At 38.8% G+C, this 142,855-nt stretch overlaps 1 protein-coding gene across 5 annotated transcripts; it reads left to right on the plus strand.

Moving 5' to 3' along the window:
• Positions 1–6,147: 6,147 nt before the first annotated feature.
• SLC24A2 (solute carrier family 24 member 2) lies at positions 6,148–120,049 on the plus strand. 5 transcript variants are annotated; one of them, XM_071424931.1, is made up of 11 exons: positions 6,148–6,299; positions 8,171–9,245; positions 63,144–63,182; positions 64,222–64,330; positions 80,439–80,489; positions 87,843–87,938; positions 89,583–89,668; positions 103,138–103,269; positions 110,288–110,377; positions 110,796–110,962; positions 113,010–120,049. In XM_071424931.1, the coding sequence occupies exons 2-11, from the start codon at positions 8,313–8,315 to the stop codon at positions 113,257–113,259; spliced, it is 1,953 nt and encodes a 650-aa protein (XP_071281032.1). In that variant the 5' UTR covers positions 6,148–6,299; positions 8,171–8,312; the 3' UTR covers positions 113,260–120,049. The 5 variants fall into 5 exon arrangements, with proteins under 5 accessions (XP_071281032.1, XP_071281033.1, XP_071281031.1 ...); XM_071424932.1 differs by lacking the exon at positions 6,148–6,299 and adding an exon at positions 6,384–6,540; XM_071424930.1 differs by lacking the exon at positions 6,148–6,299 and adding an exon at positions 6,384–6,523.
• The last annotated feature ends 22,806 nt before the right edge of the window (positions 120,050–142,855 follow it).

Here is a 142,855-nt window from a genome sequence, read left to right on the forward strand (position 1 = left end):
CTTTAAGCAATGTGAGATGTGGAACTGCTGGGCAATTGGCAAGGATGCTGGAGTTCATCCACCAAACCTACAACTGTTCCTAACTCTGCTGACTTGCCACCTTGCAGGTGTTCTTATAAATGGGGTTGGTAGACCACAGATTATAGTGAAATAAACATTCTTGTTGATTTCAGGGCAGCTCACTGGGGTTACATTAGATACAAGGCACTTCAGAGGAGCAACTTTTCCCATCTGAAAGAGATTATAATGTGAAAACTAAGGACATGTTGGTCCATACTGCTGGGGTTTTTTGGAATTACCATGTAATTAAAAATAATCATTTGTGTATAAAATACCCAGATTTTTTTAGTGGAATTCAATAATGATATTCCACAGAGTATTTTCTTCTCTCATAGCACTGTTGTGTTATGTTTCACTTAGGCTGTTGTGGCTCTGCTCTGAGCTGGTCCTCTCAAGCCTAGGTAAAGAGAAGGAAGATTTATACCTTCATTGAATTAAACTGTCCTTTAAGGAGACTAGCATGTTATAATGACAACATTTACAATTGCCTTATGTCTGAGTAGTATTTTAAATATTATATTAAAAAAAACACGTAATTCAGTGTTCTGAAAACATGGCCAAAAATCTTCTGTGTTTAAAGTTATACTCAGTTTAGATATTATTATCACTTTATTCACTAGCAGAAACTGGTATTTAAAAAAAAAAAGCAGTTAGTTTTAGCCTCCTTTATAAAATTGTTCATGGTGCTCATTGTAACTGTGGAGTATACAGGTACAGTCCCCAGATTTCTCATCTTATTTATTTTTAAAAACAAACAAATAAAATAGATTAAAAAAACCCAAAAACAACAAACAAAAAAAAAAAAATCCCAAACCAATGAACCAATGAAACAAACAAACAAAAAAACAACCAAAAACCCCAACCAGAAATAAACAAGAAATCTCCTCAAAAACTCTCAAAGCCTTTTACATTAATTATTTGTTATTAAATGTATGTTTTCATTACAACTGATTGTGATATATTATAATAGTACCAAAGCTATTTCAAAATGCATGTCACAGCAAATAATATTTAACCCACTGCAAGAAACAGAAATCTCAGACGATCTTTGAGGCTTAATAGAGAGCAAATACTAACAGTTGAAGGTAAAGCACATATTTTGCATCTTTTACAGCTAAATCCCAAAGTCAGGCTAGTTGGCTGTATGACAGCAAACTACAATAGTTACAGAGTGATACTGGTCTACCATGCCATTTTAGCTTGTGGTATTGAGTCTAGTGAAGAATATGTACCCTTGTGTATATGCTCATATTTTGTTCCCCAATGTACTGAGTGCCAATAAGTAACACTCCTAACTTAAGGCAATTGTAGCATTTACTCATCACTAAGAATTTTTCTTTCTGAATATTAACTTTAGATGTTCTCTTTAATATTGGCTACTGGAAACTTGTTACTGCAGTTAATTTAAAGATGTTTGATTAATTTTGCTCAATATTTTCCTCAAGAATATATTACTTAGGTAATATAATCAGTTTCTGCTCTTTAAACACTATGGTTTATATACAGTGTGTTTGCTTAGTATCACTAACAATTAAATTATTCAACATACTAATAATGAAGACCATATCCATGCTGTTCCATTTTTTGTCTGGGATAGAGTTATCTATGAGGGCTGTCTTTCGAATTTGTGTTGGAAACAGTGTTGATGACACAGGGATGCTTTCATTACTGCTGAGCAGGGCTTAAGCAGTGTCAGGCCTTTTCTGCTCCTCACAGCACCCTACCAGTGAGTGGGCTGGGGATGCACAAGGAGCTGGGAGAGGACACAGCTGGGACAGCTGGCCCCAAATGACCAAAGGGATATTCCAGACCATATGGCATCATGCTCAGCATATAGAGCTGGAAGAAGGAGAAAGAAGGATTCTTCACCCACAGCTACAATCCTTTCAGGACCAAACCTGCTCCAACATTGCTTTACCTGTGGCTAAATACTCTCTCATGGGGCATACCTACTCTCCCTGGCTACACACATTGAGATGCTCCAACAGTGAATAACTTCAAGGTGTTCTTGCTGCTGCATGGATTAATCCCTGAGCCACAGATCTCTCAGAAGTGTCTCTGCAGTGGTACACACACAACCATGGCCACAGATGCTTCAAGCTGTACAGACTGCGGCACAGGCATATCCACGCCACAGACACTCCGGGGTGCCCTGCTCCCTCCTGTGTGTACTCACTCACGGGTCACAGTGCCTCTCAGCTGATTTCGCAGTGGAGTTCCAGCCTGCCCGGTACAGTAGCACGGAATGAGCAGTGATGCCCTGGCCATCTGCCAGCCCACGCACATCATCACGGCTGTTATCAGAATCCCAGGCCCAGCAGAATAACATGATCAGCAGCACAGCCCAATGGCAAGCAGTGAAAGCAAAAAGCAGTCATTAATAAGCACTAGACTCTAATTTACAGCCGGGCAACTCAGCCCCATGGCAAGCACAGGAGCCTGTTGATTAATAGCTAAGCAGCATAACTGCTATAAATTCAATCTAGCATTTTCCAATCAAACATTATCTTGCATCCTTTAATACTCATGCTGGGTGACAAAAGTGCTATTGTGGTTTAACCCCAGCCATCAACTAGGCCCCACACAGCTATTGGCTTACTACCCTGCATCAGGACTGGGGGCAGAATCAGAACTATAAAAGTGAGAAAACTCATGGGTTTGCAACAACAATGATTTAAACAATAAAGCAGAAGCTGCACATGCAAGCAAAGCAAAACAAGGAATTCAATCATCACCTCCAGTGGGTAGGAAAAAGCTCATCTATCCCCAAGAAAGCAGGCCTCCATCATATGTGATGATGACTAGGGAAAACAAAGACAATCACTAAGAACATTTCTTGTTTGTTCACCCCCCACCCCAGCTCTATATGCTCAGCATGACACCATATGATCTGGGATATCTTTTGGGTCAGTGGCATTCAGCAGTCCGGATGTTTTCCCTTCCAGCTCCTTGTGCACCCTCAGCCTTCTTGCTGGTAGGGTGGGGTGAGGAACAGTAAAGGCCTTGACGCTGTGTAATAAAACCAGTAATAAAGCATCCTTGACTTATCAACATGTTTCCACCATAAATCCAAAAGATAACCCCATAGTGGCTGTTACAAAGAAAATTAACTCTATCCAAGCTGAAACAAGAACCAGTGTTTTAATTGAACCCTGTTGTCATCTTTTCTATCCTGTTTCACTTGTTAAAAATTACAAAGTGTGAAATAATTTTTATATTTCAAATGTCACCTGTTCCCAAATGCAATTAGCATTTAAAAGCTTAACATCCATTTTCATTCAAATATGCCGCCTCTGTAGTCATGGTAACTTCCTCATCAGCTTTATCTTCCAGCTTTAGAAGGTCCTGCTGGGATACTTAGAGATGTTATTATTTAGGATTTTTCGACTCCCTCCTCCTTCCCTTTCCAACACAAAAAACACTTCTGTGCTTGCTTTCCTCAAGTCTAAGGTTTACAACAGCAACAAAACAAAAATCCTCCTCTAAAAACAAAAAACCCCAAACAAACAAACGAAAATTTTACTTCTTGGAGCTTCCTGGAAACAGGAATTGGTAAAAAACAGTGGCTTATGAATTCAGATGACTCCTCACACATGATGCAGTAAACCACAAATAAGGTATTAAAAAGTATATATTCAGCACAAATATAAATAAAAATGAAAACCTAGTCACACCCTCATATGTGAAGGAGTAGAATCCAAATACTTGGCAGAGGTGCCTTCTCTCCTCTCTTTAAAGCAGAAACATTGAACAGCTGTGAGGCAAATGTTGTTCCACTCAAATAATTTAGTTCTGAATTTAACTAGGATATACTCTGATGTTTAATTTTGTGAGAAAAAAAAAAGGATTTCTTTTATATTATCCTTCTTATACTAATGTAACTGTGCTTATTTAATTCTCTCCTGATTAGTAGGCAGCATTTATATGAGGATGGGTCAGTTGATTCAAAATGCTGAAGTCACTGCTAGAGATACCCATCTGTGAGCCACATAATTTTTGTTACAGATATTATTGTCCCTGGCATGCAACACATTTTTATTGTTGGAAGAAAAATCTTTGCAACTACAGAGAAACAGATAGATACTAGAATTCAGTATCTATCTGTGGACTTTCAGATATTAGATAATATCATTATAGGGAATATAATAGCATTACTATAGGGGATTTTCAACATATTCTCCCTGTGGTCATTTGTAAAAGTCACCTACTTCCAATTTTTAATTCATTTGGGGTACTATGCACATATCTCGGCCTGCCTCTGGACCATCTGTGAAGCTATAAAACCATTTTTGATATTTTTCAAGTGTCCGCTTCTCATAGACTGCAAGCCAACAATTCAGCAGTCACAAGAAATTTTATTAGCGTACCTACCCTTAATCCCTATCCCACTGCAGAGCAGGCACAGGTTGAACATTTAAGATGCATCTACTTTATTTAGGTCTTGCGTATGTGGATACAGAAGTAAATCTGCATTTTAATTCTTATCTATGTGGAGTCTCTAGAAGCATGGTTAAAAGCAATCTCTACATGTGCCCTTGCATCATCCTGAGACTCAACAAAGGCAAGTTGTGATAATCAACAAGCCCCTCCATCAACTGCCAGCCACTAATGACCACCTCCTAGTATGAAACATGAAATAAAAGTGCACTGCACGAGCAGACTCTGCCCTTAATGCACACTTTGTCTGTGTGACTCAGCTGTGGCTCTTACTAGAAACCACTGAAATTTTGGCAATATCTCTGTAACATTCTACATCTCTTTTGTGGCCACATAGTTTCAAAGATGAATGCTGTACTTTGGTGTGTCCCATTTTGCCATCTCCTAAGTCTTTAGAACTTATGAATTTCCCATTAATTCCAAGGCCAAACCAAACAGCCCAGGTCCTACAAAATGCCAGTGTAGAAATATAAAGAGACTGCGCATGCCAGGCTCACTCTAACAGTCTTTAATTTTCATGTGATGCCCTAATAATACCTATAATTTCAGTGTATTATCACTTAAGATAAACTCTCACATTTTTGTATGCTTTGTGAAGCACCAATTAAGAGTTATTTTCTGTTTGCCAAAGGACGAAATCAGAGTTCAAAATGAAGAAAGTAGAAACTTTAAGAGGTTATTATTTTCCCCAAAGTGACTGAGAGTTCATCTCTTGCAGTAGGGCTTTTCAGAAGGTGCAAAGTATGTCATTAAAAGCAGAGAAGTGTTAGTGAGCTCTTTACCAAACTTTTCCCAGACCTCAATGGTTGCTCTTACCCAGCCGAGAGCAAATATCCTCGCTTTTGTCTGGGCACTGCATTTTTCAAGAACTTCCACATGGAGTTCTTCTTAAACAGCCCTGAACCAATCAGAATCTTCCTGGGATGTTGGGCCGCCTACACTGGATTACTTTGGTTTATCCATGGATTACCAAGTAGGTTATTTTAACAATGGCATAGAGGAGGAATGCAACCGGTATGTCAAAAGAGCATCACCTGTGTACTCTAATAGATCTCCAGCATACGTCACAGGAAATTAGCTATGGCGGAGCTGCATTTGTAACTGTTTCAATATTTGTGAATTTTGAAGCATTTACTTAATGAAGCGTAGCTTATTGGGGAAATACTAATGTTGAAAACAGAAGATTAAAATAGAAGGGGACAGCTCTGGCTAAGGAATTCTCCTGTTTTCACGTGTGTACAGGGCATCTTTATTGTTCTCTTTGGCAACTTTCAAATGCAGTTTGAAGAAATTTCTGTTCAGCAGTAAATTAATCATAACAAATAACTTAATCATGGATGTGTTGTCATCCTTAAATCAAATCCAAAATGAAACGCCCTTATCTTTCTTGTCCTGATTTCCTTTCATTTGGCATAAAGGATTTTTGACCAGAAGGCCTCACCTTTTTAAAAGAGACCCGCTCTTCGAGGCTTATTATCCTTGCTAGATGCGCTAAATTTTATCTCGCTTAAAACGGCGCCAGCTAACCCAGAGTGAAGGGGAAAAATAAAAGCAATAAATTCCTTGCCCCCCTTGCTTGGCCAGCAACCCAAGTCCCGTGGGGGCGCGGCGGGCGGGGGCGGGGCGCCGCCTGCCCCGCCTTTAGGGGCGGGTCCCGCTGCCGCCGCCCGCCGCAGTCGGTGCCGCGGGGCTGCGCTCGGGCCGCCCGTGCCCGTGCCCGTGCCCGTGCCCGTCCCCGCCGCGCTCCCTCCGCGCCCCTGCCGAGCGGCCGCGGGCCGGCGCGCAGCGCAGCGCAGCTCCGGGTGAGCGCCGGCGGAGTGCGGGGCGGGGGCTGGGCTGCGGCGGTGCGGGGACTCCCATCCGCAAATTCCCGCCTCCATGGGCGGTACCGGCTGCCGAGTAGGGGCCACCAGTGCCCCGAGCCCCCGGTCGGTGCCTGCGCGGCTCTCCGCTCTTGGGGCTGGACCCGCTCCCCTTTCGGAGGTGGAAAAAGTTTGTGCGGCGTGGAGCGGAGCGCGGCGGAGCGGTGCGAACTTGGGCTGAGTTAGGCGAGGCTCTGCGGCATCTCCGCGGGGGCACGGGGACGAAGGCGGGGCGGCGGGGGGCTGCGCTGCGCTCCGTCGGGTCTGGGGTCCGCCGTGTCGGGAGCGGTCTGGCCGAGCTGTGCCGCGGAGTGCCAGGGCAGGGGACGGCAGGAGCGCTTCTCCTGTATCCCGTTCGCGTAATGGCCAAGGGAGCGCGGACACCGGCCCGTGGCCGCCGACTGTGCACGGCAGCGGTGGTGGTGCCGCTCCGGTGCCTTTCCTGCTAAATGTTTTTGTGGCAGTCCGTCGAGTGTTAACTCTAGGGTGGAAGATAAATATCTCTGCCGTGCTGCTGCATCTTGCGGATGAAGTATGTCTCTATGACATCTTAGTGTGGAAACTGTTTGAAAAAATCAGGAGAAATTGAGAATGACTTAACTTCTAGGGAGATAACTGCATGTAATAGCTGTAATCCTGTGTTTGGGAATACAAAGTCAGTTATTCTGCTGATTGACAGAATGTTCAGAATTTAGCTACTGCTACAAATGACTTGAATAAGAGATGTAACAAAGTATTTTTGGGCAGTAATTGTAAAGACTAACATTCAGTTTGATTCAGAAAGTATCTTACATTTTGTTTCATATAAAATACAACTAACTGTGAAAGACACATATGTAACTAACTTTTACATTACAAATCTTCAAATTCCTTAAGCAAAATACCTGCTATTATCTACAGATTTTTTTTTTCCTGTGTTAAAAGGGCTGTTAGTCAAGAAAGCTCATCTCTGGCATATATGAATTGTAATTCTTGCATAATTCCTTACCGTTTCATTTGTTTCAGGATCAACTCTTGTGTAAATTTAAACAATTTTCTTAAGTATTAGTAAGAGGAGCACTTTTAAAAGGTACCACATAGGTATTCTTAGTAACATCCTACATTTATTCCTGAATGCATGACATAAATCAAAACAGAATGAGGGGAGACTGGAAATTTTGTCTTGACTCATCCAAGACAGTGTCCTAGCTCTGATCAGAAGGAAACCAAGTTCTCTCTGTAAACCTGAGCTGATTTTACAGTGGAGCTAAAGAAACTCCCATTTCAATCCTGTTCCAGCATCAGAGTGTTCTACTTACACATCAATGACTGTTGCTCTGTGCATACGTAACATTTCAATTAATGCTGCCTCAGCTGTCTAAATGTCTGATGAGATGCTTGTTAGCACTTTGATTGCTTTTCCTGGCGCTATTGTCCCTGCATTTGGGATTTGGACATTACATGTTCATAGTGGAAAGTAATTACAGCAGGTAATAATCTGTGGTGTATCCATTAAAATAATAGTTTCCTCATTTTTGCACAACATCTGGGGACAGTTTTTACCTTCCACTAGGATTTTTTTTTTTTTTTTTTGGCAACTGAGGAGAGCAGTGGCTCAGATGCATATGAGAGACATAAAATGAGTATTGGTAAACTGTTATCCACAGGGTTACTGCATAAACAAACATATAATTGCTGTGTCCGGTGGGATGTGACAGAGGTTTATGTTACATATTCTGCTTCAGATTTTAAATGTAACCCAGTCTGTAAAATGCTTTCATAAGTTTCTAATCACTTCCTGTTTCACTAATGTCAATGTTTGTCCTTTTAAGACGAATGAAGAAAATACGTCCTGTGAAGAGTAAAAGTACTTGATTCTGGGAAGACTCTTACAGCACTTCTAACTTCAAAGCTGGAGAAAAGTATGAAGGAACAGTCTGTCTGACTCCCTCAGCGTCTCTCACAGAACACAAAATGGCTCTTCAGAAAAAAACTGTTGTTGGTGTCTTGGAGGAGTGGTGTTTGGCGGAACCGCTGTTCGGTTGCAGGTGGCACCAGAATGTCAGGAAAAAACTGAGACTGATACGAATTGTAGGGCTCCTTGTCAGTGTAGTGGCCATTAGTACTTTCTCACTTTCAATGAGTGCCTTTTTCAAGATGGAACCACATAGCATGGCGCTGGTCAGCAGCCTAGATAGCCAAAAGCTGGTGCATGGGCATCAAAGAACTCTCTTGGATTTCACAGAACAGAATGAAATTGGCACTCCAGATCCACACGCTTCTATGAAATATGAAGCTGGGCAAGACAATGACACAGGTGATCATGCGAAGGGAGAGTACCCTGAGGACCTTTTCTCTCTTGAGGAGAGAAGACAGGGAGCAGTGATCCTCCATATAATTGGAATGATTTACATGTTTATAGCCTTAGCCATAGTCTGTGATGAGTTCTTTGTTCCTTCCTTGACTGTCATCACTGAAAAACTGGCCATTTCTGATGATGTGGCAGGGGCAACCTTCATGGCTGCTGGTGGGTCAGCCCCAGAACTCTTCACTTCTTTGATAGGAGTGTTTATATCCCACAGCAACGTTGGCATTGGTACAATAGTGGGATCTGCCGTGTTCAATATCCTTTTTGTTATTGGAATGTGTGCTTTATTTTCTAAAGAGATCTTGAACCTTACTTGGTGGCCACTCTTTCGAGACATGTCCTTTTACATCATTGACTTGATCTTGCTAATCATCTTTTTTCTGGATAACTTCATAATGTGGTGGGAAAGCATAACACTCCTGACAGCATATTTTTTCTATGTGACGTTTATGAAGTTCAATGTCCAAGTAGAAGAATTGGTGAAGAAATTTTTAAACAGGAACAAGGTTGAGAAGGTAACAACAGATGCTGAAGGAAAGGTTGGTCAATTTTTAGTTTAATTTTATGTACTAATGTCCTTATAAGTGCTAAGTCCTTCTATAGCATAAGGGTTCTAATACAGTGCAGTAGTCAATATAGAAAAGTTCCATGTTTTGCTCAAATGTCTTTTTGTTTAATCAAACTGATATTATTGAAAATAAAAAAACAAGCAGCCTTCTAGTAAATCAATAGCTTTTAACTCCAGAATTATCCTGATCACATAGAAAGCAAGAATTAAACTGACAGCAAAAAGACATAAACCTTTACTCAGCATTTTGGCACATTGATTAGGTCCGAGCTATTTTTTCCCTAAGCTTTTGGATTAAGCAGTGACAATATCTGGGGAGGATCTTGTGACAAAATTTGGCTTTCTAAAGACTTTCAATGCACTTTTTTCCTCAGAGAGGGTGCAAATAATTCAGAACAGTATACAAAGTTATTTTTTATGCATGCTTTTCATCTACTGATGATGATAATGCAATATTAACTTCCTGTTGTAATTAGTGGCACTTTCATGAATAAAACTCGTGAAAAGAGTGACCACAGTGGCAAAAGTCATAGGTTCTCTGTTTAAGGAGGATGGTTTCCCATATGCTATTTTCAACTGTGTAAACAATTTTTGTCCACAAGTAGATAATGAAATTAATGCATGGAATGCTTGTTGAGTTTTCAGCAATTACAATAATCTTTTAAATAGCTTTCTTCTTAAAGCAAGCAATATTTAAGGGACCTCTGAAGCTGAGCTGCTTAATACTTATGCATGTAGCAATATGTTGGTTGGAATGTCTGGTTTTATATAATTTTGGGTATATTCATCAGGTAAGGTTTTATAATGCAGTAATTATTCAAATTATCAGGGACCTAGCTGCTCACTGTTCTTTTGTTTAGCAGTCATATATAAAGTGGTTCAGAAGAGGCACAATCCTGTGCACAATATAAGTGCACAGGCACATAAACAGGAGGAGAGAGACATACCAGAGCTGGATATTTTAAAAGTTGTGACAGACACATTCAGTTTTAGGGCAAGCCACAAACCACCAAAATTAAAGCCCCAAAAAGTCTCATTTTTTCCCTTGTATTCTCTAACCAGGTTTAACAGCTGTACACTTACTTGTAACTTTATCTTTTCCTTTTTTTACTCCAAAATCATCATGCTTATCTTCACCTTTCTCAAAATGCATTATTGGGATTTTATAAGTAAATGAAAAGAAGGGTCAACACCAACAAAATACTTACCTTAATTAGCAAGGGGCTTCTATAACTACATTATAGTTGGTTTCTAAATAATCTAAGAGTTCGTAGTGCTCTGTAAATCCTTTGACAGTTAGTGCTAAAAATATGTCATGATCGAAAGACTCTGGTATATGTAGCAAACACATTCATCTGTCCAAAACTGGACAGAAAATATAAATCAGTAATTGGTCTGAAGCAATTATCAATATGAAAAGCAACTGCCTTGTGTTGTCCAGGCTACAAGGTAAGGGAGAGTAGCTGTGTATCAAAGTATTTAATTATTTTTCACTGAACAGAAGAATAAATCATTTGCGAGCCGTATTGAACATTAGTTATATTTGAAGTACTCTAGATGGCCTTGATTTTAAAAGGATACCTTTAGAACCACTCATTTATTGTTTAACATTTTAATTACTTAGAATTTGTTTATAATACAGGTACACAGATTTCAGATGGGGTGAAAAAAAATCAAAAATTGGCTACTGTTCCTAAAAACACAAGCTTTGCATGATATGTTTCATGAAAATAATTTTCCTGAATTAAATTTAATTAAAGTGATAAAATAATGTATTCATAAATCTTTGAGGAGTGAAGAAAGATGAAAGGTGTTCTAATTTTGTTGCAGTTTAGCAAATACGTATTTTCTGCTTCCCGGGGAAAATGGCTTCTCAAGGTGTCAGACCATGTTTTTACTCTGTGAGCTATGCTGTAAAGGCATATTTTTTAATATTCCACTTACACTTTGAAATGATAAGTCATTATGAATTATTTTATTCTTCAGTTGAACAGCATTAAGCAGGATGAATGAAATTATTTTCTTATAGCAAGGATGTCACAGATTATGTTCATTGGATAAAATCTCAGTGAAGTTCTCTCTTACTTTACTTGCTATTATTAGATTGCTTTTTAAATTAAAAAATAGCAAAAAAACCCAAACCCCAAAACTATTACATGTAGTCCTAAGCCTGATAGAGATGCTTAGGACTTGAAGTTATTGTCTAAAGCAAAGAATAAAGTGCTTTTATAGTCTGAGGTTTGGTGCCTTGTAGTGAATGCAATGCATATGGATGTTTATTTCCTAAACACTGAGGTTTATAAGTATCACAGAAGTGATAGACTTGGCTTTTGGTGGCAAAAAATATTTCATTCCTACAGTGTTAACTGTTAGCCTAGATTGCTCCCACTCATCAAGAGTGTGTATGTACAATTGTATGTATCAAATTAGTATACTGAACACAGAATTTGCAATCTCAGTTGTTTCTGATGGAAACTTTCTCACTCTCTTTTCCCCCACTGAGCCAGAGAATTGCTAGGCAGCTATCTGGAACTGGGTGTGTTAAAGTCTCTTGAAAAATTTTAATTTTAGGACAGTAGAGAAAATTCTCTTTTCCTCTAACCAAAACTCCCTCTGCCTATCTGTTGTTGATTCTGCTGCTGCCAAACTGGCAAGAATTCTGCTAAAAAGCATGTGTGTCGTATTTACCTTTAAGGCTGATGTAATCTGAAAGCAGCTCAACAAATTTGAGAAGTCTAAATAAGGCATCATAAAGCTGGATAGTGAAGGGTTAGGTGGCTTATTAGCAAACGAGTACCAAAGAGTAGAAAACTGATCAGATGAGAAACCTCTTGAGATACTAAAATGTGTTTTAATGTTCATTTCCATACTTCTTTTCTCAGTTGTCTTGAGAGGTTGAAGAAAGTTTTACATTCTTAAGGACAATATTTCCTGTGAGGAAAGGCTTTAGATATGAATTGATTTTTTTGTCTAGCTTTCATTTGCTCTAGGTGTATTCATCAGGTTGCTAGAATGCATGTGTATCTCTAGATGCCTTTTAGATTTCTATCACCAAACTTAAAAATTAAAGTACATCTTTTTGTACTAGAAGACTGTGACTATTTGAACTTCTGATCTTATTTTCTTTAGTGTGTTGGTCGCTTGTACAAATGTGAATGCAGACAGAGTACTCTATATGAATTTTATTGTGCTCACTATTTTCCTTCACATGTTTTCAAATATATGTAGTCTCAATTATTAAAGTGTCAGGTTGAGAAAATCTGGTAGCTTTGGTTTTCGGAACAATTTTGTGGCACTGGTGAGAACAGACTACAAACCTTTTTGCATTTAGAGTTCATAGGGCTCATTGGCAAGGCTCTATTTGAACTGTGGATGTCTGTGCCTCATGCCACCCCCTAGGAAGCCTGATGGCAGTCTGATACTGATGAACTCCAGAGATCACTGTGAAAAAGATGAAAAAAAAAAGAGGATAGATGAAAAAGCAAGACAGGATTAAAAGACAAGATAAAAACCAGATGGCTGAGTTCTACAGAGTAGGATGGCGTATGGAATATGCAGATCAAGATGTGTCCCTAACAAGTCACACTGAATGGGCCCTACAGTAGTAAGAGCCATCCCACTGCTGGATATCCCCAGAAGTCCCTTCCAGCTTAACCTATTCTATGGTATGATTTTCAGATTTTATGTAGCTATCCTGTGAAGAACAGATAGGTAAGGGCTGAGGTGGAATCAGCTGAACAAGGATATTTAAAAACATAAGCCTGAAATTGATTATAATAGGCAGGAAGAGGAAAACAGAAGAAGCTGATGGACAAACATCTTAAAAATAAGACTTTTTAAAATTTTCTGCTAAGATTTCAGTCTATTCTTCATCATCTGTGTTGGTGAAGATATGTTGAATGTATTAAATCACATTAAAACATCATGTGGAACTACATTTCAGTTTTAAGTACTTTTTTTTCCTTTAATGTAGCATGAAAATCATTGCAGAAATGCTTGAATCTGATTGTTCAGTAAATAATTCAAAACAGTTCTGTTTGGCAACTAGGAGAACAGAATGTGGGTGGTGCAGGGATATTGTGCAATGACATCTGTTTCACTGACAGTACCATTTTAGATGAATAGCTTATGGTATATACAAGACAGTTGCAGTTTTTCTACATTTACAGAGAGCTGCATTTGGAAAATGAGCTATTTTTACCAACACAGTGTAACTATTATTTTATTGCCAATTTTGTTGTCTTAAGAAACTTGAATAGCTTATGTGTAATACTTAAAGATCCACAATGATCTCAAGTGTTGCCACAGTGTACTTAATGACAGTATTTGCATTCTAAAGGAAAGTAAGAGTATTTTAGGTACTTCTCTGCTTGGTGGTTGTATTAGCACTGCACACGTACATTCACTATTATAATGTCTGATCTAGTATGTGTTAAGGTAAAACACAAATAACCTGCATGCATACAAGAAAAACTGAAACTTCCTTTTTCAGGACTTCTTCATTTTGAATCCACAGACCTAGTAACTGTAACTCTATCCATAGAATAACTTTCTTTTCTTTCTTTGTTTTCACTACCAATATTTTTTTTTCTCATAGCTTTCATTGTTCATAGTGTTTCACTGTTCTTAGGAAGATTTGAATTTTATTCTAGAGACATTTCTCAGTCGGTCTACTTGTGCAAGCATGTGTGTGAATACAGAGCTATGAGTATCTGGATCTTGCAAGATAGGTGCATTGTTTTAAGTACATGTTTGAAACAAAAGCCTCAGCACTGACATTGAACCATCTCTTGTTTAGATCGATGTCTGGTTTTGTGTCATGTTTTATCTGCTTTTATTCTCTCAGAAAACTTTCAATCTACTCCTGTTTTAATTTAATGTTACTCCAGTAGCAGTAACTATGAGTTAATTTGCCTTGAGTTTTTAGCATTGTTGTTTCAATTTAGGACTATTAACTAACATAAGCATAGGCTGATACTTTTTATCTGGAACCATTAGTATGGTGAAATGGATACTATTCTCAGTTTCTTTTAACACTTCTTAGTAATTTATTGACCACAAATCAATGATTATAGTTTTCACCCCAGGAGTCTCTTGGTTTTTTATGTATGTACTTTGGTAATGAGCAAAAAGTGACAGCATGCAAATGTAGCGTAGATTAAATGCTCTTAACGCATGGCCATCCACTTAGATGCCACCCTTGTTAAGTATGATGGGAAAAAGAAGTCTAGAACAGTGCCACCATTAATTAATAGCAGGGGGACAAAATATCCATCAGTATATTTAAAAATAAAAAGCATATGTAATTAAAAAGAAGTCAAATGATACATCTTAGAAGCTGTTTCGGCAAATGTTCACCATGCTGTGTTTCAGAACTCTAGACATGGTTAAATTTGTTGTACCAGAAGCTGGACAAAGAGAGGAAATCAGGAGACTTTATAAAAGTTTTTCCCTCCATTATCTCAGTTTTGGATACTTTATTCCAGACCCTTCACAGAATGTGAGAGCTATGGGAGACTGTAGGTGGAATGTCACCCCAAATCGGTATACCAGACCTCAGAATCAACCAGTTTTGGGGTGCTTAATCTCTAGAGGAGCTTTACTTTAAAATCAAAAAGAGGTTCAGAATCTGTTTCTTGCTTAGAGGCTTTTTCAGAAATGCCAGACATAGGTGCAGCATTATGGTACTGCTTTTCTGTCTGACCCATATTCCTCTACTTTCCCCTCCAAAATACTTCTCCAAATTTACCTCTCAGATAAATATTTAACAAAATCCAAAGGCTTTTACAAAGTCTTGAGATTTTGGGGATGGAAGTGCTCAACTTTTATGAAATTACATGCAGATCTCCCACATTCATGGCCCATTTTAAGTTGATGCTGCATTCCTCATGTAGAATTTTTGAGAGGCAGGGCACAGCTGACTCCCCTACTTTTCTGGTCTTGTTTTAAAAGGCAGTAGTGACCACTTCACAATGAACGTTTTAGACTGGGGATGTGGAATGTGAGTTGTGGAAGCTGCCCTAGGGCAGTGCTTGTTGCAGTGTTGAGGGAGCCACATTTGGAGTGTGTGATGCTCTGAGCACCGCTGACTTCAGAGTGACCTTGGCCTTTCTGAGTGGTGACATTCCCCAGGCAGCCAGCACTACACTGCCAGGGCCACAGGCCAAAAAATTAGGTTTGATGAAGTGCTTTTTTCCTGCTAATGATCTGTGGGTTTTTTGGTTTTATTAGCAGGAGTCAGTTCCCCACTGCTAGCTGTAGAGGTGTGAAAAGAGGCTCTAGTGTGTACTTTCTCCTCTGATTTTTTTTCCCCAAGAATTCATGGATTTTGCTTTTGTAACTAAGGAATAAGATTATAACAAATTTGAATTTTTTAGTGGTAAGGGGTAGTATGTTCACAACAAAGAGAGCCCTGCAACAAAAGTGATAAAGGAGTGGAGATCAGGAAAGTTCTTAAAGTATGGCCCATGCTTCTCTTGAAAAGATCTGTGTGGGATGAATGAGTATTAAAAGTGTTTTATACATGGCATATAGAACAGATGGGAAGATGTATCAGAGATGAGTGTAAATGAACAGCTGTAAAACCTGTAACTCTTAAGGCATTCTATCTAACAACCTCTTTTTTACTGTTTATAAAATAAACTTCAATATAAAAAATAAGACTTCCTTATTTCTCCCCAGACATGCACCAAGTTTTGTCTAACCTGCAAATGGTGACTAGTGTGATGTTAATAATTCTGTAGATTAAATGGTGTTTCCTTCACCTTGGCCTAGATCAGCCATGTTCTGTTGGTTTTCAGCCAGCTTTTATTTAAACATCACTTTTTATTATTTTCCTTAATGGCTGCTTCCATTAATCTTTGCAGCTGTACTCGTGCTATTGGCACAAACCAGAGATTAAAATGCTTTCTTGGCACTGACAAGTTTTCTAGAAACTACAAAGACAAGATTGACCAAATACTGGGTGATTATAATTAATTTATAGTGCACAGATATGTATGAGATATAGGTGGCTTAGAAAAAGAAAGGTGACTGGTTTTGTGTTTGTTTTTTTTTAGTTCAAAACTGCTCATTAAGTACTCCTGAAAATCACTGTCTTCCTTTATCAGTGGAAACAAAATACCTTAATAATACTTAGCTGTCCATTTCAAAATGCTGGAAATTTGGTCTCTCAAGAAGAATGCCTTACAGAATGCTCCTGAAACTTTTTTGTTCTGAGACAGGCACATATTTTTTTTACTATTTTTAATTTTCCTGCCACAGTAATGGGATGGTAACCTGGTCTCCCCTAGACTAGGTGCTTGGATAACTGTAGGAAATCACAGTTTCCTTCCTCAGTGGAAAGCAACTCGTCATGGGAAAAAGATAAATGTGATTCACAGTACCTGATAAGTAGAATATGATTTGTCATGTATACAGCTTTATGTATACGGTTAGCATACCATCAGTCTTTTCCTCCTCACCCAAGCTGTCATTGAGTTGCTGATTATTTATTAAACATAGATGTCCAAGAGGTGATTTAAAGAAGTAGTTTATTTCTCTGTATGAACTTGCAATAGATCTTCGCAAGTGTCATCAATGAAATATCTGGTAGAAGGCAGCACCTTTTCGTATTACAGGACCTAAGTCAAAGCAGTACTGTTGATACTCTATTTTGGTTTTGGGGAAAATAGTCAGCTCAGATGGTTTGGATTTACTTTGCTCTTGTTGTAAATTTGTGTATTTGAAATTCTTGCAGTTGTATTGTTAAGTGCAGGTCAGTGTCAGAGGCAAACTAAAAATCCTAAGTTAGAGCAGACTTAGGGCATACTTTTGGCAAAAAAATTGCATCTGACAGATTATATATTGTAGTACGTTACCACATTTTGTTATTTTGCAGGCAATACCTGTATCTTTGAGGAAACTAGTTATTTGCTCTCATTGGTGGTTTGTTCATTTACCTGTGTTCTGATCTGAAAAAAGGAAATGAAAAAAAATGCTGTGTTGGAATAGCCGCCACTGCCTTGCTGGCAAGAGAAGTGGGCCTCAGGGTGGGGGAGAGCAATGAGAATTCAGTGTGTTGATCATGTATTTGTTTCTACAGCAGGTGGAGGTTTCAGAGCTCACGTTGCCACTGAAGCAGCTTTATCTAGTGGTAAAGTACTGCCCTGCCCTAACCACTCACTCACTTTGGGTGATTTTGCCATACCTGTCAGGTACAATTTCATCAGGGCAGCTCAAAGAGCAATTACTGTGAAGTTACTGTGTTTTGCACTATTCCATAACCATTCCCTTGTCGTCCATATTGTGATTTACATGAACAGCCATAAATAGCTGTGATCTTGGATGACTTCCTTTAAGGTGAGTGTGTGAAAACAGGCTTAAAGGTGTGTCTGTGCAATGATATTAAAATTGCTATGAAGTCCTACTCTTAAGGGAATAACAGATTGGTGCAAAATGGTTTCCTGTATGAGGAAGAATAAAGGTAGCAGGGAATTTGTACTACAAACTATGCTGACAAATTAATAAAAAATTTTCCTCGGGAATTAATCCTGCTTTATCACCTCTTAACTGCTTAATGCTGCGAGTCTAGTCTGAAGTCAGCAGTAATACCAGTGACATTTATTGCATAACCAGCTAGTGTAAACTCTTCACCCTCTCACATTGCTGTAAAACAGCTCTAGCTGATATAGATCACTGAGGAAAAGGCACGTCTGCAGTCACAGCCTGTGTTTGGTGACCTTCAGGGCATCATTTGAGCCCTGTCTAGTTATGTAGACTTTTGCCCAAGGAAGAAGTTTGAAGTTTGCCGGGTTTGTAACATTAGAGGATTAGCACCTCTTTTGGGATTAATCAGATGTTAATTTTGTTGTTTGTTTGTGCTGCAAGCTTTTATCAAATTACTAATTAAAGTCCTTCTATTGCTACCAGCACAATAACAAAGTTATCATTTAACTAAAATTTATGGCAATCAAATGTTTTTGTGGAAAACCCCCAGATTTAGAACTCCAAAAATTTCTTTGTCCAGGAGTTGTTTGAAATAATTCATATTAGTTACTTATGGATTTTTAAAGTCAACTGAAATAATTTGAAAGCATCATGCTGTCTCACAGCTAATTTTGTTTCCATATATTTTTATTTAAATATTTCTGGTTTTCTACTTTATTCCTAGTATTAATTGTATTTATTTACTACAGTTTCTTTTCATTTAGAATGTTTCTAGGTAGAAGCATATTCTGTTTGAAATCTTCATCTTGGCTGGATTTTTAAATGCTGCAGTGATATAAATATTATTAAATACTCTGCAAAGTCTGAGCTAAGAAGTGGTTAGTGTTTCCTCTTTATATTGCAAGTCCTTTAAAGCTGTTAAGTTGTCCAGATCTGAGTTAATTTTTTGGAAGCAGATACAGCAATGCTAGTTTCTCTCCAGAAGTCACAGGCAGAATACCCGAGTCTCCTCTCAAAACCCTTGGCAAAATTCCTTTGAAATTTAGTCAGAGAATGATCCTGGGACTATATTGCAGAGGAATATCGTTGTTGTTTTTTGTGTTCCATTTCTGAAATAAAATCACTACTTGCTGCTGCTCTGAACCCTACTCTGGACATTATAACGAAGTGATTTTGTAGCCTTTTGATTGCCTCATTGTCAGTGTGTACTGGAGCCATCTCCTGTTCGTGTGTGTGCGGGCACACCTGCATGTACGTGTGCATGTGTGGGCGTGCATGTGTGCATGCGTGTGTGCACACACTGTCAGTCTGAAAGGCGCCACACAGGAGGTGAACCAGAAATGGTGCTGCTCTCTAGGATGGTCATTCGCCTGCTTCCTGCACCATCTCACCTGCCTTCTGCCTAGCAACCCTTTTCCGTAGGACTCACTCAAATATTTAGAGTTTGTGAGCAGCATGTTCCTCATAGGATTTTTCCAGGTTACTTATTCAGAGAAAAATGTCTGTGTTTTCTTAAATATGTTCCAAGCAACAAATAACAATCCTGCCTGAGGCCGAGCACACTATGGACATATTTTACTGTACCTAATGTATCACATTAATGATTCTTTATCCTGTACCTCTGCAGAGATAGAAACAGGAGGTCTACATCACTGTACTGGAGTGATTTCTTGCTTTACAGTGAGGTATTCATGATTTGATTCTATCATGGGAATGGCCTATGGTGCTATTCTTTGCTGCATGACATTTCGTGCAGAGAAAAGGCATTTCTTATTCAGGTGAAAGGCCAACAGCTGTAATTACAGTAACTAAAATTTGTTACATAAGTAAGAAATTGTGCACAAAGTTGGGGTAAGGATCTATTACTTTCTTCATTTAAAGTTGCCTGTAAAGTGTAAGTCCTTTTAAGCAAGGTAATAGAAATGTTTCTGCACTCATTCCTTAATTATCTCTTGCAATATGTTTGCAAATATATTAGTAATCATTTACAAATATAAATCTTAATAATCAGTATTTTCAAATAGATCAGTATTGAAATTACTTACCAAACTGTTTGGATAACTTCCTGTGTCCATTTTGTCCTTGCAAGAAACACCATAAGTGTTTCCATTAAGTATAGTGTTTGTATATTTAGCATTAACAAAAAAAACCCCACCAAACCCAAAACAAAACATGCAGCCTCTTCTTTTTAGGGCTGTGGGAAATAAATGTTGATTTATAATCTCATACATAGACATGTGTGAAGAAATGCAGACTCTCATCTTAAAATAACAGCAATAGGCTTAGTAACAGGCTGGAATGAATTGCTAACTCATGCCTTAGCTTTGGATTTAAGGGTCAAGATGTGGTTCTCTCATTTAATTGTCTTAGAAACCTGTGGTTTTCAAGCATCATAGAACATTGTACAGTGTGCTGTAGGAAAGTTTTATTTCTGGTTGCTTGATTAGATTACAGTATGCAAGAAAAAAAAAAGATCAGCGTATTGATGGCAAAATGGTCTTGAGGCAAAGCAAGAGCATGGTGGCATCTGGGAAAGTGGTGGTCAGGCCTGGTGGAAAGAAATCAGATAGCATACACGAGGCTCTCATTTTGTATCATGCTGGTTTTCAAGGATCTTGATAAGCATATCCTCTTTGCCAAAGCTTTAAATGTTAGTACATTTTCTGCTTAAGAATTCTTCCCATCATTATCATTATTGCCCGTCCTTAAAATGTAAGGAAGGATAGTAGGGAAAAAAGTCAAATGGAGCTTGAATAAATCCTATATGTGCTGATTTTTATAATTTCTACAATTATTTTTTCTTCTTTTGTGAGGGAAAGGGCTAAACTCAATGAAAGGTATCTTTGAAATTGATGACAAGTTTTCCTGTTGATTTTGATGAAAGTGAAATAAGCTCAAAAGTCAGGACATTGAGATTTATGATCTGGATGCTTCTCTGTTTTCTGTGTGCCACTGTATGATTCCAACCTTCTGAGCTGCTCTCCTTCCATATTAAATCACCCCTGGCAAACAAAGAAAGCAATTTCTTTTGCACTTGTAGCAAGCAAAACTGGCTTTATCAGCTTTCTTTGCCCTTGGACTCAAACTGGAAAAGGGCATTCAGTGTATCACAGCATGATCTGTCCGGTCATGTGGATTATTGATAAATATCAAAGCAATTATTGTGTGGTGGGATCACAATTGTCTTTTCCCAGACCACTGCTAGAAACCACTGCTGGTTTCATCCTTCTTAAGTGGTGTGTCTGTAAAGGGAAAGAGTGGGCATGGGAAAAGTTAGTTAATTCCTTTCTGAAAGGTAGGAAAAGCCATTACCCGTTTTGTTAATTAGGTACACATACAGGCACATTTTTGTGAGTGATCAAATGGAAGAAAACTTTTCTCTGTGAATTACGTGCTCTTCACATAGAAAACTACTCCACAAAAATACAAAAACTAATTTTCAGATTTAGTTGATCTACGTTCAAAATTACCAATGAGAAGCTCAAGATGTAGACAATTGCAGAACTCAGCTCTTGGCCACGGATTCACCTGGCTTAGCTGTGCTGCCTGACCTATGAATATAGTCTTCTCATGTTACTTATGTAATCACTGCAGAGAAATGGGCATTTTTATAGTGCCATAGATTCATTGAGGTTGGAAAAAGCACTTAAGATTACTGAGTCCAGCTATTAACATAACATTGTCAGGTCTACCACTAAACCATGTCCCTAAGCACCACATCTACACTGTTTTCAAATATCTCCAGGGATGATGGAGGCCTTCCCGGGCATCCTGTTCCAATGTCTGACCACCCTTTCAGTGAAGAAATTGTTCTTAGTACTCAGATGCAACTTGAGGCCATTTCCTATTGGCCTACCCATTGTTATTTGGGAGAATAAAATGGTCCCCACCTGGCTACAATCTCTTTCAGGCTGTGTAGTGAGTAGTAAGGTTGTCCCTGATCCTCCTTTTCTCCAGACTGAGCAACCTCAGCTCCCTCAACCACTTCTCACAGGACTTGTGCTCCAGACCCTTCCCCAGCTCCATTGCCCTTCTGTGGACACCCTCCAGCGTCTCAACGTCTGTCCTGCAGTGAGGGGCCCAGAAGTGATTTTGAGGTTTCTCAAAATTTGAGGTGTGGCCTCACCAGTGCTGAGTACAGGGGGACAATCACTGCCCTGGTATTGCTGGCCACACTATTGTTGGTATAGGCCAGAATGCCTGTGGCCTTCTTGGCCACCTGGGCACACACTGGCTCATGTTCAAGTAGCTGTGGACCAATACTCCACCAATAGGATCTTTACTGTAATGTTTGATCCTCTCCTGACCTGGAACTGGGCAAAAATCTGGGCTATCACTTGCAGCAATAGATTGGTAAAACCTGAAAAGCTGTCTCCTGTGCTTTTATTGCAATACCATGAGTAATTACCATTGCTGCCTTTTCTAAAACCTGGAATTACATCAGGTTGTGTGAGGGTGATAGCCTGGTGTCATTTAGCACAGGATCGCCTTTGAGATAGAGGTAATTTAAAGTTACTGTTTTTCTATACCAGCAAACAAAATAAAATGCTTACATTTAAGTGTTATTCTAGTCTGTGAACATTTAATTTGCTCTCTTTCTATTCAGTTCAGTATGTAAATATTACATATGGCTCCAAACAGGTACTTTGGGCAAATAAGCTATTAAGTGAATCTTACTGTTATTTATAGAAAAGTTATTGGCACTGCAGCCACAGATACTGTTAACATACATGTTTCATAGCAAATTGTTCTAGATTATCTTTTTTATAAAATGAGGCATACTTTTAACATTCAGAGAATTACAGCAGCGGTTAACTACTTAATCCATTCTTTAATTGCTCAAATTTCTAACCTTCCATGTGGATGATGGAACATTTACAGCAAATTAATGAAATTGCATAGATCTCCTAAAATAGCAAGAAAACCCTTGTTAGGATCCAGCAACTCCAGCTTCCAATGGAAAAAAGAGTGGTTAATTATAAAAATTCAGATTATATTGTTCTTGCTCCATCTGCTTATAACTGTTTTTGGGTGTTTTTTCTTCACAATTAAATGGTAATTGTTGTTTTCAAATATTTCACAATTTAGTGTGGGAACAGAGTCTGCTGTAAGGAGGTGTGTACATACAGTCCTTAACAAAAGGAAATCAGTTTGCAGTCATGGCTCTTTCAAGCTTGTTTGTTGAATTTCAGCAAGTAATTGATTTCACAATGTCTCGGATCTCCTCACAGTTGTAAAATCCTATGCCTGCCTTATTCATTTGTGAAAAAGAACCCAAACCCTGAATGTCCTTGGATGTCACCCCATTAAAATAATCAGTGTTACAACATCTGTGTGAAGCAAGAAAATGGTGGCATTTCATTGATGAAATGTAGAGCATCATCTGTTTCTTCCTGTTGCAGTGGTTCTGACCATCACCCAATTTTGACATTATGAATGAATGTCAAAGTAACGATTACACTGTTATATCAGTGTAAGGGTAAAAGAATAAGGCATAAGTGTAGGAGATTAGTATTGAGAAATGGTATTTTTAAAAGGCAAATTTCCTTCCATACAATAAGGATTTCATGCCACATTTCATTGTTATGCCTGTGTTACTTCATCCATGATACTTTACCATACATATAAGTGTCCATTTGTCATGGAAAACCTAAAATGTACTGTCTTCCCTTTGCCAATCACCCCTTTGAGATATGAGTACCTTCCTTCTAAATGTAGAGGACGGGGTGCGGAGGATTGGCCAATTGTAAGCCTCAGTCCCTGCTCCCTGACCTCTTCTAGGGACAATGCTGGTTGCAGTTTGTTCACCAAGCCTCTTAGAGCGAGGGAAGAATAAAGAAAACCATCAGGTTCTCGTCAAGGAGCCATTACTGACCTGATTTCCTAATATGTTGACATTTCTGCTTCAATGTGTCAGCTTTGTCGGGTGCTGTCAGGGACTGAGATTGTTGCATTGCTCTTTCCCAAACTGTGAGCCAAGAAACGCTTTCTGGCAGCCTGTGAAAGACCACGTAGCAAAGTGCATCTTGACATCAAGAGCAAAAGAATCTGTTCTTTCAACTCCAAATGTCAGCCAGGGATCGTGCACTGCAGAGAGCTGAACAGCTGCATGGGATCGGCTTTCTGCTCACAGTAGATGGATATCAGCATTGTTGGTTTTAATGCGTTTTGGATAGATTCAAAGTGCTAGAAGGACTTTGTGTAATTGCAGCTTATTCTGTGCAGAAAGTGCTGACCATTATGATGTTGTTTGGCATCAAACATTGCAGAAAAAGGAAGGAGTATTTTCTAAGTCATCATGATGTCCTGTACCTTTCCGAGTTTTTGTATTGGAGGGGAGCTGTACTGCCCAATATTAACCCCTCCAGCAAGGAGAATTTTGATAGAAATAGTTTTTCTAGACTTGAACTATTACTATAATTTGCAGTGCTCCTGATATAAGAAACTTACTTAAGTTCATGAAAATATGTGGGGTGAATATAAAGCTGAGTGTTGAGCAGAATGCTAATTTATATGATCAGAAATAACAATGGAGTGTATCTGTGTTTATGAATTTTACTTTTGATAAAATGCAGCACCATTTCCTGTGAAAAATGCTGCCTTTTTCAGTTTAATTCCAAAGTATGGTGCTGCTCTAGTGTCTGCTGGGTGAATTTATTCCTTGTAAAATGCAGGGCTCTCCCAGGCCTGTGATGGCTATTCTGTTGCTTTTTGTTAGTTCCACTTGGGTACTGAATATCCAGGGAGACATGAACTCTCCAAACTGGAATTTAGGAGAAAACCTTTTGTTCACATGACCAGTAACATTAGATACATTACTAAAAAGCTAGGCTCCTTATCAGCACAAATAGTCATGCTTCTGCTGTTAGCCAGTGTTTTTCTTCAGCAAGGTTGCTAGCTTCCCCAGTGCAGTATGTATGCCAGTAATATACTTGTCATGAAGTAAACTTTCATTAATTCTGCTATCACATGAGTCTCATTAAAGATTATGAAAAGGTGACTGCATTTTTTCAGAAAAAATTCAGTCAGGACTTCTGTAACAATTGGCCATTTTCATCCAAAGTTGTGCGGGTCAGGACTTCTTGTAACAATTGGCCATTTTCATCCAAAGTTCATGGCCTGTTTTTTTTCCTGTTTCAACATTTATGAGTTTGTTGAAGTATAAGATATAGTTAACAAAAAATTGTGCTGTGAATGGGATATGTGAAAGCAAAAGAATAATTTACTGAGTCTATTTCTTTATTCTGTGAGTCAGGAAAGAACTGTTAGGCAGCTTGTATAATCTTTCAACAAAGCTGTATCTGAATGATAAAAAACATCTACAACCTTGAAGCATTAGCAAGTCTAAATTACTATTTTAAATTATGCTTCTAACATGCTATAGAACTAATCATGACACACATATCAGGGGACCACAGATTAGTAGCCATAGAAATGAGGAATGGTTTTTGTTGTAAAATACACATATCAGGAGTTGCTCAGAATATTTGTACATGCTGTGGCAATTAGGAGTGTTAAGGTTAATATTTCTGCTCATGTTGTTAAAAGATGAGCTGAGGACAATCAGGAGAGGTTCAAATGCCAGCTTTCATAGTGTGCAGTATTTTTCTGATAGGTGTGCAGATGCATTTTAATTGGGTCCAAGAAGCACCTTGGATATGCTGGCTGTCTGTTAGTATAATAGAGAAAAGTATTACAAGTATGCCTAGGGCTTTTAATCTCTCTGCAATGATGGCAGAGGGTTTCTGCTTACCAAAGAGGAAAAATCAGCATAGGCAAATGTGTGTGTGTTCCTGCTGTGATGTGCTCCCATTACATGCTAGTCCTTGAGCAGAGAAATGCATAAATAACAGAACAGTCCGTACCTTCCCTCTTTTTGTGTCTGTATTTAAACCTGCAAAAGTACATCTAGTTCTCAGAGGACAGTTCCTCTGGAAGAACTTGTTACAGCTGCAGAGATTAAAACAGAGATGATACTTGTCACACTTGCCCCAAATAGATGTAATGCTACAGTAATAATAACACCAGTTCTTCCACAATTAAAAACTTTCTGTGTGAATTAAGAGACTGAAATCAGGATGACAATGTGTAATAGTGCCATCTGGTGACCTTCTTCCAGATTGTGCAGTGAAAATATGTGATTCAACATAAGACATTCCACTTAGAAATACAACAAGCCTTTGGTTTTTTTAATTCAAATTCCTTTGAAATTTGGAGTTATTGAGAGGATATTTTATCAGCCCATTAGAGATAAATGAGGTTAAGCTGTTTAAGCATGTGTACAAAATATTGGAGCATTTGTTTCTCTAGTGATACTGATATTGAAAAAATACAATTTTTACATATCCTGATAGGTGTATGTGTCTTCTTGCTTCAGCTGAGAACTGTATTACCCATTCAGTTTGATAAGGAATTCAGATTATTCTTAATGCACTGTTTCTTCAGCAAGTCGAACGACACCTCCTGTACAGGCCAGCTTTGCTGTTGCTGATTAGAGCGGATCTGTCATGGCATTTATCATAGGGCTTAATCTCCTGTGGGAGCAGCAGATTCTCCACACTGCTGCAAGCGGTATGGCTCTCAGTCTCTTGCTTGATCCTGAGATAATAGGGCTGAAGATCCTTTTCAACTTCTCAGCTGCAAAGAGCCACAAAAAATAAAAATACAGCCCCCTGGCTTTGCAGATGGATCACCTGGAGATCTCTGGAGTACCCCTGCTGGGCCTACTTAGAGACAAGATAAGAAATCTGATAATGCATCAGATAATTGCTCAGTAGCAGTTGGAAAACAAAAGATCATCTTGAACTTTTTCCTAAATATGTTTCCCATTTTCTCCACCTTCTTGTTTCTGAAGCAGGGCAGAAGTAAAGGAGACACAGTTGAGACCTGAAGTAAAAGAAACTATTGCATGTACACTGTTATTACTATAAAATATGGTGTCATATTTCCTGCTCTCTAATTATAGTCATTTGTAATAGGAAATGTCATTCACCTGTCTATACAGATATTTAGTTAGCCACGCTTTAGGCCAGAAAGCACTAAGTCCCATCACAGATCAGTCATCAGGTGTATTGTGTGCAGCAAATAAGTTCACATAAAGGCCCAGATGTATGTGGAGTGATTTTCAGTAGGTTACCAATGTTGCAAGTATGAACAGAAATGTGCAAATAAGAACTTTTAGCAGGCAAGACTATACTCACAAACACTATGATATTTTTTATGACAGCAGTAAAAAAAGGTACACACCAGCAAAAGTATTTTGTCCTTCAAGTCCTTAAATTCTAGAAGTCAGACACCTTTGTTAAATTTTGTAAGCTTGAAAGACAAGATGAATGTAAGTTCTATTTTTAGCTTTCTTTTGTTACTGAAGGAGTTTGATTGAATATATTGCCCTTCTGAGCACAGAGACTGTAAGCAAGCTTATTGAAATAAACAGCTTTCATTAAAGTATCTCTAATGAGGTTCTCCATTTAGAATCACACCTGGGTTGAGGCTTACCTACCTCTGGAGATTGTCCAGACTCAGCCCGCCTCAGGCAGCTCAGCTATTATGGGTCATGTTGGGGCCATACCTGGTTGGACTTAGGAACCTCAAAGGAGAGAGGATCCACACTGCCTTAGGAAATCTGTACCTCTTTTTGACCACTCTTGTAGTTCAAAATAATTTTCTTTCAAAGGTTAAGAAAAAATTTCTTGTATTTCAGTCTGTGCCATTTCTTTCTGTCCTTTCCCTGGGCACTGCTGAGGGTGTCTGGCCCCTTTACACCCTCCTGTCAGGTGCTTTTGCACATGTGAAAGCTCTCCCTGAACCTGCTCTGCTCTAGACAGACCAGACACAGCTCACTCAGCCTCTCTTCCTATGACATGATCTCTTCTGCCTACTACCCTGAACATCTAGAATGGGAGCAGGCAATTATTTTTTCTTTCCTATGGGCAAATTCAAGAGTTCTGCCTTTTTCCTGAGGCTAAAAACTGTCAGCATTTTAAGGAGTTGTTGTCATGTCTGAGTATTCATTTTCTGTGGTGTTTTGATCCCACCATTAATTTTATACAGAATGCCCTCACATTTGTTTTATATTTGAAATTAAAAGGAAGTAAGAAGGGAGATTAGGCTGAGTTACATGCACTTCATCAAAGTAACTAATTATGTATTAAGCAGAATTCTTGGTGGTAACCTCCAAGTCTAAAACCTCTACATTTTTAGCCAGGGCAACACCTGTTCACATATGTGTATTAAGTTTTACAGGTGCTCTTGCCTCAGATCAATGTTTTAGATTTTGCAGAATAAATTCATTTCAGTGTATTTCAGCTTAAATAACTTTGGAAAGGGCTAACTTGCTCTGAACAGCATGAGGTTTGGGGGAATGATATGGAGAGTTACTTTAATGTTGATCTAGACTTCTTGCTGCCTATTTATGGTATCATTGCAAAAGCATAAAAAAATGTATCTATGGAGAGGCAATAAAAGAACTCATTAACTGATGTCCATGAAGAACATGACATAAGCCAGAGGTGAACAGGTTGTCCTTTTGGTGCAGATGGAATGTGGATGAGTATGAGTGCAGATGGAATGCAGTACTTACAGGGCCAATAAGTAAAAGATGTTTGTTGAAAATGCTTAAGATATGCTACCTCTTAATAGCACAAACCTATTCCTGCAGGTCACTTTGGCTGTCTTGTCTGGGACAACCTCAAGGCTTTCTCTTGCTGAAGAAACCTTGAGTAGTGCAGAGATGAGTTGCTGAAAGAGATTGAGTTGAGATTGAGAGATTGATTTTTTGAACAAAAAACAAGGTGCCCTAAAGCACCACTAATGCCAAATTCTAGAACATCTGGTGTCCATTATAGTAATCTTTTTATATCTCTGTTCTGTTATTCCATGAGCCTGGTATGAGATATCCTTGCAATTATGACAAAACAAGTTTAACTGAGACTAAACCTACTTTTTTTTTTTTTTTTGTGCGGTTATATTTTAAAGCAGTCAGCCTAATGGCAGCATTGTGAAATTTTGCCTTTTTTAATTGTAGACACTTATATGAAATGGCAACAGTTAACATTTTGCTTGCAGAATCAGACCTCTGAGATATGGCCATAGGAGAAAAACAGATGAAACAATGATGTGACTGTGTTCTGTGAGCAATTTTTTTACCTACTCTCAAATCTTACAGAAAAATGTACCAATCTCTGCTGAAATTTTCTTCAGGCACAACATAAATAAGAACTGAATGAGCTATTTGATTACTTTGTACTGTCATGATGAGTGTCACAGTGGAAACCAAACACTTTCTCTGTGAACAATCTGAAGTATAAACTAGGATTAACTCAATGGGTCTGTTTTCCACAGAAATGACTTCTCATTGAAAACTTGGACTTCCAAGCAGCTCTAAACAGTATTAAAATTCAGAGGTCTGCCCAACCTTCCCCCCATTTTTTTGTTGAAATTACTTGTAGAAGAGCTTGTTCCTGAGAAGGTGATATTTTTCTTATGATATGAAAAAGAGTTTATTATCACCTTTATTTTATCAACTGTTTCTTCCTCAGTGTATTTATCCTCTGAGCCTCACAGATTAAAATACTTTATACTGTATATATTAAAACACTTTATATAAATTTATAATACATTATATTTACTCACAGTTACAGCAGCATTTGATTTTGGAAAGCAGTAAAAATATATAGAAAGCCACATGTACACTAAGATGAGATTTATCTGGCTTAAGACTCTTCTAGTATAGATATTAGGACCTGACTCTCTTTATAGTCCATGAATAGAAGTAAATGCATCTGCAGTGTGTATCTAGGAGAAAAATTCCTGTGTCGCATCAAGGACATGGTTTTTTATCTTGTGATGTGCAAGGAAACTATAAAGGTCCATCAGAGTTATATTACAAGATTTAAACTATCTCAGTGACCTGAGCAAAGTTTGTCTTTAATTATGTACTCTCTGCAAGGAATGAAACGTTAATCAATTTCAGGGCTAACTTCAATTCATTGAATTGCCTTAGTATCAGCTGATTTCCAGTTACTGGACCATGTCTGACAGTCCCTGAATGTCCCTAAACATCCTTTGAAAGAGACAAATAATCAAGCAGATATATGAGACATGAGGTGGGGTGCTGCACCCCACCTTTTTAAGGTCCACCTTTTTCCCCAGGAAGACTCTTCAGACATGGCTTCAGAAACAGTCCTGATCAAGGTTGCTAATACAGGATTGACCTGTGTCTGGGATCCTTTTAGCTAGCAACCAAATGGGCAGGTAGGACACGATTTTCTGGCTAATGTGTGGCAGGTATTAGAATCACATTGCCATGAACCCTTAAATCAGACTGAATTTCATTTATTGCAAGAAAGTGGTGAGTACCTTCAGTATCTAAATCACAGAGCCACAAGGATTTCAAGAAATTCGCAAAGATTTACCATCCCCTTTGTTCCCCAGCAGAAACCACATCACCACATCAGGAGGAGTAGAAAGGATTAAAATAATTGACTAGCAATGACTGACTGCTGAATGCAAATTGTAAATTATCAAGAGGTGGAAGAGGGAGTAGAAAAATCAACTGGTAGATTGTTGTAGCATGGCTATTTTCTATCTTCTGTATACTGATGTTAGAAAGATATCCTCAATCTTTGTGAAAATATAACTAGTTTACTGAAGAGTTAAACAAGATGAATGGCAGCTATCAATCAAAAGGGTTAATTTCAGTTTTAATTAGTTATTTGGGAATAGGCAGGAACAGGCAGTGGGTGTTGTCACCTTGGCTGAAATAGACACACACAATTTACTTATTTCATGTTTTTCTACTCACAGCTTTATGCCTATGTCCTAAATACGGAGGTATTTCTGAGAAATCGTCTGTAGATACACCAGTGCTTAAACTTCCACAGATATGATAGCACACTATAAGCACCAGGACATGATGCTGAGAGCATGGAAACTGAGGTTTGCATATGTCTATCTCACCAATATTCAGTGCACTATACTGGTTTCAGCTGTCTGCAGCAGCTTGCTGTGGCCTAGCAGTGTTCTTTGCATTCAAGGGGCAATTTTAAAGCAGTTGCCTTGTTCAAATGTGGTAAAATTTGAATTGTTCTAACAGGGAGATTTCTCTGTGTAGGAGGCCTTACTGAATTAGATCTAACTAGGCATGCTGCACAAATCACAGTGGGACCAAGTAATTTAGTAAAGGGCTCTATGGGGCTGTTATTCAGCAAGGGTGGCAGAATGGCAGAAATGTATCTGTTCCACCATGCACTGTTGTAGTTCTGTGATGCAAGAAGACTTTGTGACAAGGCATACTTGCTGTTTATAAGAGCAGGTCCTTCTCTGGTAGCTTGTGCAGCCAGTGCCAGGGTGCCTCATGCTGATGAGCAGTGTGCAGTCACTCAAATATGATGTAAATGGGAGTATTGTTGTAAAAGCCTGCCCAAAAGCAGCTGTGCATCTGAGGATGCTTTGGCATTTTATCTTTATGTCTTACTATAAGATAAAGGCAATGGATGAGGGTAATGGTGAGCTAAGACTGTATGATTCCTGACAGAAAATGTTTGGGGAAAATTAATTCTTGGACAAGACCTAAGTACTGCTAGATCCTATGTTTATTTCTTCTTTCATGGAAATGTGGAAAATATCTGTGAAGTAGGTTCTTACAAATACAAATAGGTAGAAGATAATCTTTCTGTCCTCGCAGGCAGAGAGTGGTGTTTCACCCTGTATAAAGAGCACAATAAGAAAACAGAGACATTCTAAGCAATACTACCTTCCATTTGTGACCCCTACTAGACTTAATCTTTTTAGATTCTTTAGGAGGTTATTAAGACTTGTGTATGATAGCTGAGACATAGAATGAGGAGAATATAGAGGTGAAGACAACTTTATTATAAAGGTCCTTAAGGAGTCCTCATCTCTTAGTACAGGAAAGGAGTCCTCACACCCTGCATCATCATATTCTTTGTAAAAATCTGGGGAACATTGGTGAAAAATAGGTAATTAATTTTAAGGAAGCTAGCCAGCAAGGATGATGATCCCTCTGTCATATTAGAAGCATAGAAAGCCGAGTAATTACTTCAAGTGAGTATCTACATGACATCTAGAAATTCAAAGCTGAATTGCTTTATTAACCAGTAGTATCCACATACCTATCAGGTTAACCGGGAGGGGAGGGGAGGGAAAATCATGTTTCACAGACTATCCAGTTCTGAAAAGGTCGGTGTGTCCTGGTGATTCAAAGCAAAGCTGTCTTTTAACATGCCTTTGTCTTTCTGTAGAAACATCATTTATTCCAGCCATCCAGCAGGAAGAAGAAATACTTGATTTAGTATCGTTTTAATCTCTTCCTACTTTAGGGACTGCTCTGCACCTTACACAGACTTAGCATTCATCAGCACTGTTATGTAAACTGAATTATACACCACTTTGTTGACTGGAGCTCTGTAGAGCAGCTTGCAGCCACAGTTCCTGGTACCTGAACAAACACTGCATTCTGTAGGTTTAGTTTGGAATGGAATTGTTGACATTATGAGGAGCCGTTACTTGTTTCTTAATTAAAATCTATATTTGGCAGCACTGTCAATTTGGAAGGGTGATTCTTTCAAAAAGTCAAACAGCTGTTTGAGTCTCTCAATAGAAGCAACAGAAACTACAGAGTCTGTCAATAGAAACAATGAAAATTTTAATTACTAAATTGCTGCATTACAGTATCTGTTATCTCATTTAGGTATTGTGCTGATTCTAACCATCAGATAAGCCAACAACAGCACTATGATTCCTTATATTCACGAGCTGATTGTTCTGGAAACTTCAATGTTTCACTTGTAGATGAGTGATGTTAGCCAAGAGCAAATTTCTAAATTACAGTGATTATTGTTAAGAGAGTTATTTATGTAGAAATGTCTGCACCCCATCATTTTTTAATCCTTCATTGTTATGGACCTGGATTGCTCTGTTTGTCAGCAATGGAGAGGCAGAGGATGTGGAGAACCAGTGAAGTGAACACAAGGTCAGGGGGGGCTGTTCTGCTGTACTGTTTATCCTGGGGACCTTGGCAGCAGTGGCAGTGGTGGTAGCATGGCGCCTGCAAACTCTGAAGTGCATTGCTGCACTATGGTGCTTCTGGGTGCTTCTGGAATGTGGGCAGCAGTAACAGAACTGGCTCTTGGCAGGCAGGAGCTTTCTCAGAGCCAGGGCTGACATTCAGGATCCAGCCATAAGCTGGGGCACAGAAGCAGAAAAGTGCATCTTCCTGCCACCTGGCAGGAAGGGTGAGGTACAAAGACTTTCTTCTGTCTGTGTCACCACACTCACCATGTCCTACTGTCTGTCCTAGTAGGTTTCCCGCTCATGAACATGGACTGAGCAGGACTTCATTTTTGATGCGCTTGTTCCATGCACTGAATGCGAAGCCAGTAGGCCTCAGTTAGGAATTTGGTTCCAGGTTTCTGTCCCTAAGATCCTCTACTCATGTTAGACCCCACCTGGAGTATTGTGTTCAGCTCTGGAGTCCTCAGCAGAGAGAGGATATGGGCCTCTTGGAGAGGGTCCAGAGGAAACCAGCAGGATGCTCAGAGGGCTGCAGCACCTCTTCCCTGTGGAAAGGCTGAGAGAGCTGGGATTGTTCATCCTGGAGATGAGAAGGCTTTGAAGTTACTTACCTGTACCCTGCCAGTACCTGAAGGGAGCCTTTAAGAAGAATGAGGAGAGACTTTTTAGCAGGGCCTGTTGTAATAGAACAAGGGGTAATGGTTTTAAACTAAAAGAGGGTAGATTTGGATTAGATATTAGAAGGCTTTTTAAAGTGAGAGTGGTGAAACCCTTGAACAGGATGCCCAGAGAAATTGTGCATGCCCTATCCCTGGAAACATTCATGGCCAGATGGGATGGGGCTCTGAGTAATGTGGTATAGTGGAAGATGTCCCTGCTTCTTGCAGGAGCATTCAATTCGATGACTTTTAAAAAGTCCCTTACAACCCAGACTGTTTGATAATTCTAAATTATGTTCAAAGGCCTGAAGACTTTTGGAGGTGTCCACAAGTCTTTGTAGTCTCAAGTATGCTTTTGCTCAGTGTTTATTGCAATACAGCTTGTTTGCTGTGCTCTGCATGATAGTAAGGAAAGATGTGGAAAGAGAGGTTATTGAAGGTGACATTACATTCAGGAACTGATAGGCCTGCAGAGGAAGAGCCAAACAGATTTTTTTTCCTCATTCATTTGAAATAGGATGGTTTAATCAGGCCTCAAATAGCTCACAATGGCAGTTTTTGCTACAGTGTGGCTTGCAAGATAGTTTAAATGAATACTCCTGTTCCAAGAAAATGAGATGACATGTTTAACTCCAGAAGTTCTTGGCTCACTTGGAGCAATATTTTTAACTGAGGATTTTACAAATTCTGCAAAGAATTAATGGTATGCATCTCTATGAGTAATTCCTGTATGTCCAAAGTATAAGCAGAACTCTTGGTAAGATGTGAAAAAAAAAGCTATGCTTATATTGTATTTACTGTCAGAATTTATCTGATTTTATGATGTTTATTTTATTTCCTGGGTCTTTTAAGTTTTCACTTATAATTCATCAACTCAGTTCACAAATGAAAAGTTTTCTGTTATTTAATGTTTTTGTTTGAATGTTCACTTCCTATTTAGAGAATATTGTAGATGTTAGGTAAAATTATTTCATGCTAAAATCATTTTCCATATTAAGACACAGTGCTTAATGTGATTTTCCAATTTATATTAATTGCCTGTAGTAGATTTATGCAAGTAATTAACTGGCTGCTCCTGTTGAAACATTGGCCATAAAATATTCTTCTATTAATAAGACTACAATCTATTTTACTAGATAATAGGCTGCAATAATACAGTTGGTTAGAGTTTGACTGCTTTTATAAATTACATATTCAAAAAAATATTTTAATATCATTATATAAAACTGATTGGAAGTTAGTCAGCTGTTGTGGAAGTATTTAATTTTTAAAGATAATTTTTTTTTATTAAGTGTTCTTTGGGATCTGTTAACCATTTAAAAATAATTTAAATTTAAAAGATTACTTTAAAATGGTAATACAGCAGACCCACAATAATCCACATATTTCTAATTCACACAAAAATTGTCTGTGTCTCTCCTGTTCTCAGGAAAAGAGGAAAAAGACTTTCTCAGGAAAGACTTCTCATCAGGTTTCTCTAGCCAGGATTACTAAGCCATTGTTTTTTACAATGTCTGTTTCATACAGCTGGTGCATTCTGATGTGTTACCATAAACAATTGCTGAACAGCATGTAATTCCTTGTGCCAGTGCTCTTTGTGGCACCTGTGCACCTGTGAAGGTACTGAGCTACAGTTCTCTACAGAGCTCCCCATTACCAGCTCTGATGTTGAACTGGTTCATTTATTCTTCTTGAAATATGAAATCCTGTTTTTGCCAGCAACTGGAATAATTTCTGAGAATCCACATGAAAGGTTTCCTCCCCTTTCTGCTCAGATTTTTAGGCCTCAGGCATTGCAGAGAAACTGTATCACAGAACGGTTTGGTTTGAAAGGGACCTTAAAGATCATGGTGTTCCAACCCCACTGACATGGGCAGGGATGCTACTCACTCACTCACTCACTCACTCACTCACTCACTCACTCACTCACTCTCACTCACTCTAACTCACTCTCTCACTCTTTCACACTCACTCACTCACTCTCTCACTCACTCTCTCACTCTTTCACACTCACTCACTCACTCACTCACTCACTCTCACATTCACTCACTCACTCACTCACTCACTCTCACATTCACTCACTCACTCACTCACTCACTCACTCTCTCACTCTCACTCTCTCACTCTTTCACACTCACTCACTCACTCACTCACTCACCTCTCACATTCACTCACACTCACTCACACTCACTCACTCTCTCACTCACTCACTCTCACATTCACTCACTCACACTCACTCACTCACTCACTCTCTCTCACATTCACTCTCACTCACTCACTCACTCACCTCTCACATTCACTCACACTCACTCACACTCACTCACTCACTCACTCACTCACTTACTCACTCTCACATTCACTCACTCTCTCTCACATTCACTCACTCTCACTCACTCACTCACCTCTCACATTCACTCACACTCACTCACTCACTCACTCTCTCACTCTCTCACTCACTCTATCTCACATTCACTCACACTCACTCACTCACTCACTCACTCTCTCACTCTCTCACTCACTCACTCACTCACTCTCACACTCACTCTCTCACTCTCACTCTCACTCTCACTCACTCACTCTCACTCTCACTCACTCTCACATTCACTCACTCACACTCTCACTCACTCACTCACTCACTCACTCACTCACTCACTCTCACATTCACTCACTCACTCACTCACTCACTCACTCACTCACTCACTCTCACTCTCACTCTCACTCACTCACTCACTCACTCACTCATGCTGCTCAGGGCCCCATCCAACCTGGCCTTGAACACCTCCAGGATGGGGCATCCAGAGTTCCTCTGGGCAGCCTGTTCCAGTGTCTCACTGCCCTGTTAGTAAATAATTTCTTCCTAACCTATTATCAAAATCTCTCTGTTTTTAGTTAAAAACCATTGCCCCATGTCCTATTGTTCTCCGCCTGTGTGAAAAGTCCCTGACCCTATTTTTTATGAAATGTATGTTTATAAAATATTGATGCTATTGATGTTAAAACCACAGGAAGGGAAATTATTTCCAATAATAATAAGACTAAGTTGTGTCTGTGCAGTATCAGATAGTGCTTGGAAGTGGTTTTATTTTATCTCACTTCATGCATTCTTATATTCAGGTGCAATAATGTGCAGTAGTTTTCATTAGCACATTTTATATCCCCTTATTTAAAATAACACTAATGAATTATTTGTTCCAATGATGCAACATTCTAGGGGTTTAATAATATTAGGAGGTTGCTACATGTGTCAGCAAAATATCTCTGCTTGATCCAATGGGAGGTCCTAGGGGAAGGCCATAGAGCCGGCATCATCAGAAAACTGTTGCACAATGGCTAATTTGTGTCTGAGGCTCACTGTAAAAGTCATGAAATATAAATCAGGCTCTCTCACCAGACCTTGAAAAAGAAAAATAGGCATTCTAAACCATTATTTTTCTAAAAAAAACCCTTTCATAAGATATAATTTCTGATGTGGTGATTTAATTCCTTCCTTCTCCTTGCTCCAGAGACATAACTGTTCACTGCTACAATCTATTCTAGCTTCCCCTCCCTCACCCCGCCCCATCTCTGTAATACCTTTATACATGCTTTTTGAAATTTTGAGATGTTAAAGCAAAGGTCACAGTTTTATAGAAGTCCATGTCTCTGTCTTAGCCAAAAACTTACTACCATGCCACATGATCGCATTGCAATACTATTGCTGGCAAAATAATATAAAGGTAGAAGTAGTGAAAGAAGTAGATTGGCTATGCGTTTTTCCCAGGACTATATGTGTACGTTTTAAAAAGAGATTTAGCTGCTATTCGTGCTTAAATTTATTTTCAGTCAAGGATTAAAAGGAAATCAATTATACATTGAAATAACTCTGTAGGAATGCTATGAAAAAGTGAGTAGATGCCATTATCAAGAAAGCTTTTTTGCAGTAACTCCCTCTTTAAACAACAGCCAGACAAAACAATTGGAAAAAGGGATGGACACTGCTACACAGTGAAGCCTTGCAGCAGGTAATCTCTGAGCTGCAGGGATTGAATTTTTGCTCCCTTCGGAAGAGGGGAGGAACAGAAAAAGGGGGGAATGGGAGGAGGAAAATTTTAGCCATAGTTAACGTTTTTTGTGATAAAACTTAACCCTTACTTTTTTTATAACCTTATACCTGAGAGATAAAACCTAAGAGAACAGTCTCTGAAGAAGTGGATTGGGACAAAAGAACATTTGGCCACTGGAAAAAGAAATACTCTCTTCTGGAATTTCATATCACATGTGCAGTTTTTCCCAAAGACACATCTGCTTGAACTTTCGTTGATCCCATTTCTAAAGGTTTGAAATTCTGCCTTATCAGAAGTTTTAGGGAAAAGTGAATGAGGGTTTTTGAAGTAAGCGGCAGAGATAGGAAGATTTTGCAGTCAGTTTCCTTGCCTGTCTACTTCTTAAATCCTTAGCATCCACGGATGAGGCTACAGAAGTGTTTGTGAAGGAGTTTAAGGTACCTGCTGTGCAAGGCAAAATGGGACAATATCTCAAAGGTGTCTTCAGCCACCCAGGCTCCTTAAGGAACCTGAGCTTTTGTCGTTTTAAATGTCATCTTGTTTCCGCAGTTTGATGCCTGCCAGACCCCAGAGCTATGACTCAGAACAGCACACTGAATGCTTGCATGAAAATAGGAAATGGAAGTTGGGGGTGGTGGTGGGATTTTTAAATGGAAAAAAAATTAAGAAATGGTGACATCTTCATCTTTTAGCACTTTTTTAAGGTACGTTTTCTCAGCATCACTTGGACTTAAATCTAAGCATTTAAGCATTAGGTGCTTGCACACTTTAGCATTAGTGGTTTTGATGTTTCATAAAATTAGATAAAACTGACTCATTAGAACTAAATGTGGGGTTAGGAGTTGGAGTTTTTTGGCTTTGCTAACTCTTTTTAAAACCATGGACAGCAGAGTGCCAGTACCTGTGTATTACGCCAGGAATAAGGGGTTGTGACATTAGACTTTCAGCTGAAGGTTACCTAAATATTCTCATGTTCAAATTAGAGCATTCAAGGCAGTTGAATACTCCTGTTGTACAATGTTTTATTTCTTATTTTTATTTAAAGGTCATTATTTCATATGAGAGCATATTATATCAGTATGGCCACTTTGCTTTCAAATTAATAATTGCATTCTTTTTAAACCAAATATTTTTCTTTATAAAACCCAAATTAAATAATCTGGTTTATTATTGAAGCATTCCATTAGTATTTTTGGGGGCTTCTTGTCATAATTTTTAGTTTGGCCACGTGGGTTTATTTCACAAAATGTACTAGGTGGACTTCTCATTTGAACACAACTACTCAAAGTATTTTTGTCAAGATAAAAATTTCTAAGTAAATTATGTTTGAATTTTAATTTTTGTTGTGACATTTAGTATTTTATCAATATAGCTAAATGTTTCAGTGGACAAATGTGATAAATTGAGTATAATATTACATTTATGCACTTGACTTAGTCAACCAAATTATTTCCAAGCAAATTATTACTGTTGCAACATATATACATATGTTCTGCCCTTAAAATTAGGTGCTAGTATAGCACAGTAAAGATGGCCTTTTGCAATTGCTATAATAGAAGGATTTAAAAGGCAATATGAATAAAGTCCCCTGCTGAGTCCTTTAGAAATAGTTGCCATCTTCCATGGCTTAAGCACAAAATATCCCACCTTGGTAGACATGAAATTACATATAATTTTGAATTAATGCAAATTAATTGTCACTTCACATCTAATTCTAGTTTGCTCATAGTAATTCTGACTATAGTAAAAACTTGCAGAGGTTTTTGTTTCAAGTTGGTAATTTAGTGTACGCAGAGAAAGCAACTATATGAACTTTATTACTCTTCCATCATGAAAATAAGCAGATTTCTCAAAGTGACACATGAGCATCACTGAGATGCAAAAATGTACTCACTTTCTGCCACTGAGATTTATTTTTGTAGATGACTACAAAGCTTTCTAAAATTTCCTTTCTGTCCAGAGTTCCTTCCTTAGAAATAATTTACCTCAGTTTTTCAATCTTTCCTTCCCTATTACCATACTTTAAATGGGGAGCAGTGACAAGATCCCATCCTACCAGGAGCCTGCAGAAGTCTAAAAAGTGTTGAAGTGATGAATCACCAGTGAATTGTGTTGACTAGAAGGCAATTCAGAAAAAGAAGGTTTTGCTTATTAAAATAAAATGTTGTATTACTAATAATAACAAGAAAAAGAACAACAACAATAACAACCTCCAAATCAAAACCACAAATTCTGCTTCATTCAGTATGTAGTGTTGGAGAGGGAGTGTCTACTTACATGTTTTGAATTTGCTTTTATGAATATCAGCTGTTAAAATTAACAAGAATTCTGTTACTTCCATATCACCAAGTCGATGAAATACTCTTTTGATAAGTACTAGTAAAATTCAAATCTCTTCCTGGTTTTTCAGCAGGATGTGCTGCAAGTATTCATTGCAGAACCTGATGACATAGCGCTGGTGTGGATTTGTCCTAGTGCAATCAGAGGCAATTATTTTATGCTATCCTTTGTAAACATTTCTCAAAGCCACAGGGAAAAGGCAGATTCAAGTGTGGGTGCTCAGAATTTGACCATTCCTATATGCCAAGCCCCTTCTTCTTTCAAGATTAATTGTTTCTACAACCAGCTTACAACCTTTTGTTCTGTCCTTGTTTCACTGATAAATTTTGGAAATGCCTTTGTGTTCTCATTCTCTCATTTTTCCTATATAGAGAAATAAAGCTTTGAAGCCTCCTCTTTTCTCCTGTTCACTGGCGCCCTTCCCAGCACGTGCCCTAGTCAGAACCCATGTTTCCTCTAGGCATAAGACCAGAGCTGTTCACCATCTTGCAGTTGAGCCTTTGTCAGTGCCTTTTTGAAGGGCTGCCAGTCTCTGCTGGAAACACTTTTTTGGCGCATCCTAGCATTTGGCTTTTCCACAGTGAAAATGTACATGGCTCATCATCATCCTGTGACAGAATATGACCTTTCTCCTTTTCTTCAATTTCTTACAGATAGTTTCTTGCAACGGTTATGTTGCTACTTAATGAACTGTGATTCCCTAGGTTTTGATCAGCTCTGCCTAATTGAGGTAATGGAATGTCTTTATGAAACCCTTTCTCTATATGGACATAATTGTAGAGACCTATCCAAAATATGCAATCTGTTATTTACTTATCAATTTAATTTCAGTGACTTTCACTGTTCACTTACTGTAGGTGAATTCCAAAATTAGATGGCAATCCTTATTTTAACAGCAAGCTGCTGAAGCCAATGAAGTTCTTCTGTGCACCAAAACATCATTAGAAAGCATGCTAAAGAATTCCATTATAGTTTTGCTGAATTTTAACAATGTTTAAAAAACCCAAGACTACTGAGTTCACAGATCTGATTTGAATCAGGTTTGGCTTCATCAGTACTGAAGGGCATGAAAGTGCTTAGGCAGTGAGACAGGGACAATATATCTTGATTTGCAGCTTTCTCCCCCAGTAAGTGTCTAAGGACAGACATCATGAATAGACTTTTATTTTCTATTGTCTTCTCATAGGTGTTGTTGATGCAGTGTATTTTGTAACCAACATGTACTTTTTATAAGGTTGTAAATTAGGTTCTGTGAAATGATAAAAAGCTTTACAAATAATAAAAAAGGTCTAACTCATCTCTTAACTCATACACTCCCTTTTTCAGTGTCACAAAACAATTCAAGTGAAAACCAGCAATATCTAAGTATAACTGACTATTTCAAGGCAACATTCAGTCTCTTTCTTTGACCTTTTGCTGTCCGTTGGGGAGCATCTGTGCTGCTTTAATCAAACAAGGACAGACTTTAGTCCGTGTTGTCAGCCTTATCTCACAGCGAGAACCATATTATAACACATGCAGGGAACAACATGGACTGATTTCCAGCACATCATTGGTACAAAGAACTCATTAAATAACTGATACTACCAAATGCATTGCTTAAGCTTCAGTATTCTTCATGAAGTCGAACAAACCAGAAAATGATAAAAGACAGTTTTATCAGAAAAAAGCTGTAACGTTGTTTTGAGAGAATGAATAATCTACTTAGACAAAACAAACCGAAACAAAAATAAAGAACCTCCCAGTTTTGAGTTTTCTTAGCCTTAAGTCAGTAAGTAAAGCCAAAAAAACCCCTCAAACAATTGGAAGATGCACTATGCATACACCTGTGAATATAGTAATTTGTGCAGAGCAAGAAACAGCTATGACCATGCACATATATTTTAGTAATTGAAAAGTATATATGTAAACTTCTGGAAAATGTGAAAAGAATGTTACACATATTTATTTCACCAGTCTGGTGATGATTCTGCCTCCATTGATTTGGTCCTGGCTTATAACAGGTTAACATGTTGGTTCATGCTTGCTGCTGTATTGTTACAGTATTGAAAGGAATGTTTGTTTTGCAAATTTCATACCATGAAAAATAAATATTTCTGAAAATATTTCTAATATGCATTGAATATCTTCTTCAAATTTAGACATGCATTGCAACAATAAAAAGCATTCTAGGCATCACACAGAAATAGTAGTTTTTCAAATGTTTGTTTTCATCACTGACCAAAAAACGCTGCCCAAGATGCATGGGATTTAGGTAGAAGCAGATGGAATTAGAAATATCTATTAACAAGAGAGTAGTGAAGATGCTGGATGATTAATCCAATATTTAGTTCATTCTTTGCATTTTTTTGTGTGTGATGAGCTTTGGCAAAGCTCTTTCCAAAAATTCCATATTATTATCTTAAATTTGCAGATGGGGAAACAAACAGCAATACAGTACATCAAAGGGGTAGCCCTTTGGTGTCAGTAAATAGTGCTAGTTTATGGCAAGGTAAAACTCTGTAGTTTGTTCTAAATCTGCAGCAATGGTACAACACTCTCCAGAAGGAAAATCATTCCAAAGGAGACAATTTTATCACTTGGCAGGTTGCTCTTGTTCTTGGAATATTTTCTGTGGCTAATAAAAAAGCTACACATTCATTGAGGACCTCCTTCACAAAGGTTCTTAAACACACATTTTAGTGGGATCAGAGATACTCTTAATAAGATTTTCAGTTTCAAAGTAGGCCCCTCAGTTTCCAGCATTTTGAGCAAGCATTCTGCGGGGCTGCAGAGCCTGCACATGGAAAACAGAATTTGCCAGTTACAGGGAGAAGGCAGATTTGGTTTTAGGCTTCAGCTAGCACTGTATGACCTGAATGTTTTACTGTATTTTGTTACAAATGTTTAACAAAATATCTAACAAAATTTACTCTATTTTCTTAGATATATAGATGCACTTGTAAATACCTCTGTTATCTTCTCCACCTCTGCTAGGACCGCCAAGGTCATCCAAATCTTACCTGTCTTAATAAACAATAAAGCTCTCAAAAAAGCCAGGTTTCTCCTACTTTAGGTCACCATTGTCCTTGCAAGACAAGAAAAAGTGGCTATAGAATATTTTTAAACCTTCCATTTATTGGCAAATGAAGAGCTTAGATCAGCTTCAGCCTTAGAGGAATATAACCATATTGCCTCATATAGTAATGCTCATAATTGAATCAATAGTGACTTTCATTTTGTATTTTAATGAATTAAATAAATCCTTATAGAAATTCTACATAAGTGCCTGCTTAGATACTTTCAAACTGTAAAATGGAAGCTTTCAGTAGCTTGTATGACCATTTTCTGCCCTCAGAACTGTAGAAATTCTGTCCTTGCTTTTGCTTATAAAGGTTGAGAAATGATAGGACATACAAGATTCAGCAGCACTAACTAGTGCTGTGTGGATCTGTTGCATTTAAACCAAGAATTTAGCCACAGCATAAAAAATGTAATTCCATTTTCTGCCTAGAAACTGGAAAATAAGATCTAAATCTAGATCAAGAAGCTATGTTCTTCATTAGGTTTCACTTTTCTTTCTAGCTCTTCCTTATTGTGCATAATTGAGACCACTAACCTGCCCAAAATGAAGGAAATGCTAAAAATGCAAACCTATAAAGCACTGGTATGAAGTGCTGTTGCTGCACTCCTTGCAGCCGCTTTAGGGCTTTGTCTGACCATTCTCCCAGCTGACAAATCTATGACTCTGCCTTCACTTGTAAACAGCTTGGACCAAAATGTACAGACTGACAGGAGAGTACCCCCTTTTTAAAGAAGATGTTAGTAAGATAACGGTGCGCTGAGCCACGTTCTGTGACTGTCGTGGGAAATCAGAGGCTGCTTTACTGAGGTGATTGGGATTCCTCTGTGCACAGTTGTCTGGCATCTAAGTAAAATTGTGAATTAACACTGTTTAAATAAAAATGTGGGTATATTGAGGGGAAGAGACCTTTCTTCATATGTAGCTAGCATTAGGATCCCTTGTCTCCCAACAGACCAGAAATGTAGATACATAAGGCAATCATCGTGGGGGAGTAACTTTTGTCTTTAAAAAGTATGTGAATGAGTTTTGAGGCTTTTAAGAGAAAAGTGCTAGCACAGACCTGTGCTAGTACACTTGGGAGATGTCCAGGTATAAATACATTCTTGTTCTAATAGAAGGAATGAAAGCAAGGTCTTGTTCCCTCTCATCTGCCAGACAAAGTTACACCCCAACTCTGTCCCAGCAAATCTCAGGGAGGAAAGAGATGTCACAAACTTGTCTGGTCAAATGCCAGATCCTGATTATCCTTTCCATTTGCATAAGGGACAGCACAGCTGATCTAAGCTGACTGTAAAGCACCTCTGGTAAGAGTGATTTGGATAGCCTAAGGATCTTATATTTAAATGCGACTTAAGTCCACTACTAATTTTATTCCATTTGAAGGAAAGATATTTATGCAAAATTACTTAGAACTTGTCTCGCTTGTCCAGCACAGCAGAATCCACATACAGATGCAAGGGAGATTTCATCTCACATCATCATTGTTTCTGTGGTTCCTTCAAAGAACTGTAGAAACAGTTTGCAGTTTTCTTCACTAACCCTGCTATTCCCCTTCAGTGCTCGTCATCTGTGTGGGAGAAGCAGCAGATCAGTGTTTGCCACAAGTCCCACCCTTGTTCTCTCTTCAGTGGTTTATAGTCAACTGCAGTAAAAAAGCCTTAGCCAAATTTCTGGTTTCTTGGTCTAATCTGGTGATCTACACAGACCTTCATTGTATTTACATGTAGGAGGGGACACAACAAGGAGAATTATGTGACTCCTGCCTTTGGTTGTGTGTAGCTGTTCTGAGGATGCTGTGAAAATCAGTACACAGCCAGGAAAGAAGCCTCATCAATCACAGTGTGGACGTGGGCTTCCACTGAGATTTGGGTTAGTCTTCCTGGAACTTATGTAAAAGTCTTTTAATAATAAAATATTGGAAGGAGCAATTCATGTTATCCAGAAAAAGATTCAGTATGAGGAACACTGTCAAATAGATGTAGAGTACCTCACAAACCACTTGACAGATGGGCAAAATTCAGGTGAAACACAGCAGCCATGTGACAGCATACTACAGCAGTGTGCAAAAATGTAAATAAAAATGAAGAAAACTGTCACACTCTTCAATAAATATTCAATATAGACAAATAGCCCTGCTTTTCTCAAGTGGTTTTTATCCTCTTTTTCTGTCTCAAATTACTGTGCTGTTTTACAGTGAACTCTAGCTGTCTTTCAGAGAGAAGGAAACGGATTTTCTTTGATAGACAGAGAGAAGTAAAGGTGTTTAAGTCAGTAGAAGTTTAACTTCAGGAGCAGACTTAGTGGTTTTCAGTCTGCTCTTTCAAAAATGGTTTGTAAAATAAACACAATCATTACATTACTTACATAAGGCTTAAAAGAAACAAAATGACTGAAATTTCAATGTTACAGTCTCTTCTCCTGAAAGCTCTCTGAACAAATCAAAGGCTTGGTGTTGGGATATGGGTACTTTATTTTACCTTGCACTATAAAAATATTTTTATTGATTTTGTGTGGTTGAGACCAAACCTGGAGTATCTATATCTGAAAAATATGAAAACCATCTAACAGTACACTTAACAAGTGCTTATAATATATCCTCAGGAAGTCCAAACTCACCATGCTCAGTTTTTCTGAATACTACTCAAATGTTCAGATGGTGAGCACTATTTAGTGGCAATAAAAATTATAAATATGGTAAAGGAATTATTTTTATGTCTGCTAAGTTCATCCTCCAAACAAATGGTCTGAACCACTAGTCTTTGTCCTGTAAGACTTTCTGACACATACTGTCATTTGACATGGTGTGTTGTTACAATATCAGCTGGCATGAAAAAAGTAAAGAGGAAAAATAATAAAACCAGTGTTACTTGAGAAGATCATCCCTGGCATGTTGTTGGAGTCAGGCAAAAGATGACTTAAGTGCAGGTTTTGTTTATTGCTGCAGTACCCATGTCTAATATGGTAGTTACATTTTACCATGGAAACAGACTCATCTTTTTATTTCCAATTATAATCAGTATAGTATTGTTTGGTTGACTTATCTGTAAAGCATTTCTAATTGTTATTTTTGGATTATAATTGCACATGGTCTTGAAAGTTAAGCTTTCCCAGATCTGGGAAAGGAAAGGAAAGGCAGTTAAAATTAAAGAAAATGTAAAGAAATAGTTTGCCAAAATGGGCCCTTCACAATTAAGTGAGAAACAGTACATAATTTTACTGAATGGCTTCATTTTAACCACATTTACTAAAAGGACAAAAGAATGGCATTTCTGTGACTCTGGAATAATAAATTTTTAGAGATGAGAAATACCAAACGTATTTCTGCCATGAATGCTGCAGAAATTAATGAGTGGCATTGCAGTGATGAATACATTACCATTTTTCCTGTCATTTGATTATGATTATTTTGAGATATGCGTATGAAATCTCAAGTCTGAGAATACAATTTCACATTTATAAAACCAGTGCTGTAAACCATTTTCATTCAGAGGCATGAAAGTTAGGTTTTCAATATAAATTAATTGACTGCCATTGAGGGTAGCAGATGTCCACCTATTTGCTTATGGCAGAAAAGCTAGAATTATTACTTCTGATGTTAGCACATGACACTCAATAAAAAATGATAAGAAATGTATTCTAAGCTAGCCTAACCTCTGTGATTGGCCCTACTTGATGTACCAAAAGAAGACAAAGGCTGAGGACATTAACACTTCACTCAGTTAAAACAAGATAGCTAGGATGCAAAATGGCAACCTCCAAAGAACGTTAGCTAAAAAGTTCCTTTTAATTTAATTTTGTTGAACTTGCCTGTTATGATCAGCACAGAAATTTGTCTTTAAGCAGATTCTGAATGAAAGTGAGAAGAGTAAAAAGGAAACAAATGCTTGTGGAGAACATCCAAAAAAGAGTGTGGAGCAGTAGTCACAAGTAGAGCAGAGATGGCCATGGGAGTAGTGTGTCTGATGCATTTTACAGCAGGTGAAATAGTGCAAACAAGTAAAAATATAAATAGGCTAAAAAATATAAATAGGCTAATATAGGCTAAAATATAAATCCTCTGGCTTAATGAACAAAGCATCATTTTAACAGAGAACGCATTTTCAAATATTTAAAATATGACACTGATATAACATGTAAGAACGGAAGAAGTTTCTGGGATTTATATTCTTTTCTAACAGAAGCTAACACATGAAAAATTGTCTTACAGAGAATGATTTCTTCAGTCTTCTTTATATCAGTAAGGAGGCTTCATGCTGAGCATTTAGATTGGAGACAGATCAAAATGCAGATGCTTTATTTGGTTACCTTAATAGCTTAATAGGCTTTATGGATTATTACTCTCACAAGCCTTTTTGAGCTTATAAAATCCTAATGTATTTGCTATTAGAAATTATGAGCTCAGGCCCAAAAACTCTTACTTGTATGAGACCCTTGGTGACTTGCCTGATATTTAAGGGTCTGCAAGATGGCCATTCTGTAGTTACAAAAGTACTGCAGAAGACAGAAAGAAATTCCCAAGGGGAGCCAGTTAGCCTATAAAACTACCTCATTCCACTCCGCTCAGTCCCTTGCTAAGGATTTTTGCTTCATTTGCATTCATGCTAACCAAAAAACAAATGGATTTGTGCGGTAGATGTTAATCAAAACTGTACTTATTTTAAAACTGTGGGTTTTGGTGAGACTGATAAGGAAGAGGAGTCATCACCTAGAGTAGGAATATCAGGCTACAAAGTCTGTTCAATGGCATTTGAATTCTGAAATCCAGCTCTTCACATGCAGACACAAATCTGCTCTACAATACGTCTCTCCTGGTTTGCCATGGTTTTCCCAGGGATAAAGTTGTGCTGCTGTTATCCCCTAAACTGCTGGGTGACCTTCTGTTTGTGTAATCTAGCCTTGCTGTCTGTTTTGTTTTATGATTTTGATATTTTTTATACTAGACCAAGGCCCCTTGGCCTTGAAGTTGATATCAAGTCCCTTTATATTGTCTTCCTTGGTTCAAAATTGATGTTCATCAGAGTTTTGCCATATGACTACACTTCTGGCTGGAGCTACTACACCAAAAGCCTTAAAACATCTTGGAGTGGAGTTACTTGAAGAGGTGTAATGAAGAGTTAGTTATGAGAACTAGATATGAAACTTGATAATTCTTCAGTGTTCAGGGCTCTCTAGTTGACAAGCTGCTGTTTTGGTTTAACACTGACAACTGTTTGTTCTTTGGATATTTTAATAGGTTTTTTTTTCCCATATGTTTCTTTGACTCAGTGGTGTAGTTCAGGGAGGAGAGAATGACTAACCATTGCTGCAGGATGTTCTGGCTCAAGTAGCATGAATGTGTACATTTTAGGGTGAACCAACAGGGGTTACAATTGCATCTCTCCATGAGGCTTATTCAGGTCAAATTCAGCAGACAAATTTACTGCCAGCAGAGTAGTTCAGTCAATCTCTTTTGAAGAAGTGACATTTGCACTGCTTTTCCCACCCAGGTATTTAAAGTTCTGTCACATATTTCTGACCACAGCAATGGTCATATGTAACTTTTAGTCCTAAAATCAGTGACAGACTTTGCAGAAAATCTGGCAGTTTTACAGAGAAGTGCAAGACAAGACAAATGAATATGTTAATGCTATAAAACTTACAAACGAAAAAGTAAGAAAGAAGTAAGATTGAATCACAAAGTGTTGAGGGGGGAAAAAAATAACACAATTAATTGGTCCTTCTTCTGAGAGTATCAGACTGAAGACCAAAACCAAACTAGACTAAGAATCCTGAATGAAGCCTTTTCTGCAGGAGATTCTGAAACCTTTTTCATTAAGCATGTGGAATGGGATTATTTATGTTTAACACCCTAAAACTGTAATTCTCTTTAAAGAATTTTTAAAAGGCATAGGAAAAGTTAATTTTTTTGTTCGTACGCAAGAGTGAGTCACATACTACTGAAAGCTGAAGTTTCCCTTAGAAGAACCTAAGAAACTAAGAAAAAGTAGCTATGAAGAAGCCAATACCTTTTACCCATAACCTTTTAAGGATCCATTGCTCTTGGTGCAGTTATTGCTGAAAAGTTTTGCTGATAGTTTGGGGGAGATAAATACAAAAATATGGGATATAATATATAAGAAGAAGGTTTCCTTCTCAGAGTATACTAGACTAGGTCTTGCATGTTGCCAGTCCACCATGCTCAGCTCTTTACTGCAGAAATGAAACTTGCTTGCTTTAACTTGTTTAATCCTAATAAGTGGTTTATGGCTATCTACGTTTACAAGGTTATCCTCACAAGGATAAAGCAGCAAAAATAGAATTTTATAAATGAAACTGAGACTCACCTTCATAGTTTCTGAAATCAGAAGAATTTGTAGGTATTAGACACTAGGCATGACTTTGAGGGAGCGATAAAGGCAAATTTAGGGGATGTGAATGACCTTGAAGATTAAATACTTTTTTTTTCCCACCAGGAGAAAACAGTTCACAAAATTTAGATCACAGAGCAAGTTTTCTCTTCAGCTAATGAAAGAAGGGAACAAATAAATTAAGAAAATCGAATGTATTTTTTCCTACAAAAGTCAGGCATGCAGACACCACAATAAACTGTGAGGTCCTACATGACAAAAACAAAGTGCAGAAATTATTCCTATTCTCCTTTTTATAGAGGGCTACATATTCTGAGACAAAATACCTGAAGTAATTAAACAAAATAGTGCTCCAATTATCTGTTGGAAGAATTACATGAAAATTGATAATAAAAGACTTGCTGCAAAGGCTTTAAATCTCTCTATTTCAATTAAATAGCAAGTAGGGTATGATTATAGGAAATTCATGCTGCTGTCATGCCAGTGAAAAAACTTCTCTTTCCAAATACACTTTATGTAAGTATAATCCACATTTTTAATCCAAAATTTTTAAAACTCTGTGTGTAACATGACTTCTTTTTTGCAGAATATGTGATGAAAGTGATTAAGTTTTGTTTGTTTGGAGCATTTCTACTTCAGGTTCTGTTGGTGTTCTGATATACTTAATTGCCTTTAGCTACAAGATATGCAGTGTCTTTCTTATTAGGTTTTCCCAGTACCTTCATCAGAGACATAAAGTTTTTTCACAGGCATCTTTGTTGGGTATTCTTTCATGGCCCCAGAAAGCATAATTATAATTAACTTGTGCCATGAATTTTTCATCATCAGTATGGTTTTCATAGAAAAAGGTGCAATCATAGATCTCAGGATTAGTCTACCTTGGGAAGTCATGGTTGGAAAGATCTTGCCAACAGGTCTACATTTCTCTGAAAGATTTCTGTCCTGTGTTTCTGAGAGATAAATAACATAAATCAGTTCCCTCCCCCAGAAAATCAGTGGTTCGAATTTAGCCTGCCCCTGGGTCTGTGATTGCTTCTCAGGTAGAAAACAAACACTTTACATACAAAAAAAAATATAGGCAGTCATCTGATCTTTTATTTAATAAAAAGATAGGTAAGAGAAAAACACCACTGATTCTGTGGATAGCACATTTTCTTCAGGCACACAAAAATTTGTACTTTCTGTGTCTTGGAAGCACTTCTGCCTATTTTAGTTTTCCATCTCTTGACTTGTTTTCATCCAGGATACCATGTCATTTTATGTGGCCTAAACCAAAGAATGCATTCTGCTATATTATATACAATTGTAAATTAAGCTATATGCAAATTAAGCTATATTGCAAATTAAGTTATATTAGCCAATTTATTTCCATCAATTAATATATGTAACTTCTCCACAGAACTAATAAGAATCTGGAGAGCAGTTTTTCCAAAGGGTGTACCAAAACTTTGATTCTATGTTGGCTTTTAGGTCCAAAGCCTTTGGTGAAATCACCAGTCCATCCCTATGCAAATGTGCATTTTACTGTTCTCTAGCTGTGCCCAAAAGATTGGTAGGGATTGGAAATACTGTGATAGATTCTGTTAATACAACAAAATCACTCAGGTCGATTCTCCAGTTCTTTTTTCACAGATGGCATCAGCAGACAGGAGCAGCTCCTGTTTATACCCAACCTGAACAAGCCTTCAGCTAGAAATGAGACATGAAAAGGCTGGAATCCTGTTATAGTTCCTGCTTTGCCATCCCTTAATGAGCTCAGAGAGTAGTTTATAAGGCTGTCCTTACTTGCCTGTGACTCTGACTGTGGTGGAGGCCAGGAGTGAAAGCAGTGAGTGGTGCGGCACGTGGCTGAGCCACAGCGTGACTGCTTGGTGCTGTGTGGAGCTGCTCTGCATGATGCGTTTGGGAGTGGCCTGGCGTTCCTTTGTCTGGCAGAAGCACCAGCACAACCAAATAAGTTTGCTATAGCCTTAGGAGAGCAATTATAATTGTGAGAGCTGACTAGCATAGGTAGGATATGAAGTGATTTAAATGCTTTTTGCAGAAATATTTAGGCAATTGGTCTTGTTGAAGCAGTTGAACTCTCCAGATCATCAATGCAGTTTGATCTGGCTTGTCAGGGTAAGTAACTCAACCTTGAGCCCTCCGTTTTCCCAGCTCTCAGTGTTGTGTGTCAGACACTTGTAACTTTAAACTACACCAAAGTCTTCAAAATTTTGCATCTGGCTGTTTGCTGGGAGGGGCTCCAGGCTGAGCTGACAAAATCCCGACAATCTTCAGGGTAAAAGTAGAGCCTGACAGTATGACTTCAAAGCCCTTGTCAGGAAAGGTCTGGGAAAAGGTTTGAAATAGGAGATTATCCTACAGATAAACTTTATTACAAACATAATGAAACCATAATTTGCATTGCAAAATGTGTCTTTTATTTTCACTGTAGTTTTGTTTTATATCTAACAAACTATGAGATGGACACCTTCTTTCAGCATGCTGTTGGAATAAATATCACCTCTTTTCCTGCATGCATAATCAGATCCTCTTCTCAATTAATTTAGTTTTATGCTAATGCCATGAAATTAATTCCAAGCAGTGTGAAATCACACTTTGAGCCGGGTTTTTTTTGTTGTTTTGATCTGTTGGGCATATGCCAGTGCCCCCTGTACTTGTTATTTTTTTTATTAAGATTATGATTTTACCTGATCTTAATTTTTGTCATGTAATCTCTGTGAACCAGAATGCAGAGGTTTTGATAATTCAGATTTATCTAGAATGTTGAAAACTATTGAAAACCATGATTGGTTTGAGAGAAGATTTCTGTGATTGTAAATAGGAAAGTTCAGTTTGCAAAAAAAATGCTGTATGCAGGAATTGAACAGTGACAGATCTGATGATTCTGTCCCTTTCAATAAGCATGGTTTTGAACCAGAAGGAAAAAAAAACCATTTAATAATAAATAAAATTATTTAATAATAAAAAATATTTAATAATAAATAAAATAAAACAAGTACATTTCAGGTATCACCATTGATATACACAGCACACAGCGCAATAACTGCATACTTTTTATGGAGCATATTAAAAATGTACATACACAGAGATGTCTACTGCAAAACTGCCAGCAAAGCTACTGTAAAGCAAACAGGAGGCAGACAGACTTTGGGAGTTCTAATCTGTGTTTCTCCTCATTCTGTTCACACTTTGTTTTACAAATGAAAAGATGACTCTAAAAGATTCAAATACATTTATTCCTTTGACTCTCTTAATCAGCATCACAAACACAAAAGGTTAATGTAAAAGACCATGTATATAAAAAATATGAAGACCATGTAATAAATAAAAGACCATATAATAAAAAATAACTTAAATTCATAAAATCCTGATTGGATATTCACAAAATCTCCCATAAAAGAATCATGCTTACTGGCAATTTAGCGTGAAACAGACTGCAATTGTCCAAATCTCAGGTGAATATCGTGAAAAGAATCATCTGTGCATTGTTCACTGAAGTTTTTATATGCTTGCAGAGTTGCAAAATGAGAAACATGTAAAGTCATAGCAATGGGAGTCTGGATTACTTCCAGATGGATTAACAGTGCTCAGCATATAGTGATTTCTCTTTTACCTTGACTAAAAGTTTTCCTTTTATGACTAATTTAATTGTATTGAAATTGTATCCTAGGGAACTAGGTAGGCTGTTCCCTCCTGGAGCAATCAGATTTTTGTAGATCCAACAGTATGTGTGCTATCTGGAAACACATTTATTTTGGGATGTTAAAACCAAAAACTTGCTAACCTAGAACATAGCCACAGGAACTGTGGAATAATCCACAAATGTATATACTAAGGCTCAGAACATGGTTTTATTTGTCATAATAGAATTCATACACAGTGTATTTCATTATGAGGGTCCAGCTTCACTGTGCAAGTTCAGCTCTTAGTTTCAAATCCCCTCTGTCTTGGGTGGCTTCACTCAATGCAAGGGTATAGTTTTTGTTAAAAACTATCCCCAGTCCTTCCATTTGGTGTACCTTTTACACTGAAGAAGGACTGTTTGGGCTGGGCAATATGGAAAGTAAAGGGATGTAATAGTCCTCTTGTTGCTAAGTGCAGATAGTTATGAGCACACTTCTTAGTGAAAGAAGATAGCTGAAAGAGTGGGAACATCCCTCTCAGGTGCAGAGGTGTGCCAGTCCCTCAAACAGAAGTGTTCCTGATGGGCTGGGTTTCCATGAGCATTGTGTGATGTGCCTGCCAAGGAAATGGGAGAAAAGAAAAGGCACCAGGAAAGTCTAAGATACAATGAAAGAAGCACAGGTTCTGGAGGAAAAGTCATGAGAGGAAAAGACCTCCTCATCACTGTCTACTACTTCCTCTCAAGAGGAAGCAGAGGGCCAGGCAGTGATCTCATCTCTCTGGTGACCAGTGGCAGGATCTGAGGAACACCATGAGGCTGTGTTAGGGAAGGTTTAGTTTGGAAAAGGTTCTTCACCCAGAGGGTGACTGGGCACTGGAACAGCTCCCCAGGGAAGTGGTCATAGCACCAGCCTGACAGAGCTCAAGAAGCATTTGGACAGTGCTCTCAGGCACATGGTGTGACCCTTGGAGCTGTTCTGTGTTGAGGCAGCAGCTGGGCTTGATGATCCTTGTGGGTACCTTCCAACTCAGCATATTCTGTGATTCTGTGATTTTATGATAGAGACAGACTGCATTTGGGGAGTAACCGATGGCTAAAAGGATGCTTACAGCTAGGAGTAATGGCATGGTTTTGTGCTTGTGACTTCTGCAGTTAGAGACTGCAGACTTAGAGATACCAGACTTTAATTTTTATTGTGGTGGAATGGAATTACATGAAAGATGGATGGGGTTACTGTGAGTTTCTCTTCTCTTGCTAATTGAAAGACCTTGCAGACTCTGATTTTGGCTGGTGTCCAAAATAGCATTTCTCAGCAAAAGTCTCAGAGAAACTTCATGTTTTTAAGTGAAGCACATCTGGCAGCTTACAGGTGAAGAAATGCTTTTGCCATAGGCTGTAAATGGGATAAAGGGGTGAAATACAGCTAAGAGCTGTACCTTGGTAGCACCAGTACTACCACCCTCACTACTTCACCATGAACTCTCTCTTGCTGTCCTGTAGCTATGGCTTCCTGTTACATCCATGTAAGTCCTTCCTAACTCCAGCACATCTGCTTTCCTAAATGCCTTATTCTCTTCCATCGGGGTGGAATTAAGGGGAATTATCCCACAAGGGGAATTATCCTTGGAGCTGCATTTTTAGCTTAAATATTAATTGGAAGCTGTTTTGGGAGCGCCAGACTTTGCAGGGAAGAGCAACAGAGACATTGGCAGTGATTTCCCTGCAGGTATCTGGTTCATAATTCTAGGGACAAATCAGTAGTGTGAAAGGCAGTGTGAAATAGCACTGATGAAGGAAGGTGAGCACAAAGATTTTCTGTCTGTCCTCAGTTATGTCGTAAAGGACACAATTTCTCTAATGATCTAGACACTGAGAGCCAAAATGGGGGAGGTCCAATTTAAGGTCTCAATGTTGTGACCCTTGGTTTAGGAAGAACAGTGTAATTTAGATCTTTCTGCCTCAGTTTCGTCTCTTAGCTCTAAAAGAGTTGAAAGTAACCTGGCAGATGCCTACTGCAGATTGTCCAGAACATGTCTGTTGGTCTCTAGAATCCCAGCACACAGGGATGCTCTTGATTTCAGAGTCACAAATCTTAGATCTCTTTCATCTTAATGCCAAGCAGAACACTGTAGAAAAATAGTTAAAAGCAGGTCTAATCAGAGCAAGACAGAAGCTAATATAGTCCTCCTTTTTCTTCCCCTAATCTGAAGAAAATTCCTTATTTTATGGTTGTAGATGAAATTTGGAAGTCAGACTTGCATTTCTGCCCACAGCTCCATCAGGGACACTTGCAATACAGTGCTGGTTTCTTATCTGCAGGTTCTTTTGTAAAATTTCTTCTTTATTTCTTCATAAAATATTTTCTCCCTACCATTTCTTACCCCTGAACCAGGTATAAGACAAGCCCTTGGATGGCATTTCCATGTTTCATATGATAAGAAGGACCTAAGAGGCAGTGATGGAAAAGCTGAAAATGGTTATCTGAAGGATTAATATAGAGGCAAATGGTATTCAGTGTCTGTTAGGAGGACAGTGAGCCTGAAATACTGTTGAGTCAAATAGTAAAATTAAGATACTTTCTTTTAGTAATACTTTGTCTTGGACATGATGTCTGGTTTCACATTGTAAAACTGAGAACATGTAACATAATCCAGTTGGTGGATTAAAAAAAAAAAAATAAACCATCATATTTTCATTTGTTTCCCTCTTACAGTGTTGAGGAATTAGTCTAACATCCTAGAGGATGTGAAAAGCACTTCTACATCCTATGGGATGTGCAAGTGTTATGTGTGCTTTGATTACATGAATTATCATATAATCTTGTAAACCCTAATCTAGGTTCAGACTTGTTAGAGACATAAATAGCACAAAAAATTTTAAAATCTTAGATGTTTGTTAGCTAAAAAAATATTGTAGGAGGTACATATTGATCCTTTACCTATAGCTATTGGAGATGCTGTTCTCAAAGAAGGTTTGCTTTGTAGCTTATTGAAATGAACCTCTATGTTGTGCTCAGCTGGAGATACAAAACCCAAACGAGCACAGTTAATTTCTGTAGAGAGGACAGTTTTACCGAGTAACCTGCCCCTAAAGCAACCAGCCTTCTCCATAAGAAAAACGTTCTTTGCAAACAGTGTCTCTGTTCCTAGTTAACTAATGATGAAATGGAGGAACAGAAGCTGACTGCTAGATTTTGCCTGTTACACTGGTGTAAAGCTGATACCCACGTTCCTGCAGCCCATAGCTGCCATCATGCTCCCAGGGACAATGATTTTATGTTTTGAAATACAGTTATTTGGAATGTTTGTATCTCAATACCAACTGTATTGGTGATGCTCTCCTTTAGACCTGCTCTCTCTCTCTTTTTTTTTTTTTAAATGTGTGAATTAGACCACTTTTAATGTTATTACTGCTTCATGGAAAAGGTACTCTCACAGGATAGCCAAGACTTTCCCTTTGGCCAGTGTTCTGTGTTCTAGTGTCTGTCCCTTTCCAATACTGTGGGAAACATCCGCTGTAAGCAATACTCATCTAGTTTTCCCAATATCATTAATTATTGTACATGCCCCTGACGCATTTGCTTATCCAGAGAGCTCCATCAGGCATTTCTGCCAGCTGACAATAAAGTCAGTCAGCAGAGATCCTGGTAACAAAAAAGTCTCCTGGAGGGGAAAGGCAGATGTGGAATAAGATGAGAGAAGTGAGCAGATCTTGGTGGAACAGGGACATAACGAGGGCAGCTGAGGATGTGTTGATTCAGCATTTCCTCCCTATGGGCTGTGTAGTCTTCTTCTCTGCAGCTGGAGCTGTCCTTTAGGATCTCCAGGGTGCTTGAGGTGGAAAGGCAGTGGAACTGCAGCCTTCTTGCCCATGTGATGAATCCTCTGCAGTATACAGCCAACTGACTGCAGTAAAATTTATTCAGGAGCTGCAAATCAGTCTAGCAGCAGCCACAGCTGAGATTTGTCAAACAATTTCCCCTCTGGGAATTATTGTGACTGCTTCGAAGGCAAACTCTGAAACCTCCATTATCTATAGCAGATCCTTTGTGTATTTAGGCAAGGAGAAGTACCAGGAAGTGGGGTTTTTTTGCTGGCTTCTTACTAAGCCACTCATGTTTTATTGACTTACAAGAAATGAAGAGCAAGCGTTTCCTGTCACCAAGTGGTCTCTATGGTGTAGTTGCAGTTCAGATTAAAACCTTCCCTCCTTACATTTTGCTTCTTTTTTTTAGGTGATTTTACTTCCAAAATTTCTTACATTTCATGAACTTATACTAATGCACTCACTTATGCTTTCTCATGTAATGTTGATGCAGTAGCAGCATATTAAAGACTTTAAGTCCATGTATTTTAAAGTTATCCACCTAAATCCATACTGAAGTACTTAAACTGTCACTTGTGAACACATGTTTTGTGCATGTGTATCTAATGACTGCTAAGTACCTAGATTTGGATTTTTATTTATTTATTTGTTTGCTTAATGATTCTTTTTCCCTCCTGAAAGTTACATAGACATACAGAGCTGTGGTGCTAAATTATTTGACTCAAAAAATAGCAAAAGGTGACTTCATTAGTAAGTCTTGAAATGAGGATAAGAGGGACAACTTAAAACTGCATAATTATTTTTGACACTAAGGTGATTAAAAACTCCTGAAGTCTTTAAGCTTGAGCTATTACATTGCCACCCTAAGCCAAAGATACCTGACTTTAAGCAAGTTCAGAGAAGGTAAGAGACATGGGGCAGACTATTCCTTACACATGATGAGTAACTAAATACCATATAATTGGTTATACAGTCTGACTAGAAGAGCCTTATTTCACACAGTGGGATACACAGATATCTGGAATTAAATCAGTTGACCTAACTTTAGCATGTGATTTAGCAACTGATGGCTTACACCATCTATTTGTCACTGCTCAAATCAACTAAGATACATCTCTCCAGAACATTTATGAGGATTCACTATGTGTATGCACATTGGGTAATTGCATGAATAGACTGGCATAAAAGAAACTACTGATCTGAAATAACAAAGCCATTTTGCTTGTTCCAGAGCTACAGCTTTCACACGTCTAAACAAGCAGTTATAAATGTAGCCAGATATTCCATTTTGGTGGTCCAGGTTAATGTCTTTGGAAGTTCAACCTCTAATTTAATAAATTCTTCATTTTGACGAGTAAAGCAACTTTACAACCTCAGGTTAATTTTGGATGTGGTTTTGTGAATCATATTTATCTTCTTCAACAATACAGAGATCTGCTTCTTTAGGTAAAACTCCCTGTTTCATTTTATATTTAGGAAAGGTGAAAAGAAGAAAGAAGGCAAAGTTAAAAATAACTTTAGCGTATTTTTCTATAGTGTGGGTACTAAAGCTTTTTCTTCCTCTGTTTTAAATAAGATCCAGGGTCCTGTATGCAGTGTTAATTCACAGTCTGGATTCAGATACTGATGTCTAAGCAGTAACATATAAGTTAAAATCTTTACCATCAGTTTACTATAGAGGTATTCCCTTGCAGCTACTTACAGTCTTTCTACAGAAATAATCTAGAGAGTGGGGTAATGAGGTGTGTCACCTTCAGTTTAAAGTTTTACTGGCTCCACTGCAGCACCTCACAGAGGTTCTGCAGGTGGTGATGGTAAGCTTTTATTTCCATGGATACCTAGAATTTTAGTGTAAGTATATTGAGACGACTAGGATTTGATATTTTGAGCCAACCGTCAAGTAGGCAAAGGTTATAACTTTGGATTGTTTTGAAGTATTCAGAGAAAGGAACTCTAAGGGATTCTAATTTGGTAAAATTCAAAGATCTATGCATTAAGAGAACTAGATAAAATACTAGCTTTGTTTTTTGATTCCCTCACTAAGCTTATTAGGCTTATTTCTGAAATCTACCAAGCTGAATTTGTTGCTAGGATTTTACTTATGTCTTGACTTGACTTACCATATAATTTCAAAGAAATGCAGAACGGTTCTATTCCAAGTGCATTACTAACAGTCCTTAGGATATTGGTTTTTAGAAATTAACTAAACTCTCTTAGGTTAACTAGATTGACTTCAGTGGCTGGCTTTGAAATCTATCTCATTTTTCTGCAGTTCAGTCTAGCAAAATACCCTGCAGACTTTAAGTGTAAGATTAGACAATCCCAGAAAAATGAGCCAACAAAACTTATCTTCTCTAATTAACTTGAGAACTTACAAGTGGTGACTCACTGCCGGCTGTAAAGTTGCTGTGTCCAGATGCCACTTTTTAAAGCAGGTGTAAGAGAGAACTGCAGAAGTCCTGGGCTTGAAAGCATCTTGAGGAAATTGTGCAAATTCCTGTCTGGGCTTATAATACAATAATTGGAGACACCATATTGCATTCACACCACACTGTGAACCAACAAATATCACTAAATGCCATTATTCTCAAAAAAGCTTGATTGATTGATTGATTGATTGATTGATTTTTAACAGCTTTTCATTATTATATTTGGAGAATGTTTACCAAGCAAAAAAGAGATGTGAAACCACACTGCAGAAAGGGTGTTGAAATCCCATTACATTTTTACTTGCTTTTGTTTGACAACTTACTTTTCTCATATTAGGAGAAGAGAATGTGCAGTTCAGTTCACTGATTGTTCCTGGCTACTGAACCTTTAACATGGAAGCTTCAATTAGGGCAACAACTGCTCGAGCTGCAGACAGTCAGCTTTCTGATTCTCCTGTGGACTACACACTCTAACAGATGATTCTTGTTACTAGCCATCTTTTGTTAACAGGGATGCTCTATGTCAAATTTCTAGAGCTTTTTTAGATTCTTCTCCTCGTTTGACTTTTATGATGCCCTTTATGTCAAAGGAAAGCACTGGGATACTCACCAGGCACTTAGTGAGCCATCACTTCTTGCATTAATCACTCAGAACCCCGGTTTTCAATAACATATGTTCCCAAACAAGGCAAGGAAGTTGTCAGGCTCAATCACTGATGAACCTAGTTCACTGAGGAAGAGAGACATATAAAAAGAATTCCAGAAACCATTTCTCCATTGTGGCAGACATCTTTTTCACTTAGGATCTTTTTCTTTAGGATCTTTTCATCTTTTTCTTTAGGATTTTCCCTTCTGGGAAGATGAGGCCCCAGAAAAAGAATGTAAGCAATGGTTATCTGCTGCTGTGGAATGCAACAGGTGGATTTTTGATTGGTCCATCTTGGATGTTTATAACTAATGGCCAATCAAGATGGAGCTATCTCGGACAGAGTCTGAGAGAGCTGCCTTTGTTATCATTCTTTTCTTTTCTATTCTTAGCTTAGCTACCTTCTGAGAAAACCTTTCCCTTCCTTTTCTTTTTAGTATAGTTATAATGCTATATATATATATATATATATATATATATATATATATATATATATATAAAATAAAATAATAAATCAAGCCTTCTGAACATGGAGTCAACATTCTCGTCTCTTCCCTCATCCAAGAACCCCTGTGAGCACTGTCACACTCCATAGCAAGTAGACATTTTTAATGCATCCTTCCTGAAACAAAATGTTTTAAGACTTTTAGCTCATCTGAAACAAGCTTGAATACATGATCATTGATGGCAGCAGAAGGATGGACAAGTTCTTATGTCCTGCCATGGGGAATGGGAGAACTAACAAATACTCCATTGAATTCTCTAAAAAAATTAGTGATCTGTTTAATGATTAATCATTTTATAATTCTGATAAAAACAGGATAATGGATTGTGCCCCAAATATATTGAATAAGAAGGCATGCTAGAAAGCAATTTTTTCACTTTGCAGAATCATAATAAATTCATGGTTTTAAAGAAATTAAAGCATGCAATTGCAAAAGATAATTTTTACTAGCAAAATCTTCAGAAATATTTGTAGTTTATAAGACATGGAACCTTCATGTCTTTCTGATCCTAAGGGAACTAACATGCAACAGTTGCCATGATTTAAGAACAAACCTATCTTTTACAGAAACCGTGTCTTTTCTTTTAAATATTATTGTTGAATGTTCCACAAACGCAGTATTTGCTCCCAGTGCAAAGAAACACCACCAACTGGACCAGTTTTTTAAATGTTGCCTCAAATTAGGGTGGCATAAAATACCTGAATACTCAATGTTTCTGTAAGGGAAAAATTATACTTTAAGATGCTTTCCCATACAGTGTAGATACCAAAACTAAATAGCAAAGACCATGTTCAAAATTTGCTGTGAACAATAGTAAAATAGTTTAATTTTCCATCCTGGTTTGGACAAAATGCCATCCAGTACTGTGGACAGCAACACTGATTTTTTCACTGTCATAGTTTAAGACACTATTTAAAGGTGAGTTTTTTTATTGTTTCTCCAGGATAGAATCCAGGAAATATAAGTATTTAATATCACCATAATGTCAAACAATTGTTACATTCCTGTTTTTGAAATTGTCCTGAATATTTCTGCTAAAATATAACTTGACTGGCAAGTTAAACTCAGAAACAATTACATGGCTAATCAAGTGTGGAAAAAATAAATTTAAAAATCCATTTCATGGTGTATGCCCCAATTTGTATTGGCAAATAATTAAATTATTTCACACTTCTGTTTCCTTAATGCGTATGGAAAATGTGTTTCATTGTTCTTTCTGTTTTTTATATAATTATCTTTTACCAATTGAATTGTGTGGTGCAAATTATCAACTAGCTGTTTTTATGCATTCATTTAGCTTCATCTCATTCTTTTTTCAAATAAATGAGAAATGTCTCATTCAACATGAAATTTTAAAAAATGATAGTCTTCAGACCTTTGTCAGGTAGAAAGTACAATTTACTCAGTTTCATTAATTATACATTCTCATGTCTTTCAATATTAAATATAAAAAATGGATTTCCTATCTTCAGAAAATCAAAGTTCCAAATAATACATTTTTTAAACTTCTAATCAAGTTCCAGTTCTGCACATTCATCCATCTATCACAGACATTACTTCTATAACTATAGCCACTGATCCTTAGGACTCAACTACCCTAACCTCCTTCTTTTTTGGAGACAATACAAACTGTCCCCAGCTTGTCCTTTTTGCCTTCTTGTAAATAATGCTGTGAGATGGATTTTTTTTCCCTTTTTTTTTGAAGGTTCCTCAAAATACTCATATATAAATTGTGGATTTGCTAATTTTTGTGTGTTTTTATCTGAAACGCATGAATATGTAAAATATATAAGCATATATACGTTCACATTAGGCCAACATTTTCTAAGATGCATCTACTTTTAAAATGACATTTTAGAGCACAGATTTTGTGTTTTCTTTTTGTTTCCTTTTTATTACTTTCAAAGTTCTTTTTGTGATAGTTTTCTTCAATAGAGCATAAAACTTTTTTCCTATTTTTTTCTTATACAAGGATAGATTTATTTTAGAGGTGACAGGTGTTCCTTTACTAGAACAAAGATGTTTTTGTTGTCTGATTATCTTTTCTTTGAGTTAATACTCAGAGCTATAGCAGCACATTTTTGACAAGGAGTTTGGTTCTCATTATCATTATTGTTGTATTTATTATGGCACATAAAGGATTTGCTCTGTCATTAGTGTTTGTTCATGGCTGCTTGCCTTCCACTTAACCTTCAAAGTTAGTTAGCCCCAAAGGCATGCCCAAAAAATCACTGTTGATGTGTGTCCAAAAACTGTGTTTTACTGAATGGGAGAGATTGTTCTGTGGAACAGTTGTGATGTAATTTGTTTTCTGTGTATTACATAGCACTAAAGAGTCTTTGAGATGGAGAAAATAATTTAAGACCCATTCAGAGTCTCATTTTCCTTCATGGCAGGGCAGTGTGTGCCATGCTGCTTGCCCTTAATCAGAGCTAAATGGTAATTTGTAGGGTGTTGTAAAATGGAAACACATTTTTTCATTTCCTTGCCTAGTCTCTTCCTGCAAAATACAAAGGTTACTCCTTTTTGGACTTTTTTTTGTGGAACAGTTGGTCAATCCTGAGTTTCTTGTTGCCCTTAGTCTTCTATCTTCACTCTCTCAAACTGGTTTCTGTACAGGGAGTTTGCCTCCCTGGGTAATTTGTCTGAAGTGAACATTGTGATCTGCAGCCCAGCTGCTGTGCCAGGCCTGAAATGAAAACAGTTCCTGTCCAAGAAACTGACAAGAGTAAAAGGCGCTTGCACATTGCAGCGTGAATTTACTCTGATTTACTTGATCAGTGGGATGCCTTGAGTTGTTCAAAAATCTATCACAACAGAATTCATAGGATCAGACATGTGTGATGTTCTATTGCCTTTCCATTCCCTATGTGCTCCATCTGACACTTCTTTTTGTTCTTTTTCCTATTCATGCAGTCACCTAATGCTGGAGACAAGGATGACCAAACGTTGACGGTAGGCAGCAATTATACATCTGAGCATTTGTTTCTCAGGAGGGTGATGAGACAAGCCTTACATTAGCTGGCTGTGCATCAACATTTTTCTAAATTGCTGGGATTTCTTTCTCCTCCTATACTGCTACAGAGTTGAAATCATTTATTTCCAAACATAAAACAGTGAATTAGTATTCTTTATTGTTTTCTATAATTTATCACTTTGTATGTGTATGATACCAAAGATTAATCCATGTATTTTTGCCAAATATTATTTTCTTCAGTGTTGGTTTTTTTCCTCTAATTGGATTTCAGGGTCTTTCTAGTCAGTAGTCTGTTGGCTCTCACTATCCTTTTTATTGAAACCAACAGCCACAAAACAGTCTTATTCTGTGAGATATATACGATGCATTGATTATTGTAGTAGACAACTGCATGGGGAACAGAATCTTAAACTATGTTTTGTATTTCATTCCAAGTATGCAAAAGATGCTTGTACATTAGATTCATTGCTGCAGATGTCTGAGCTGCCTTACCACACTTTCAGTCTCTTTTTGACATGAGACCAGTGGATCCAGCCAAAGCAAGGAGCATGTTTCTGACTGAGTGCCATTTAAAAGGATACTACTGTCTGCCCTTTTTCTCCATAATTTTGATCATACGCATATTTGCAATGTACTGAAGTAATAAAAAGTATAACTTACTTCAGTGATTCAAGCAAAAGGTTCTGCAAAGAAACAAATTGTTAGTTCTTCCTGATGCAAGTCTGAAGTTTTCATTTTCTTAACACTTATGAGTTTTCACAAAGAAAGATTCTTTTTGCCATGTTTTTTCCTGAGTCCTGAGAGACTAATGGCTGTTCTGACAATCCATCCCCTCCAGAGAAATTATAGTTATGACAATGGATGATAAATTCTGTAGCTTAACATAACCTGCTATATTTGATAGTTCAAAATGTTTCATCGTACAGTGAGGTGTGAGATTAATGCATACTGTTTCAGACATTGTTCCACACAAAAAACAAAAAGACCCTAAATTCTTCACCATATTTTTTACCCTAGACCAAGCCACGTCTCCAGCGGGGAGGAAGCTCTGCATCGCTCCACAACAGTCTAATGAGGAACAGCATCTTCCAGCTCATGATTCACACACTTGACCCACTTGCCGAAGGTATGTCTATTAATTTTTTTTTTTTTTTTGCTTTCCTGATGCAAAAAAACCACAAATGCTTTATTTTTTCTTTCTTTCCATGAAACTGTTTTTTGCATTTCTCTTGCTTTTATCAGTCTTTTCTGAATGTGTCTAGATTTTCTGAGAGAGTTCTGCACTTTTATAGTGTGATTTACATACTCACACCAAGACTTTCAACTTAGTAAATGTGTTCATTACAGTAAAACTAAAACTGGTCACTTGGTCAGTGCATAAATACTGATTCTCTTCTCTCCTGGCTTCAGCAACAATGTAAAAGCTACAGAAACTGGATCGTCCTGTACTTTCATAAAGACTTTTTTTTGTTTTCCTCCCTGGTTTTGATTTTATTAAAAAAAAAAAAAAAGTCACAGTGATGGATAATTTATCATGAGCACTGTAGAAAAGAATAAGAATCTGTTGATTTGACTTTGGGTTGTTTAATGCTGACTTTAATAAAAATGCAGCCAACATACCTCTGTGTTACATGTATGCAAATGATTTATTTGCTTTATCCAAGTGTGGTGTGATTTATTGTTTCTTTGACAAATTAGCAAGAAGACCACTGCTTTGATCTGAGAAGCTGGCAGATATTGGCTTTGTAATTGTGGAGTGATCTGACTCTCAGATTCTAGTAGAAGAACCAAAAAAAATCAAGGCCATGTGTTATTTGATGTCTGTGTGTGTGTAGGACTTCTCTTGCTGCACTAATAGTTGTCTTGAGAAATAGCACCTGTGAAAGAATAGGGATGTTCTAAAGAGACCTAAAATGTTACTGACAGACCTTTCAAACTTCAGTGATCAAAAACTATGTATAGCACTTCACATGAGCATACATAACAGATTGAAGACTACAAGAAAGCTAGAATACATGACTGGAGCACAATTTGAACCTAATGTAAATTGAGAATAAGATCATCTCTCAGGCACTTTTCCATTGCTCAAGCTTATTTCACTTGTTTCCCATACATAGCTTGTTCAATTTTCAGACCTGTCTACTTTTGTGCTATAGTAAGCTTGTGCTGTGTAGTGTGATCCAGAGGCTTCCCCCTTCATGACAGTGAAGGACAAAAGGGGTTTGAAATTTGAAATTCATCTTAAGGGAGACAAAAACCCTACACTTTTGACAAACAGGTATTACTTATAATTAAGTTTGTCAAGTAACTCAATTTTGGTTTTCATATGTCAGTAAAACTTGATACAATTCAAACAATGGATTGATTGTTGATTGATGGAGATGTTTGCAATGCATAAATCTTACTTAGATTAATCCAGTAACATTTTCTTCAGGGTTTTTTCGCATGTAGTACTTCACTGCTTACAGATTTTTTCCTTTCCAAAGTCTTTCATTTCTCCTGGAAGTAATACTCTTTAAAAAAACTGGGAATAGAAATGTATTCCTGCCTTCAAGTAAGTGCATTTCATTATCTGGACATTTCATTAAAACTAGCACACTAAATTTACAAAGGGGCAAAAGAATCTACTTACATTTACTGTAAACTCTGTATTTTAAGGCAAAATTTTCTTGAGGAAATGGCCTAAAAGCTGCTGGGAAATAGCCTATGTATGTGCAGATATTTAAGTTGGTATAGATAAAGAAGCCAGTATTTCAAGCTTTTGCTGACTTTACAGAATTCAAATTTTAGTTCATGAGAGCATGAAAGTGCGATTCATTCAATTGCATGTGGAACACTGGTTTTAGCTTTTTATAAACAGACTTATGACTAGGAAAAATCTGTGAAAAATGCATCCATGTTTCGGTCACACATTATTAACCTTTTCTGAGGCACCACCTCATTTGTACACAGACTCAGCTTTCAAGATCTTTTGCACAGCAGGCAGTTTGGAGGGCAAACATGAGGAGTATTGAACACGCTAGTGTTGTTTTCTGAGATTTTAAGCTTTTGAGTGTCTGTATTAATTATTCTGTATTCAGCTTATTCTGCAAACCTCCATTAAAGAAAAAATTCATTTTATGTAAATAATGTGTCAGGTTGAGGCAGGTAATGCTAGTTACTACATTAAATGTCGTTGTATTTTAATCTGACATTCACTTAAAAACTATATGTGAAAATACATGTGGGTACCTACTGTATACAATATTCATTATCTACTTGGATCTGTATGAATTTTACCGACCAAATTTCTCCCCATCTTTTTGTGTTTTAATCTGTGTATAAGACATTGAAGAACCAAACTGGTGCATCATCTTTATTTTGAGAGTCTTTTACCATGCCAAATAAGTAATTTTTAAGCTGATAGCATTTCATTATTACAAATTGAAGGAAATAATATTTATTAAGTGTCTGAGAAATCAGTCCTTTGCTCTATAAACCCATTATCTGGGGAGATGTAGAAATGTAAATGAGTACCACCAGGCCTTCTCTGGCCCATGTGGCTCTCTCCAATTTACATGTCCTTTCCTTTCCCAAAAAAACTCAACAGTTTTGAGTTTTGCGTAAGCAAAGAAAATTAGCTCTGCTGCACTCATGTAATGGATGGTGATGGAACTGCTGCATGACCTATGGGGCTAAAGGTTTTCTTCCAAATCATTTGATGCAAGTATGGATCACACTCAAAGGAAGAGCAGAAATATGTTATAAAAAATTTTCATTCTTGCTTTAGTTAGCTTAAATTTCCTCATATTTCTGCCAGATGATGACTTAGATCAATAGGTCAAAAACATTGCATCCTTTGCTGAATCTGTTGGATTTGCAGAAAAACAGTTTATGAGAGCATTAAAAGGTGCCACTCTGAAATAAAAAAATAAGTTTGAAAGGTGTCTATCAAAGCTACCACATACACAGGGACTCTGGCAGGCCCTGCACTTGGGCATACTCCTGACATCTTCCTCCTTCTTGTCTCATTTCCTTTTACTGCATTTCTCTAGCATTTACTTCTTGGCCCGTCTCATACTGGATCTCAGTCACCTGAACCCTCCTTCTTTCAGCCTTCTCCCATAAGATGGCTTCTTCAGCACCTGCTGTCTTTCTGGACTGCTGGGTCCGTTCATCAGATCACTTCCCGATCAGTCACCAGCCACACTGCGGCTGTCACAGCCAAGTGAACTGTCTTTTCAGTGGCTGGAAAAGTGTGGCTAAAGTCTGGGAGCTCTGTGCTTGATCCTTGAGGGCTTCTAGATCAAATATTGCCTTTAGAAGTTACATTTCTAATTTTTGCACTGCTGCTGAGAGATCCAGCTTTTCTTTCTCTTTAAGTCAGTAATAAAATTCACTGTTACATTCCCTTGAACAATTGCAAGGGAAATGGGGGCATCAGAAGGCACACTGCACTGTCATTTGGAGTTATGTGGATTTTGCAAGGGTGACAGAAAAGAAGTCCATCTGCATCCTCTTGGTAGCAAAAGCTGTATAGAGTGTATAAATAGGCCATATGACTGTTAAAGATCAGCTTGACCTACACACCATTATTACTGCATTAACATTCAGTGTATTTATAGAAAACCAGCTCATCAAATTTACTTCTGAATAATTCATTTGTGAAGTCAGAACCAACCTCTGCTGCAATTGAAAGCATATTAAAAATGCACTTGATTGCAAGTAGGACAACATGAAATGAGAGAGTAAGATTTACTTTCCAAAAATGTCGATAAACAGAGCAGTCCCTATATACTATTGCACACTTATGACCCTATCCTTCTTTTCCCTTTTCACATAATAAATGTGGCTTTGTATGGCTTGTGGCTGTCTTTTAAAAGCCAACTTGCAAACTCTCCAGAATCAGCAGGCTTGCAAGGCGTTCAGCCCACCTCTGACAGATGAGTAATATCTGAGATCAGTGGGAGCTGCTGGATATTTGGCTCTTTATAATCAGGCAGGTGTGCAGTCATGCTGTGGATTTAACAGTCTAGACAAGAAAGGCTTCTCCCCTTCAAAATCTTGGTCTCAGCATAAAGCTTATAAGAAGATAAGAGTTCAGCCACTCTAGCAGGTGAATGTATAGGATGTTTGTTAATGAGATGTGAACTTTACATTACAGCTGAGACATCATCATTCATTAAAAATACAAATATCTGTATGACATTAGGTATTTGTTTGCTTTTATCTAATTACAGAAATAATGACCTTGATAGACATCATTTCCTGAGGATTAAGATTAATGACTGCCTGTGTTTCTGGCTATCATCAACTCTCAGCCAGTCATTAATCCCCAGGAAATCCTATGCCATATTTGCTTCTGCTTAAGTGCTAGCCTTGCAATCCAGCTGGTCTGTTCATAACAACATTACCCGTATGAATAAGGATGGCATCATCTGACCTGCTGTGTTGGTCAGGCCCCAGTCCAAAATCCAAGCAACCTGAACATAAATCATGACAATCATTGATCATTTGTAGCTGTTTTCTTCTGAGTCCTGTACCTCAGATACCTTTGTCCTAGTTTTGAATGGGATATTCCTGGGTTATGGAAGTGTAGGTTTTGCAAAGATCCCTTTACATTTTTTAATAGAAGATGGCTGTTGTTTTGCAGTGGGAGCAGGGCAAGAATAAGATGGTAGGTATTTTTTATGAAAGTGTGCCATGAATAGTAATCCTACCTTCTCCCTATAAGCTGTAGGTTGCTGTAAAGATGATTCCTTCAGAAGTGTGGAGGGAGCATTTTCTCTCTGGAGGCTTCTGCTGGTGCTCTGTTGAGCAGGGAAGATTCCAGCACTGAAGTGAGGATTTAGAGCACCAGTGCAATCTGAGGCTACATTGTTTTTCTTGCACAGCTTTTTCAAGACACAGGAAGAATGAGATTTTTTTCATTATCATAGCACCCCTTTTCTGCCTGCTGATAAGGTGCTACAGGCCAGCAAAACATCTCCCACAAGTGAAGATTTAGCTAGTTGCTGACTTTCTTTCTCTGTGTGACAAGGCTATAACTCATATGCAAATGACATCCTCTGCATGAAAATGGGTGTGATATAAATCTCTGTCATGGCTTAGTCCCCAGTGAGAAGCAGGTATCTTAAGCAATTTTCTCCTATTCCCATCTCAAGTCCTATTTCCAAAATGGAAAACTACAGGATGTACTTCTGCAGAAAATGAATTGTTTATCTTATAATCTGTAGGGTTTTTTTGAAGATATAAATATGGTGCATGTTATTGGTGAGAGAAGTAACCTTCTATTACATAAAGCTGAGCTTACAATTCTGTCACTTCCTTCACTGAACACAGAACAGTACAGTACTGTCACTGTTTTGACAAAAAATAAAAATAAAACCTGCATTCATACTTCTCAGGAAAATAAAGAAGAATACTCAAAGTTTTTGAGATAGTAGTGAATTATTCATAATGGCTTGGTAGATGCTGTTGTTTTCCTACATATTGGTGTTAAGAATTTTCCAACTTTTCCATTCACTGCGAGCTGTTCTGCTTCATTTGCTCCTGCTGCTTGGGTACTTTTCTTAGATGTCATGAAAACTGTCAGCTCACCCAAAGGACATCTGGCAAGGTTGGGTAGCCTTTGCCTGGATGGTTACTCAGCAGCCTCCCAGCTTTTGTCTCATTTTGCAAAAAACTTATGTTTTTACTCTGTCCATGGCCTAGGTGAGATCATGTCTGTGCTCACTGCCATTGGTGCCATTGTTTGCCTGAAGCTGTTTATTTGCTGTATCTTCAGAGAAGTAAGGCCAGGCAGCTCAGTTTACACCAGCTCAGGGGTAATGCTCAGTTCCTGCATGGCTGAAGTAGCCTGAGCACTTCCACTTTCCTCATCTCCAGAACATGGGTCTCAAAAATCTTTTTCAACCTTAACCATTCTTTGATTCTGTTATGCAGCAGGACTTGAGTGCACTTCACAAAAGAGCAGAATCAGAGAATGACAGAATGAACTAGGTTGGAAAAGACCTTTGAGATCATAGAGTCCAACCTATACCTAACACCTCCTCATCAACTAAACCATGGCACTGAGTGCCACATCCAGCCTTTTTTAAACATGTCCAGGGATGGTGACTCCACCATCTTCCTGGGCATACTATTCCACTGCCCAATCATGCTTTCAGTGGAGAAATTTTTCCTGACATCTAACCTAAACTTCCCTTGGCACAGCTTAAGACTGTGACCTCTCATTCTGTCAGTGGTTGCCTGGGAGAAGAAACCAACTCCACCTTTCAGGAGATTGTAGAGAGTGATAAGGTCATCTGTGAGTCTCCTTTTCTCCAGGCTGAGCCACCCCAGCTCCCTCAGTTGTTCCTCACAGAGCTTGTGTTCCAAGCCCTCACCAGCCTCATTCCTGTCCTCTGGACGTGCTCAAATGTCTCAATGTCCTTCCCAAACTGAGAGCCCAGAACTAGGCACAGCACTCGAGGTATGGCCTCACCACTTCCTAGCACCATGCCAGAGAAGAAAGAAATACATCTTCAGAACTATATAGGCACAAAAGTATTTTATTTAACATGAAGAAATACACAAATCTAGACAAAATGTATAGAAGTAATATTGTATGTTATTAACTATCTCTGCTTTAAATAATTAATAAATCTTGAGCATCCTTTAGGCATACCCATGGGCCTGCAAAGAACCTGAGCATCCTTCTTCTTGCACCTTTGTTCCTACTCTGCTTGTTCTTGGCTCTTCTTCTGTCCCATCAAGGAAAAACAGTCCTCTGAGCACAGTACTAGCTCTCTGACCATTCTAGCTCTCCTCTCAGCTGCAGACTGAAATGTTGACAAGGGATATCTGCCAGAGAAGATGGGGGCTCCCTGCCAGGCTTGGATATATATTAGTAGCTATTAATCAGAATACAGTGTTTTCTCTTTAATTCCTTCCCATGATATTCAGTCTGATATGATGGTGAGAAACCAATGAAAAAGACAATTAGGCTGACCTTCAAAGTGTAGTGTCATGTCAGGCAGATACTCATACTCTTTTTATATGTCTAGCTTTCACAAAAGTGAGGTGGTTTTTCTCACTTAGGTTGAAAGGGACATTTTGCATTACAGAAACCAGCTAGTCCAATCTCCTGCTCAAGCAGGATTGGCTTCAGCAGGTTGACTATGACAGCTTCCAGTCATGATTTGAAAATGTTCATAAATGGAGACTCCACAGTCTTTTTGGGAGACACATTTCAGTGTTTGCTCATCATCCTAATATGTGTCTGGATGGAATTTTCTGGTTTTTGGTTCATCTCCATTGACTCTTCCCCTGTCAATGGGGACTTCTGAGGGAAGTGTTGTTCCCTTTTTTTCTTTCTGTCCCATCAGGCTTATACATGGGGATAAGAGCTCCCTGAACCTGCTTTCCTCCAGGCTGAACAGTCTCAGCCTCTCTGATGAGAAGTGTTCCAGTCCCCTCATAATCTTTGTGGCCCAATGCTGGACTGGTTCTGGTATGTCTATGACTGCCCTATACTGGTGAGCCTGGGACTAGTCCCAGCACCCACCTATGTCTCATGAGCACTGGTGTAAACAAAATACCACCTCCTTGACCTGGTGGCAGTGCTCTCCCTAGTGGAGCACCTTAAGGGTGCTGCTGGGTCACCATTGCTGCAGTGGCACTTTTCTTGCTTTCGGTGGCATGACTCTCCACACAGTTTTGCAGGAAGAAAGCTTTTTCCTGGGAAAGTTTTCAAACATCTAAATGAGATAGGTGAAGCAGTGAGGCACATCATTCTCCAGCAAGGTCTTCTTTCACCTTTCGCTGCATTTCAGCTGTGGTAGAGACCACCAAAATTGTGCTTATAACTTAGATACCTGTGCTTCCATGATAATGTAGATGAGATGAGTATTTTAAAAGTGTCTCAACATCAAACACCCCATAAAGCCAGAGTCAGCAACAGCATAAGTAGAGTAGAAACCCATATGGGCTACATGCAGCTAAGGGCACATCTATTTAAATAGGCAGAGACAGTATTTTAGATAGCCTAGTTCGTATCTGTCAGAAAGAGAGAGAGAGAGAGAAATTAGATAGCTGTTTCCTCCAATATTACTTAGGACTTCAAAGCCAAGAATGGATACACTTGTATTTACAAACTTCTTTGTAACACACAGAAGATAAAAATGTCACTGTAACAGCTGTGGAACCTGAGCTGTCTATAAAAATGTGTGATTTTGGCATAGAGAAAAATGATCTCTTGGGCTAGTGAAGACAATTTTATTATGAGGTTTTGGTTCCACTGACTATTTTTTATGTCAATCATAAATATATAGTGACGATCGAAGAAGTAGATATTCAAAGTCTAAATTATTTTACTGAGTGGATCTATTTAGCTTACATACAGGAACCATTTCATTCTTGTCATACTTTGGGCATGTAGGTCTTGCTTTTTCTAGGTAACAGAGGTTGCACTTCCATGACTATAGGGTGAGAAGTCTTGCAACTTTTATCCTACCCACAGATATTAAAAACTCTCTGTGTTTTGGTTATACATAACTTTGTGGGCAATGAAAGCCTTGCAGATTTCTCTCAGAAAGGGCAGCTCAGTGGGAAAATTCAGCTCTTTGTTAATGCTCTCCAACTCTGTAGCAGTGTCAGATCTGCTTATCTGCAGAGGTTCCCAAGACTCAGAGAGAAGGCGCAACTCATTGATGTGTTAGTTTCATTGAGAAGATTTCTACTTACATAAAATTGAAGCATAGGTCTCCCTTTAAAATCTGTATTGATCTTTGTAGGTGGAAAAATTAAATAATGAAAATTTTCTGATGCCTTTTTAATTTAGTTTTGAATCTGAAATGTAGTCCTTGTGTTGGTTTTGTTGTCAGTTTTCAAAATTTACTTCTTCATGCCCTGTTTTGTTGTTTTAACTTCAATCTACTCAAGCTGTACACTGCAGGCAGAATTCTTGTTTCTCTTCTTCAGAATTTTTTCCAGTGTTGCCCTGTTCTTCAGACAGTGTATTCTTGGGATTTCCTACAGAGAATGCAAGGAAGACATATAGAATACAAGCATGATCCCAGCACAGGGAACACTTGTCCTGATTATGTATTTACATGCTTAATGGATTTAGCTTCATTTTAAGTTTCTTCCTAACTCAGTATTTCTTTGTTAAAAATATGAACAACAAAGAACATAAGCAATGTATAAACCTGTACAGATCAGGGAATATTAGTGTCTGTGAGGGACATTCCATTGAAGCTGAAAAGTGGGAGATTTCCTTTAGTACAGCTTGTACATGACAGATGACTTCATCATCCACAAGTTGATTGGATTTTATGACTGGCTACTGAAAGGAAGACATGCTGTCTGCTGTTATTCTCCTTGGATATGCTGGAAAGAAAAACAGCTGAAATTTGATTAGTCGGAGTTGTAGGTTTCCAGACCCTACAGTGTCTGGCCCAACAGACACTCAAGGAAATCCTGATCCCACTAGAATCAGTTGTTGGACTCCCAATATCATCAGCAGAAGGAGGTTTTCACTTCTACACCTTGAAATTCCCATTTTCATGAATATTTGAAAATTGTTTGAAGATAAATATCATCTTCAAAGTCAGCAGGAATTGTGTTTGATCCTGGCCAACCCAATTCTGTTGTATTGGTTGTCTTTTGGAGTTACTACATTGTAGAGAATGTTTGATGCTTGTCTTCAACAGTTGATGGCAGATGGAAAAAGGTATCTTATGATGGGAGAAGAAACAAAGCTCTCAACAACAAGCAATTTCATGCTTTTCTTTAATTTAAGTGAAATAAAAACACCTAAAAATATCAAAATCTGGGTCTGACTCGCAGTAGTAATTTAATTTACTTTCTGCTCCATTGCATATGTCATTGACCATCCCCTTAAAAACATTTGCTCTTCAGCCCATATCAATTATAACCCCAATAAATTTCCATTTGTCACCACAAGGAGATTTGTTAGATAATATAGACTGAAAACAGTGGATTTTCACTTTTCATTTTAAATGTTGCACTAAGAGCAAAATAACAGGTAGATCTAACTTTTGGACGTTGTCACTATCTTAAGCTGCCCAGAACTCTGCTGATATGATTGTAAATTCATTTAGTTATATTTCTATTCACACTCCAGCTTGATAAAATTGCAATAAACCAATTATATAAAAGCAAACAACTCTAATAAAATTATTTTTATGGCAAAACCACCTAAAATTAAAAAAAAAAAGGCAAGGACACATGAGGAGAGAGAACAGGAATAGAAGGCTTGCAATTTAAAGGGATGAAAGGTGACCACATGTTACTAGATGCGGTCACCTTTCATGATGCACAAAGTAGTAAGTGATTTAGTTACTCTCAATGTACTGCCAATAGCCAAGTACCTGAAAGACTTTATTTATAATATTTTCTGCATTTGTTTAGGATCTTTAATAAAGCACTACTAGTAGTAGTAGAAGCAAAAAATATGTAATTCTGAAATTCAATGCAATTTTAAACTTTATCACTTATATCCAAAAGGGATCTTTTTGTATTTTCCACTGAAATAGCTCAATGGCAAAGCCTCCATTTTTGAAGAACTGGCAGCTGGAATCTCCCCAAGTGAAAATGTAGGGTACAGCATCTGATTATCCAGATGTAGTAGGAGAATAAGTATTTTGCTTTTTAAAAGAATTTTTGTTTTGTCCTGCATTCTGCAATGATACTATGTACAAACTCCCATTGCAGTCCCAGTCTATCCCAGATGGGATATAATTACTCAGTAAGAAAGCTAAGAGGTTTAGGAAGTTTGTAAATGATAGGAGTCAGAATAAGATTAGATTCACTGAAAAAAATTATTTCAAATAATTGTTTCTATTTAAAATTCACAATTCCTGTTAGCCTTCAGTTTGTGGGATTTTTTGTATATTTTTCCTCTAATAGTGTAAGTAAAAAGGCATTTTCTTTTGTTAAAGATCTCTTAGAGGTTAGGACTCTAATTTTAAAACTGTAACATTTAACAGTTTTAATCTTCACTAGATCTTTCAGAAGTTCTTAGCATCAAGAGATCTTTGTTCCAATCTAACATCACTGCTGAAACCAAATCCAACTTTGATTCCAGTTTAGTTTGGATAGTCACTACAACTTATCTAGAAAGGTTTTAAAGTGGCCTCCTTTTTCTGTTTTTGGCTGAGACTGATCATCTAATTAAATTTTCTCAAAACCTTGACATCTAGCAGAAAAAACATTAAAGACATCCTTGTGCTCCTTGATGTTATTATATGAATTCCTCTAATTCCTTTGACCAAATTTTTTGCCTTCTTTTTTAAAAAGGCAAATTAAAGAAGCCTTGACACCTTCATGACTGTAGAAGTCAAACAAAAGGAGTGTTTAGTAAATACAACCGTGTAATTGTGCTAAAAATTAGGGGGTTGCCATCAGTAATTTCTTTTTACCAGTTTTGTTTTAGGTAATAGATATATCAACTTTGAAGCTTTTAATGAACTTGGAGGAGTGCGACATGAATTCTCATACAAATATATTTTTTATGAAAAGTGAAAGTCTCATGCTTGTTGAAGAAATCCACAATTAGTTTCTTTCAGTCTGACTTTACATGAAGGGATACATTTCTGACAAAAGTCATCATCTGACTTTTCCATGAAGGGATACACACCTTTAGTAATGCAGGTTGCTGTCTCTAAAATAGCTGTATGGCTTATAAGAAATTCTAGAAACTCTGAGACAGGCTAATTTCTGGCCTTACTTGGGTCAACTACAGTCTGTAGCCAAGATCTTAGTTGCAGGAGAGTGAAGAGAAATATTGATTCTGCTTTTCTTCTATGGCAGCCTGGGGCTATATACTTAAAAGACAGAAATTAGTATTTCATTACAGCCAGTATGTACTATACTTAGTGAGAGTAAAATTAGCTGAGTTATTAGCTATCTTATTTAATGGAGTCATAGAATAGTTTGGTTGCAATGGATGTTTAAAGATCATCTAGTATAATCTCCCTGCAACGAGCAGGGATATGTTCAACCAGTCAGGTTGCTCAGAGCCTTGTACATCTTGACATTGAATATATCCAGGCATGGGGAATTTACCTCATCTCTCTGAACAACCTGAGCCATTGTTTCAACATCCTCCATCTAAAAAATACCTTCCTTATATCTAGTGTGAATCTACTTTCTTTCTACCACAGCAACTCCTACTAAAAAGTCTGTCCCAATTTGTTTTGCAGTTTCCCTTGAAGTTACAGGCTGCTCTATGGTCTTCTCAGAGCCTTTTCTTCTGTATGCTGAGCAACCCAAATGTTCTGTCTTCCTAGGAGTGGTTCTCCATCCCTCTAATCATCTTGGTGGCCCTTCTGTGGATTCTCTCTAACAGGTCCATGTCCTTCCTGTGTTGGGACCCCAGAGCTGGATGCAGCCCTGCAGGTGGGCTCTCAGCAGAGCAGAGCAGAGGGGCAGAATCCCCTCCCTGGCCCTGCTGCCCACGCTGCTTTGGATGCAGCCCAAGACACCTTTGGTTCTCTGGGCTGGGAGTGCCCATGGCTGGGTCATGTCCAGCTTCTCATCCCCCAGCACCCCCAAATCCTTCTTGGCAGGGCTGCTCTGCATCTGTTCATTCCCCAGCCTGTGCTGGAACCAGGGACTGCCCCAACCCAGGTGCAGAACCTTGCACTTGGTCTTGTTAAACCTTATGAAATTCCCATTCCCATTTGTCAAGGTCCCTCTGAAGGACATTCTGTCCTTCAGATGTGGCAACTGCATCACTTAGCTTGATGTTCCTCAAACTTTCTGAGAATGCACTTGATCTCCCCTGCCAATGTAGTTGATGAAGATATTCAATAAGACTGGTCTCAGAGGGACACCACTCATTGCCAGGTGACCCTCTGGATGCAGCCATCTAGTCAATTTCTTTCCACTTACACAGATACATTCTCTCTCCAATTCAGTGAGAAGGAGCCTGAGGGGATCTTACAGAAGTCCAGGTAAGTGGCATCTGTAGCTCTTCCCTTGTCCACTGATGTAGTCACTCCATCGTAGAAGGTCACTAAGTTGGTCAGGCAGGATTTTTCTCTTGGTGAAGCCATGCTTGGTGTCTTGAATTTGAAATCACAAATAACATAGCCCCATTAACCAACAATATTTTTCTGTTTGCTTTGATGTGGTGTGACAGCCACAAACACATTAGAGAACAGTACGTAGTAAGACAAATGTCGCTGTAATCCTTCAGGAATGTCAGTCAGGATTACTAGGAACCTTCTGTTCTTTTCTGGTGTAAAAATATGCAGAAGGGAACAAATTAATTCAGTGACTGTAACTGTTGGGGATCAGCTGTTAAGCTGCATCTCTGCATCCTCTTTGTTTCATGTGACCAACAGGGATGCAGGTACTGGCTGCCATCCAGTCTATCTATTATGACCTCACCATGGGAACTGCATAGCACGTTCACAAAAACAGAATTGTCAAATTTTAATTGTATTGGATTTGGGGATAATTTTTCAAGTACCCTTTTCAATTCCATTTCAAACAAGATTACTTCTAAAGCTGTGAAATTTTTCCAATTTAATTTTTTTTTTCTAAAAAGTACTTCATTTTCTATTTACTCAAAGTTATATTAAACAGGGTATGTCTTGGTTAATGGGAGAACTCAAAAACAAAGAGCATATTTAGTCTAAATTTTACAGCAGAAGTACCATATATTGGAAGCAGACTGTGCAGAGGCAAATCTGTCATGCTGCCAAGCAGCACTGACCTAAGTAATCTTAAAACCCTCAAATATAATACATGTGAATACATGCAGCTGATGTTTTCTGGGTAGTGCATTGCAGTCAGTGGGCTGATGATTGTATAAAGAGTTCCACTCTGGGTATAGGACTATAAGCTTTGGAGAGCATGATCCTACCAGCTAGATTGGAGTTTTCCTGGAAATAATTTTGCTAACTGCAGGAATTATCCTGGTATAATCCTTGGTGTGTTGAATTGCTGAAGTTCCCAGAACATGATTATCATCAGCATCATTCACTGTCATGCATCACCTTGTTTCTCTTCTCTTTTGGTCTCTGTAAGGTCAGATTGACCCTTTTTTTCTTTACTGTTTGTCCTTTATCTCTCACTTCAAATGGGAAGTAAATAGATTTAAATGGGATTCCCAGTGTGTGAAATGTCCCGCCTTGCTTCCACTCCATTTTTTCAGTTTTTTGTTTTGAGATTTAGAATTCACGGTTGTTGTTGGTTTCCTCTGAAATCTCTTCTGCTTCATCTGCAGAGTCAGAAGCCTCATGCTATTCTGTTAGTTCTGAAGTTTGTTACTGTGGTGCAATGCTCTTCTCAACTTCATTCATGCAGTCCCTCTCTGCTAACATTTTGTTCTCCGTGTGCCTCCATTTGTTTCTTTTACTTTTACCCTCCTTTTGGCGGACTCTTTCTGGAATGTATGTTCCAGTCCTGTCCTCAATCTCCAGTGAATGCCTCAGGCCAGGTTCTAGCAAAGCAGATCCCAGACACATGAAGGCAAAGATCGGTGAGAATAAACACAAGCAAAGGTGCTGCCCATAGATTCAGCAAATATTGAGCTCTAATTAAATAGGACAAGTAGTTCCAAATGCTGTATATAGGGGTGCCTATATTGAAGTTATTGGGAGCTCTTTCCAGGTAAGGACTAAAATTAGGATGGTAAGACAATAGCTTTTTATATGTACTAGCAGCTGCAAAGATTTTGTTGCAAGACTAAGAAAAATTTTAAAAACAGTATATGCATTCTTTATTGCTGTAAAACAATATATTAAATTCTGTCTTTAAATTACATTTTTCTTTGCTTTAAGAGGGACTTTGCCATAAGAGGGACTTAATGTCCTATTCTATTTGGCTTACTTATGGGCAAGTAAGACACTACATTTTATTAGCAAGAGTGTATGAATACTTGTAAGTTTCTTTATAATATGCCTATGAAAAATCATTACAACCCAATCATACTTACTAAAAAAACCCCAGTGATAATATCCTGTATATTTTAGCTACATGGCTTAAGGCATTCTCTGTCCCTGCAAATGATGTAAGATTTCTTTTTCTTTTAAATATATCTCTCAAAGTGTCAGATTTTATATCATCACAGTATTTTATAGTTAAAAACTAATAACCATGATTCTACTGAAATTCACCTTTGTGAAAAATTGTTGAAAAATCATCATGCATCATTGAAAAACAAAATAATTGGATATCACTTTTGCATTTAATTGCTTAAGGTGTTTCATAAATATGAAAGACAATATTTGCAAAGAAAAAAGCATCATCAAACTGTTAAGTATTCACTTTTTAATGGTTACATTCTGTCAAAGGTTAGATGCTCAGAAACGCAATTGCAAAACTTCTCATAAAAATGATGAGTGGTCATGCACAAATTCCTCAGCCTGACCATTAACAAATTCCTCCTTGAGACTAATTTTTCATTGTCCTATTTTGTAGGTTTATATTAATTATTGTGTTTATGCATACAATAACACGTATGCCAAATGTTAAGAAAAAAGCACTTCAAAAAATAGTGTAAAGCCACTGTAGTAAAAAGGTGATTTTATGCAAAATTTTATCACACAGAAACAAACAGTAGTAGCCCTAAAGATCTGGAGACCTTTGCATTCCATTCTTTTTAATGCCCTGATAGAATCTGGTAATGCACTATTTTCAGACAGATTGAATGATTGAATGAATTTAGGCATCATATCACCTGATGAGGCAAGTAACTATTTTTCTGATTTCACAAGTGACAAGAGAGTGGTTAAATTAAGTAGCCCCTCTAAAGCCAGGCAATATCAGCACTGGTATCAAAACAGTGTTTGGGAGACTGCATTATGAACAGCTCCTAAAATTATGTGTTTTGAAACTTTTTTGTTTAATTTGGATACAGACGTTTTTGAATGTCTGACCCGGGGAATGATAAATGAGCTTAGTATGCAAAATTGCTGCTGTTTAGGTACTCTCAAGGTTTATTATCTTTTCCCAGATGTAAAGACACCAAATTGGCAAGAAACTTGAAAAGGCTAAGTTTTAGATTTCAGTGCTTCTCCTACATCTCACTTTAGCAAGTTTAACACTTTAGCTACAGTCAATGACTTGTGAAATTCTGGAGGGGGAAAGCAGTGCCATTTCTGTAATCTGTGTTTCGTTGTCCTGGAAAATGTTTTGCATAATCACTGTTCCAGTTTATGAAGCACATGCAAAAACATGTACATTTCTTTAATGTCTGCTGGTTCCTTATCTCTGTGTCTTTTACTGTGATGTTATAGAGCTTGGATCATATGGAAACCTAAAATATTATGACACAATGACTGAAGAAGGTAAGAAATATTTTAGAATTGTTTGTATGAGCTTTTTTTGAAGCCCTCTGAGTGTCTTTTTTGTGTTTACATTTTTCTTTGTTTTTCTTGGTCCTATTTTCATTTTCTCCATTTTTGAATAACTCATTTTTGCATGTGTTTATTGGTGGCTCAGTCAGTTACAACTCTTTTTTCAAGTCTTTGTTTTCAACATTTCAGTTCTGCTATTTCAGGTAAGAAAATACAATGGGATACTTTTTGCAAAGAACATATGCAAAACCATACTTGCAGATTATATGGCACAGTATAACATAGATTGTAGGTGCTTATTTGATGCCGTGTTTTACAATGCATTCAAGAAGGGAAATTAATTTATAGATTTTTAAATCACTTGAACAATTGCTAAGTGACTTCAGTTTACTGTATTATTGAAAAGCAATGAATAACCTTTAAAAACTAGGCGTGTTTATTCCTGGAGTATTAATTGTATGCTTGATTGCAATGCAAAAAAAATTGCAGTTTGAAATCCTCATTCTAGCAATTTAAGAAGGAAGTAATTAGGGCCTGAATCAGGGCTCAGTGAAATCTCAGGAAATTTTTCTGCTGATTCAAAAGCACTGCAGTTCTATCATACTAATTCAGGAAAGCAGTTAACTCCATACTAAATTTCCAACACATGCTTTTTGTCCTAGTGCAATTAGCATTTCTACAATTTGGAATTATCCCTGAACTGAGACCTGATTGTAGGATCAAGGCCTCTTGTCCATCCTTCTGATTATAATTCCAGACAGCTGTTTTCATTATGTTAAATTTAGAGATTAGCGGCATGTTTGGGGATGGGGAAAATCTTGAGGCCTGTAAAAAAGTTAGCCACCTATTCACACTTGTTTTTAATCTTGGGAATTTAGGACAAATAACAGTATTTGTATAATAACAGTATTAATTCTCTCTTTTTAAAAACACAGTTCCTTTCTAGTGTTGAGTAATCTTGAAGATTTTAAGAGAATCTTCATTGCATGACTTACTCATGATCATTCCTCAGGGAGGACGGAAAGTGATAAGGCCTGTTTCCCTCTTTCTGCATTTGCTGTTGATACACAAATATAACCATCTGGTTCTGGGGCAGGCTGTGGGAGATGGTCCTGTGCACCTTTGCACCAGGTGTTGGGAGATGCTGTTTTCATCTGTGTCAGGCCTGAGCTCTTAGAATGGTCTTGCCTCGCTGCGCTCCATTGCCCAGATTAAGCATCTGGTTCACAGGGGTGGTACCAATATAAAAAAAGATGTCTGAAAGTAGATTTTAACAGGTGAACAGTAGTGTCTATGTTGCTTAAATACACCTCTCAAGAACCTGTAAGGAGCCATTAACCTGGGCCACTCCAATATGGCTACCAGAGATAAAGCTTTTGCAGTATGTTTTACTTCAGTCTTCATTACAATCAAGATAAAAAGGTAATTTCTTATTGTAGCCTTAAATGTGAGTATGTTAAGGTTTTTATTTTTTATAGTGAAGTATCATATCTGTTATTTCAAAAGTAGCCTTCTGAGATTCATCAATATTCTATTGGCATCTAAATGTAGTTGTAGGGAAACACTTGTTGCAGTATAATACATACATAGATGTATATTATTCCTGTGCCTATGCAGAAGTAATGCTTTTAGTATTCAATGTCACCTCAGAATGCATTTCTCATGAATAAATATTTCAGAACCATAGTGTAGCCACAGGAAAAATCCAGTAGCAGAAATAAAAAGTAAGTTGTCTTTAGAAACACTAACATTGACAAGAGTCTATGATGCAGTTTACCTTCTCAAATACAACCATCATAATTTTCACTTGTCTTTCACGAGGCAAGTAATGATTAGTATATCTCACAAGTTGTATTTTGATTGAAGTGTACTATATTTTCAGCTTTCTGTTTGGATTTTCTGAAGTTTAGTTGCTATCACTCTGCATCACACTTACTTAAGTTACCCATTTACTTCTTCTCTTCCTTTTTATGACTGAGGATTTTGTACCTTTTGCACAGCAGCTTAGTCACAGGAATACATAAATCCAGTTACAAATCCATTGATTTTTTTGTGACATCCTTATGTCCAGTCCTCAAGCCTGGAGTGGAGATACAGAATATTCTTTCAGTCTCCTGCAGTGAAGAAACTCAGGTGCATTTATTCTTCCTGCTGCATCAGAACAATCAGGGACAAGAATCAATGGTTAAGCTATAATACACAATCAGATTCATCCTAATGGCCAGAGAGCCATTGTGCTCCATATATTAGAAACTGATTTCTATTGTTTTGATCATTTCTCTTTGGTCTGAAAGCGACTTTAATTTAATTTTAGATTAATCAGGTCAAACTGAGAGAGTAAATGTGCCCCACAAGATGAGAAGAGACCCTCACTCTAATCTTGTGCTCCACCAATAGTCTACAACATGACAAAATTGCATGTGTTTTCATTTGATACTTCTGCTTTATCTTAAAGGAGAAAGCATGTTAGGTGGATTTCTGGATTTAGATTGGTAGTCACTCACTAGTTATCTTCCACGGCATGTCATAAGCAGAATTAGTAAGTACAGTTCAGAGTGCTCAACAGCCACAGATTTGACATGTTCAGGCTCATGAAAGCTTGGCTATAGCTAGATGCAGTATGTTTCCTTTGATCACAGACTGAAAACAAGGCAAATGGTGGAGTCCTGAATTTTTTAAATGAGTGAATTTCTGAAGAACTGTTTTCACATCAAATCTGATATTTTTCTGACCCAGGGAACCTGTAGACTGCAATTTAGTTTGTAGATAAAGGATTGGCTTTTTAATATATCCTTTATCAGGAGGAGAATCTCTGCCAACTGATGCCAGCTGGAGTTACTCATGCAGATCAACGCATATCTACATTATACAATAATGATTTGTTTGTATCTATTCAAACAAAAACCAATGTAGTTTTAAGCTACCTTCTTTGGTAATCATCTGGCCTTGATCACCTCTTCCTTCTACTTCATTCTTTGCAAACTAAAATAAGCTGCCAAATCTGTTGGAGTTTAGTGAACCTAGATCTGTCCTATTTTAGGTCCATGGAAGCATGCATTGTCATTCATCTAAACTCTCATGATGCCATCTGTTGTGGAAAGCTCTGTTACATAGTCAAACCATAGTACATAGGACTGTTCCAGAGGAAACACAGGCACCTACCTTCTAGAAACAAGAAGAGTGACGTAAGATGCTTGCTTTATTTAATGACCCCACCTAAAGATAAGAAAAAAGACACGAGGGAAGATCTGTGCCTAAGATTGACCTTTGTGGCTTTCTGAAAATTTGAATGACTTAGATACATCCTCAGCTGATCCTTTTTCTTGGTGGCTCTGTGCTTCCCCTTCAGTGAAAAAGTTTTGGTTTGGTTTAAAGGAGGAAAATGGTAGAGAAAGAGATGGAGGGTGGGAAGGAGGGAGGGGGCATTGCTCTGTGGTCTTTTCTATATTTCAGTACTGTCTTCATGCAGGCCAGTACTACTGCTTTTGTCAGTTTCATGTTTTTGATAGTTAATTATCTTTTAAAATAATTTCCTTGCACTTTTGTTAACTACATTGAGTGAATCTTATCAAAGGTAATGGTGTAAAACAATGTAAACTGAATCATACATCTATTGAGAAATAAAAATAAAACAAAAGACATTTTCCATTGCATATGTTGATTTTAACTTTCATGACAGTGACTTACAACTGTGAAACAGTCTCCTGAATGAAATGGTGTAACTTAAAATCATTAAAAGTCAGTGTCAGAAATTCTTTCTAAAGATGCTGAGAGGTTTTTGTAAATGCAAAAAAAATGGATGTCACATTCAATTAAGCTAATCTAAACCAGTGTGAATCTCTGCGGAGACATTTTCTTTTCAGTTCAATAGTGGCCATGTTTCTCTGTTAAGAAAACCTACACAGTTTCACACAGTCTCAAATAAAATACTAGAATATCCTTAACCTCTAAAACTGGGCCTTTAATTGAAAGGTCCTACACCATCTTGGAATAAGTGGGGACATGGATGGCTCCACAGATATTTTTCAGAAATGTGCTAGCTGCATCAATTTCATTGCTTGCACAAAATGCATTTCTATATATGTGGCATCACAAGCTGAATTCTCAAACATATAATGCTGAATTGGAATCTGAAAGCTAGCACAATCCTTTAGGGGACTGAAATTATATGAGGCACCTTTTAATATCTACTCATTCTTCTAGATAAGTAGTTTTAAATGCCGCTACTCTTTCAAAATAAGTTAGGAACCACCATGACTCAGCATTTCAGCCTAAAATATTTGAGGATATGATTCATATTTTTTTCTGTTTTTTTCTCTTTTATGCTATCCCAAAAAATTCCTGTTCTTTCTCTCACTCTCTCTCTTTTTAACTCTTTGTTACTTCTTCCCATCTAACTAGAATCTCTGCCTCTTACCCTGTGCAATGAAATAATGAGATGCTTTGTTATTTATGATTGTGTTCTATGCTTGAATACTATTCTGCAGGCGTTAAACTCTGGGTGCCAAAAAAGATAATATTTGCAAAACATTGTGAATTGCTAATTTTGATTTTTTTTTTCTTTTTTCCTTTTTTTTCTTTTTTTTTTTTTTTTGGAGCATGATGTATTTGTGAAAAGGTGGGAACTGCAGAAAGGACAGTATGGCTCATTAAATATTTGTGGTATTTTTATTACTTTCCAAGTGGTTTGCTGTTGAGAAATTAGTTCCACTTCTCAGCAAATGATAGCTGCTAGTCACTGTGAATTGCTCATATGCTTCTCCATATGCAAAAGTGTGGGTACAGGGGTGTGAAGCTTCCATTTTAAGGAGGGAAGAGAGGATTTCTTTCCTGACTAATGATTTATCCTTGTATGCTTGGAATTTCTCCAAGTTTTTAGCTTGGCAAGAAGTGAGTGTTATCCAAATAACTGAATTAATTCATGACTTCTTACTTCTACTTTCCACTGTTAGTCTTTCATATAACTCCATTGAAATATCTTCTGGTCTTAAGTCTGTGCTGGTTTTGCTGCAGGGACACCAAGAGTTTTCAATAGAATTTTTTGACTGGAGATGAAGAATTAAAAGAGCTACAGGCCCTGTATTGTAATAGTTTTTTTAATTAGGAAATGTGCTGTAAAATAGCCACCAGTTAAACGTCTAAAAATATTTTAAAATGCTTAAAGTGCAATAGCAATCAGGATAAATCAGTAAAGGCAGATACATCAACTTTCTACACATCATAGGCTGTCGTAAGATGTCCAAAGAGTCCTTACATAGAAAGAGCTATGAAGGCAGAAAAAGGTTTCTTTTCACCTAATATTGACATCTTTGACATTACCTTGTTTTAGTGTATCATTTGGACACAGTGGTCAATAAAGAGTGACAAAACCTGGGACTTCTGCAGAGTGTGTTGCCCTAGGGAGTGTAGTGGTTGAGCTGCATGGTTAACTTCATGGGAGACAAAAAAAGCCCCAACCTGGCAGGTTTAGAAGAAAAATTATCTCTAAGAATCTGATATGAAAATCATGTATTCTGGAGACTTCTTCTTCCCCTTCTGAATCTCAGAATATGCTGAGTTGGAAGGCACCCACAAGGATCATCAAGCCCAATTCCTGCCACAGGAAAGCCCCAAGAGTCACACCGTGTGCCTGAGAGCACTGTCCAAACACTTCTTGAGCTCTCTCAGGCTGGTGCTGGGACCACCTCCTTGGGAGCTGTTCCTGTGCCCAACCACCCTCAGGGTGAAGAACCTTTTTCTAACATCCAACATAAACCTCCCCTGACACAGCTTCAGACCATTCCCTCAGGTGCTGTCGCTGTCACCACAAAGAGCTCAGAGCCTGCCCCTCCTCTTCCCCTCACAAGGAAATTTTAACGGCAGTGAGGTCTCCCCTCAGTCTCCTGTTCTCCAGGCTGAGCAGACCAAGTGACCTCAGCTGCTCCTCATACAGCTTCCCCTCAAGGCCCTTCACCATCTTCGTAGTCCTCCTTTGGACACTCTCTAACAGTTTCATGTCTTTCTCATATCGTGACACTCCTATCCAGCCCCCAGCACTGGAGGTGAGGCTGCCCCAGCTCAGAGCAGAGCAGGACAATCCCCTCCCTTGCCCAGCTGTGATGCTGTGCCTGATACCCCCCAGGGCAGGGTTGGCCCTCCTGGCTGCCAGGGCACTGCTGACCCATGTTCAACTTGCCAGGACCCCCAGGTCCCTTTCCATGGCACTGCTTACAGCACCTCATTCCCAGTCTGTGCATACATCCAGGGTTGCCCCATTCCAGATGCAGAATCCAGCAATTTATCTTGTTGAACTTTATATGGTTAGTGATTGTCCAGACCCCTGATTTGTCAAGGTTTCTCTTCAGGGTCTCCCTGCCTTTTGAGGGAGTCAGCAGCTCCTCCCTTTTTGGGAACTTGCTGAGTATTCCTTCCAGTTCTACATCCAAGTCATTTTTGAAGATGTTGAAGAGCAGAGGGCCGAGCATGGGGCCCTGTGGAACCCCAGTAGCGACAGGTCCCCAGTCTGATGTCACCCCACTGTCTGGAACCCTTTGTGCCTGACCCGTGGCCCAGTTGCTCACCCATCCCATGATGTGTTTATCCAGCTGTGGGCTGCACATTTTGTCCAGAAGGAACCTGTGAGAGACAGTATTTAAAAATTTACTGAAATCCAAAAAGATCACATAAATTAGTTGACGTTTATCAACAGGGTGTGTTACCTTATCATAAAAGTAAATCAGGTTAGATAAGCAGGACTTTCCTCTCATGAAGCCATGCTGGCTGTGATAAGTGATAGTGTTGTCTTTCAGGTGTTTTTCAGTAAATCCCAGAATAATCTTCTTCATAATTTTACCAAGCACTGAAGTGAGCAGAAGTCACAGACACATAAATAAGTCCAAAGTGACAAAACTGACCACACTCACTCTAATGCAATATATGTGTTAATATGAAATTTTGTTCTACAGTACTACTAAATGAGAACTGAAACAGTTTGTTTTTATTTATGATCTCTTGATTCATCTGTATTCATCATCTGCTTCAGCTGAAATCTTACACCAGCATATTTATAGATGAAACTGTACTGTCTTCTTCCAAAGAAAAATCATAGCTTTTGGTTTCAATTTCTTGTTCTATTCATTGCCGAGTTCTCAAAAAAATTACATTTTTATTTCTACAAAAAAAGAAAGAAAGAAAAAATCCCCAACCCTGTAAATGGGAACATGAGATAATGTTTAATAGCATATTTGCTGTTTGAGGAGGAATTGAAACGGATTATCAGCAGTGATCTATGGAGACTAAGCTATGGAAAATAAACTTAGCGTCTCAAAATGGCTGCATTGTAATAACGACAATGTTTTCTTTTAGGAAAGTTCAAGGAAAGGGCCTCAATTCTGCATAAGATTGCCAAAAAAAAGTGCCAGGTGGAAGACAGTGAAAGGCAGAATGGAGCGGCTAATCATGGTGAGTGCAGCACTGCAGATTTATCCCCTGCTTGAGAGTCTCTTTCACTGTTTTATTTTGTTTGAAAATTTTTAATCATTACTTTCTCCTACATTACATGTGCTATTTTAGTAAAAATACTCTGATTCTCTGTACCAAAGAATATGAAATTTATGGATGGGACAGAAGTTAAATGCAAGAATAGAAAGCCAGAAGGCATATAGAAAGCCTTCTAGGCAGGTTGAAAAGAAAAAAGCAAAGCTGATTTTGGTTATGTGTTGAAGTGATAGAGAGGCAAAATTTCCTTGCAGTATATACAGAAAAATTTAATTAATTTATTGAAATGCTGTAGTAGAACATGTGCTTTATATGGTCCCACCCTCATCACAAAAAGCATCACCTTCATATTTAAGATTTGATTTGTCTTTGTACTGCTTTCTGGGAGTCATTGAGGCCCATCTATGCAAATTGTGGAAAATTGACTTACTAGAGTTTGCCATTAAGGCAAGAACTTTTATTTTAGTTCCAAAGTTCCTATGCTAAAGGAAAATCTGTACCATGACCTGTTTGCTCTACTTTACCTCATCATATTATCTGCATTAGAAAACCAGATACAAATGTGTCCAATAAAATCTGAATAATTTTATTACTTGACACTTTTTCTGACCTTGTGTAATGTTTACATAGTATTTGCTTCCAAAATCAGGCAGTTGGTTGGGACGGTCTGTTAATAAACAAAAATGCTGAGTGTGGGGTTAAGAGACAACACACATATACTGAAATAATTACAGATAGTCTGGCACTCTGCTGTGGCTGTGATCTCAGATTTTTAATTTAGAAGAATCTCAGGATAGCAGTAATGTAACTAGACAGCTGTATTTACTTCTATGTACAAGAGCATGCCATAAGGCATGTTGAACTTGAGTAAGGCATTTCATATTGCTATTCCCCCTTACTTTGTATTGTCCAAGGGATTTTGGGCCATTGACACCTTTATGTACCACATACTTATAGAGGTAATTACCACTTAGAGAATTCCAAGATAGTCAAAGAAAGAATAAATTTTAATAAATTTGGCATCATAAATCTAAGGCCTGACTTTATTCCTTTAATTCCTGTGCAAGTTTAGAACAAGGACTGCAGGATTCTGGTTTAAAGATCGTCCTCTATTATTAGATATTATTAGATGTTATTACACCATATGTTTACTCTTTCCCACATTTTTGCAGGGAAGACAGCAGGATTACAGCTTTGAAGCTTTGAATTTACCAGTTGCAGGGGTTAGTGTGTTATAAAGCTTTCATTGCTGAATATATCCCCTCACCTATATTCAGGATGGTGCATTCTATAAAGTCAGGGGTGAATGCTCTATGTCACTTTCTACCTGAAGTATTAGGCTCAGTGCATTTAGCTTAAACAAAGAGCACTGAATATTGCAATGAACTTAGATATTTCTCAAAATGCTAGCTCATTGCTTATAAGATTTTTATTGAAAATGTGTACTAGGCAAATTCTTTTCTTTCTCTTTTAACACAGATGTTGACTCAACATTAGTATTTGATAATTTGCTCAGACTGAATATATGACAGCTATTTCAATAGTATATTTGTAATTTAATATTCTGATCTGTTGTTTTCCCTCTCTTATCTATGGATGGTGCCACAGAGAAAGGTGCAAAAGTGGAAGTTGCAGTAACACCACCAAGTGATTCAGGACCAGTGCAGAATGGAATCGCCCATAATGTTGAAGAGGTTAATGACTTTTTTATTCTTCTTTTTATTCTCGTGTTAGCAAATATATTGCATGTTTGATTGTGCTTTTCACTGAAAGCAAACATCTTAATAGAAAGAAGCTGACAGTATGTCAGCTGAAGTGACAGCTGACAGCTGAAGTGACTACAAAATATTTAGTTTTCATTTACAGCTGAACCCAGTTTGCCATATGTAAAAGATCTTGCCTTCGGTCCCTGCCCTTTAGTGTAAGGTAAGGTAGGAGTCTGGAATCTATTCTTTTGGGAAATGCATTTTTACTTTACAGATAAGATGTTTGAAGCCATAAATATAGCTAATAGAAATTGCTAGTCACATGGCACAAAACCTGTTCTCTTAGAGAGAACCTGTCATGATGTGCATCATCAAATAGTCAAAATTTATTATGAAAGATGACCTGTACACAAACTTCTGCATCCGGCCTTCTGTTATCTTGCTTCATAAGGTTTTTGTCCCACTGAGTATGTTCAGTGGAAACAATGAAGAAAAAGCAATCTTAAGCAATCATGTATCACAGCAATGTCCACATGCTTTTAATTTACATTGTAATAAAACATTTCCTAGGCTTCAGAAATTTGCAAGGTCAAAGAGCTTTATCATTTGAGATAATGTTTTCAGTCTCAATCCACTGCAGGGGAAGAAGGGAAAATTATTGCAAGAGTACATTACTCAGCAATGTGCAATTCCTTTCATCTCCCTTTAGACAGTTTAAATTTGCAGTTATGCAGGCTTTGGAACTTTTATGTTAATTTCAGCAAGTATTAGGACATCCTGAACAATGATTCTTCTGTATTAGATGTGGGATACATTATTTATCCTTATCCAAATGGCACAATAGAGCAAAGCAGGGCAGTTTGTTCCTCCTCTGGTGGAGGAATGAGTCTGCAGATTTAGCTTCATCAATCTGAATGAAAGTATTTCAGGTATCTGCTGTCAAAATAAAAATTAGCAGTCTACTAACAGCATTTTGAGATGGTCCATGCTGGATTCCTCCCCAGTGGCCTTTCCAATTTTGTCCTCTTTCAGTGTTAACCTGGCAGCTTTCTTAGGCTGCTTGAGTATTGCTGAAACATATTTTGTAATTTAAAAGTACATACTGGAATTTTTGAGAAGTTGTAATACAAATAGTCTACTCATCCATGGAACAAGTAAATAGGCTTCCATAATACTTAGGACCTTACTTCCTTGTCAGGGTCTCTGCCAAGTCTGTAGTATACCAGAGGCTCCCCTCAATGTATTGCCTGGCTTTTTGTATATGGCTTCCTTAAACATCTTTCCAAACTCTAGCATCATTTTGGAGCTAACACTGGGTGGTTCAGTTTCCTTCTTCTCTGTGTATTGACTTAACGGACACTAATAAGATTACTCTCAATTTATAGAAGACAAAGTTTGCAAGCAACAACTCATAGCATTTCTGTAACCATTTCCATTGATGAATATTACAATTTGAAGAAGGTAACTTGGTCATTGCCCTCCTAGGCCTTCTTTTTAGCTTTTCAAAACTTTACCTACAAATGGTCTTGAATTTTGATCTTTTTGTAACCAAGTGTTCCCCGTTGTATATTGATACCATTTGCTTCTGTTTCTAAGTAGAATTCAATCAAGCAGCTTGAAATTTAGATTATTTTTCCTTACTCTAATGCAAAAGGGATTGCTGCAGTGCCAGAATTTGGAAAGACAGTATAAAATTGCTTGTCTCTGGTTTTCCACTTGTGTAGTCTAAGGATAAGGTTTTGTGATCCATAAGTGCTGCTTACAAAAATCCCTCCAAAAAAATGTTAGTGCCTCCATGTTGTGGTAATGATAATTTAGAACTGAGAAAACTAGAGAAAACTGGCACTCTGGACTGTCAGTCTGGACTGACAAAGCTTCAAGTACGCCTTTGGGGGGAAAAATGCTGTCCTGAAAACCACAGGATGAGAAATGGCTCTAGACACATAGCAGGTCAATGTGAAGTTTGTTTGCCATGATGGTACAGAAGACCTGCATAAGCATCTTGTTCTTTCTCCTCCATTGTCAAGTTCCACTATGGTCTTCATGCTTTCCCATCTTGCAAAACAAGCATATTTCTGGGTTTTTTCTTACTTTTTACTGATGCAGATTATAGTGTCTGGGTCTAAATCCCTGGAAACAAGCATTTTAGAATATCAATCTCTATATTGGAGCTAGAATTGTCTGAAATAAGTACATTAAATATTCTATGTTCCTCTAGTAAAAACAGAATATGCACATAAGTCCATTTTACTTATAAATTCCCTATTATTTTAAAATTACAAAGTTGAGGAAAAGACCCTTGTGAAAAGATGGTCCAGGCTAAGACTGCAAGCAAAGGAGAAAAAAATAGCTTTCATATTGTATTTTGATTTTTATATACTTGAAAAATAATTTTTTTTAAGGATAATACTCCCAATTGCCATTATGTAGTTTCCTGGTTTCTTTAAGGGCTTTTAAGGAACCTCTTAATATTTTTTCCCAAATTCTTTGTCTTTTCTCCTTTTCTTCTTTTTCAAAAAGAAGGAAAGGCTTACACAGAGCTGAAACACCACAAAAGACAGATGCTAGGACACTGTCAAGTTAATGACTTCTGCAAGGTGTCATAACTAGGTGGATTTCAGCTAGTTTATTTGGGAGTTTGTTTTGTTTTGGTTTAATGTCTTCATTTCTCTCTTCCAAATTCAACTGTCTTGCTTTTTCCTTTCCCTTTTTCCTAGACTTTAACTCTCATTTTTCTTACTCCACTGTGCTCCACGGAAATTCAGCTGTTCTCTTTCTAGCTCAAGCCCTTGAGCAACAAGAAAAACTCTCTCCTAATGTAGAAATTCAAAAAAGGTGTCCAGAAAATGTACCCAGCAACATTTCTGCCAGATAGTGAGACTCTTATCGCCCCACTTTACTTTAAGTAGCAGCTGATATCCTACTCTTTGATAAAACTGGGATCATCAGCTAAGAAGGACAGACGGCTACAGTCTCCTTCCTATTTCTTAGCCAGCACAGGAGGGAACAATACCTCCTCCCACCATACCATCTGTAAGATATTACTGCTTTATTTGAAGTCAGAAATTGCCTTCCTTTCTGCTGGATATTGCATCTTCCTTGGGGATTTTGTTCTACTTACAGCATTCTTTCTCTTAACCTTTAGCAGGTTGCCACAGAGGAGAAGACTCTGTTATATAATACCACTTGATAGAGTGGTACCAAACATGCACAAGAAAATGAAGGAAGACTGAAAGGACACTTACTAGCTCATTAAATGTTTTATAAAGTGCCCTTCAGAATGTGATCCTTCTGAGAAGTCCAGTTCCACCCCCTGCCACCTTCTTAACTAGCATTTGGTAGCTGTTTTAACCTGTGGCTTACCTAAAAATAGTTTCCAATCTGAAGATAACACCTTTTCCTGCCGCCCCCACACACACGCACACATGCACGAACATACACACACACACACGCACACATGCGCACCGCTTTTCCTGTTTCCGTGGAAACCCCACTGGAAAGTATTTACATGCCAACCATGACTGAGATAACTTTTCCATGGAAATATAAGGCAATTTTTATGTCATAGGAGAGTGGTGCAAAGGCTTCATTGCTTGCATTGGATTTAATCCACTTACCTGAGCAACAGTCTGGCAAAGCATGTTTTGCCTTCCTTACTGAAGAGCAGCAGCACCATTTCGGGACAGAGCATTGACTGGGACATATCTCCCCTGCCCTGGAGCACTCATTCCATTCACAGCAAGTTAGTTTGGTGAGAATGTGAGGAGCATTGCATTCTCTGTCTCAGGGCATTAATCTGAGTTATGTTAAACATTACTATTTCATAGAGAGATAGCATAAGCGAAGATTAGTGCAGCCTTTGTCGTAAGGCTGTGATATATTCCAGCATCCCTGGTAGTTGTTTGATTCATCATAAAAAGGTTATTTTCCAAAGCCCAAATATTTTTTCAGTTGCCACACTTGGCCTAAAGGAAATGTCTCCATCTTGTTTGCTCATTGCAACTTAAAGAGAAGGTGCTGCTATCAAAAGGAGTTGATCTTTATTTTCACAATGTACTCAGTTGCCTACTCCACATTTTTTGCTTCTGTATGACCCATTTGACTTACTTGAAAATTAAGTAGAAGTATCTCCATGATATCATAGCTGTTATTTCTCCAGGTGAGCTCACTGCAGGTTTGTGTGTTACATTCTGAGAATTTCTTCTCAAATTCCCCTAAGAGTGCTGGCAATAACATAGCATAAAAACTAGCATATCAGTTTTGGAACCTGTAATTTTACTTATTTCTTCAAGTGCCCAAGAGAACATAAGCAGCAAGAGGAGAATCTGAACCAAACACCTACCTGACCTTACTCCTTCCTGTAGGGTCCACTCTAAAGGTAGCTCTTTTCAGTAATGGTACAGCAAGGATTAGCACAAATTAGCTGTCCTAAGAAGAGTATACACATATACAGAATGCATTCTGAAAGCTAATGGATTTAATATTATTGCCTGGTTGAATTTTACTCAAGAATTTGTGAGGAAAGATGTTGTTTTCTTAGTCACCCCGGAAACTGCATACTCTTCTAATAACTTATTATCTCACCTTCTTCCCCTTTTTTTTTTTAATTACTTGTAGGAGAAGAAAAATGAGTGATGTGGCTTACAGACAAGAAGCAGAAGGCAGAGACTTGAGGCTCTTCATAGAGTATTGCCTACACTCTCTGCCTTTCTAGTGAAATAGATTAATGTGAGATGTGCCCTTCCAAAGAAAAAAATAAACCTCAATTTTGAAAATCACTATATACCTCTCAGATAGAGAACATTTGAGATGACAGTCACATCTATTTTTCTTGACTTACTCATTGTGAAAAGTTGGGTTCTACAGAGCTCATTTCCAAAAAAACCTCACAAACAAACAAACAAACAAAAATCCACCCCAAAACAAAAGAAGATCTGAGCAGTCCTTTGCAGCAAAGAAAGAAATTGCCTCTTTATAAGTGGTACAATGTCCATACTATAGCATAAGCAAATGGAACTGTGTATAATTCCTGTCTTGAGTTTCCTTTCTTCTGGAGACCTCATGCTAATTCTATATTGATTAATTGTATTAGCATTCAGAATGCACAAGAAATGTACAAGCATGTGAATTTATAGCTTAGCTCTTCATTTTAGGTGGACTAAGATTAATCCTCAGAATATGGTATTTATAGTTCATATGTTACAGCTGTTATACCATAGGAGTAGTTGGTGAAGAGTGGCAGATTCAGTATTTCTGGTAAGTTTGAGGTGGTTCTTTGTACTTGTTTTCCATTTCCTCCTAATGTGTGGAAAAAAAGTGTAAAATTCTGTTTCATGTTGTTTTTCCTAATGTAATATGACTGTAAGCCTCTCTGGAGACAGTGATTTTGTGGTGCTTGCTAGAAGGAGTGACTACCTTGTGACTTTGGCAGATGGAGCTTGCTATAAGCTGTTGTTTATAAACAAAATAATTGTGGATGAAATGTCACTGTCTGTTTGTATTGTTTATGTAATGTGAACACACCATCATTTCCTCTGTTTGGAAAAATTTTACTGGGAAAATTGGATAGGTTTAGATCAGATACTAAGAAGAAATTGTTCATCTGAGGGTGGTGAGGTACTGGAAAAGGTTGCCCAGAGATGTTGTGAATGTTCCAGTTGGAGCTGTGGAAGCGTTCAAGGCCAGGCTGGGGCTTTGAACAATCTGGTCTAGTGGAAGAGGTCTCTGTCCATGGCAGGGAGGTTGGAACAAGGTGATCTGTAAGGTCCCTTCTAACCCACACCAACCCATGTTTCTAAAAGAGTCCTGAGCAAACCAGTAAGTGCTTTCTTCCCTGGGATTACAGGTAAGTATTTGATAGATGCTCTTGCATAAAGAACTGTGAAATATGGAACATCCATAGATTTTGTACCCTTTTAATTGTTTTTAATGATTTAAATAAAAGAAGAGCTGAAGTAGCAAGAATAGAGTTTTGAAGGTATGTAGATTGGTTTAAAAGAGTATTTTTTACAGGTATATGAAAGAAAACACCAAGCAGAATAGCACTTCTAATCTGATTTCTTAAGATGCAAAGAGCACATTTTCCTAATAGAGGATTTATTTCCTTATTGTCATTAATAATAATAATAACAATAATAAAATATATGCCAGGGTACCACAATTATCCCATCTAGGCATTAGTATACGTTTGATATTCAGCACTACAGATGTCTCTATAACAAAAAGACAGTCTCAAACATCAGCAAGAAGAAATGAGGATCCTATGCATAAAGAGTAAAAAGAATTATGACAGATTAGTAAGGATTTCATAGAAACATAATAATAACTATTATATGTGAAGATCAAATGCATCTATGCCTAAATCTTTAAAGACTAGTTAAGAGATGAGGGGTACAAGTATATCATTCTGTATTCTTCCAGTCACAGGATATGATACTGGAAGAAACAGGAAGACTCAGAAGGTAAATAATTTGCTCCAAGAATGGTATCACCAGCAGAATTTTAGGGGGTTTTATCATGGCTTGGCTTAAACAAGCCTGGGCCTGCTGATCACAGACTGGGTACACCTGTCTCAAAGGGGCAAAGGGTTAGCAGGGCTTACTGAAAGAGCCTTAAACTAGATTTGAAAGAAGAAAGGAATGAAACCAGGCATGTTAGAGATAAGCCTAAGAGTGGCACATCAATGTTTGAGGAGCAGCGTGCTATTGCAGTCCTTCGGTCTGCTCCGTTGTGTGCTGAGTATACCAAAGTACATTTGAAATGTCCCTGTCCTAATTCACATTGCACCTTCACCATCCCGATGGAGGTGGCAGGTCAAGATCCATATACAGTTGCAAAGACCTAATCATCATCAATCCATTAGAAACAACAAGCACCTGAGAACAGTCACATAGTAATTAAGGTTCCTTCCCACCCAATATATGACAGGACTGATAGCCACCTCAAGTGCATCTATGCCAATGTATGCAGCATGCACAACAAGCAGGAGGGCCTGGAAGCCATTGAGCAGATGGAAAGCTATAACGTAATTGTAGTAACATAAACATGGTGGGATTACTTACACAACTGGAGTGATGCAATAGGTGGCCATAAACTCTTCAGAAGGGATAGGCAAAGAAGAAGAGGGGGTGTGGTAGCCCTGTGTGTTACAGAGTATTTGACTTTCTAGAGCTTGATGATGGTGATAAAAGGGTTGAGTATGTAGAGGTAAGACTAACAAAATCAATATCCTGGTGGGAGTCCAGTACAGACCGTCTAACCAGTTCAAAGAGGAAGACAAAAATATACTAAAAGCAGTGGAGGAAGTCTTACAATTGCTGGACCTTTTTCTTCTGGGACACTTCAGCATACCAGGTACCTGCTGGAAATACAACATAGCGGAAAGGGGACAGCCCAGGAGGTTTCTGAGCTGTGTGAAACATGCCTTGGTACTTCTCTCACAGTGGGTGAGCCAGGGAAGGTGCCCAGCTGGACCTGCTGCTTGTGAACAGAGGATTAGAGGGAGCTGTGGTGGCCAGAGGCCATCTTGGGCACAGAGACCGCAAAAGGAGAGCTTCTTTTTATTCCCAGAGCTGTAAGGAAGGGGTCAGCAGAACTGCCAGAATTGCCTGGGACTTCCAGGGGGCAGACTTTGGCCTGTTTACAGGACTGGCTGATAGCGTTCCTTGGGATGTGGTCCCAAGGGGACAAGGGAGTGCAGGAAGGCTGAACACTGTTTGAGAAAACAATCTTAAAGGTGCAGGAGCAGGCTGTCCTTAGGTGCTGAAAGAGGAGCTGTCTGGAAGAAGACTGGACTGGCTGAACACAGCTCAGGCTGAACTCAGGAGAAAAAGGAGAGTTTATGACCTTTGGAAGAAGGCATAGGCAGCTGAGGAGGACTACAAGGATATTGTGAGGTAATGCAGGGAGAAAATTAGATGGGCCAAAGCCCATCTAGAACTTAATTTGGCTTCTGCAGTTAAAGACAATGAAAGGTGTTTCTAGAAATAAAAGGTGTTCTAGAAAGACATGAGCAGCAGAAGGAGGGTTAAGGACAATCTCCATCCTTTCTTGGATACAATAGCAAACATTGCAACAAAGAATAAGAGGAAGGCAGAGATACTGAATGCCTTTTTTTGCCTTATTCTTTAACAGCAAGATTGGCTGTCATCAGGGTCAATCAGACCCCTGGGCTGGAAGACAAGGATGGGGAGCAGAATGAAGCCCCCATAATCAAAGGGGAAATGGCCACATTTAACACACATGAATCTCTGAATCTTGAGTGGATGGGATCCACTCAATAGTACTGAGAGTTCTGATGGAAGTGCTCACAAGCCACTTGGCATCATTACCAGCAGTCCTGGCTAACTAGGGAGGTCCCAGTTGACTGGAGTTGGCAAATGTGATGCCCAGCTACAGGAAGGGTTGGGAAGGAGGATCTGGAGAACTGTAGGCCTGTCAGTGTGACCTCGGTGCCAGGGATGGTCATGAAGCAGATCACCCTGAGTGCCATCACACAGCACATGCAGGACATCAAGGGGGTCGTGCCCTGCCAGCCTGGGTTTGTCAGACGCAAATCCTGCTTGACCAACCTGATCTCCTTCTATGACAAATTGACTCATGTAGTAAATGTGGGAAAGGCTATGGATGTTGTCTACTTGGAGCTTAGTAAAGCATTTGACACCATTGCCCACATCATTCCTCTGGAGATACTGGCTTTCCATGGTGTGGAGGAGTGGACTGGGTGTGGATGCCAGGGCTCAAAGAGTGGTGGTGAATGGAGCTAAATCCAGCTATCAGTCACTGGTGGTGTTCTCTGTAGTGGGGCCAGTCTTGCCTAATGTCTTTACTGATAATTTGGAGGAGGGGATCAAGTACACCCTGTCACTTTGCAGATGATGTAATTTGGGTGGGAGTGTTGATTTTCTGGGAGGTAGGAAGGCTCTTCAGAGGGGTCAGACAGGCTGGATCCATGGGCTGAGGCCAGTGGTATGAGGTTCAGTTAGGCCAGATGCTGTGGCTTGCCTTTGGGTAAGAACAACCCTATGCAACAATGCTACAGGCTGGGGAATGAAAAACTTCATGGTGGGAAAGAAGGAGTCATTTAGTCTAGATCTTCAGAGGTCCCTTCCAACCCTGATATTCTATGGTGCTGTGATTCTGTGCTGGCCTACAGCAACTAATCACGAGCCAGCTGTGTGCCCAGGTGCCCAAGAGGTCCAGTGGCATCCTGGCTCGTATTAGCAATAGTGTGGCCAGCAGGGCCAGGGCAGTGATTTTCCTGCTGTACAGATAAGGCCACATCTCAAATCCTGTGTTCACTTTTGCGCCCCTCACTACAAGAAAGACATTGAATTGCTGTAGTGTGTCCAAGAAGGATAATGGAGCTGGTCATGGGTCTGGAGCACAAGTCCTGTGGGAAGCAGCTGAGGAAGGTGGGTCTTTCAGCCTGGAGAAAATGAAGCTCAGTGGAGACCTTATCACTCTCTACATTGCCTGAAAGGAGGGCGTAGCTAGGTAGGGGTCAACCTCTTATCCCAAGCACCAAGTGACAGCACAAGAGGAAGTGGCCTCAGGATGTGTCAGAGAAAGATCAGAGAAAACAATTGCTTCATGGAAAGGGTTGTCAAGCATTGGATCGATTATCAAGCATAAAAGTGGTTGTGTCACCATTCATGGAAGTATTTAGAATATGTGTAGGTATGGTGGCTAGGGACATGATTTCATGATGGAGCTGGCAGTGTTCTGTTCATGGCTGGACTTTATGATCTAAAATGTCTTTCCCAGCCTAAATATTGCTATGATTCTATGAATTGGTGGAAGATGAAAAATATACCATATTCTAATGCTTAGTCTCTGAATGCCCATATCTGTAAGATACTGGTGTAAATTGGCTTTTGTTCTGACCTAATGCCGCAGTTTCTTTCTAATGGATTATTGCCAGAGTTAATCAGGTGATAATCCATTAGAAAGAAACTAGAAAGAAAATCATACCAGGTGATGCAGCTTTCCCATATGTCCAGTCCAGTATCATTGAAGTTAATTAGCTACTGAGTCATAGCAGGGAATGAGTTTTGGAGTGGAGATGGGTAGGTAGTAGCACTTTGGCTACCCTAAAAAAATTGAGATCTTTGCACAGTGGTGGCAGGTGTGCCATAAAGTGAGCAGAATATCCTTCACTTCTGTTAGAGCATGTAGAGGTCAAGGCAGATACCAGAAGGTATCTAAAATGTATGTTTAGGCAATTGAATTCCTCAGTATATATCATGTTAAAATTGCGTTTTCTTCTCAGCATTGCAGAATATAATCCTACTGAACATTCCAAGTACAGAGTTTTCATTGTACAGACTGAAATAAAACTATATTTTCAGGATTAGTTTCTACAGACTGTGATAGTGCATATTCAGTATGTATGTGGCTGGAGACAGAGACAGTGCATGCAGTCTCTGCCATAAATCTGTGCTGAGTAATTTTCTGTCACTGCTGCTTAGTCCACAGCATGACACTCGCATTTGTGTGGTTTTAGAGCTGCCGAAATGATTTCCCATTCTTTTCTTCAACATCAGTGGAAAATTTAGTATTGCTTTGAAATTCATGGAAGTTAGATCTACAAATACTTTGAAGTTCATTAATTCCACTGGTTTCTATAAGGTCAGTGTTGAAAATCAGATGCCAAATCCATTTTACAAAATCGGAAAAGAATATCCATTCTGCAACATTGTAAGGTATCCTGGAGTTAAATAGCAAGAAAGTGTTTTGCCTGCACTGTGAGCTTGTATTTGGCATTAGATTTTGGGGATAGTTGTCTTGGGGAAAGGGATGATGGAGGACAACTGGAAGGGGAAAAATCTTGAACAGATAGATCAAGGTTTCTCAGGAGACATCTGGCAATGCCCAAAAGCAATTCTTTATGGCTCTTTGCTACAGCCACTCACACTGCCTCTGTGCTCATGCACACCCAGAGATGTTTGACACAGACGTGAGAATAGAACAAGGCCCAATGTTGAGCCATATGTGTGTACTGTTCTGTATTGCATGAACGACAGTATAGGCATTACTGTCTAGATATTTTTAAGACTTATGTGCAAACTCAGACTAATATAAAGTTTTGTTGTGATTAAATATAACTGCTAATCATGGCTAATCTCTAAAGATGGCAATTCAGGAAGTACTTTGCCACTCAGTGCTGTTTATGCAGCAGTCACTTAGAAAGCTTTATTCCAGCTGAGTTGGCTGATTGAATTACACAGAGGCCATTCAGAAAGAGTTACCTAGGCAACCCTTCAATTGGTCCTTTTGTGCTCAAATTTTATATCAGTCATCATGATTCAAAGCTGAGCCTGTGTCTCAGGTTGATTTTCCCACCCCAAATGCATCAACCTGAATGGAAAGTGAATGGATTTGGGTTTAGGAAGTAGCCTTACAAACGTCTCCTCCAGCACAGCTCCTCTGAAGTCAGGCTTCAGTAGATTTCCAGCAATGAAGCATAGTATGTCCATTTCAGTGAGGAGCTGAAAGCTAAAGGCAAAAGCTAGCCTCTTAAGCAGTTCAGGAGTCTCTGAAGTACTGTGTTGAGTGCTACAAATTGTGGTCATACATTTTTAAAATGTTTTTAATGATTATAGCCATTATGACCTGTGTACTTTACTGTTGTCATACAAGCGGGCAACTTGGGAGTTTCACAAAGTATAGGGCTTAGCAAAATATTGTCCTCTGTTAACATTAACACGCAACTCAAAAGTAACTGCAACTCATTAGTGTGTCAAGAGGTAAATAGGAGTTTGCTTCCAGTCCATTAATGTCAGGTGAAAAAGCCCAAGCTAAGAGCTTCATAGTGAAAAACCCAAGCTAAGAGCTGAGCTTGCTTCTGTAAGTACTGATCAGTTCAGGTAGTTCAAGAATTTGGAAGTTCACAATAGTGGAATAATCAAGATCAGTTCTTCAAAACTGGCAGTAAGTAGAATGTTATTAACAATATCAACATATGGTGACATTTCATCAATAACTCTTTTGCTTAGAAAAGAACAACTGGTGTTAAAATTTAAATGATTGCTTTATATTGCATTGTCATAAGGTTTATGTAAGCAATCTTAATACAGGGCAATAACTGAAAAGAAACTGATTATAAATCTATGGGGGGAATAACATGCATATTGTGGACATATCTCAATTATTATCTTTTTTTCAAAAATAAAACCCAAGAACACTACCTGAAGAAGTCATCATATATCACTCATGTTGTCAAACAATTATCACTGGGTGCTCTTTTTCAGGCTTTTTTAGCTTTCATTGAGCTCCGTAGAAATCTTTCCAAGGTTTAACAGCATTTGCATTATACGCATCTGTGTGAAAGTACTATTCAGGCTGTTTTTTCAGTTGCCTAATTCTGCAATTTATGTGCAGTTCTGGAGACATCACCTACCTATGTTAACAATTTAAAAGTTATTTTAATACCTGCGTGCAAAAGGCTGAGTCATGCCCACTATACTTGCTCCATTTTGTTAGCAGAAGCAGTCTAAGGAAAGAGAAATGTGTGGAAGCCAAATGTTTGCTGTCATAGGAGAGGGTTCCTATACACCTACTCTATAACAGGGATGACAGGTGGGCAGCTAACACATAAATGGAAACTAGGGACCAGTGTGAAAATCAGTGACACAAATTGGAGAGGAGTGTCTTCAGTTTTAGCACCAAGTTGTTAGGAACACTGCTGTGTTGTGACTGGTCTGAACACATGAGTGTTTGGGTAGAGACAAGGAGAAGCCCTTTCCTCATACAGACAACCTGACAACAGTGTTGGGGTTTAGAGAAGCTGGGCCATCACTGTCCTTGTTGGCTTCACAGTTTGAATGGGCAGAGCCCTGAGCAGCCCAGCCTGACCCCAGCAGCTTAGCACTAGAGCTCCACAGGTGCCTGACCTACCCTATCTCCCTGTGGAGAACACCACACATACCAATATACGTATGCATGTATATTTAATAGTAAGGTTTCAAGTTACTCTCAAAAGCTTAAGAAGTTAGATACACGCACACATCTACATGCACACATAAAGGTGACCGTGTGTGTGTGAGTGTGTGTGTATGCACACAGGCACGTATGTGCACATGTGCTCTCTCTCATCTGTGTGGCCAGGCTTGATGCAGCCCAGACAAGTTTTAACCCATGACTAGACTAGCCCACATCCCAAGGGAGAGCCATGGGAACACCTGTCAGAGACACCCTGTGCATCCCAAGGGATCACCCACATTGTCAACCAATGGACGTGCTCAGGCAGCCTGTGCCATAGGGATCCCTAGCAGTCTGGCCAGAGTCTCTTTTGGTGTGGCCTGGCTAATGTTGTTAGGTAGGTCTGGTGTTAATGCAATATTTTGAGATGCTGTAGTTCTCCCTGAAACACAATGCTGTCCTTGAACTCCTTTTAAAAGAATCCCTAGCTTCATTCATCCACTTTGATAATCTGCTCACTGGAGCTTTTCTTACAGAATGAAGAGGATGAGGAGGAACAGCCTCTCAGCCTGGCCTGGCCTGAAACCCCACGCAAGCAGGTCACCTATCTTCTGGTGTTACCCATTGTTTTTCCACTGTGGGCTACCCTGCCAGATGTCAGAAAACCTGTAAGTAACTGTTGTTGTAAGTCAGTGTGTACTGCACAAAAGGGTGGCTGTCTAGTTAAATGCCAAAAAAGAACTAGAGCTATTAGGTTTTTCTAATTGTTTCTTCTTTGAAGAAGAGGTCACAATGTTAGTATTCAAATCTTCAAATGGCAAATGGGTGTTTATGAGCAGCTGGTTGTTAATAGCTCTATAAAGATTATAATTTGTATTCACTTATACTTTATGATATAAAGTGAATGGTCTGAAAAATTCTTTGGGGCCTTCACATTTGTATTTTTGAATCTCTGCAGAACACATGAGTGCTGAGTATCTGTCTATCTGCAGTGCCCAAAAGGATATGACTGGAAGGCTTTTACACTGTCTAAATCTTTTTCTGTAGTTCAAACATAATTTATGTTCTATTAGACCTTTTTCTTCCATCCATAATCTTGTAATTTTCATACTAGGATGAGATTTGTAAGTCCTTTCATGTATAAAATACTTGCTAGTTTTGTCCTAAACACGGCTTGAAGTAATGTAAGACTGACAGGTTACCAAGGCTTACCACTTTTATACTTACATATACAAATAGACCTGACTGGGAAAGCTCATGGAAAGTAAAAGAGAGAGCATCAAGACCTGAAAAATAAAATAGCGGTGTTTTAATCTCTTTTCCTTTCTGGATCAAAAACAGGTTTAAAACTGGTGCAAGAGAGGCATGCACAGCATGTAAGTTTATAAACCAACACCCTGAATTCTTCTTTTCTCCTCACACACAGTGAAAAACCTTCCTCCCATCCCACACACTGAAAAACTGCAATTCAGTGCAAGAAAGAAGCTAAAATAAGATCTCTGACTTTTTTTAGATAAAAGGTTCCAAAGGCTATAAACTGACATTTACCCTTCTTTCCCTTCTCACGCTTTTTCCAATTTCTAAGCTTTCTTTTTCTTAAAGATTCCAGAAAACTCTGGAAATCACTTTTGTTACATAACACACAGAACATATTGCATGAATTTAAAAATTATTTATTTCTGAATGTATGCCCTCCTTTCATCATTCAAAACCATCCTTGTAATTTTTTTCATAATTTGAATATAAAATTAGTGAGGAATATTTATGGGCATTATTTTGAATTTTGAAAATCTGGAGCTAATAAAAGTAGACCTGTAGCTTTATTCAATATTCTGTACTGTACAAATGAGAACATTTTTTCAAAAATAGCTTTGGGAAGTGAATATCTTGACAAGTTGCCTGCAAGTTTATGATGCATGTAATTATTAAAACTAGTACCATTCACAACAGAACTCCATGCTGACATCCAGCAGCTGGAACACCTTGCCATACCACAAAAGATAAACATGGATGCATGTTCCAGATAGGCAAGTTTTAAAAACAAAGTTTTAAAACTCCATTCACTGAAAGGTGTAGTTTGTACAGAAAAAAAAATGTAGTTTGTAATTGCATGTGGATTAACAGAAGAGGTGATGGGCTGTATCAGTATGACAAGCTGCTTACTTTGAACATTGTTGTCAAAGAATTAACCAGATAGTTGCACAAACTATCTAACATTTTAAGTATGCTTTATTAATGTATCTTCAAAATATTCTCACTTATTTCTGTGTGCCATCCCCACTAATCCCTTCCTAACAAAACTGATGCCTGCTATTACAGCTCAGCATGTGCATCAGAAAACAATTTTCAATTAAATCTGTGAGATAAAAGTTAAAGAAAACCTAAAATCATACTCAAATAGACTTTTTAGACAGGTCTGCCATCAGGGACTCGATTTGCAAGTGTGATAATTTTAATCAGAAACCCAAATTCTGCATCAGGATGCTCAGATTAGCATATGCATATATAAAGTGAATGCCTGTGTATACAGATTTGAAAGACCATATGGAGCCTTTGGCATCCTCTGTGGGTGTCCACTTTTCAATAAGTTCTTCCTTCTATCTAGAGTCTTTTTTCTAGTGTATATTTTGTCTCCACACAAAGGAGATGGTTTCCCTGCATTTATTTGTACTATTCTGAGGTACATTTAGTTCCATGAAATCCAGAAGCTCTAGAAAAATTATTTTGTAGACAAAGTCTCTGGTTCTAAAGTTAGCAAAATCCTGCTCTCTTATTATGCTGTCATGCACACATATGCAGATTTTTGTATACTTAAAGTAGATTATGCATTGGTTCAGCTAACTCTCAGCTGGTTGACTAGCTGAATTGTTTTAATGTGTTTAATTCCTTAATAACACCTGCTCATGTTAAGCCAGTATATATTATAATCCTTACCATAACATCAATAATGTTGTTGGCATATCCCAGAGGTCGGTGTGCCCTTAGGGAATATTTTTCCTGAGTTCTTGCTCAGGTGTTTTGACCACTAATGGCTATTTTTCCTGTACTAATGGCTTGTTTCCCCAGTGGCTCTGTAAAGGTCACATATGTAACTGCCCATACCCTGGAGGAACAGATATTGAAAGACTGAAAGAAAAATTATGTGACCAAGGTGCCCCAGTAGGTCAGGAGCAGATACTGAACACCACCTCTTTTATTATAACCTTAAGTTATAAATAACCTTAAGTAAGGTTATTTATTATAACCTTACTCCACTGTCCATCCCTTTGGATTACGGGCCAGAAAAATGGCTCTTGGGGCTCCAGTCCTGCCATCACTGGACCCATATGGGGGAGTTCCTTCTATCTCTGCAAATTCCCATTATAAACGAAGAGCTACAACTTGCATGAACTCTTGTTGCCATACAGAGATGCACTGTTACCAAGGGGACAAGGACAACATGTTCCTGTACAGATCCAGTTAGAAGAGCAGATTCTGAATAATCAGAGTTAAGCACTGTTAAGTGTGAAAGAAAGATCAAACTTTGCAATGCAGATACATTTATGAACAAGACAAACATGAATCATTCAGGTTAAAGATGTTAGTAATAATGCTGGCTAAAATTAAAAGAGTTACCTTCCACATTATTCAGCACATACTGCCTTCCAGGATCGAGCTCTTAGAAGAAAAGCCTTTATATCTAGATTATTTTTGCTACTTATACCCCTGTTTTTCAGACACTGGCACTAAATAAATATATAGAAATGTATCAAGAAAAATGTTCTTAAGGTTTCTGATAGACAGGAACAGTAAAAATCCATCTAATCTACAGTGGAACTACAAAATCCTTCTGCTTTTGTTAAAGGAAAATAGCATATGAACTGAATCAGCCATGGCTTCTCTCATTTATCTGTTTCTTTGACCACAAAAGAGCCAATTGCTAACGATCCCTGCACTCTGTCTTTACCAGACAACCACCACAACAACTACTGAAAAAGATGGAGAGAAGTATTGCTGTCTGCTGTCTCTGACTAATTTTTCTAGGAAAATGCTTAGAATTGGCAGCTCTCATAATCTATATACATAAAATATACATAAATCTATATACATAAATCTATATACATAAAATTCATAAAAGAATGCTGAAACTAGTTACAAAACAAGCATGATATTTATTGTTACAGTCTGAAATAAAATCCAGCATACAGAAAAGAATCAGCATTCTGGTTATAGCTTTTCAAATTTTCATCTATATGCATATTATAAAGCAGTATCTGTGGATTCCATTTTTTATTTCATCTCCTGTAAAATGTATAAGCTTTTAATTTTGCCCTTTCTGAATTTAAATGCTCCCCATTTTAAAATAGGTAATTTAAGTGTTAAGCCTATTAAAGTATCTTAGACTGCTGCTTATCAGTTAATTTTAGTGGGAGAGGATTAGCTAAGACAGGCGAGGAGTACACATGCTGCGAAGTTACTGACTTGTAGTTCTTAGCCATCCAAATTCTCTGGTTGTCTGACTCAGGCAGTGTCTCCTTATTTTGCCAGAACCATTTGATGTACACAATCACACCATCAGAGTGCTATTACTGACCAGCATGTATTAGTTTTGCTTAAGCCAGGGTATGCTTAAATCTTGAGTATTGTGCAGTGATCATTCAAATTGCAGTGCTGCAAGGTGCTCTGTGCAGCCTTTGTGACCAGTTCCAACAAGTTTATTGCTTCATTGTCTCATTACCCATATGTCTTGCCAAAAGATCGGAGCTTTTATGGGGAAGATGGAAAATGTTGGAAGTTGGAAAAGTTGACTTAGAGGAATGGTGAAAAAAAGTACTAGCTGCTTAGTTTTAAAAGAGAAATGGCTATTTAGATTAATTTATTTCTACCAGTCTTAATTCTGCTCCCACTGGTGTCAGATCATTATAACAGCCATTGATATGTTTCTTTCAAATTGTGTTCCTTTCGCATTAAGGTCTTCTGTATCCCAGTGCATATAAAATTTTGATTTTAAACTTAAAATTCCATCTGAGTAGGTTCCATCATAAGCTCATTATCATATTTCCTGGTTTGACAGAAATTTAGAGCTCTCTTGAAAAAGTAACTCTGTAATGAGTTAAGAAGCAATTAAGAAATAGATCAACCAAAATACTCTGAGTACTTCTAAAAACAATACTTGTGACAGTAGTGGAATTTATATGAAAAGGATGTTTCCAGGTGCTGTGGTGGTTATTTAAGGGTAATCTATTTAAAACACCTACTGGACCACTTTTACTCCAACAGGTGTTCAGTTATTTATATTATGAGGGAGTTTAGAATCACAGATTCATAAAATGGTTTGGGTTGGATGGGAACCTGAGAGATCATCTAGTTCCAACCCCCATGACATGAGCAGGGACATATTTCACTAGGCCAGGTTGCTCAAAGCCTGGTCCAACCTGGCCTTGAACACTGCCAGGGATGGGGCATTCGCAACTTCTCTGGGCAGCCTGTTCCAGTGTCTCACCACACTCATACTAAATGCTTCTTCCTAATGTCCAATCTAAACCTTCTTTTTTTCTACTTTTCTAGTCCTCTAGTCCTGTAATTTGAACAGGACTAGAGGACTAGAAAAGGCTATTTTGAAAAGTCTCTCTCTTTCTCAGAGGCTTTCTTTAGGTACTGGAAGACTGCAATTAGATCACCCCAAAGCCTTCTCTTCTCCAGGCTGTACAGTCCAAATTCTCTTAGCCTTTCCTCACAGAAGAGGTGTTCTATCCCTCTGGTAGTGTTGTTAAATCTATACCATTTTTAATGTGTATTTCTGTGTATATTCAGTTGTGAAATTGTATAGGTTGTGTTAGTCAACATGCTCAGTTTTCAGGAGGACATTTAGCATTATGCAAAGTACACAGAGGGAATGAGTTAGTGCTCTGTAGCACAGCCAGCAGCTGCATCTGCTGCTGAACAGATATGGACCTTCTATTTGCCCCATGCTGTAGATGAGTGTGCACAATTGTCATTGCTGACTTTACCCTTTTTACATCTGTTAACATCCCGAGCTCGTTCTAGTTCCATCAGCAGAAAGTCTACACAGTCTCACTGAGCTACAGACCAGCCTCATTGTTTCCAGGTTCAGCTGGCAAAACGCAGTGACATTCCTGCTTGACCAGCTCTAATGGCCAGCCCAATACACTGATCATCTTTTGGTCTACAGCCACCCTCTGATTCTGTGCTAATCAATTCCAAAATGTGAAACTGTTTCATACAAATGTCTGTTGAGTTTGTTATATAAGGAAAGCTGACTGTGCAGCTCTGTAAACTCCCTAAAAAAAGAAATGTTTATTATGGCTTGAAGAATCTGAATCAGAACAAATGGTATTTTGGACACACTGAGGGAAAGCCCTGCAATCCCATATACTTCCACAACACCTAGGAATGATCCACAGTCTTAGTGAGCCTGCTGGTGCAGCAGGGGCATGACCTGCATTGAAAGGGGGCACAAAAATTCTGGAGTGGAAGTGGATTTAGTGAGGACTAAATGGGAATAAGTACTGCAGGACTGAGCAGCAGCTGCAAGAGGCATTCAGAGTTGTATAACTTACTTCCATAGGTAGTCTTACTGGTTATTCATTTAAATTTGTAGAACTCTGCTAGTCGCATGTCAGAAATCATCTAGGGTAAGATCTGCATTCAGAAGGTCAATGACCATAAAGAAAGACTGTTAGAATTCATTCACAGGACAAATTTGATTTTAAGTACTAATTTGATTAGATAGTGTTTGCCTGGTGCAGTATTGCAATTTTGTTCCCTTCCTTTAGTAGTTAGCTTGACTTCTTTTTGTTACATAGATTCAGTTAGTCAATAGGTAATTTGGAAAATGCATAAGATTGGAAAGAACAGAAACCAAAATAAATCATTAATCTGAATATAACCCATTCGTTGGCTGCAAGAACACAAAAATTCTGTGTTCTTCACAAAAATTCTGTCTGTTCAAAATCTGACACAAGTAAGGGAAACAGTGAAAATTAAAATTAAGTTCCTTCGGTCTTAAAGAGAGTTTTTAATTCATTGAAGGGCCTGGCAGTATGTTTTGCATGCTTTTATAACATTACAACATTAAATTTCTCTACAAAATGAAGCATGGAAAATACGTGCTTAACATATCTTCTATTGAGAAAGTATGTACTTCTCACAAGCAGAGTAAATGCTGTAATAAATTTTAGGTGTATGTGTTTTTACCTCTGCCATATGGCAGTCTTTTTTATACTGACTGAAATTTGTTGCAAAAAGTTACTAATGTAGGAAGGAAAGATATGGGCACCTTTTGAAGCAATTTGAAAACATTCATTCTGAAGAAACATGAAACTATTAATAAATTTAGAAGTCAAACCACTATTGAGCTAAACACATGCATATGCAAACTGCATCATAACAAATAATTATAAAAATGACAACCCAGAACTTGCCAGTCATCACACAAGTTTTTAGGAAATCTTATTTTGTGACTGAAGCAATTGGAAGGATGAGGTACATATATACCAATGTCAGGGCATCTGTTTCTTACTTTTCTTGACAGGTATTTTGATCATCTGATGATGATCAGAACAGTTGCTTAGAACAGGCCATCAGAAAAAATAAGAAGCCACTCTCATATTGAGAAGGAATTAAGAGTATGGCATATCACCCTTCAATATAAGTTTTCACTGTTCCTCCTTCTTTCTGTTTCAGACTTCAAGAAAATTTTTTCCTATCACGTTTTTTGGTTCTATCAGCTGGATTGCCTTCTTTTCTTACTTGATGGTCTGGTGGGCACACCAGGTAAGGAGGTGATACTCTTACAAAATAAAAGCCCTGCATTATGTTTTGCACTGTAAAAGATCATTTCTAATCAGAGTCCATCTATCTCATGCTGGGTGCTGCTTTATTTCAGGAGCTGTAGCCATGGGTAAAGTAAATCAGTACTCACTAAATGATAAGTAGCTCCGAGAGCTGTGGTTGGCCTGACCACAGGACTTGATCATTCTTGTAACATCAGAACTATCAGCAACTGACTGTCAATACCTTATGCTTCTGTTTGAAAGCCTTACCTTTCTCCTGATACATGGGAAAATCCATGAAAACTAGAATTTCAGTGATCTTGCCTGGTATTCTCCAAGCTAGTGGGAAAGTCCAGGACAGTTGAAAACATTTCTTCACTGCAGGAAACTTTTTTCTGGTTTTATTTAAACTCTTCTAGGTTGGAGAGACCATTGGTATTACTGAAGAAATCATGGGACTGACTATTCTAGCTGCTGGCACATCCATACCTGACCTTATTACCAGTGTTATTGTAGCACGCAAAGGTCTGGGGGACATGGCTGTATCCAGTTCTGTTGGAAGCAACATATTTGACATCACAGTGGGGTAAGCTCTACACCAAGAAAATTGTGTCTATTTTAAACAACTCTTTTGTTCTTAGCACATTGCTGTGGTATTGCCCACAAGCAGCAATCTTTAAAAACCAGAGTAATGCAAATACGAAGCGAATGTTACTGTGGCAAGTGCTCTGAAGTTTATAGATGTCTGCATGAAAAAATGTTATAAATTCGTTGCCTAATCCTTGCTTTGATATGTCACAGAGAGGCTTAGGCAAGTGAATTGCACTTTAAAATTGTGCAAGGGCATCGTTCCGAAAAGGAATTTCAAAGCTTTTCATACTTTTGTGTGGTTGCTGTTTGCTTTCTGCTACCACTCATTGGGCTTATACTAGAGCTTTCTTTATAAATGATGATCAGGAATAATTCATTGCCTCTGCAGTAATCAACATGTTTTCTGTAATAACAACAGAAAGTTGTTGTCTTGTGTAACTGATTTAGGCTGCTGTTGCCATGTGATTAATTTTTTTTCTATACCTGACAAGTCCAAAATTACAAACCAACTCTCTGTTAACAAAAAGGACCCTTTTTATAGCTCTGACAATGTGAAGGTACATGAGATTGTGCAGAAGTTTTATATTTACACTTCACTGCTTCATGGCAGCTCTAGGGTAATGATTTGTGGCATAATGTTGTAATTCAAATTCTTTTTTGATCTTTTGAGACCAAGGTAGATCAGATTCAGAAACAGTGTAATCCATGCGTCAGTGTTTCAAAAGTGTGCAGGAAATACACAGATAAATTCTGTCTTTGTTCCCACATTACCATCTTCAACACATGATGGAGGTACTGAGAATCATGTCCATACTTTCAATTTCTCCATCTTTGGTTGCTTCTTGCTATCACACACAAACAGAGGAACAGGTCTAGTCACAGTTACAGTCCCAGACAGCCTGGTTGTAGAAGAGATCCTGATTTTCACAGCTGGAAATATACCAGCATCTGCAAAAAGGTACAAAAAAGGATCCTGAAGTTTGAATGTATAGTAAATATATTTTTTACTTTATCTGTTAGCTAATGGCAGTACTTTAGACATAGTAGGAAAACTTAGCCAATTTTCTATTAATGCAGAAGCATTCAGTCTTTGAAATATCTATATGCAGCAAACCTGTAAAATGCATGAAAACCATGTCCTCCAACTTGGAGTACAGAGCATGCATTACAAAATTATTTCTCTTTTGCAGTGCTTTCTTACTTTTTAAAAAATGTTTAATCTTCCTGCCAAAGGAAATGGTTTTGTCCTGCACCAGTCTGCTACATTTACAACAGAAATGGCACAGCTGAGCTGTAGACTGGTGTAGTTAGTACTGCAGCTGTAATAAATTATTCTCTCCTGAGCTGCTTATTCAAAGTTTTAATGTTGTGAGCTTCTGACAACTCACTTCATGCTTTCTAAGCCTGCTAAGCTCCAGTCAATTCTTAAATATTTATTTCAGCTTGACATCTTGCAGAGGGATATTGTCTCCTTCTGTGGCGTGAGAGATGAGAAATGCAATGACAGCAAACACAGAAATAGAAGTTAAGCTGAAGTTCAATTGAAGTTCACAGTTTAACAGAGGTTTATACAGTAAATGTGGACAAAGATATTTAAGGGCGAAATTTTGCAGGCAGTGCCTTGCAGAGGGCTGGTTCTTCATGGCAAGGTCATGTTTCTTTCCAAGCCACCCTCCTGTCAGGCAGGCTCTTGGAAAGAGTGTGCAAATAGCTTCAGCAGATAGTGTGAAATCTAGAAACGAATGAAAGGGGTTTTCCTCTTCACAGACAGGATGCCAAGCGATTTGCCAGCCAAGGGAAATATAATTCACTACTATAATTGGTGGAAGAGTGGGGGGGCAAAAAATCCTGTGTTTTCTCTCCAAGAACCATGAGAAAGCTTACAATTTATATTTATGCAATTATTAGAAGAGTTGAACCTCTTCCTGCCTCACTTTATGCAGGAGGCCTTTGGTTGTGTTTTGATATGTCACCGGAAACCTTCTAGTGCTCCCTTCTGGACTTCTGCAATGTTTTAAATTAATTTTTCTGTTTCTTAACAGCCTTCCTCTTCCATGGCTCCTGTATGCTGTGGTTAACAGCTTTGCCCCGGTGACAGTCAGCAGCAATGGTCTGTTCTGTGCGATTGTCCTCCTCTTCATCATGCTGCTCTTCGTCATCCTCTCCATTGCTTCCTGCAAGTGGAAGATGAATAAAATCCTGGGTTTCTTCATGTTTGGGCTTTATTTTGTGTTCCTGATTGTCAGTGTCCTTCTGGAGGACAAAGTGATCCAGTGTCCTGTCTCCATCTAGCAGGAAGTGGAGAGTGGAAAGTTATTTTTTTCTCAACAGGAAAAAAAAAAAAAAAAAAAAAAAAAAAAAAAAAAAACCCCAACAAAAACCCAAAAAAACCAGATCTATTTATTATAGAAAAGATACATATGTCAAAACAAAACAGCAGAAAAAAAAAAACCACAGTGGAAAATTGCAGCAGGAATAACCCATGGATCTGTAAATTTTCTCTTCCTCGATTTTGAAAGAATGAAAGAAAGAAAAGGACATAAAGGGTCAGTCTCAGAGCTGAAGCACGGCTGCTGCTGGACATTGCAGTAACGCCTGAAGAGCTGAGTCTGGGAGCACCAAGGGTTCCTCTGCTGCAGAACATCCTCGCTGCTCAGCACTGGACACACACCGTGCCCCCGGCAGCAGTGAAAGTTACTGCTTCTCCTCTGCCTACAGTACCTACCTGCAGACTTCTCCTTCTCTGTAGTAGCACACACAGACACCCTGTGTGCTCAGTTCTCAAAGCTCTCCTCTTCCAAGGGGAATGCTAATATTAACTTTGTGGAGGCACCACCCCCCACACACCCTGGTACAGGATTTTTCCAATAACCTGCTGAAACTCCTCAGTGGAAAGCATACACCAAGCGATGAGTCACAAACAGGGAAGGGCTTGTATGTCTCTTCACGTAAGTGGATTTATGTGATGTGATTTCAGCTAAGCCAGGGAATTCATCAGTGTTTTGATCATCTGCATCACAGGTCTGTAAAGGCAATCAGCAGGATGTTAATGGTGGTTTCTTACATCTTGCAAAACTCTTCAGGTTCCAGAAACTCTGGCACTGAAGCAGTCATGATGCCTGACCATTTTGTAACTGGTGCAGATTTTCATTGCATTCTCATGCAAAGACCAGAATGGGGATAATCTTTCTTCTCTAATAGCAACGCAGCATGCAGTGACATCATACAGCTATGTGAACACACCATTTTTTCTAATGCGGCAATATCAACAGTACCAATGGCTTTCAGATGCTGTTATGAGTTTGCCTTTTCATGCCAGAATAAAAAGGCTAATTTGCTTACGCATAGTATTTCATAAAGAAAATAGAAGTAGTTATAAAGTGGCAGCCTAATTGCTAAGTGAATATATACTTTATAGGCTTTCACTATTACTTGGAGTGTAAGGACCTTCACAGCTACATATAGTTATTTGCTGGAAGAGATCTCCAGCTGTTGTATAAAGCTGGGGAAGTTCACATTTGCTGTTATAAATCTTGAAACTAGGTAGGAGAAACACAATTTAAATACAGTGGAGCTGCAGGAAACTTACATGAAAATTCTTCAGTATTGCTGGAAGTGTACATGTCTAAAGAAAGGAAGGAGTGAATATGCAACGACCTTTTTCTGAGATACTGAGAGAATGAGAAAGTCCAAACCTAGAGCAGAAAAAACCAAGAAGGGAGAAAGCAACTAACTTTCTGTAGTTTGGCTGATTTTTTTAAAAATGAGAGGACTGGAATGAATGTTAAAAAATTATTTCACATAATCATCATTTGTTTATTCAAGTCTTTTGTGCAATTAAGAGTTCGTGAAGTTTCAGTGCATTTCTGTGACCTGTTTCATCATTGTTTTATATGTGTATTGTGCTCTCAATGGCAATGCCATTCTCACATCTGTGTAACAGAAGTCTCAGCACATTTTGTCTTGGCTGTTTTTCTCTGCTCCACACTGTTTGTTTCTCATTCATCCCCTTTGTCCTTTACTGTTTTCCTGTTGTATGTGTTTTTATGTAACAGTGTATGATTAGAAAATAAGGACTTGACAGAAAACAATGGTAGAGAAATCATTACAAAATTCATATTAGGAATATTAATATTATGTGATATCATGAAGAAAAAAGTGAGATGTTAATGAAATAAAGGAAGGATACTAGGAGTTGCAATGTCTGCTACTCATATATTGTCCTAAGTCCTAGCTACATGCAGAATCAGTATTTGATCTTAACCATACAACAAGCAACATCTGTTACTTCTTAGTGCTGTTTAGAGTGAGCTTCTCACATTGAGAGCAAAAACTTGTCTTTGTAGTCAAGATCCTTCACTGGTGCAGAATTGTTACCTGTCTTAACGATAGGGCTGCCCATCTTTAACATTTGTTCCTAGGGGTGTACGCCATGGAAAGGTGGGTGGATATACATACCTGTGGTGCCCTCTGCTGACAGAACAGCAGCCTAAAGCGATTTGTAACCCAAGTTCTGACCTCAACCAGAACGTGTGTCCCAAAATACAGAGCTGACTCCGCAGTACAATCAATTCCAGAGGAGTCACCAAATGCTTTTGTTTCTGATGACAGTGCTCAAAACTGGTAATCCTTTCCCAAGTAAGCAGAATCATACATAGGAGTGATCCAAAGTAAGGGCTGTGTATGTGGGCACTTACAAAATACTGCAATGCCCAGATTTCACTGATCTGACATTTCAAATCAAGAAACCAGACCAGAGTTCAATCTCTATTTAGTACACTACTTTTGTTTTTCCTTTTTTTTTTTTTAACTTCATACCATCATGGTGTAACAACTTCCATACTGGAAACAGAAAACTCTCACCTGACCTTCAGAGCTCTGAGAGCTCTCTGGTGCACTCAGAGCATCTGCAGCAGAGACTGCTGGCCCACTGAGGGCAGGTAGGGAGTAGAGAGTAACTGGCATCAACAGCTTATAGGAAGACCTTTATGTACACCATTAAGGACTGATATCCTGTAATGGCATTTCTATACTGTCTTAAAATGTGTCTCATTTCTTTCCCTGTTTGTTTGTCTGTTTGTCCCTATCACATCTTTATCTAAGAAGGTATTATAAACAACTTCTCCTTCTCCAGAATAAGACACGTCATGTCTCTCACTGCCTTGTATCTGTTGGGCAGATCATTTTTCAAATGGTTGAATAACTGTGCCAGTGGTACCTCAGATCCAGAGGTAATAGGACAGATTTCAATTGTGTGGTGCTTTCTGTGAACAATGTTTATACTTGCCAAGGCACCTTTCTACTGCTGGGGTAAACTGTTTGTGGATACTTGAATGCTGATGTGCTCTTTGATTACAAGACAACAGCTCTGCTGGCTAGTAAAGAGGAGTGGGATGGAGGGAGAAGCTTAGTCCTTTATCCTGTACAGAAGGAATTCAATCTTAAACTAGAATGCTGAGAAAACAGTCAAAAGCTGCTCCAACCCAGTGACTGGATGTCAGTGAGTGTTCCAGACTCAATGCTGCCAGAAACACACACAGTTTTTGCAACATTCCTGTTTTACAATTTCAGCAAATTTCCCAGCATAAAGTGTTTCTCATTGTTCATAATTATTTCAGTGTAGGATCACGAACTCTTCTCAACATTGCACACCTAGAAATCAAGCATACCTAAAAATCAAAGTTCTATTTTGTTCAGCCAAAGTTTTGTATAACTTCACTAGGGATCCAGTCCTTCACACTGCCCAAATTCTATAGTGAACTAACTGGTGTTGAAGCCTTTTCCCCCTGCCTGTATGTCCGTGCTCACTAACTCAATCACTACTGCTGTCTACATAATCCTTATGAAGTATAAATGAATAATTAATAGAAAAATTGGCATTGATAAAGGTCCTGTTCTAGCTTAGCACTTTCAGGACACCAGCTTGGAAACATAGAAGTAAGAAAAGAATGCAACTTCAGATTAAAAACCAACCCTCTGTGGCACCATCATCTCTGAATAGAATCAGTATTGAACACAATTTTTGGAAGGGATTTCTGGTAGCATTTGAAGAGGATCATGGCTCAGATTGTAGCCAGTTTTAAAGGTCTTCTGCACTAACTTTATTGGAATTAAATATGAGAATGGGCCCCATTGGTACGAAATACCACTTGAGTCTTACAACTATTCTGTTTTCCCTCTGCATAAGCCACCCTGGTCACAACTTGGTAAAAGCTATAGAAGTGTGATTAAAAGTGTGGTGTGAAGATTCTCTCCTTAAGAACTACACGTAGACATGGAAAAATCTTTCAGCAAAGCTCTATGTATTTTAAATTAACTATTTTACTGAAAGCTAGTGCTTTCTTATAGTGCAGACAGGCTCTTGTGTCTGTATGCTTCTGCTTATGTATCCAGTTGATGTGGCTGACTGCATAAACTTCATGAAGCATAAAGCACAGTGGGTGACAAGCAACCTTATCTAGGTGTCATTTGTTTGTAATGGCAATGAACCTACCATATAATTTCAACATACACTTCTCTGAAGTAGTTGACATGGTCACTGTCACTCATGGTACTGTTGTGTGTGGATATGAAGGTCCACAAAGTGGTAAGTTAAACATGTAGTTAATCCAAGTACAGTGAAAAAATAGATGCTTAGAAATATTATTAATGTTTGGGTGTTTTTTAAGGGATTATTTCTCTGGTTGTCTTTTACTTCATTACATATTTTGCAAAAAAGGGGATATTCAATGTTTTTTAATTATTATTCCTTCAGCAGTAATTCCTTAAAATAGCATCTTGTGGTCCATATAACTTATGTTCTGAGTCAAGTATGAGTCTGTATCAGATGGTTTTCTTTATTTATAACAAGGAAATAATCCCTTCTCTAAGAACTGGCCCAATGAAATACAGAAGAATTCTGCCATTAACCTGGACAAGATACTTTTATCTTAAGTTCCTGTGTTTCATAAATGCTGTTATATTACAAACCTAATTGTCCTGGGAGCTATGTACAAAGAGATAAATTACATTCACTTGTATTCTTGGAAACAATTTTACCTCTTGTAAATAACAATGACACAAGTAACTGAGGCATGGTTTGAGCAGGTGATTCTTTTTTTTTCTGCTATTCCTGGAAAGTTAAATTGAAGAAAAATACTTACAGAAAGTGAATTTGAGATTATCAAATGGGATAGTTTGCAACAGTGTGGAGAAGAATCCTGCTCCAATCCTCCAAAAGCCATGGGTTTCATGCCTGGTTGATGGCAACTGATCTTCTGGGTCTGTTGCCATCAGCTACAGGAATATTGGTATTGAGATGCCCATCATTTCCATTGGAACTGTTGAGAGTCACCTCCAAATGGAAGTCCTGCGGTTCAGTGTACCCATCCAATGCAGCAGTCACAGGTGGCTCAGAGCCCCGTAGCTCAGACAGGCCATCCTGTAGGTCTGCAGTGTGTTGCTGGGTGTCAGTGTGCAGCATCCCAGGACTTGTCTGCCTGGATGGGTGCAGGTAGCTTGAGCCTTCCCCTGCCTGTGTTCCTGCTTGACTGGATGCAAGCCGTGTCTGCTCCAGAAGTCATGTTGTCACATTAACATGGCACTGAGCCCATGCTCCAGCCAGCCAGACACAGGTCAGCCCCAGCCTAGAAGCCATGTAATCCCTTGGAGTGTGGGTAGACCAGGCACATAATTGGCCGTATCGTTCCTACACGAGCCATAAGTGAAATAGCCCAGGACAAGAATGAGTAATTCAAGACTGGTAAATGAACTGTACATTCATGTAGATTTATTGTAAATTCTCCACTCGTGAAACACAAAACCAATCCCAACAATGAAACTTGTACACATTTTTAAAGATTGTGCACTTTACTATTTTATTTTTATTTTTATTTTATGTCACATAGTTGTCTTAATGCAAAAAGAAGCCATAAAGAACCCAGAAGACTAGTATGGGGTTTCTAAGTAAGGGGATCATTAATTTTAAAGTAAAGAATCAATTCCATGTCTCTGTTTAAGGTATAATGTCAAACACTGACAAATAAATGTACAGTAAAGCAGGATCTGGTTTCACCTTAGTGATGCTGTGAGTAAGTCGGGGGAGTTTGCTCCTCATCTTCTTGAGTTTTCCTATGGGGCTGTACAAAATGCTGCACACTACCTTTGCAGTAGGGACTCAATCCTGCTACCCTTGTTCACCCCAGGAGAAGGAATAAAATGCTTGCAGAGTCAGGCCAAATAAAGCAATTAAATAATTCTGCTCCTTTGATGTTTTCTCCCACTGAGATCACAGTAAAGGAAGTTCCTTATGTTTTAGTAAGTTTGTAAGAGATGAGTTGCTTCTGTCAATTTTTCAAAATGTTTTCAGGGTCAGGTTATCCAATAGAAATAAATCATTTATTTTAATCCCTCATCAAAATTAAGTAATGCCAAAGGATTTCACTTGGTTTTGTGTTCATTTCCATTATCAAGATCTCTGTTGCAGTTTTAGTTTTGCAATCCTGACTCTGGGGAATTGACTTACATGAATTAAAATTATTTCTGTCACTTAAGATGGCAAGATCGGGAGATGGTATTGTGATGTGAAAATAGTGTGTTATAACTGACAATCAGAGGCTATTTTTGTAATAAAGTGTTTCTAGCATGTTTGTTTCACTTTGTAGTTTTCATACTCTTATCATCCATAATTTTCAGCCTATTGTAAGAAAAATCTGAAGTCCCCCATCTTTACTCATTTCAAACTTTAAAAGTAAAAATACATTTCCTTTTGCAAGTCCAGGCAACCTCCTGAAAATTCCAATTTTTCTCATGTGTTTAAGTGTATGGATCATTATTCACTAGATTATACTCTTGTATCGCTGAATCAGTATATGCTCTGTGAATATGTTTGTATATAGTATGAAAGTTACCTTTATTTGTATATAGGCTCTTGGAAATAATCCCTTCTATCAAGGTCCTACTTCACTATCTACAGAATGTTTCACTGTGGCGTGTACACTTTCTCACCTTATCATATTAATACAGAGTTCTTCATATAAATCACTTAATGTAACTGAGTTGTCTAAGTGTGAATAACAATAACAATAAATACTAATAAAAAGAATGAAGAGTGTGTCAATTTGCTCAGTATCTTTTGTCTTGGGTCTTGGGTTTGCTGTTGCTCTGAAAATAGTATTTTAACTCCCTTCTCCAGTTTCAGTGATGAGCTGCAGTGCTGCTCATCATTACTGGTGTTCAAGCCATGCTGCTTGCCTCTTGCCGTGTCCCAGTGCTACCTTCTGTGTATACACAGAGTAAGGAAATTGCCTGTCTTTCAGTGAGCTTAAAATTTTGTTAGACAAGGATTTTTCATTTACTGCTCAATGTGAATCCAAACTACCTGGAGGGGTGTATGTCTGGAGCCCTGTCGTTCTGTTCAGGATCAAGTTCCCTTACATTTCTTTACTGATACATTTGATCACAAGATGTTTTGAGTTCTATTCTTTACATTTTGTTTAATCTCCAGGCTGCACAGTCTATTGTCCTTGCCAGCTAGGTGGGGTTTTTTTTTGTTTTTTTTTTTTTGTTTTGTTTTGGTTTGGTTTTTTGTTTGTTTGTTTGTTTTTGTTTTTGTTTTTGTTGGTTTTTTTTTTGGTTGGTTGGTTGGTTGGTTGGTTGGTTGGTTGGGGTTTTTTTTTTTTGTTTTTTGTTTTTTTGGTTTTTTTAGTCTGCCCTTGGGTGAATTATGCATTTAAGTAAAAGAATGATCTTCATTAAATTACAGTAAAAGAGAGTCAACAATACTAGCATTTTCTCATAATCAACCAAAATTTCCATCTTCACAAGTTACAAAACATTGCACATGGACATTATTACTTAATATTTCTCCCATAGTAGCCCAGGAAGTTATCCTCCCCAGTGAATTAAGGTGGTTTTTGTGAGGCATCATGCCAACGCTGAAGGTGTGAGCTCAGGAGAGTGGTTTTTCTTTCATCTTTAACTTTACTAGAGCCTTAAAATTTTAGATTGAAAAAAAAAAGAAATTTGCAGATAGCTTAGGAGCTGAGGATGATGATTGTCCTGAGACATCCATGCCTGCCAAGCAACAAAAAACAAGGTAAAACACATCCTACAAAAACTAAAATTGGCTCCAAGTCACGGAGGCACATGTGGGATGTTTCAAAATTTAGATTGGAGATGGAGAGTTTGTAAAAAGACATTTAGTCTTTATCTGAGGAGTGAACATGCATACATACACAGGTGTTCACAGCTTTGCACTATGGGTGTGTGTTTTCTTACCCTACTGCTTGCTAACATTTGATCCCTTCCTCAACTGCAGTGACTTTTGTAAAATGGAGGATTTTAAATCCTTCAGTGCCTTGATGCTATATGACTGGGTTGAGCAGGAAGAAAAGAAAAACAAATTATATATCCACCACAATCCTGCCTGGGGGAATGAAGGCAAGTTGCCTTACTATGTATCCACAAGCAAGTACTTCACTGTCCTACCTGTAGTGCTGAAAAAAACATTTACTATTACTTTTCTCCTTTACAGGTAGTTGCATTTGGAGTGTTAATTGACAAGAAGAAAAGCAATGTGCCCGTTAAAACTGAGTTCAAGCTTTCCTTCCCTGGAAACACTTCAGAATTTCCCTTTAAAACAAAGAATTCCTTTTCTGTCAACACATACCTGAGAGAAATAAACATTTGTGCAGAAACTTGCAAAGAGTACAGATTTTAGCCCTGAAGAGATGTTCATCCCTTCATCTCTTATTTATGCAAATTTTCACATCACGGTTTGAACTACACATCTATTTTATGGACAATGGGGTGTTTTTTGGCAGGATGAAACCTACAGTATTGCTTCTGAGGCATCGAACCTACAGTATTGCTTCTGAGGCATCAAACCCAAACCAAACCATTTCTTGTTAGCTAAACATGAAGATAGTCAGAGAAGTTATCAACATCCTGTAAGTTTAAAGCACTCCAAATAGGATGTTTGAACAACAGTTTTACCATGAATGAAACTTAAAAGAAGAGGTGTCCCACAAACCCTTGGGTTGCTTGCAATCACTTTTTGCCTGTCCACCAGCAATGATGAGCAAATACTGGCCTCAGCTACAACCTTCTGCTGCTAAAAATGTGAAACTGCATGTGCTGGCTCTGCTGTGTTGGAGGATTTCCTGTAGTGGGGTTGTGTCAGAGCAAAGAGCAGGTCTGGGCTAGCTGAGTGGGGCAGAGGGGGCAGAGGAGGAGGTGGGTGGGAGGGTGGGCACTGTCTGGCATGGGAAAACAGGCCACTTCATTGGACCTTTAATTGACACTGTGATCCAGAGAGCAGGAGGGAAGACTATGAGAAAAACTGACATAAAATTCCATTACAATTTGTGTCTAAAAAGACATATAACAGGTGATTTTCCCTCCTGGCTCCCTGCAGCCCAGTTTAATTTTGCTGTAAAATTAAGGAGTACAACCCTGAGTAACATTCTCTAGGGGACACTGTGTAAGCAGGGAGGTTGGACTCGATGAGCCCAGTGGTGATGCCTTCCAACCAAATTCAGTGATTCTGTGAATGGTTTAGTGAAAAAAATGCTCCCACTGCCCGCTCCTCACCCCCACTTATTTCCTATTCTTTGTCACCAACTAGTATGAGGGAAAAGGGAAACTACTCCCAGAATTGTCTAATTCCTTGTGAAGATCTGGACCTGCTCTTGCACTGCTTGCCTGCTTACCTTGAAATCATGCCATAATGATGGTCAGAATTTGCCTCTCACAGCAGCGACCAACTCCTGCCAGTTTGGTAGCTGGATTTTCAAGACTAAGAGATTGTAGTCTGATCCTCTGGAACCAGGACATACTGCTGGCCAAAACTATCTCAAAAGAGTTTCACTGAAGTTCACAAAACACAGGACTGTTGAAGAAAAATCTGTTTGAGTGTTGGAAAAATTAGCTTGTTCCAGGCTAACGTGCTGTAGGATTCAGCATTTGTGCCTCAGTCAAAAGTATTAGTAAACCCATTTTCTGTTATATTATATAATGAATTTTTGAAAAATTATTCCCTAAAATTCACTTTACTTTCCACTCAGAAGAATAACTTTCAGCAAAAATTTTACCAGAAACTGACTGGAAACAGAAATTGCTAAAGATTCATGATTATTAATATACAATTTTTCCAAAAAGACATTTCCTGGACAGCTTTTCCCCACCACCTGTCCTGCTAAAAACCTATTTAAAACACGCCAGGGTGTTGTTCTGAGAAGAGCCGGGACAAGCATGGTGAAGCCAAATCTTCCCTGTCCTAAGGCCTGTTTTTACTGCTCTGGCTCCCTCTACACTCCTATCCTCTCTGTTCCTCACACTACTCAGCATCCAAAAGAATTCCTGTCACAAATGGTGCCCCAGCAAGTGGAGGCAGGTGATGCTCAGAGTGAGAAGGTCTCAGGCCAGGCAAGGCCAGTTTTTCCCAGCTGGCAGCACAGCTGGCACCACTTCTAGCTGTCTGTGGTGTCACTTGGCAGCTAAACTTAGAGTGGCAAGGTCAGCTCCGCAGGCGCCACCAGGCGCTGTGGAAGGCCCAGAGAGCAACTGGCAGAAGCAGGGCACCCTCAGTTGTTTCACAGTGGGTTTGTGCAAAGTCTGGGTGCCAACAGAAAGGTGATGCCAAGTACGTGCACCCACTGCCTCACATGTCCTGGTGAGCTCCACCATTCCTGCCCTCCAGAAAGAAGTTTACTGGCATGAAGGTACTTTGGCACCTGTACCAACCTGTCTAGAGCTGCTGAAGTAACAGACCCCAATATGCATGCCTTGTGAGTGGACACTTCTGGAAAAGGCCAAAAAAAACATCTCTTAGTCACCAAGTCTGCCACAAAATCAGGAAGAGGTGAGCACAGTGATCTCCCAGAGAAACATTAATCTTGTAGAATGTCAAGGGAAGTAGATGGACTGAAACACTAACAGGTCATGTCCTCAGTGCATGAAAGGCGGCTTATCTGGATTAATAACTTGTGCTGGCATGGTTGCTGAAGCTTTTATTTTCTTGGAATTACCTTAATAGCAAAGTGTCTGGTAGCAGGTGTGCTTGCGGACATTTGCAGGCAATTATCTCTGCTGACAAGGAGATATAATAAAACCCTTAATGCAGGAAGAGAGCAAGGCACAGACAGGCCAAGGACATTAAGCAGGGCAGTACATCTCATCATGTCCTTGTTCCAAATATATATTTAGCATTACAGCAGCTGTTCTCCAGTCAAAACCCCTGCTGGCCTTCATTGCAACAAAAGCATCCTCCTCTGGGCTGATCTCAATACTGAATGTTAAAGCATAAGGGCAGTGATAGAGATCATAAAGAGTGCAGTAAATTGTTATTACATTTGCCAACACAGGGCTGGTACCTAAAAAAATCTCTAAGTTTCTCTAGGCTCCTGCACTAGCCCAAGATATGATAAAGAGCAGCTGGGCTTGGATGGAACTTTGCTTTTTGTTGTAGGGACCCATGTAGGGAATGTCTTCCCACTTAACTCTCACATGGGGTGAATTTCCTCAGCCCCACCAATCGCCTCTGAAGAGCTGTGGATTGTATTTTCCTTCTAGACTGAGGTTCAACAGATTTCCTTCTGTTCACTATGTGTTCTGGTTGCCATGCCAAGTAATGGAGTGAATCCCATCATTTCCTGGGGAAGGGATGGTGAAGGTCTCTGCACCTCCAGGAGGGTTCTGGGTGAAAGCACACATCTGCTCAACATTCCAAGCTACACAAACCCACTGTGAAGCATGCAGCCTGCCAGCAGGCTGCAGGGAACAACTTGTCCAGACTGGTTGCATCTGAAGGCCTTACTGATTTTGATCTGTGTTCTGAACAATGAGTCAGCAGCAGAGTAAAAAAACTGATGTCTTTGAGAAGCTTGTCAAACTACACAGAGCTAGAAACTGCAAAGGAAGTAGGTTCAATGAAGCTCTCTCTTTCTTCTACAGCGCTGTCTGGTTTTAATGTAAGTTAATATGCAGCTAATTTGAAAGAAATAAAAACCAGGAAAGTCAAATTCATATAGGAAAATTAATTTTTCTACCCTAAACTGTACATCTTCCTCAATTCCTTATTTATTGGGTACAGAGTTAGTCTGAGAAGATAACATCTTTCTTTGGCACCAGAAAAAGCAGTCTAACCACAACTAGGTGAAATCAAGTGAGTGTATTTAAACTGGCCTTTCTGTAGAATTGGGAGAAAATATCTGGGCATGAATTTCTTGCTTGGAAGTTTGGCTTTGCATGCTAATGTGGAGATATTGTCACCAAAACTGAAACTCTTCAACAACATATTTTCAGTGTTAGAGAATCAAGGTGTTACCTTATTCTGGCCAGGATGTGCAACTGAAGTCATTCCATGCTTCCTTACCAGACTTTTCACATACCTATACTGACAAAACCCAAAGAAATTCTCATACATGCATCTTTAATTACACAGTTCTTAGTATTCAGTCTCCTATTGGCTATTGATCCCTTCAACTCCAATGCTGACTTGGTCCTCACTCTTTGGTTCTCTTCTCAATCTTTTCCCAGACCAAGCGTCTCTGACCTCTCCAGAGGGTGACGTTTGGGGTAATGTTCATTAATGTTCATTTCTGTCATGTGCATCTTCTGGCTACTCCCTATCCACAGATCTTAAACTCATCAGGCCTCTCCCTGAGAACAGGGTCTTTTGTAGAGAAACTTCAACTCCCCTGCCCCTGGGCAAAGGGCAACAAACCCTTTACTAAAGTTACAGTAATTTATTTTTTTTAAGTTGTATAATTTCCAACAGTATCTGCTGGAATAAGGTAATTTTTTTTTTAATATAAAATTGCAAACAAAACCATTCCAGGCATACAGCTATTTAGAATATTGGAAATAGTGCAAATGTATGTTTGTTTCCACCAGTATTACAAAAGAATTATTAAAAATATATCTGGCCTTTATTGTACATAGTGTCCTTCACCTCGAGTAAGACTTGTCCTCATGTAACAATGTCCCTTAATTTACCCCCTCCCCTGTCCCTGTCTCTCATGAACCAGAAGATGGAGTTACAGGATGTCTGACAATTTGTTTCACATGCACTGCTGGAAAATAGCTTATGCTGCAATTTTCAGGCATTCAGTTGATGCCCTGCTTCTAATAGGAAGGATTGGTGCTAATCTCTTTACATACAATTTGATGCATGAGGGTCTTCAGGAGAAATGGGTGTTAATGTCTTTGAAATGGATCTTAATGTCTCTATGACCCTCAAACCCCACAAGTTTGTTACAGAACCTGGTTAGTTTGACTCCTGCACTTAGGCTAATAGACAAATGGGTCGGCACAAAGTCTATTGCAGAACCCAGGTAGCCTGAATTTTTAAACATTGGAGGAAAATGACATCTTCAAGGGGCAATATGTGGTAGGTGGTTTGGGAAGGCTGTACCTTCCTAGTACCTCAGCCAATGTGGAAAGGAAGGGGGCAACATGTGGCTGAGAGTTGAAGACAAAGGGAGGCTGCATCCTCTGAAAGCTCGAGAGAGCAAAATCCCACAGGACTCCTCTGCCCCAGTGGACGGGCACTCTACCTTTATACAAATAAAGTTGCTGGACTCCTCTGTCTCCTTTATGGACTGGCTCTTCATAGTGTGATTTTCCACACACTTCTTTTGCATTACCTTCATCAGATTGGTGTGGTAAATGTTTTCGAGGTGTAACTAGTCTTGCCTGCCTCTCTTTTGACATGTGGACAGTGGCATAGTGAGTTCCTGAGGTTACAGCTCCTCATCTTCCTCTGGCTTATGAAATGGTTAATCTCCTGTTTTGTTCTATTTAAAGTCATCTTCCAGAGATTCTCATCTTTATGTTTGTAAATATTTGCTTTAAATAAAATGCTATTCTGGCATAAGGTATCTGCTGTCTGTGGACTATGACAGGAAGAGATACAGAAATCTAGGGGAGAGAAACACTTGGATCCCTTGCATTGACAGGCCCTGTTGACATCTTTCTGCCCTTACACTCCAGCAACTAGGATGAAAATCTAGCAGAACAATCATGTTTTTATTAGGCTGATAGTGTTTTTCAACCATAAAAATCAAATGCTGCTGGAAACCACTATATATTTCATTTTTCAGGGCAACATATGGCAAACAGCAAAGCTTCCTCTGCCACAACAGGTTTGAGGTAGGCGACTTTGTTGGAAATTATATGACTTTTAATATTCTTTAATGTAACTTTAGCAAAGGGTTCTCCTTTGCCCAGGGGCAGGGGAGTTGAAGTTTCTCTACAAAAGACCCTGTTCTCAGGGAGAGGCCTGATGAGTTTAAGATCTGTGGATAGGGAGTAGCCAGAAGATGCACATGACAGAAATGAGCATTAATGAACATTACCCCAAACGTCACCCTCTGGAGAGGTCAGAGACGCTTGGTCTGGGAAAAGATTGAGAAGAGAACCAAAGAGTGAGGACCAAGTCAGCATTGGAGTTGAAGGGATCAATAGCCAATAGGAGACTGAATACTAAGAACTGTGTAATTAAAGATGCATGTATGAGAATTTCTTTGGGTTTTGTCAGTATAGGTATGTGAAAAGTCTGGTAAGGAAGCATGGAATTATTTCAGTTGCACATCCTGGCCAGTATAAGGTAACACCTTGATTCTCTAACACTGAAAATATGTTGTTGAAGAGTTTCTAGTTTTCCCAGTTTTGGTGACAACTTGACTGATATAATTTCTGCAACTGACTTTTCTTTAAGCTGATACCACAAGCTCTAACATGCATTTCAGATTGTTGTCCACAGCAGTATGACTGAGAACCCATGAGGAATGATGATCTCTCCTTCCTGAGACACCTATCTGAAGCAATACATAGTACATTTTTGTAATTGACAATGACTGTCTGAAGGAAGGTATTTCTGCTGTGTATAATCAGTGCTCAGTCCTGGAAGCTGAAGAACTGCTGTGAATTCTCCTAACTGTGGGAGGTTATTTGGGTCAAGGGCAATACTGGGAATCATAGGATTAACAGAAAGGAGGGGAAAATGCTCCCTGAGCAGCTGCAAAGAACAATCTATTCATTTTACCTACAGTGCCTTTGTCAGAAGAACAACTGGGGAAAGTTCAGGAGGCAGGAGACTTCAATGACAGAGCACTCTAAAGCCCTCAGATCAAAGCCACAGACAGTACAGCTGTGCTGCCTGAGTGATGATCATCTTCTTGCAAATAGGTCAGGGAGAGAATACAAAAGGGAAAGAATTTTCTTCATGACACGGTCTCTTGTCTTGTTTCTGTCAGGTCTACAGTTCTTTGTTCCTTTAAACTGGTCTGCATTACTCCTACTGGAGTCTACATTCCCTTAATTTTGTAGTGCAGCCTGAGTTAACCAAGCTAGCTTATTTCACAGTCTGAACAGTGTCTACGGGACTGGCCTTGTCATCAGTCATAGCAAAATCCCCATGAACTTCACAGTGGGAGATGAAGTAGATGCATGAAGAGTGAGCCTAAAAGAGTGACTTTGTGTCTTACTTGCTGGACTGTTGCATTCAGAGATTGCATAAGGAGAACTAAAAGCAAGATAAATCCATTAGAGCCAACAAAAGATTAAAACTGCTCTCAGATGGGTATAATTTGTGCAATACTTCTTCATGAACAAAAGGGCTAGGGAGACAGTACAGAAGTTTAAATTCATTGTGTTGCTGTAGGGAACAAAAAGGCAAAATGCATCCTGTGGAATGGTAATTGCTGATTTTAGACAATTACCTCAGTCTTCCAAAGTATAATGAAGAAATATCCAGAAGGTATGAAGTCTGTTGCTGTCAAAACAAGAGGGGACCAACAGAAACAGATTTCCCAATATCTCAGTTATCTCTCTTTCCTTTAAAAGTCTAATATGATTTCCTTAGAAAATATGACAGGATGCCTGCCTCTTCAGTGACAACATATTCTAGTATTTTACTCATTGGCTAATTTCACTCAGATTTGACAGAAAGGTGAAGATCCCAAAGGCAATCCAGTTTCCATGAGCTCCATGGAAGCAGATACCTTAGTGCAGAGCAAATAGTTGCTATCAAGTGCCTCTGTTTCAAAAGAGGTCAATGACCTTCTGCACTTTTAAGCATAGAGAATTCATGGGAGGGAGAGACAGCGACATTATAAATGACATGAAGGCTTTCAATTTGTAAGGCAGAGAACTGTTCTAAGTTCAACTTCCTCAGCTTGTGGAGCTCCCTATGTTTGCTTTTCCTGCCTGGCTAGCTGGCTGGCTTTTGCAGTAACTAAGGCCTTTTCTGTAGCAGCAGTCATGCAAGTGTTGGGGTTAGCAAAACCAGGGAGTGTTGGAGGGTATGGTTCTGAAGACACAGATTGCCTGCTACAAGTTCCTACCCAGAGACCCCAGGCTGGGGCTGAGGTAGGCACGAGTCCAGTGGCAGTGAAAGCCATAGGCAGGCAGCAGGGGGTGGAGGACTGATGTTATCCCAGGTGATTGTTCCCCAGCAGGGCTAACAGTTTAGCAGTGCTGCATATACAGTCTCCTGAGTGGAAGATCTATATGAATTTTTAAACAACAAGAAAAACCTGAGCTGTGTATCATGCTCCATTGCAATGGGGCAAGTAGATGCCCAAGCCTGCAAGACATGCCCAGAGCCTTGAGAGGATACAGAGGTCAGCAGGAGAGCATCTGAAAGGCAGCTTTAAGGAATTCCAGCCGCATCAGACAGAAAGTCTGCCTCATTGGGGGCTCAATTTAAATGCCTCTATGCTAATGCAGACAACAACATGGGGAATAACCAGGAGGAACAAGAAATGTGTGCCCACCTGCAAGGCTATGGCTTTACTGGCATCACACAAACATGGTGAGATGATCCCTATGACTAGAGTGTTGGAATGGAAGGAACAGGCTCTTTAAGAAGGATGGCCGGGGGAGGCAGGGAGGCAGTCTTGCCCTCTATGTCAGTGACCATCTGGAGTGAATGGAGCTCCACCAGGAGCTGGATAAAGAGCTTCGAGCTTATGGGTCAGCAATAAAGGGAAGGCAAGGACAGGTGACTTTATAGTGGAAGTCTGCTACAGGCCACCTGACCAGGAAGACTGAGCCAATGGGGCCCTCTAAGACAGAGAGGAGCAGCCTCACATTCACAAACCCTGGTCCTCATAGGGAACTTCAACACACTGACATCTGTCAGAAGACTTGGTTGCCCAAGACATGGAGAGGGCCAAGGTACTCAACTGCTTTTTTGCCTCTATCTTCACCAGCAAATGCTCCAGTTGCATAAAGGTGAGATCAGAGACTAGGAGAATGAAGAACCGCCTGCTCTAGAAGACTGGGTTTGAGACCATTTAAGGAAAATGAAGGTTCACAAGTCCATGGAACCTGATGAGATACATCTACAGGTTTTGATGGAACTGGCCGAGGAAATAGCTAAGCCACTATCTATCATATTTGAGAAGTCATGACAGTCTGGTGAAGTTTCCACTGAATGGAAAAGGGGAAAAAGGTGTAGTATATGGTAGAGATAATTCATGCTATTAATGTATAAAATACTGTAGGATCCAAACTCTGTCCTTTGACCATCCTGGCCGGGAGCAGTGTCTTATTCATATACATCTAGTTCCCGGACTTCGTTGAGATAACATCAGGGTCTGTTAACATAAGAATAGAAGCTTCCAGCATGATAATCGCCGGCTTCCCTGGGTCACCGGGACCACTCAGGAGTGATGATCGCCTCTACGATTACATCTACCATCATGATGATCAATGGCACCACCCTGATGCATGTGAATGCTGACTTCCCCCAAGTTCTCTGACATCTACACATCTTTTTTGTCTACCTCTGCACATGTAAAGCCATAGTTATACATGTGAAGAGACACAAAGAACGTTTGGTCATCTCTGCCTTGGGCAGAATAAACTGTATAAGAACTCGCTGTGTGAAGCAGCATTTGTGAACAGGGGGAGACTCTGACATTCAGGAGGTCAGATCCAGGTTCACCCAGCGCCAGTCCCGGGCTCGACACTGACCCTTGGCTGTGGTGGTTTTGATGACTGAACTTCAGTCTCACGGACAAATTAATAAATCTTTGCTAAATTTTCTTATAAGTTTGGGTCTCGATTTGATCATTTATAACAAAGGGGAAAAAACACCTCCTCTTTTAAAGGATAAATAGTCATGTGTGACATCCTTGTCTCTCAGTTGGAAAGACATGGATTTGACATATCGACTATTCAATGGATAAGGAATTTTCTGGAGTTGCAGTCAATGGTTTGATGTCCAAGTGGAGACCAGGGATGAGTGGGACTCCTCAAGTGTCAGTATTTGTAGCAGCCCAGTTTAACGTCTTTATCAGTGTCATGGACAGTGGTATTAAGTGCACTCCCAGCAAGGCTGCTGACAACACCAAGCTGTGTGGTGCAGTCTACACGCTGGATGGAAGGGATGCCATCCAGAGGGACCTTGACAGGCCTGAGACGTGGGCCTGTGTGAACTTCATGAAGTCCAACAAAGCAAAGTGCAAGATTCCACACCTGGGTCAGTGCCCTATCAAGTACAAACACAGGTGGGGTGGAGAAGGACTTGCGGTTGGTGATGGATGAGAAGCTCAGTATGACCTGGCAATACTGCACACTACACTGCTGTATACTACAGTACTTGCAGCCCAGAGACACATCTGCATCCTGGGCTCCATCCAAAGCAGTGTGGCCAGCAGGGCGAGGGAGAGGATTTGCTTAACATGGTAGGATTTTTCATCTGGGTACTAAGCAACTTCAGATATTAAATAGACTGAGAAACGCCTTACATTTTAGAAATTTTTTCCACAGTCTTTATTAAAAAGGCTATCAGGATTATATCAAGAAGGAAATTTGACATCTCTTTTCTCCTATTGAGGACATATGGAAAGAAACATACAGAAAGACAGCTGACCTTTATATTTGAACTGCAGACTTAATACTGATGGAGGGTAACAGTTTTTTAAAGTCTTCCTTCTCCAGTGGTTGCCTACTGGGTTAACTCCTAGTCTTCTGATTAAAATTCAACTAAGCAAGAGACAAAATATACAAATTTTTTTTCTCTAGTGAGAAACTTCAACAGAAATGTGTGATTATCTGCTACTTTTCATGGTTTTATCATGGATCTCTACTGGCAGAGAATTACACTGAGAAGACATTTCCAGAGGCCTTTCCCAAATGGTGACTGAAAGCAGGAGAATCCTTGCAACCTGTCTTCCTCCTAGTATCCAATTAGCAATGGCCTGATGAATTTGCATCATAAGCCTCACCCACTGAGGTTTTATTTGCTTTTAAAGCCTTCCTTCTTGAAGCAAGCTGTTGTGATTTGACACTGGCCAAAAGCCAGGCACCTACGAAAAATTTGTTCACTCATTCTCCTCTGCTATAGTTGAGCAGAGAAGAGGGAAAGAAAACCCAAAGGGTTCATGAGTTGAGATAAAAATGAAGAAACACTCTAAGGGAAAAATAGGCTCAAATTTAAATGGTATAGAAAAATTTATTAATAAAATTAAAAGATGACAATGACAACTAAATTAAAACTTTAGAACACCTTTTTTTCCCAATCCCTCCCTCTTTTTCACCAACACCGTAGAGAGACAAGGCATGGGTTTTTAGTCAGTTTATTTCTACAAATCTTCCCTCAGCTCACTTAGGGAAAGGAGGGTTTTTTATCTGCTGTGCTGTGGGGTCCTTCCCATGGAAGACAGTTCTCTGTGAGCTTAGCTTCTCCAGAGTGGTTTTAATTTTCACAAGCAGCAGTTCCACCTGACCTGCTGCAATGTGAGTCCCCCCCATGGGGAAACAGTCTTCCCACAACTGTTTTGCATGGGTATTTAGTCCATGGGGTGTAGTCTTTTAAGGATGAGCTGTTCTACTTTGGAAGCAAGGGTCCTCTATCTTCTCTCTCAGTTTGAGTTTCCCACTAGATTATAGCTTTTCAGCATCAACTCTGTCTAGTGTAAGTGTGGCCACAGCTCTCCACAGAGAGCAGCAGGCACAACTTTCCCAGGAAAAATCCTGGGGAAGGCTGTGAGAAAGCACAGCAAAAGAAGAAAAAACAATTCTTATCTTCACTTGCTGCATCTGTTGTTTGGCACATGTGGAATGTGTTATGGAGATTGTTTACCAAAGAGGGACTTCTTAATTGGACTCTGGTGATGGTTGCTTGGATTGATTGACCAGTTAGGTAAAAGCTGTGTTGTGACTGTCTGTAAGGAGTTTTTCATTAGTATAGTATTAGTATAGTAGTAGTACAGTGTAATATAGTATGGCTTAAAAAAGCATTGAACAGCCTTCTGCAATCATGGAGTCAAGGGTCTTCATTCCCTGACTGAGGGTCGCTTTGCAACAATAGATGAGGACCTTTACTCATGGGCTGCAGGTGAATTCTGCATCCCTCCCTGCACTTCCTGAATTACAGGGGAACAGTTTGTTGTATTATAGTCCTCACCACAGTTTGCAGAGGAATCTCATTTCCAATGTTTGGAGCACCTCCTCTCCCTCCTTCCCCTCACTGACCTTAGTGTCGCCATGTTGCTCTCCTCATGTGTTTCCACTTTTTATTTTCTCTGACTCAGCAGAAAATTGTTGTCCGCAAGTTTGTTTGTTCTCAAGGTCCATCCGTTGAAAAGTTCTCACAGGGTTTTCCAGTGTTGAAAGGTTAATCTCCTCTGGGCTGCATACCAGGGAATTGCTCACCATGCTCCTTGCTGTTGGCCACGTGGTCCCTGTCAGCGCCAGATGGGCAGTGCCAGACTGTGCTGCAGCAGTGCCTCCCTCCATGCAGGGCGCTGAAAAGGAGAAGCTGCTGCCATTGCTTCTGCCCTTCTGCTGGCAGCACGGCTGGTTAAAAGTGGCTAAGCAGACAAATTACCTGACGAGCCATGGCGGTGGCCACATGACCTGGGTGCGTGGTACTGGCTGTGACGCCTCGGCTGTGTGGGTCCAGCAGCTGTGTGGCTGCTTGTGGCGCCAGGAAGGCCCCAGCCACGACACCTCTCCACCCCTCCCAAGGAGAAGAAGGACTGCTGGTTTTTTCCTTCTTAAATATGTCAGCACAGAGACGTTACCAACTTCTCTAATTGGGCCAGCAAATGTCCATTGTCAGAGTCTTCACATATTGGCTCTGCTGGACATAGTAGAAGCTTTGAGGAGCTTTCTCTCCCAGAAGCTGCTCTGTGGTGTCCTCCACCCACACTAAAAGGCAGCACACAAGGAATGAATAATCTGCCTCACAGAGAACCTATCCTCCATGCTATCAACAGGACTTCTCTAATAGCTAGCATGAATTTGGTATCCAGGTACTATGGTGTGTACTGTCTTACCCATTTTTTTTAAAGCTTTGGCCTTATAAAAGCAAGGTCCAGGATTGTACAATTTTTTACTTGCACATTTATACAGTCACAAATAATGCCATATATGCTTACATTTACCTATGCTTTACATGTACAATATATGCTTTACATTTACGGTTTTCTATTGTAGGAGCCATCTTTTTCCTAAAATGAACATTTGGGGTCAGAGAAGGGAGGAGCAATAGGAATAGAGAAAAAAATGAGATGACTGCAGAATATTTCAAAATTTTTTCTGCTAGAATATCCACTTTTTCCTGACAGTGTGGTTATTGCTAGGAACAGTTTAAGGGTCAATCATATATTTCAATATGAATGGAGGAGCAAAGAGCTGGTTTCATACAAAGAGAGCTTGACATGAGGTCTCCTGGAGCACCTAAGCTGTCATTCAGCTGCAAAACGTGTCAGTGATTTCAAAGCTGTTCCACAGTCAAGGCATTTTTTTCTCTGCATTTTCTTCACACTATCAAGATGCTATCACCCACATATTCCAGTTAAATGTTATAAAAAAATGACAGCTCATACTGCAGTTCTGCCCTTTCCATTTCTGATTCCAGCTGAGAGACTAAATGGGCTGAAATTCCCTAAGTTGCAGTTACTTCCTAAATGCTGTTTAGGTTCAAGAAATAACATCACTGATACTGCATACAGGGTCTTTTCTAAAATGTAGTACTTTTATCTGCCACAAATGCCACCAGGGGAAAAGACTTCTGTGATTTTCCCTGGTCCATCTTTCACTCTATGTTACATTTGCCAGTGTCCTGCCTATGCTATAGGTTTGATTGCTGCAGTAATCAGCAAGATCACAGAGTGACTTGTATTACTAACACCACATCTAACCTTCCCAAAAGGAAATAGCAGTAACATTTCCAAAAGGAAATAGCAGTAACAGCAGATTATACTCTTCTCTACCCTAAATATGCAAATAAAATGTGGTTAATTAAGATAGTAAGAATCATTTGCTTATCTAAATGCTCAGCTTTATTAGAAACAGTCATAGAGCCTTATAGGAAAAACTAACACTTGCATTCAATTGCTGACCAGAATAAAACATGCATTTTTAAGTTATCTTTATTATTATTCATATTGCAGATAATTATCAGCTATAAACCAGCATGCTACAGTCTGAGGACTGGCTGAACTTTATTCCTCAGTTTTCCAAGTTGTCTTGGTTTAGAGGAAATTTGGCAGGAAACTTACAAAGGGAAGTTTTCCTCTAGAAAGCAGATTCAAGCAGCGCCCCCCCCCCCCCCCCCCCCCCCCCCCACTGGTTCAGGAAAAGATTTCACCTCATGAAACAAGTATAAAAATATTGAATCAAAAAACACTTAGCACTTGTAAAAATGAACAAAATCTCACACTTTACAATTAAATTCTGATATTCATAGTTAAAGGTATATTTGATTTGAGTCAGGCATTCATCACCAGTCCTCAGTGGAGGACTAGCGTTTCATATAATTTACAGCAGTATTAAGATAACATAGTCTTTGGAGAGCAGCTGATCTCCCCCTTTGCAAGTGATGCAACACTTTTCACTTTCGGCAGAGCACTGCTTGTGGAAGGGTCTTTATATTATGACTTACATTAAAATTTATTTTGCATGCTCAGGTCCAATGTATATTATATATTTAGACATTTCTATGCTGCTGAACACTGCAGCCACAAACAACCACCAGTATCAGCAAGTTAGAAGATATCTAAGAGCTCTGCTGTCTGTATTAATTCTCAGTGTAGCAATCACTGGCAGTGGTTGCACAGACAGAGAATTAAAGATTTAAGAACTCAGTCTAGGAGAGGTATGAGTTTGAAAGCCAGGACACAGCAGTTTTATTTGCTGTGGTGACTAAGAGAGAGAGGTAAAGAGGAGAACTACAAAGACACTGACTTGTGAAAGCACACATCAGGTTAACTAGCAAAATAGGTAACTAGCAAGGGAAGATTTGATGAAAAAGTACCAAGCAGTAAGGTCAAAGGACAAGACTGCTGTGCCACATGGTCTGCGATTGCAAAACACCATGAAAGTGCTCACCAACATCACTTATGACACTGTGAAGTATTTTCCTTTCCTATGCATTTTATTCCTTGTGTATTTCTCCCTTTCAGTCAAGCTAAAACTGGTATTGTCAATGCATGTTGCAGCTCTTTTCTGTCACACTAGTTTCTTCCCTCCCCAGGTGATTTATTCCTTTCCTTCAGTGGTAAGACATACTGCTATCTATCATAGTTCAGGGAGTGACACAAAATTAACACAGAGCATGAAGTAAGAAACAAGTGTTTGTTAGACAGACAGCAGATGCAACCTTGCCTTTGGTGGATGCCTCATGTCATGCTCTATGAGGTGCTGCAGTGCCATTAACCCTCTCCTCCTCCCTTGTGCTGTGGAGAAGACATGAGCCACTTACCCAGTTTGCTCCTCACAATCTCAACTGAACAGACTTCCTGTGACAGACACCCAATAAAAGGATTTTTGTCTTCAAGAGAAGACCATTTATAAAGACACCTTAGTTTGACACGGGTACAGCACTACAGTGTGAAAATAAACATGTATTAAGCATGAATTGATGCCATGCTACATTCAGAGACCAGGAGAATCCAAGCAAGAGAAGCTCTGGCTTCTTCATTCATTCTCCTGAATGGGTGAAGGATGGGTCACCCTGACTTCTTGATGGTAGGCCTCAGTTCTGCATACGGATTGTGATGTCTGGCTCCACAGAAGCAACATGAACTGTTGACTTCAGGCTCAAAGATATAGCTTTACTTAAAACAAGGAATGGAAACATAGCACGAGTATGTAAGGTAATACCAGAAAAAAAGTCTTAATTGTCTAAGCTTAAAATAGTGTAGTTTTTGACAGAAACTTCATGATCTTGGGGAAAGACTCACAATAACCTATATAGAGCCTGATTGGCTTGACTTCATACCTGGTCCTCAGATGTCTAAGATACAGGATGTGTCACTGACTTGAAAGGGAATTTACCTAATTACCTGCAAGCAGAGTTGGACCGCAGCATATCAGCAAGTCTCTGCAGGTATGGGATATGGTTACAGTAGCATTTAATAGGATTCACACAAACTCATATTTGAATATGCCAGGGTGGTCCTATTGTGGTAGGTTTTTAAAGATATTGGAAACTGATTATGCACTGCCAGAGGAAGGATATACTTTCAAAGATAAGACAGCACCTTAACACAGACAAGAAAATCAATTCAGCAGCTCTTCATAACACTGCAGCTTCATGACTACCAGGAAAACCACAAGTTAGGGCATCCAGAGATAGAGAATCCTGCTAACAGGTTTAACATTTCATTCTTCTAGCAGCCCTAATAACTGCCATGAGTTTACAGTAATCAAGATAAAAAATTCCATTAATAAAACTACTGCAGGCTCTGGAATCAGATTGCTTCAATCCAACTTTCAAATTAAACTTTTCTTCACATCACTGCCTCTTTATTTATTTCAAATAACATAATAGTACTACAAAGATAGTCCAAATTATGTACTCCATTTTTCAGGATCAGGGTTTATTCAGATTACAGAAGTGGATTAGTAAAAGTCCTGTTGTGATTACACCTCTCTATTTCTACAGGAAGATATAATAGGCCTCACTAACATACTGAGTGACTTCTGCCATGGCTTTTTTTTGTTTGTTTTTTTGAGGGTTTTGGTGGTGTTTTTTTGTTGTTGTTGTTTTGTTCTTTTTTGCTGTTTTTGTTTTCTTTGTGGTAAGTATTTTTTCGTTGGTTGGTTTTAGGGTTTCTTTCTCACCTGTAGCCTGATCCATCCCTTTCACTGCAGTTCACAAAGGTGGCAAACTAGCTAGCCTGTTACCCAGGGGACTTCTGCACCATTAAAGCCCTGACTCAGCCAGACATGTGAATGCAGGGCAGCAGGAAGCCTTCCCCTACGAAATCCTTCTTCTTCATACTGCATAAATGTGCTGGTAGTAAGTCTTGCACTCTGTTTGTCCACTGTTCCCTTCTGACTGTGTGACTGGAACAAGGGGAAAATGTAGCTACTACAGCACTGGAATTTTTGAACAGGCTAGGCAAAAACCTTCCTGAGGCTTTTTGAAGAAAAAAACCTTTTGAAGGGCTGAACCTACTTTTGAGCTGCTGTTGATTTACGTGACTTCCTGAGATGATTTCTAGCCCTATTTTGCCATCATTTCACGGCAGCAGACTTACACATGGGTTTTGCTGTATTGATCAATTTCTCTCCTTTTAGCAAAGTAGCTTAGCACTTGACAAAAGTGGTCCAGATACTGTGGTTGGTGAGACAGACCACACCACTTTGCTGTGGAGATATTATGTGCAGCTTTGACAGCACAATATTGAAACACTGAGTTGTCTGTTTGCCTAGGACACTGCAATCCTTGCTTGGTGCATGGCCTGCAGAGAAGCAGACCACAGTTCTGTAGACAGACTTATAAGGAGTGCATCACTCCAAAATGTGTTCATGTGGAGAATCACGTTGCAGTGCTGTATGGGTTTCTACAAAAAACTAGGTCATCTTCCCTCCTCTGCAGTCCTCTTACAACGCCTACATTTTGTTTTAGGTTTTTCCCTTCATAGTCTCTCCCTAGGCAGCTGTCTGCTTGTGACTTTTCCCCTCCTGTCTACCAGTAAGCCCATCATTCACCGTTTCCTTCCCACTTCTCTCATGGAGAACTTAGAAACTGACCTCTTGTCAGCAGAAGCTCTTCCGTGAACAGACAGTCACCTCCATCACAGACCTCTTTTCTCCACACATGTCTAGTAAGGCACTTGTTTTGCATCCCAGCTGTTAAGTAATTTCTCCAAGTAGTCATTATTTTCAATAACAGGTACCACTTCTATACAAACACAATATCCAGCCTTGTGCAGATTTTGCCCTCTGGTGCATTGCACTCTTTTCTTATTTCTCTCAGAAAACAGGTTTTTTCAAGATCATGTCACTCATCACACCGTAAACTAGCAACTGCAAGGGCTTGTAACTTCCTTTTTCATGGAGAAAGTGTACTTGACACAACATGGTCACAAATGATACATTACAAGCAGAGCGAAGTCCCACAGCAAATTCCATAAATATTGAGTGTATGTAGCGTTTTCAAGTAACTTTTATCTTTTTTCGTTAAATATATATTTTTTTTAATCCAAGTGATTTTCCTTCTATTTTGTACCTGTGTGGTTGCTGAAGACGTGTCTTTCAATGCTTGAATTGTTCATGCCGTGACCATATTGCATCATTCTTTCTTGATCAAAATATGTTTTACCTTTTATCCAGTCCCATGAAAGTCAACCAGAGAAAACTTCCAGACTTTTTATATTCTTTGAACTCTCCACAGTCCTCATTGATACCAAGGTTATATGAGAATATGAGGATCAAAGCAACTCCCTTAGAATTTTGTTCTTATTTTTGTAGGTTGTTGATATTTTCCTTCTTTAGTTTTTATTAAGTGGATCACTTTCTAATTCTAAGAATGTTTCACATGAGCTACATGAAAAACAGAGTTAACTGACTGTGTTGGTTTGGCACAGCCTGGTTTTTGGTAACAGAAGGGCCACTGTGAGGAGCTGCTAGAATCTTCCACCATGTCTGACAGAGCCATTCTCTGATGGCTCTGAAGATAGACATGCTGCTGGCCCAATTAGAAAGGCTGGTAACGCCTCTGTGATAACATATTTAAGAAGAAAATCTAAACAGTGCAGGCGGAGTTTTTTGCCAGCGGTGGTGAAGCACCATCACTGGGAGCCATCCCCGGCATGGTGCATGGCAATGCACTGCTGCAGCTGCCACCATCTCGGTGCAGCCCGGGGCTTCTCCCTGCCTGGCTGCCCTAGCCAGCTGTGCTGCAGGTGAAAGGGTGGGGTGGCAGTGGCAGCAGCTTCCCCTTCCTGGCGCCCTGCAGGAAGAGAGGTGTTAAATAGCACAGCACCGCGGCAGCCACCACTGCCTTGCAATGGCAGTGGGGTCATCGGGCCGGTAGTAGAAGCATGACAAGTGATTTCCCAACACAGAACCTAGACAAAATCAACTTCTTGGCGCTGCAGGATCTTGCAAGAATCTTTGAATTGCTGGGACTTGTTGAGAATGGTGCCTATAAACAGCAGTTTTTCTTCTAGTCAGAGGAGGGAGGACATGTGAGGGAAAACAACATGGTGACACCAAGGTCAGTGGAAAAGAAAGAGGAGGAGAAGGTGCTTCAAGTGTTGGGCCAAGATTTTTCTGCAAGCCATGGTGAGGACCATGGTAAAATAAACTGTCCCCTGGTAATGCACAAAGTCCATGGGTGATGCAGAGATCCCCCCGCAGCCCATGAGAAAAGTCCTCAAGCTGGAACAGGCGATGTTAGAGAAAGCTGTGGTCTAGTGGGAGACCCAAAGAGAGAGAGAGAGAGAGAGAGAGAGAGAGAGAAGGCCTTTGCTTCCAAAGTAGAGCAGCTTATTTGAGGACTGTACCCCATGGACAAGTGACCCACGCCACAACAGTTTTGAGAAGACTGCCTGTGGGAGGAACCCCACAGCATAGCAGAGAAACTACTTGCTTCCATGAATGAATAGAAAAAAATACCTTCAAATTTGAACCTGTTTTGCTCTTAAGAGTGTTTTTTCTTCCAATCCTTATCTCAACCCATGAACCCTTCATTAATCTTTTTCACTCTCCTCTGCCCAACTATAGCAGAAGAGGGTGAATGACTATCATGGGTACCTAGTGTTTGGCCAAATATCAAACCACAACACTGACTTAACAGAACCTTTGGAACACAATAAAGTGCTATACTTACTTTGGCATTGAGGTAGGAACCCTGGCATAAAAATACTTAAGAAAATGGGAATAGAGACAGAGCCACACTACTTCTCAACGTGTTTTGTAAGAATCTTTAGAGAATGGTACATTCATAGAATACTAGGGTTGAAGGCATCTTAAAGATCTCCTAGTTCCAACCTCCCGGCCCTGGAGAGGGATGCCTTCCACTGGACCAGGCTGTTTAGAGCCCCATCCAGTCTGGTCTTGAATGCTTCCAGAGATGGGGCATCCACAGCTTCTCTGGGAAACCAGTTCCAGTGTCTAACTGCCCTCACAGTAAAGAATTTCTTGCCAGGGACAAGACTGATATTGTCCCCCTCTCCCATCAAGTCTAGTTTAAAGCTCTGCCAGTGAGCCCCGCTAGTTCCCAAGCAGTCTCTCCTCCTTTGCTGAGGAAAGTGAGTCCCATCTCATGTCAGCACATCCAGTACTGTGTGGGCCTTTCCATTTTTAAAAATTAGCTCAGTTGGTTAGAGCATAGTGCTGATAACACTATGGTCAAGGGTTTGATCCCCATACAGGCCATTTGCCTAAGAGTTGGACTTAATGATACTTTTGAGTACCTTTCTAGTCAGAATATTCTGTGTGATTTTGTGTATTCTGTGCTCTCTGTTTCCTCATAGGTTGTGGTATCCCTAGTGGGCAGCCCTGTCTTCCCTGTAGGCCAATGCCCTTTGCCCTGCCCCTTGTGCTGCCCCTGTGCCCTCAGACCACTGACCCCTACTTAACCTTGTGCACACATGGCCTAGTCTTTTGTGGCTGATTTCTCCTTTGAGATGCTGGAATAAACCTTAGCTGGAATTTATCATACAAAAGGCCCTTCTGCCTCTCTTCACTGAGCTACCCATGGTGAGTGGGGTGTATGGACTTGACTGCCTTGCCTGAATGTCTACCCAAGCGGCTTTTCCACAGGAGATGCTTATTGGGAAATAGGTAGCAGCATCCACCATCTAAACCCCCACACAGCTACAACCAACTACTCCACATCTCTCTCCCAAGGCCGGATCAGCATTGTCCATGTCCTACACAAATGCCTACAGCTTCTCCAATTGCTCCTTAAATATCTGTCTTCATGAAGAGATAGAGATACCGACCCTCCACAGTCTACTCCTGTTTCCTGCACCTATCCTCTCCTAATGCCCTGACTCTTTGCACACTTCCTTCTACATACTTGCATCACATTCATATCTATTTCACACTGGTTTTTAAGGCTAAGTCTCTTTCTCCATACATGCCTTTTGCTTTTTCCAGTTGCTGGTAATCCTCATCGGTACACTCTGAAGGAAAGGATTTCTTCCTGTCTTAAAGGATTTTTTCAGAATGATTTTGGGTTTTTTCTTTTTAATGAGGTGATGTCTTATTGTATTAATTTGGCTCCTGATCCACACTAGTCCTTCACTTCTTGTACTAAGAACTCCTTTCCTAGTTATTCTGCATTTGGCACTGTCAATAATAACTATACAGATTCAATACATTGTTCTTGGTTTTGGTTCTTGGACTTTTTTCACAATTCAGCCAACCACCTTTGAACTTCAGACTTCTTTCTCAAGGTATCCACAAATATTCCAAGACTTTATCAGTAACTTTTATGTGTGCACTGCTGAGCAATTAACAGAAGGTGACCCAAGAAGGACTCTGCTGAAGTGCATTTTATACCTTTTTCTTATTTTATAATGGAACATCTAGGACAGCTCAGGAATAGCTATTCAAACAATTTTACACAAATCCACAGACAGAACTTCTATCAAAAACAGATTTTCTAGCATTTTTATAATAATGTCCTGTCAAACCATGCTAAAAT

This window comes from Agelaius tricolor, unplaced genomic scaffold, assembly GCF_023055355.1.
Source record: "Agelaius tricolor isolate 1412-34295 unplaced genomic scaffold, bAgeTri1.0.p SCAF_4, whole genome shotgun sequence".
NCBI classification, from domain to species: domain Eukaryota; kingdom Metazoa; phylum Chordata; class Aves; order Passeriformes; family Icteridae; genus Agelaius; species Agelaius tricolor.

Coding starts and splice junctions, on each gene's coding strand:
- SLC24A2 (XM_071424931.1), top strand. CDS start 8,313: ATGGCTCTTCAGAAAAAAACTGTTGTTGGTGTCTTGGAGGAGTGGTGT. Junction 87,939..89,582: donor GAATGGAGCGGCTAATCATG/GTGAGTGCAGCA, acceptor ATGGTGCCACAG/AGAAAGGTGCAAAAGTGGAA. Junction 89,669..103,137: donor TCGCCCATAATGTTGAAGAG/GTTAATGACTTT, acceptor CTTTTCTTACAG/AATGAAGAGGATGAGGAGGA.